The sequence below is a fragment of the Malus sylvestris genome, chromosome 4 (genome assembly GCF_916048215.2).
Source record: "Malus sylvestris chromosome 4, drMalSylv7.2, whole genome shotgun sequence".
In the NCBI taxonomy this organism is placed as follows: domain Eukaryota; kingdom Viridiplantae; phylum Streptophyta; class Magnoliopsida; order Rosales; family Rosaceae; genus Malus; species Malus sylvestris.
In genome coordinates, this window is record NC_062263.1 from 5,363,688 (window position 1) to 5,507,866 (window position 144,179).

Below are 144,179 nucleotides of genomic sequence, written 5' to 3' on the forward strand. Positions count from 1 at the left end.
ACATTATAACCCCTCGTTGCAACCCCTATATAATTTCCAGAAAATCATAATATATCACAACACAGCATCTCATCAGTAATATCAAATAATCATGCGATTAATAACTCATACTAGTACGCAAGTCGGAGTCACCTAGGGTGACATGTACGACTTACCCATATCTCATCACATATATTAGTTCATCATTTATTTCCTCACATATGCTAGTTCATCACATATTTCATCACATATACTAGCTCATCACATATCTTATCACATATGCTAGCTCATAAGTTGGGAGTCACCTTTCACATATAGTGACCTATACGACATATTCATATCTCATCAATCAATCTAGCCGGAGTCACATATAGTGACCTATACGGCATTACGCCTGCACACGAGTCGGAACCACTGTAATGGTCTGAACGACAGGATTGGGTGTAAATGAATACGCTCAAGTGCTACGATCACGTGAAAAGTCACCTACGAGTCGGAACCACCTATAGTGGTATGTACGACAGGCAAGTGCACTTACCTTGAATTCAAGGTGAGTGTATGGTGCAAGAGGTGAACATTACGTGAAAGATTGTGCCCTGGCCACGAACGGGAGTACTAACACCGAGGTGTAGGTTTATGAGCTTTAAATGCATATAATACAATATGTACGACTCATAAGCAACCTGTACGACAATGTCGGAGTTGCCTACTATTGCAACCTGTACGACAGTATCGGAGTTACTTTCAAGAGTAATCATCGATGATAAGCCTAATTAGACACTAGCTAAATTAACTATTAATTAATTCCCTTTCCTTACTTCAATTTCTTGATTATTCATGCAATGATTTATGATCTACATTTAACCACTAAAACATAGGGTCAAATCTTATAATCTTTCCACCAATGTCCCTCAAACTGCTCAATTTCCCAAACTAGATTATTGTCTCGATTATTCATTCTCATTTATTATATGGCTGCATCTAACATCTTGTTAGACTGCCTACGTACCCTATACAGGGATCAAGCCATTCGTAGTTCGCAATAGTATTTCAAAGCATTCACAATAATCATAAGCAATAATCATTTCATAAACATTTATGGAATTGTCAATCATACATATATATAACCCACTCACCTGAGGTCCGCGCTACGACTCCCTAGTATGCATACCGAGACATCACGAACCATCGTTGCCTACGACCAATTATCAAATCACATCTCAGAATTCTGACCAAGACAAATACATAATTTACATAAAACACACCCCTAAGATTTGATATGGAAGATCTGCATTACGGATCTCCGATCCGTAAATTCTTAAGATCCACATTATGCTTCTAGAACAACATCCTAAAATTTCATTACGATCCAAAGGTCGGATTTCCGTCAATTGCCCAAAACTAAGTGACGTTTAATATTTATTTTATAAACTTACAAATCCAATTCGGGAAGATTCGTACGTCGGATTCCCGATCCGTAAGTTCCTATGATCCTTAAATATTATGCACTATAATGTATTAAAGTTTGGTGACGGTCAAATGGTCGGATCGTCAATTCATATAACGACCTATTAACGTAACGTAGAGAATTTAGATTCCAACAATCAACCTACGTCATATAACTACCAAAATTGAACTCAAGGCATCTAATTAGCCTAAGAATAACATTGACGACACCTTGGCCACGCGCCGCCGCACCAGCCACCGCGGATGGCGGTCGGCCGTTCCAGCTCGCCGGAAAATTCAACTATTTCTAAAAATTCTCAAAAATTATAGAAATGAAGATCTCAAAGAGTAGAGCAAACTTTATACCTGCGGCCAAGACCAATTTGTCCGGGAAACACCTCAATTACACGAAAAACCGTCGGAAACCCTATAAAAGGTGTGCCTTGATTCGTCCTCAATTCAAGTCCGACGCTCCAACCATTGATTGTGAATTGTTCTAGGCCTCAAGGGAAGTTGGTTGATGGTGGGAATTGACGGGAAGAGTTGTAGAAAATGGCGAATCACCGTTGGGTGTCCTCGGAGTCGCCACCGTCATATCCCACGAAACAGGGCCAAATCCCGTCCAATTTGTGTAGGAAATCGAAGAAGAAGGACCAAGGAGTAGTTCCCCGGTGTTGGCTCGGTGCAATTCGTCAAAATTTGACCAGAGAAAGCCCTGGGTTTCATGTATTCCCGCCGGGTCCAGTTTTAAAGGAGAAACGGGTCGAGGGGGACTCGGGTAGTCTACCCCTCTCCCTCCATCCTTTCCCTCCTGTCTCTCCCTCGTATTCGTCTCCTCTCTCTTTCTCCCTCTCTCTTTCTCGTTCTCTCTGATTCGTCCCTTGTTCTTTCTCCTTCTCTCTGATTCGTCCCTTGTTCATCTTTTTCTCCCTCTCCACTTTGCTGCCATCAGGCAGCCTTCCTCTTCCTCTTTAAAATAATTAATTGATAAATAATATCAACATTATAAAATATATATAAAATATAATTAGTGACTAAGACAAAAGTACTTCTCGAGTTTACAGTTCTATAATGTCGAGTACTTTAGGAAAACGCTAAAGGATTAATTCGTACACCTCATTATACGCTGATCAATGAAAGTCAATACCCCCGCCTCTAGGGGCATTTTCGTAAAATCACGCTTTTAAAATTAATATAAATGTAAAATTTAGGATGGGTTGTCACATATAAGATTTATTCGCATTTTTTTCTTTTCTTTATGCATGCTATTGTTTATATGACATGAATTATCATATCATAACAACCAAATCAAAGTGGTATATTGTCATTACTATACTATACTATACTAACCGAATTATTTGATATATCAAAATTTGGTGTATCAAAAGTTTGACACAGCAATGTATTTTGAGATATCAAAAATTTAGTATGGTAATTGATATTAAAATTTTAGTATGATAACTGTACCAACCCAATCCTAATTTAAATACATCCAGTGGTTCTCATGTGATTTTTTTAATTCAAAAGTAAAAAATAAACACGAAGTATCAGGAAGAGAAAAAGAATTCGTGAAATATCACAAACCAAAATGATTTCCTTTGAAAGTTATGAAGGGGAGCTTTAGTAGTTACATCATGATTCATAAAGCAAAGAGATTTTGAATTTTGAAACTCTCTCTCTCTCTCTGGAGGAGTCAGGCCTGCCAAGTTGCCAAGAAAAAGAGGTAATAAAGAAATGGAGTAAAGAAAAAGGAGCACATTGCCATCTCTATCTTCTCCATCTTTGGATCAGAAATTGGAGCAAAAGCAGCTGCAGGGTCCTCCACATTATTCTCATCAACCCAAATGAAACTTCTTCTTCCTCCTTCTCCTCCTCTTTCTTCCTCTCCCATCTCATTATTCTTCACCTGGACCTGCATTATCTGTTCATGCAAGATCCAAGTAACTCACAAGCAAGGTATGCCCATTGCCCGCCCCTCTCTCTCTCTCTCTCTCAACATGCACACCCTGCGCACATTGTAAGCTTGTAGGTACATAATCATATGGCCTAAATGGATTATTAGTATCTGGTGATATTGTAGTTGGAAGGTAATTCATGTGATTAAAAAATTAGGATTTAAGCTCATATAATAAAATTTGTTAGAATTTATGCCCAAATTTGAAATTTTCATCAACTTTCCTTCGATTATTAGCACATGAGCCACACATATTAGGCTAAAACGGAATTCTCCTTTAATTGTTAGCACATGAGGCTTACATGTGAGACTAACTTATCTTTTTAGTCTCACATATGAGTCTCACGTGCTAACAATTAATGGAGAGTTGAGGAAATTTTCAATTTTGGGTTAAAATCCTAACAGATTTCACTACATGGAGTTTAAATTCTTCTTCTTATTATTATTTTTATCACAAAGGCTATCTTCCAACTATTCTATCACCGCAGGAACTATTAATCTAATTAAGCCTAATCATATTTACATGAATGTTATGGCACAATTAATTTGAGTCCTGCATGCTTCTTCAATGTTGATTAAGTAATTGCTGCTTTGTATATAATTTATATATATATTGAGTTTAATATTTACTATATCCAATGGTTAGAGTGTTATGCTAGTCTACTAAAGAGAACGGAGAATATAATTTTGGAATGCTAATTCATGCCTATTGACAAAAGTTAATCATTTATTTCAGGGGTTTTATGGTTTTCGGTCCATTTCATTAACATCACTTTGGGTCTTGTCCATCTAATCTACTTACAAAGATGCGGTCCAACTCAATTAAAAATTCTGCCACATAGACTATTTACATCCAACAGGATCTTCTCCGGATCCTTTTGGTGAGAACTCTAGAGATCAATGAATCGTGTCTGTTTATAGTACATAATTTTTGTCAAATACTGTTTATATTTAATTTTAAATAAAAATATTTGAAATAATTTCTGACCGCATGATATACGATAAACGAACATGATTGACGAATCTCCGGGATCCTCACAAAGAGGATCCGGCGAGGATTCAGATTCAGCTATGATATTTTGAAAGGGTAATGCTAGGATTGTCAAAATTTTAAATCAAATGATGTGACTGTTAATGATTTGATTATTATTTAAGTGTTTATTAACGTTCTTATTTTATATTGCTGACACATTATTTAATTTGCAAATTTAGTTTAAAATTTTGATTTCCCTAGCATTACTCATTTTGAAATACTACCCCATAAGCCACTGATTCTAAATGGTAGACTACTCGCTTCATCCCTAAATCCAAGCCACCTATCATTCCTATCTCCAACGTTATTATTACTTGATGAGTAATGTTACAGAGACTGCATAAGTATACTATAGTGATGAACCATATAATGTGATAAGAGATTCATATAGTTGATATTTAATCAGATAAACTCATTAATTGATACGATATGCATACATTATTTGACGCATCAGATGATACATCAATATGGTACAAACATGTAGTATACCCGCATAAGTATACTATATTGATTAACCATCTAATGTGATAAAAAATTATTGATATTTTGTGTAAAAATGTGATTTTTCGTTAAAGTGAATAGCATCATAACCTTTTCGTTAAAGTTCCTAATATCCTAGGGTATAAACGGTATCCAGGCTAAAAAATAAGGAAAACTAAAGAAAATTGCTTAAAAACTTTGAGTTTTAACAATAATGACAAAATAAAGGGTAAACTGAATAGTACTAGGATTGACTTTTTAATGTAAAAATGTGGTTTTTCGTTAAAGTGAACAGTACCGAGAGTTTTTCGTTAAAATTCCCTAAGAAATAAGTTGACTCATAATAAAAAAAAAAAATTTTATTAAGTAGGTCCAAAAGTGAATGGACCTAAAATAATAAGATAAATATGTAGGATTAAACCTAATTATTAACTACGTAATTGATCTTATGTCTAATTATCTCTATGTTTTATGCATTCATAGATGTTTTCATTGTCTTTATCTCGTACCTATTGACACAACTAACATAATCTTATAATTTGCACTTCATCTCTATTTGATACGTATTTTTTTTAGTACATTGATATTTTTACACTAAAATGAATGGGAGTTCGGTTAAGCCACACAATGGACAGCCTAATTTGGTATTGAATTCGCCATCCACAATATTCGAACCTAAGACCTCTAACTTCCAAGTGAAGAGGAATATCACCAAACCGTAGTACTGAATGACTTATCTTATACGTATTAATCAGACAATATAAATTGAGACGCTTCCTTTCATATTGACAAGTTTTTTTATTTGGTGCATGTGAGATAGTTATCTTGGGGATATTACAGTTAATATAATGCATTTGTTTTTTAATATATAGGAATAAGCCTTGGTATCAAAGAGCAATTGAGATGGGCAGTTTGTGGAGAAGCATCAGCAATACTTCCAAGTCCACACAAGTTCCAGCATCAACTTCATCCACGCTGTGGAAAACCATTGTTAATGTTAGGAGTGGGCACTTGGAACCGAAAACTGAAACCGAAACACGAAATAAACCAAGCACGCCTAATGTCCAAAGTGGTGGCAGTAGTACTGCTACTGGAACAAACAATCACACTTTTTCTGCAGCTTCCAGTTCGAGTTCGAGTTCCAGTAACAATAATATTAGACATGCCAACAAACTGCGAAAATGTACCTCTCTAAAGGTTGCCACTTCATTTACAAGGGTGTGCCTTTGTGCACCAATATCTTCCTACAATGAGGTTTTCAGAGCCGAGCTTCCCCCAAGAAGAAGCAATAGTTACCCGAGAACGCGATCGTATTCCAAGCCACTTGGTACAACTAGTAGCAGTACTACTGCACAAGCACCACAACAAGCAATGAGCGCAAGACGACTTAGTACCGACCAAGGAATCAGAAGAGTGTTTCGAGGAAAGTCATTGACCGACGACGTGTTGATGAGAAGGTTTGTTGTAGAAGAAGAGGCAATGATGCAAGTTAGAAGGAGAAATCAAATGGAAGTCATAAGGAGGAGAAGTGTGATGAGGAGGAAGAGGCTTGGCCCCAGTCCTCTTAGTAGAATGGTTACGGCTCAGGTTCAGGAGGAGGATTAAAACATTTTCAACTTTCCCCTCATTGTCTTTTTTCTCTTAATTATTATTTGTGGTCAAAAGGAGAACTGCCACACTCTCTTTCTCTAACACATCTTTTTCAAGAATTATGATCTGAAGAACTTCAACTTGTTTGACCATTGGTCTGGAATTCGTCACCTTGAAATCTAGAAATTTTTCGAGAACGGACTTTTTGGAGCCTGCATCCTCCGTTTTGTATTTCTTCTCCAATGACAACCATAGTTCTTTGGATGTCTTGCAGGATGCATACACATTGTGAAGAGTATCATCTAGTCCTTTAAAAATGTAATTTTTGCACAAAAAATTCACTATGAGTCGAAGCATCAATGGCACTTATAGTGTCATTGTCAGGGTTTTTTTTTTGTCAAAAATGAGACTCTTCCTTCACAACATGTGCAAGATTTAATGTTGTTATTAGGGCTGGGTTCGGTTTGAAACGGTTCGGTTTTTTGCTAAAACCGAAATCAAACCGAAATTTCGGTTCGGTTCGGTCCGATTTTTTTTCGGTTCGATTTTTTTCGGTTTTGACTTTTTTCGGTTCGGTTTCGGTTTTTTTCGGTTTTTTCATGATTTTTTTTTTTAATATCTGGAGCTTGAAGCACATTTTTTTTCAGCATTCGGCTGCAAATTTACCCTTTCTCTCCATTAACCCTCGTCGAAACAGTAACGATTTGAGGCATGCAACAACTGTTTCTTGTTCCTGTGATTTGAGGAGGAAAAGGATTTCATCCACCCAACTTCAGTGCCCACTGCAAAACGAAAAGATTAAAACTTTAGTCATAAAAAATCCACCGAAAAATATAAAGATTACAAAAATAATTGGAAACATTACCCAGAAAAAAATTGAACTTCAAACGGAATTTAAAAATCAACATTGACAAAAAAAAATCATCAAAAACAAACAAAAAAGGTCAATTGAAAAAGGAGTATGCAAAAATGAAGAAAAGAATTGCGAAAAAAGGGGATAAGCAAATAATGATATCAAGGGAGAAAAAAAGAAAGGGAAAGAAATGGGTGAGACTCTCACAACACAAAAATCAAACAAATCTACAATACAAAACAAAACAACAACCCATAAATTTACACCAAAATTTCAGATTCCCTCCATGGAATTTACTCTAAAAAAACCCATAAATCGACAAAATAAATAAGAGAGATTGGAGATCTTACCCTGGAGTGAGAAGATCGAGAAACGGAGAGAGAAGAATGGAGAAGAATGGAGAAATTGGAGGCATGGACAAGGAGGGAGTTTGGAGGCGCAGGGACGAGAGAGAGAGAAGAGGGGAATGAAAAAAGAAAAGGTATGGCTGCTACTACTAGTGGCTAGGGTTTTGTTGATTTCTAATTGCACAAAAGGCTATAGATTTATATATTTATAAATAGTATAGTTATACAACTATAACAAAACAAAACCAGTTGCCATGTTGGTTTCGTTGAAACCTCTCAATTGGAGCGCACGGGTTCAAACCCACATGCCTCCAGAACTTTAGAGATTTTTTAATTTTTATAATTAAAATATTATAAAAAAATAATTAAATATATATTCGATTCGGTTTGGTTCGGTTCGGTTTGACTGTTTTTGGTTCGGTTTTTTTCGGTCTCGGTTCGGTTTGGTTCTCAGTTTTTTTCGGTTTTCGGTTTTTTGAACCCACCCCTAGTTGTTATGTAGGACAACATCTTTTGCTTTGCCAACTTTAGAAGTCTCATCCCTTACAATTTTGTGGCTTTTTGGTACGAGGGTTCTTGGTGCTACTTGTTAGACATATTTTCAAAGAGTAATGCTAGGGAGACTAAATTTGTAACCTAAATGTTGGAAACTAAAAGACATGAAAGTTGATGATTGGTTTATTACTTAAGTGTTGATAAACGTGGTCATTTTTATTAGTGACACATAATTTAGTTTGCAAATTTAGTCTTTCTAACATTACCGATTCTAAAATCACAAGAACAGACATTATGATCACTAATATAATGAATGAATCAATATAAAATAGAGAGGAACTAATTATATTGATCTTACCTGTAGAATACGGAAAACATGGCTCTTCCGGATTATAGAGGAATCGGCGTATGCATAAGAATGTCTTCTACCCTCTCCAAACTATATGTTTTTGCTATGAATAGGGTTTAACACATAATAGAACAATTATTGTGAGAGCAAACACAATCTTTATATAGTTGCTAAGATATTTCTCAATCATGTCTATTATTAAATGAGAAATACTCATATTCACAATTATATATTTTATATCCCACCATAATAAGCCTTTACTAAATAGGGATCACGTAATAGGTTAATCAGAAGTTAAGACTTTATTACTCTAACCATATTTGGCCATAAGATCACTTCGACAATCAAGTCACCTAAATATTAAGTTACTCGAGAATCAAGTGATTGATTTACAAAGATATTGACACTCATAATTATTCTTACACCACTCATAATGACTAACTGCTCCATAACATATTTTCTGTGTATAAGATTGTTGGAATGAGAAATGTTAAGAAGACTTTCTCAAAAGTGGACTCTCTTTGAACTCTCTACCACCTCATATTATTGACACAATTCTTGTCCCAACATTAAAAAATATTGTGCCAAAATATGAAGTGTCGGAGAGTCCATAGTCCCGTTTTGAGACTCTTTATCATTTCTCTTGTTGGAACAGAGATATATACTTTTCTTGATAACAGTAATTAGAATACGAAAAAAAATATTAATAAGGACAAAACAAATAAATATAATATGAAAATAGAAAGAGAAATTCACTAGCAATTGCAAATAAATATAATATGAAATAGAAACATAAATTTATTCTGGTACGGGTTCGATTTCTACCAAGTCTTTTTCTCCTAACAGATAACTGTTTAACCCACTAACGTTATTGTTACCCTAAACCCCATTTTTCCTATCGACACACTTCCTGTTAAGCCTTGTTATAACTCAACATTCAGCAAGATATTGCATGTTTTGAGCCCAGTTGGCTGGCATGATTTGTGTTTTGGGATTTTTAAACCCAAAATGCGTCATGGTGTTGTTACGCATAGCCTGCATATTCATGGCTCCAAGCGTCCAAGGTTTTTGTTTGAGACAACTCCGGTGTCTTCCTTGGTGGTACATAACACAAGACAACACTCTCACCTTTTTAAATTGATGAAGACGCATGACTTGTAATGATAAATTGATGAAGACAAAGCTCCATTTTGGACTCTGTCTTTTGTTTTTAGTAATGATAAATGTAATTGAATTACTTAGTGGGTTAGGATCGAGTATACATTTTTTTTAATAAACGATATTATCTAGCTAAAGGATGTGAAAGTGAGGTAAGTCTTACAATAGGCTAGCAATAATATGGTTTAAATTCGTCTTTGACAAAAATCGAACTTAAAACATTTTACTTACAAGTGAAGAACAATACCACTAGACCGTAGTACTAAGTGGCAGATCTGGTATACGTTTTTTATACACATTTTGACATATATTTCATAATGTATCTTAACGATCCGAACTGTTTATATTGTAGCATCATTAATAGATCATCTTTACAAAAAAATTAGAAAAATTTAAAATCATTAAGACATTTTTTTGTAATTAAAAAACGGACACATATAGTCTACAAAGAAATACTAAAAAGAAAGGTTTTTTTTAATCCAAAATTGTCAATGAGATTTGAAATCGAAATAAGTGGTCTCTGAGTTTGTCCACCATCAATCGTTTTGGTTCTTGTGTGAAAATATCTATTAAATAAGGACCAAAATGATAAAAATCACTCAATTTAATAAACAATTGGCCAAAATGATTTGACAAAAAATTGAAGGTATTTTTGTTATTTTCTCCTTATTTAACGAAAATTTTTCATAAAATGATAAAAATGATTGATTGTTAACAAACTTAATGACTAATTCTATCAATTTTAAATTTCAGAGACCAAAATAAGGAATTATGCTAATCTCTCTGATCATTTTGGCTAAAACAAAAAAGAAATACTATTTTTCTTTCTTGATCTTTTAGGTCGCCTAAGGTATCTAAAAGGTTAATTCCGAAAGAAAAAAAAAGTATCTAAAAGGCGATAAGGTTTGGTTGAACAACGTAGTTGACCTAACAAAACTAATATCCATAATTAGGAAAATCTTTTGACTATTTATTATTTAAGAGGAATAAATTAATTAAACATTGTTGCATCTCTCTTGTCCGTGATATGCATTATCATATTGTCACGCACGTTATGTGGACTAGTAGCATTTAATATTGTCACAAAGTAATATTTAGTATATATACCAACGAAATTGGATCCTCTCCGAGGCAACCCCTCGGGATCCTTCTGATCGGTGTTAGTGGACCGTTGAATTTTTATCCAACGGCTACAAACAGGGGATCATTTAAAAGTTATAATAATTGTATTCGTTGGATAAAAATACAACGGCCCACTAACCCCTGTCAAGAGGATCCCGAGAGTTTGTCTCGGAGAGGATCCAATTCCTATACCAACGACCCCTTCCATTCTTTTTTTGCCACTTAATTTTAATTATATGTATTGTCAATTCCATCCCATACTCCTTTTTTTATTTATCAAAGATAGCTCTAATGAGTTAAGACGGTCAGCTGGGAAATGTTTTTAATATGATTGAAATCGTTTTTGATAAAATTTTGAAACCAATTTTTAGTGAAAATTTAAGTGGATCTCGAAAAAACACTTTAAATGTTTCTTGCAAGAATCAAATATTTGATGTTTCTTCCAAAAAACATCTAACATGTTTTTGGAAGCTAAAAATCAATTCAACCAAAAGTGTTTTTAATCATTTTAAAAGTGCTTCAAAACGAGCTCTTAGTTGTTAGTAAGGAGGGGAATTAATGGGAGTCATACTTGCATCATGATGAATAGATATAATTGTTTTCTGTTATTGTGATAAAACGTCATATGTATCACCGTATTCCATTATCATTAAAGACAAAAAATATTTGAAATTGAACAAAAATCTTTTTAATATAACCAACTTTCAACACACGGGTCATCTTTGTAGCATAGTTTGGGAAGTGTGCGTGGAAATTTGGATCGTAGAGTAAAAGTAATGGAAAAGAGAAGATAATTGTGATGAAGGGTCGACTTTCATCTCCTATACTGCAACCCAATTTATGGCTACATTTTTTTTTTGGTTTACTTGGGTTTGTTTGTTTGAATTAAGGGTGGCTATTCACACTTTTATTTTTACATTCCATATACTTTGTTAATTTTTGTTCATTAATTTTGTTCAATTCATTTGATGGGATATCTGAAAATTTATAATGATATGTGAAAAGTAAAATTGGATGTGTGGATATCACCACTCTTGAATTAAATAGTAAACTAGCAAAACTCTCTCACATCTATAGCTTTTATAGAAAAAGCAATTAGCAACGATATTTGGATTTTAGCCCAATTTGAGGTTTAAGTGATGAACTAAAAATATGAGTATGGAGCAATGATCCTATTCAATAACATCATTAAATATTTCTTCCAAAGTAAAGGGTTTAACGAGGCAAAAAAAGTGATGAAAGTTCCAATGTTGTTACCAAAAGGATCACTGCTCCACATTGTAATAAATTCACGAATCAATGCTCATGAATTTTTAATTTAAGAACCAAAACTCCAATTATGCTAAAGTTAGGAAGTCATTGCCCCAATTATCATATCAATTTTCGTTAATATGATAAGAATATTTTGCTCAAGTATTGAGTTTGACACTTATTTCCATTGAAATGTCAAGTTATCAAGAGCTTATATGTTAAAAATTTAAGAATTAATCAAGAAATGTAATTTTTTTTTTTAAAAAATCACGAAACGACTTAATAAAATGCCTCTAAATTTTGTCAAATGATAGGTGTAACATCCCACATCGCCCAGGGGAATAGATCCTGTAAGCCTTAAATGTATATTCTCATCTCTACCTAGTACGAGGCATTTTGGGAGCTCACATGCTTCGGGTTATGTCGGAACTTCGAAGTTAAGCGAGTTCGCGCGAGAGCAATCCCAGGATGGGTGACCCACTTTGAAGTTTTCATGTGAGTTCCCAAAAACAAAATCGTGAGGGCGTGGTCGGGACCCAAAGCGGACAATATCGTGCTACGGCGGAGTTGAGCTCGGGATGTGGTGGGGGCCTAGGTCGGGATGTGACAATTTGGTATCAGAGACAATCCCTGGCCAGAGGTGTGTCGACGAGGACGTCGGGCCCCTAAGGGGGTGGATTGTAACATCCCACATTGCTCAGGGAAGTGAATCCTGTAAGCCTTAAATGTATATTCCCATCTTTACCTAGCACGAGGCCTTTTGGGAGCTCACTAGCTTTGGGTTCCGTCGGAACTCCGAAGTTAAGCGGGTTCACGCGAGAGCAATCCCAGAATGGGTGAGTCATTAGGAAGTTCTCGTGTGAGTTCCCATAAACAATACTATGAGGGCGTGGTCGGGGCTCAAAAAGGACAATATCGTGATACGGCAGAGTCGAGCTCAGAATGTATGGGGGCCCGGGCCGGAATGTGACAATAGGCATTTAGATCACTTTTATTTGTTAACAATTTGAGAATTCAAGACGTAAATTACATGGAAGGTGTTTATACCATACTTAGGGCCTCCGTATTTAGATCTCGTTCAAATATTCGGGGGACTTAAATGTAATTATGTAATAAAGGAATGGGTAAATATGTAATAAGTGAGGAGCCCCTATTCTATAAAAGGACTCCTCACCCTCACAATTGGAAGAGGCCAATTCCTAGGCCTTCTCACCCCCTCTCAAAGCTCTCACTCCCTCAGAAATACAATATCAGTGTGAACGTAGCCCAAACCTTGGGGTGAACCACGATACACCTTGTGTTATTTACATTTCAAATTCACGGTCGGATTTACGTTGTTCCAAGACCTCCAGTTTTGTGCATCAACATTTGACGCCGTCTGTGGGAAACGACACAAAAAGCTATGTCGGTTTTCTCTCATTTTTCATCTCACCATTGTCCACCGTGGATCTGCAAAACCCAAGAGACACCGACCCCCCTCTTCTTTCTTATCTGCTCTGTCTCAGAAGTGTCTAAGTCTCAATTGGCCCAAAACCAAGACCCATCAACACCAAAACACACACTCTGTGTGTATGTGCGTGCACTGCTTTAACCTTATCTGTACTCTGCAGAGAGAGAAAGAGGAAGAGAGATGGATGAACTGCTAGCGTGGGTAGCAGACATAGTAAGAGGAGGTGGCGGGCAAGATAACAAATTGGTCGCATTTCAGCATTCAATCATGACTCTCGATCTAACCGATTCCACAAATTCCCCAAATACACCAAACATCAAAACCCTAATCGGCAAAAACTACGACCGCAAGCTAACCCAATCAATCCAAAACCTTTTATCCGAAATTCCCAAGCAAAGCCCCAAATGCTCCGACTTTGCTGAGGAATTCTACGAAAAGATGCAAGCTCAAGTCGACCCGCATCTCAAATCAACCTGGGTCTATGTGGCATTGGCCTTTCGCAGCTGGAATCATCCGAAAGACGACCATTTGGACCGAGTATCGATCGCAGATGACTTGTTTCAGCTGTTGTCGATGTGCTCTGCTTCTTGCGATTCTTCCAAGAGTGTCGCAATGCTCGCTCCGGTGGTTCGCCAGGTGTACAATGTGGGTGTTGATTTGTTTAAGATGGACTTGTCATGGAAGAAAGAGAAGAAAGTGATGAGAAATGTTAGGGATTTTGTGGGAACGAATCTTGGCTATATAAATCTATGTTCTTTCGAAGATTCGGGCAGTTTGATTACGCCTTTTTCGGGCTTAATTCGTGTTTGGATAAACTCAAATGAGGGGTTGGAGTCATTCTTGCCTTTAGTGAGTAGTGACATTTTTGGAGGGCTTAATGAGGGAGAATGTGAATTACTTGGCTGGAGTTGTTATGGCAGAGGTGTTTTTGTTGAAACTCTGCTTGGATTTCAAATTCGGGACTTCGGGGCAGGAGTTGGAGAAAGAGTTAAGCACTTGGGCTATCGGTTCCATTACAACGTTTGGGAAGTGTTACCTTTTCGGATATTGCAGTAAATTGTTTGCTATGACAGTTCGAAGATGCTACCAGAAACTCTTCTGGGCAAGCCAATATGTGAGCATAAACGAAAGCTGGATTTTGAGTTAGCTTCTGAGCCAGAAGCTGAAGCCGACGCAGGAGGATAACCCAATCCGAAGATGCTACCAGAAGGCACGATACCAGCACAGCATCACCATCGTGGCCAACCTGCAGATTCAAGGGTGCACATGCATGACAACTCAGAGACAGAAATAGAGGGTTAAGAAACAGAAAGAAAATCAGAAAGAAAAGCAAAAAAGAAAAGGAAAAGCCGAAAAGAAGATGCTCTACTATTCCACTACTCCACTATCCCACGGGATAACATGATTAAAGATAAGAAGATGCCCACCAAGTTTTCCCGTCTCCACTTTCTGTTGGACCAGAAGATGCCCATCAACATGCTGAAAACATGTAATTTATTTTTCTTATCTTTCGGAGACATCTGTATAAACCCAATCAGAGGGTAATAATAAAAAAATTAAAAAAAAAGCAAAGCCCAAAATAAATAGGCTGGAATGTTGTGTGGATAGTGAAGGCCCATAAGCCCAAAATAGCACCAACCAGGTGATCAAAAGTAAGCCCAGTACTCCATAATTATTCGGCAATCTGCCGCTATTACCACCAATCAGGTGATGAAATGTACAACCCGTACTCTAATATCATTTGGCAACTAGCCATTCATGCCACCAACCAGGTGATGAAATGTACAACCCGTACTCTCTTCATGCCACTAACCAGGTGATCAAAAGTATGCCCAGTACTCCAAATTATACATGAGCATTACTCATGTCATTCATACAGAAACATTCATGAGCATCACTCATGACAATCATACATAAACATTCATGACCATCATTCATGTCAACATTCATGACCATCACTCATGTTAACATTCATGAACATCACTCATGACAACATCCATGAGCATTACTCATGTCAATCAACATAAATATTCATGAGCGTCACTTATGTCAATCAGCTTCAAAAGCTTCATTTACAGAGCTCTAGCTTCAAAAGCTTAATTTACAAAGCTCTAGCTTCAAAGCTTCACTTGCAAAGCTTCACCTACAAAGCTTCAATGCAGGATATACAAATACCGCATTCGAACAACCGCCACTTCGGCCCATACATGGATTCAATTTGAAGTCTCCAGCCAACAGACTCTATTGACCGAAGACTTGGGGGACTACATTATGTATCATATATTGGGCCTTAACTGGGCCTCATGAAAAATACTTGGGGGACTTAACCCATTATTTATGTATTAAGGAGCGAGCTCTTATTCTATAAAAGGGACCCCCTCACCACCATTAGAGAGCAACGCCACCAGTTGAGCAACCGCCTTGATGCAAGCATCACTCCTAACCTATCACTTATGTATTGAAGAGCGAGCCCTTATTCTATAAAAGAGACTCTCTCACCACCATTAGAGAGCATCACCGCCTACTGAGCTATCGCTTCGCCGCGAGCATCAACTCTAGCCCATCATATATGTATTGAGGAGCGAGCCCTTATTCTATAAAAGGGACCCCCTCACCTTCAAGCACCACAAGTCGAGCCAACCAAGGCAACATAAGCCACAAGCCGAGCAGCCTCGCAACATGTGCTACTTATAGTTGAGCATCATTTCACTTTGAGCACCGCCTCATATCAAGTATCAGTTCAAGACAACATCTAGTTACTTCGGCCCACACATGGACTGAATTTCAAGTCTCCAGCCAAAAGACTCTCTTGATTGAAGACTTATGGGACTACTGTTTATACCATACTTAGGGCCTTCGTATTTAGATCTCGTACATATACTCGGGGGACTTAAATGTAATTATGTAATAAAGGAAGGGGCAAATATGTAATAAGTGAGGAGCCCTTATTCTATAAAAGGACTCCTCACCCTCACAATTGGAAAATGCCAATTCCTGGGCCCTCTCACCCCTTCTCAAAGCTCTCACTCTCAAAACTCTCTCTCCCTCAGAAATACAATATCAGTGTGGACGTAACCTAAACCTTGGGGTGAACCACGATACACCTTGTGTTATTTACATTTCTTGCAAATTCACGGTCGGATTTACGTTGTTCCAAGACCTCCGGTTTTGTGCATCAATAGAAGGGTAAGAAACAAATTAGTGAAACTCACTAATTAAAATGTGGAGATATTTAGTACAGATAATGTTGTTGGTACTAAAAATAATCTTATCGTTCACTCCTCATTAATATATTTTTCTTTGTAAATATAAAAAAGTTTGGAACAATGAAAATTTTGGTAGAATATGCCTTGAAAGTTGCTTAATAGGTTTTGGAATACTTATGTTGTTAAATTCTTGTTTAGTGTAGGAAGGTTTAGCATGTGTTATGTCCACTTAATCATAAGTATGACTCGTCTCAAGTCATTAGTGTTAGACACTAAGACGAACACATAGGTGTTCAAATTATTAAGTTCATTGAACTACGATCAACGAAGAGTTTTTATATACATGTCATATAAAAACTCATAACTTGCAATAATACAAAATTGTCATTTGATCTGAGACACCACAGTTGTTTTATGGGTAGGTTTTTGATCATTTGACAATGTAACAAAGATCATGCCCCATCTCAAAAGGCAGGCAGGACAAGGCGGCTACGATCAAACGACGTATTAGTAAGTGAGCTTTTGTTTTCAAACTACATATCATGTATATGGTTTTCATAATTGCTTTTATGAATGCTTGTATATCATGCCATGACTTTTGCTTAGAAAATGCAAATATTACATACATTGTTGATGTTGTGATTTATGAGTTTTGAAAATCTTATTATGTCATGATCATACATACAATTCTATCTTCTCAGCGCTCGACTGTGTACGGTCGGAAAGTAACCAGACCAAGCGCTTAATTTGACAGTACTTGGGTCCCACTGTAGATTTCCTTCCACATTGATGATCGACGAGTGGAATGCAATTGACGTTTGCACCTGTCTCTTGGAGCTCCATGGTAGAAAGTTGTTAGGTTTTTCATTCGGATGAAGCAGTCGGAAAGTACTTTAAGTGAAAGCTCGGTCCTCATGGTCGGCATTGAGGATTGATAGTTTATTAGCTTGAGCTGTTGGTGCCAATGCTCTTCAGCCATCCTTGACGCACCGCTCGGTAAATAAAAGCTCTTAGGCTGGTCTATGCGCTTAATAGCTTGATATGTCGACTTTGTAGGTATTAATGGGCTTCCTTTGCAAGACCTTGTGTCAACGATACCTAAGAGCATTTTCAAAGAAGATGTCAAATTTTAAATATCAAAATGATGTTTGATGGTTTATGTGGTAATTTAATATTTTGCACAATATTTTACTCTACCCGATATGTTAATAATTACGTTATTTAACAATTTTTTTATCTTTTTGTGGCATCCAATATTGAGGCAACCAATCAAATACTTGAAAAACATAACAACATTTATTATATTATATTAATCTATTAAAAAATTATTTAATAAATTTGACATCTGCTTTCAAATTTGACAGCAAAAGGCTTTGCTTTCAATTGATTCAGCGCCACATAAGAAATTGAAGGTTCGATGTTGTACGTCTACATGGTAGTTTTGACATCTCTTTAAAAATGCTCTAAGACTCCTAATTTAGGAGTAAATAAAGAAGAATACTATTGTGGCGTAATATCAAGTAGAGAAATAGTGTAATAAATTAAGAGAATAAAAAAACATAGAGAGTGAAGGGAGGCCAAGTGTTGTAATAAGTGGGAATAATCTGGTGTGGTGGCCAAAATAGTCTTCCCATTGAAGTAAAGTTAAGTTGAAGTTGGGCACATTGAGTGAGAAAGTGGCCAACCTCTATTTCTCTTTCTCTCACTTCCATCATCATGGCATCAGACACACAATGACACACACAGACACACAAATCTAAAGGCTTATAAATCCAGCAAAAGGCAGAGGGTGGGAAAGTTGAAAAGTAAAATCCATTCTTTCATACCAGCAAGAACCAGATTCAAAGTTGGAGAGAGAGAGAGAGAGAGAGAGAGAGAGAGAGAGAGAGAGTCATAATTCCATCATAAGCAACTACCGCTAACCATTCATTTTGATTAATAATATATGTGAAAAAGAAAAAGAAAAAAGAAAAGCTTTTTGATGGGGAAAAGAAACAAAGGAGGGGGAGGCTGAGAGACTCTTCCGTCTTCTCGTTGCTTGCTCTTTCTGCGTGTCTGTCTGTCCTTCTGGTTGTAGCAGCAGCTGATTTGTAAAGGGATCCGGCCGAGTGCTGTCTTTGGAAGCTTGGTTGGTCGTCTTGGAGGTGGAGGAGGAGGTATAAGGTACAGATGCCTTGCTTGAATCATTATCTTACTCTGTCTAATTATCTTTATTATTTTTTGTCTTGGAGGAGCAGCAGATGCATATAAAATGGTTCTCAATTTTAAATAATTTAATTTAATTATATATAAAAAAAGAGAATTTAAAAAAAAAGAAGGAGAAAAGAGTCTTGCTGTCAGAGCAATTGTTCTCTTCTGAGTTCTGAGTTCTGACTTGGGATTTGATTCTCCTGTGAGTCCTTTCTTCTTGGGATGTGATTTCATGTTTGTAAAAGTAAGAAAATTGTTTTTATTTTTATTTTTATTTTTTTGGATAAATAAATAATATTATCTTGATATTCTGTTGTTGTTGTTGTTTGGTTTGTGTTTTGGTTGTCTGGTTTTCTTAATTTATTGAGTAAGTTAAATAAGGAACGATAATGATGTCCTTAATTTCACTTTCATGGGTGTTTGTACTTTTGTTAAATCATAGGATCTGGATTATCATCTGATTTGATAGTTCATCAATAATATGTGTTTTTTTCTTGTTGTCTGTCTGTCTGCCTTCCTGTACAAGGATTTCTTTCTTGCTTTCTTCTTCTTCCATGGAAGTTAACGATCTTCGATACAGCAATGTTGCGCTGCTGATCAATCTAGTAATTGTTTTAGTTTTGAATCATTTTTAATTTAACAAATTAATTGATGCCTGATGGTTGGTTTGTCTGTCAATGTCCCCTCCCCCCCCCCCCCCCTCTGATTAGTGTATGTGGATGGGGACATTAAGCTTAAACAATCAAAGGGGACACATAATTCAAATTGATATATATGTACGTATATGCGTGTTTTGTTTAAGCCAGGCTTCTTTTGTTAGTGATCGAAACATCGATCCAAATTAGATGTTTTCATCACTATGCAAAAATGTAACTTACTAGCACCTGTAAATTCTCAAGTGCTCTATCTTGTTCCTTTCAGGTAGGAACGGTAATGCTAGGAACATGGGAAAGAAAGGGAGTTGGTTTTCCGCCATAAGGAGGGTTTTCTCTCCTCATTCCAAGGACAAGGACAAGGACAAGGACAAGGCAGTCAATGTAAGAGAATATGGCCTATTTCTTTTTCCAATGGAGTTTTCTTGATTTATATCACAACTTGTTTGAATGTCTCACATAGGCAGACTAATCAAAGGTTGCCCTTTTGTAATTGTGGTTCTATTCGGACTACTTTTTCCCAAATTTCTAACTTTTAAATAAGTCTATTCGGGGGCTTGTCTCAGAAACATGAGTCAGCTGCTAACTGTAATGAATGTGCTTGTAGCATTTGTACTAGCGAGAACTGTGTATAGATGGTGTTTAGTATTTACAATATGATTGTTTTTTTGGCGATAAAACAATCATAAATTCATACTGCAGTTTATACGTTCAATTCAGTTTATTGTATGTCTCCAACAAAAGACGGTTCAACTTTGATTAGAGTGGTGCACATTTTTCTTTTAAATTTGTGTAGTGCATAATCAGTTTTTTTTCTGCTTTTCGAGTGCAGAGGTAAAAAACGTGCAAAATATTCGCTAACTCAAACTAAATCTCAATGTTGATCATATTGCAGGGTTCGGAGAGGAAAAACACAAAAGAAAAGAAGAAGGGGCTTGGGAAACTAAATCGTGGAGAGACCAATTCATTCATTCCGCTGTTCAGAGAACCAAGCAGTGTTGAGAAAATTTTTGGGGATTTTGAGAGGGAGCAACAAAGAGTAACTTTTAGGCCTCCTACACCTGATGAGCAACCAAAGACCCCACCATTTGTGCCTCCTAGAGTTGCTTCTCCGAGGGTTGGTTCACCAAGGGCTGCTTCTCCAAGGTCTTCTTCCCCAAGAGCTCCTTCTCCAAGGGCTCTTTCCCCAAGAGCTCCACCTCCAAGAGCTCCCCCTCCTCCAAGAGCTCCTCCTCCAAGAGCTCCATCTCCTAGCACCTTTCATCAACATAAGGAGATTAGCTACAGACCTGAACCAACTCTAAGGAACCACCATGCCTCAGCTACTAAAATTCAGGCAGTCTATAGAGGTTATATGGTAAGCTTACTTTTCACCCGTTAGCATTCAAGGGTGGGGTGGGATGTTACGTGTAATGTGAAAACTGGACTATACGAAGGTAGAATTCAATATAGGAAAACCTAATCCCTCTGTTCAGTTCATCTAATTGAAAGCTTTCTAGTGGTTCTACTCTTACTGTGGCCACATAAGACAATGCATATATATGCCCTGTCAAAATAAATAACTCAAATTCGGACATCACTTTTGGAGAACGTTTTAGGTAAAAGGTACTAGACTAACCAATTTTCCAAAAATGTAGCCGTTAGTATAATATCACGTGCTATCTAGAATCTGGTGTTTTGTGTCCTGACTTTATATCATAAAGTTGCAAATTTTATGTGCATAATTAGTTTTTAGAAGCACAGCTGCAGTTCAAATGTAAGTGGTGGGCAAGGGGTTTGACCAGCGACCAGAGATAAGATTTTGTTTGGTCTGTATTCATTTTTCTGGTTTACACATTAAAACTTTATTTAAAAGGTACATTTTCTTCCCGTAGAGGTGTATTGTATAACTCTAGAGGTAGAGCGCACAGGAGAAAGATAAAAAAAGACTTCTGCATTACTGTGCAGTTGTCATTCTGTCCAAGATCATGCTACATCGTTCTTGGGAAGGTTTTGGTACCACGCGGAGTTGTCTTGAGCAAGCATTTGATATGATCTGGATCAAGTCTAGGTTTTGTTAACTACAGGTTATGAACTTCCTGGGAGCCTGTAATGAACTTAGTCTACTTTTTATACAGGCAAGAAGAAGCTTTAGAGCTCTAAAGGGTCTAGTGAGGCTTCAAGGAGTAGTAAGAGGCCAGAACGTGAAGCGTCAGACGATGAATGCCATGAAATACATGCAACTCTCGGTGCGTGTTCAGTCTCAAATTCAGTCACGGAGGATTCAGATGTTAGAAAACCAAGCACGACATCAAGTCCAAAACAAGTATGACAAAGATGTGGAAAGCACCTTCGGCAAATGGAACTTGAGCCAGCAAGTATGTCTCCATTCATCTGTTTGTTATTCCATGCCTATCTGTTTCATTTGGTTCCAAACATTTAAGCTCATAGCTAGTGTAGGGGGCCCTAAAACAATTATAAGGTTGATCACTAACATTACACTCTGCACATCCACACACTAACACTTCTTCATTTGTACGTTAATTTGGTCAATAATTTGGGGGAAACATGGACCTTACGCATGTAAATAGAACATAAAATTAATAGAAGCTATGGTTCCGATGAACAACAGCTAAGCACTTAGTCGAGTTAATGGTTAATGGGCCTTGCAATATGTATCAAGCTGAACACAGCACGATGCTTATTGCATTTATGTCACTTCAAGGAAAGCTTAAGCTGGTGGAGAATTGGCCGAAAATGTATAGTGATCTTATATTATGAAACAAGATCTTTTAGGCCGCATTAGTTCTCAAAACAGATTAGATGAACCATCTTTTGATATGGAAACCTGTAGACTCACATGATTATAACAATCTAAAAGAAGATTACTCTACTTTTTGTGCTAAAAAATGAAAAATAAACATATAAAAACTCCGGTACTATGTCTGTAATGTGGTTAAGCACAACATATCTATAAAACAAAGTAGTGCTAACAATTTCAAGGATTGTGCTCTAGTCTGAGACGGCCAATAACGAGGAATGGGATGATAGCTTGCTAACTAAGGAGGAAGTGGAGGCAAGGTTGCAGAAAAAGGTTGAGGCAGTCATGAAAAGAGAGAGAGCAATGGCTTACGCATACTCCAACCAGGTATTCTTTCTGCACTAGTAGTAGTAACCCAACTGAATCCACTTTCTAGTCTCATTTTCTTCAACTGCATGTTATTCTGCGTTCACTTTTCTGTCAATCTTCACTTTTATAAAAGGTCGTACCCAGTGCACAAGGCTCCCGCTTTACGCAGGGTCTGGGAGAGGTGAATGTCGGCTAGCCTTACCCCCATTTATGGAGAGGCTGCTCCCAAGTCTCGAACCCGAGACCTACCGCTCATGGGCGAAGGCACTTGCCATCGCACCAAGTGCGACCTCTTCACTTTTATGTTAAAGAAAAACAAAAGAACAAAGTGGCTTAAGGGGTTAATTGGTTTCTTTTGTGCAGTTTTTAATGCAATTGATAGTTATCATATTTCTTGATGTTGCCTTGTACTTTTGTGTACCAAAAACAGCTGTGGAAGGCTACTCCTAAATCAGGTCAAACACCTATAGCTGATATCCGGTCTGGGGGATTTCCGTGGTGGTGGAACTGGTTGGAACGTCAGATCCCTCCAGTAGACCCTCCTGTGCCAGCAACCAATGCATTGAAAACTTTTCAGTTTACTCCTCCAAGACTAGGATCAGAGCGAAAGCCAAGCCCCCTGGCCCAGTCAAGCAATCAAGGGGAACATCCTTTTCCATTTGATAACAATTTCGACACACCAAAATCGTCAGCAACAACCATTAATCTGACAACAATAAAACCAGCACGAACCCCGCCTCCTACTAATATGAGTAGGACTCCACAAGCAAACAGGTCTGGGCTATCGAAGTACAGAAGAACACCAGCTGATGGAGCTGAATCCCCTTTCGGTTTTCCACTCAAGGATGATGCCAGCCTCACAAGCTGCCCCCCATTTTCGGTTCCAAACTACATGGCTCCCACGGCATCAGCCAAAGCGAAAGCACGAGCTAGTAGCAATCCCAGGGATAGATTTGTGGGGACACCGACCAGTGAGTCCAAAAGGAGGCTTTCCTTCCCTTTGACACAAGGTATTGGGTCTTTCAAGTGGAACAAAGCTTCTTTTTTCTCTAACAACAAGGATTCCAGCTCTCCAATGAATTTAGATAAGAACCGGTCTTTGCAATCTATCGGAAACACGAGCATAGATTCCACGGTTTCGATGCCTGCGGCTCCACGAGCTGGGAGGAAGCCGTTTAAACGATTTGTGTGATTCATTTCGTATATTTTTCGAACTTTTCTTGTACCTGTCATTCATTGCGGTGTTGATTTTGTTTTTGAGTGTACGGTAATAGACTTGAGAGTTGCAAAACACTGATGTAAAATGATAAAAAGAAGGGAAATATGTGTGTCGTGTGTGTAATATATATGATGCTTTGGATTATTGGATGTAACACGATTTGAATTTTTACCAGTTTCATGGACAATTTTATTCTACTTTTGCATTGCTTCTACGGCTTTTTTCGGTGCACATAACGTTCGATGTACGTAACTTGTGCACAACGTTGCTCGCGTGGTATTCAATTCTCGGGTTTTACAAAGCAAAGCGAGAACAGAAAAACCAAAGCGAGCAACAGCAAACGGAACACGAAAACCCGAAGAGCGACCGAGCCTGTCCGGGATGACACTCACAGAAACTGAACAGAATTATTCACATTTTTGTACATGTTCGTAGGAAATAGCCAGATGTATACAGAAACAGGGAGAGGATTAAATTCTATTGGATCATCAGCTGTACAGAATGAAAGCAAATCAAAGTCCCAATCTCCCGCTAAAAGGATATATAAATGTTTAAAAGTAATGTTCATATGTACAGTTGGGATTCTTCCATCACGTCGATCTGCCTACGCTGCAGGGATCAGGAAGGAGGCGGGGTATGAATGGTGGTGGTACCAGGTAACATGGCTACTGTCACTACGAAGTATTCACAGCCAATAGGGAGACCATACGGGTTCAATCCTGAATTCAAGGCCAAACGGTCGGTTCCCGTGTCAGATGTTAGCTCGTGCTCAGACCGGGTTGAACTAGGAGCCATTGGCTTCACAGTCTGCCGTTCGATGTGCACAATTTGTCCAACAATGTAGTTAGGTTGATTTGGGAGATGATCGGTAAACAAGGCTACAGATTCAGCAGACAGGTAGTAGTTGGAGCAATTCCGATTAATTGCCTCGTACTGCCCAAATGTGTTTAGAACAAATGCAGCAATCTCGTGGACTTCCAAGCGACCGAAAGATATCTTCTCTTTGTTTGCCTGCAGCAAAATTAACCACCTGTTAATTCATCATTTAGCCGGAACAGAATTCAGGTCACAGTTGATGCCTATGTCTCTACTCACTAAACCATGAGTAGAGAATATTACATTAAACCATTTTACTTTTTCTTGGTATCAAGTAACAAATATTTCTTTTCGGTTGAACAAAATATCCCTCAATTATCAATTACCCGATTCTCAAGTTAACCCACTAACGCCATCGTTTGTCCAAAAACAAAATCATAATACCTGCTTCTCGAGTTGATGCTTTGTGTACAATGTTTTAACCAGCTCCTTCTTCTCTTCCAATTCTTTTCTAAGTTGTTCATTTGCAGCTTCAACCTTTGGATACTTGTCAAGCAGCTCTTCACGGTGCCTTGACAAGAAACCAACTCTATCTGCCAGGACCCGAATACATTTCCGAAATTCAACAGTACCATCATCTTCATTGTCGTTAATAGAACTGAAACAATTCAAAGCCCAAAATCAGAGTCACCTCCCAATGTCAATAACTGATCTAAAAGTATTCATTAAATTAAAGTACCCATGAAAACTCCCGGAAACATGGACATCTTTTCCTCCATTATAATGTTTTCTAGTGTGGGGGTTTCTCCCCAATGTACTTATTTCATTTCTTTTTCACATTAAAATGACCTGGTTATGTACACTTTCAGAAGGAATGCTATCAAGGTTGCATGAGATATAGCGTCAGACAAAGCATTAGTGAGAATTTGAGATAATAAAATTTGTTTTATTTCTTGTCAAAACGAATAACAGAATTTGTTCAAAACAGATAAAAGTAATTTTAGTGGTGTGGAAAACTTACTTGCCCAGAGATTGTGCCAAGGTGCGCAAAGATTCATTAAAACTAGCCACCCCACCCTGCGCATATACACAGCTCCTAAGTCTTTCAAAAAGGCCACGCATTTTCACAGCAGATGCGCGCAGTGCACTATACTCCGAGGCCCTACGATCAGCCGCACAAAGATGGGTTTGAGCTTCCTCTCTTGCCTCATGCAAACAATTCTCCAAGTGCGCACAATTCATCTGGCATGGGCAAAGCATGAAAATATACAATCAAAATATAGAAGAGCTAAGAATTAATAAAACCAAATATTTATATCCATGGAATCAAATCAATCCCTCCTACACCCCCAAAGATTTTGAAAATTTTCAGAATAATCCATGGCCATAAGAGTACTGTTGCTGTATCCCACAGTCAACAAATCAGAAAAGTCAATGATACTCCAACGAGTATCCAACATGTTGGACAGTATCGTAGGGGTGTGGTATCAAATACGCACGCTTCCCTAATTTTCAAGTATCTGTGCAACAAAGTATCTACCACGACAGCATAATCCAGCTTTTTTTAAGTATGTATTATGTATAGATAAAAAGGGAAGAACTCTAGGGAAATAAAGTCGACCATTCTTTGTAAGAATTGTTCTCAAGGAAACAAAAGCAGGCTAGGGATCATAATTTAGCCTTTTTAAATACCAACTTCTATTGAACAGTCATGTTGAAAAATATTCAAAAGAAAAATATAAATCAGGTGAATTAAGTTCACCGTGACTTCAACATAAGAGTCATCTAAGAAACACCGACTAAAGAATATGTGCCACCCACTCGATATGTGTGTGTGTGTGTGTGTGAGAGAGAGAGAGAGAGAGAGAGAGAGAGAGAGAGAATGCATTTATAAAAGAAACAAAGAACAGAACAGCCGGATGCATGAGTTAAAAATTGCTGAGAAATGATCTCTTGAAAAGAAAACATTAAAAAGGGTTGAGTCAGACCTGAGATTCATCAAGGAGTTTCCGATTTGTGTCCAATTCCCTCTTAAGCATAGAAACATCCTCCATAGCAGCTTTAAGCTTAATTTCTGTTTCACTCAACTGGTTTGACTTCTCTGAAAGTGCAGTTTGCAATTCCAGTAACAGCTCCGCACTGACTTTGGTTTCCAAGCCTGGGTCAACTGCTGTTTCACATGGTATAACATTAAGAGGTTCAGGCATGCTTTCAGCAGTAGAACTGTTTGTCAGTGACATGCCCAGCTGCCCCTCCATCTTATCTTTCCCATCTTTACCACTGGCTAGCAGTTCTTCACGCTGTAGCTCTTGCATGGATGAATCCATTAGATGATTTCGTACTGCAGAAGAATCCATCATATTTTCATCTACCCCATCTCTCATTTTCCCAGGTTGCACATTGAACAGACCCAGTTTTGCATCAAAAACACTAGAGACGCAGGAAACCTCATCCATGGGATCAGTATGAGATGAGCAAGGCATATGGACTCCCCTACCACCTTCTTGCTTGCAGATATCAACCTTATCAGACAAAATTCCAAATTCAGAGGCATCCTTATCATTTGAAATCTTCTGGCTTTGCGAATACTGATCAGACAATCTCTGTTCAAGTTCTTGAATGCGTTTCTCATATGAAAGACACTGCATCTGCTTCTCCCTGAGCATAGATTTTAGATGCTTTCCATATTCATCTTTCAGGTGCAAGGCTTCAGCTGTCTTCTCTGCAGCATCCTTCAATAAATGATCCACTTTACTATCATCCAATGATTCAAAGTCTACTTCAGGCCAGAATGAACAAATCACAGCTATAGCAGACGCCAGTTCTGCTTTCAGTTTTGCATTCTCAACTTCCAACTTACCTGTTCCAGCAATCTCTACCAACTCACAGCCTTCAAGTAGCTCCTCAGAGTTGCAATTCTCAAAGTTATCCAATGTACTCTCATCAGCATCAACCGAATGACTTTCATTAGACATAGAATTTGAACCTCTAAACGCACTCTTTGAAGACAGTGCAGTCAAGTACTCAGGTGCATAACGGTCAATGTCTGAAATCTCAATGTCAAGCAAGCTAGTATCAAAAGGAGCTATGTTGACATCACACTGATTAGGGGTATCATATAGTCCCATGGATGCTAATACATCCCTGGGTATGTATAAACTGTGAGCTCTCAAAAACTCCTCCCGTCTCCTGACTTCAGTCTCCCTCTTTGTCGCAAGTCTTTCAGCCAACTGTCCAGCCATCCCCATGTAAAGCTTCAATGAAGCCTTTCGTCTGACTATTTCTGCTAAGCAGGCTCTATATGCAGGGCCTATCCCGCGGACCAACTTTAAGTCCAAAAATAGATCCTCCTGACGGACCATTGCCTCTCTAAAAACAGGAAACTGTAATTTTGCATCTTTGATGATGTAAGAAATATATGTTATCTTTTGCATAAATCTATGGAGAAATACATTCATTTCATTCTTTTTATCCTTGCAGAAGTTGAGGAGCTTGGAAATTATGCGATCACAAGCCTGCATCCTTGGCAGGTGATTTTTGTCATGGACATCATACATAGGGCCCAAGGCTGAAACTGCATCATGAGGACGAAGTGAGGAAGACAATTGGCAAGACAAGCAATCATCCACGAGTTTCTTGACAGTATTTACATCTTTGCTGCATGAATTATAACTGGTTAGTATATTTAAAAATATTTTAACTAATTTAGTATTTCACAGCAGACAATTGTGCATCTAAGTGCAGTAGTGAAATTGAGAGTCGTGATCCCAAAGACCATAATATTCAGAAAGCTTTAGTAGTCCTGGAGGTTTACGATCTGGTAAGCTTCGTATCTATTATGATATGCTTCCACTCTAACGGGTGTACGAGTGCATCAAATGGGTAAAATCATTCAACAAAATACAAGTTCGTGCATATACAAACTTCGTATCTATTATGATATGCTTCCACTCTATCGGGTGTACGAGTACATCAAATGGGTAAAATCATTCAACAAAATACAAGTTCGTGCATATACAAATAAAGAGAATAGCCACTTCCTGAATGTTACCATACTCGAACAAAAGGACAGCCACAAACAATAAAAATTGAGTTCTGCTATTCCCTTCACTTGTCCTATTTTCCCAACCACATTAAAATACAAACATATTTGCAAATTTTTATCACCTGCAAAATTTCCATTCATATAATGCTTTCCCCAACCTCCACAAGAACAAATTGAGCAGAAAGACCTCTTCATTGAAAAGAGTCTTTTGCTCAACCCTTTCTTATCATTTCATAAGATAAACTAGTCATTAATCGTTAGAAGGTTTTGAGCTTTGAAGCTAATGCATAGCATTGTATGAGGAAAATTGATCTAGTGAAAATATGAGGTAACTTCTGATGAAAACTCAACCACCATATGGCTTCAGATTTTGATACCTAATTGATGGAGAACAGGATTGGGAATTGCTGACAAGGATGTTTAATCTTTTATTCTAGAGTTGCTGACAAGGATTTTGATACCTAAATGATAGAGAACAGGATTCGATTAAGGTCTTTATATTACATCCTTGTAACTCTTTGGAGACAGTTTTGGACGATTGAATTAAAAATTGTTGGAGCTTTGCTTCTCTCTAGGTTTTGTCATGCAACCTAACCCTCGGTGTGATGCCTTAGGCCTGTTGGAGTGATTCCTACAAACCCTACTGGTGTGATGCTAGTAGTTTCCATCCTTTTCTCATAATTTTCATTTATTTCTTTATGATTCCCGCTGTACCTTCTTTCTACAATTCATAAAGTCAACAACACTCAAATTAGACAGACATCCTCCCTTAATTGAGGTTGTCCTGCATCACTAACTCATCTACTTCTACTTCATTAGGTTAAGCACTTATCTAGTGGTACTTGTTTGCTTTAAGAGAAAAATACAAATGTGAGTAATTTTATTTGCCCCCATATTTTGCCCCTGGCATGAGTATCTACACAAACTCCATTCATTTCCTTTCCATCTCTCCTTAACAGCATCTCAGTATACCCAAAAGATGGGCATTTGAACTAACCATATTTTCTAATGATGATAATAAAGGCAACAGACAACTTTAAAAGCACCAGAAGTCAAAAAACAACAGGATGAACTTGTATCTCCATACAATTCAGTCGAGGAACACTGAAGAGCTTAAGGGTAGCAGACCAGGAGAGTAAACTAAAACAAAGCCTACAACGAACATATGATGCATACGTGAACATGAAAGCACACATACAAACCTCTAAATTATATCTGGAATCCTGTCTACAAAATGTTCTTAACATGAAATATGCTGCAATACTACTCATGCAACGTAATTGCTAACAAAATGATAAATTCTAAAAACCGATGTGGTTTTCAGCTACAACAAAGTTTTAAAATGATAAATGAGCATTCCTAAGTGATCTCCAAATGATCCAAAAGAAACTTGACAGAGGAAGTTGGAAAGACAAATAGACGAAAACCATATATCTGATACTGCATAACTATGACCGGAAAAAAAGAAAAGAAAACCAACCTCAATGATTGCATGATACTCCTTTGCTCATGAATATATCTTTGGTGCTCCTTAATCGTGATTTCCAAATTCCTAATAGGCAACGAAGCCCTATTAGAAAACAATTCTTCGACTTTCCGCTTTACCTCACTAAACATCTGTTTAAACTGTGAAACCTTATTCTCAAACTGCCTGTGGGAACTACTACAAATTTCTCCCGCTTTCCTCAAGTTCTCTTCCTTCACAAAATCCAATAAGCACTTCCGAGTGGCAGTCTCTAATGCAGGGTGAAGCTTGATAGATCTCAGTTTTTCTACATCCCTCCCAAGATTGGTCAAAAGATCAGAATGACTTCGATGCTGTTGTGAATAACGCTTCATGAATTCTGTATAGTTTTGGTTTATCATTTTATAATATTGATCCAAATTGCCCCTAGCAACCTCCACTGCCCTTTCTTGAACCTTTTGCTCCCTCAAAAGCCTCTCACAGTTCTCATATTTTACTTGGGTGCAACTGTAAATTGCATGACCCTTGTGGTAGTGGTACCTAAATTGCCTTTCATAAGAAGGCAAGGCCTTCAAAGCAGGGTCTGAAACATCATCCAAAGGGTGAGGGTCATGTGAAGCTGAAGGTGATTGGGGGTCAGCAATGTCAAGAATTTCAACTTGCTCGGGCTGAGGGAGCGGAGAATTAGTCTGCAGTCTTGCTTTATTGAATATAAACACTTCCAGACCATCAGCTGGAAGCTTATATGCCGAAAGCGGCCTCTGTGGCTCAAGCTTCATATCCAAACACAAAACAAGCTGGTCATTGAGATTAATCCCAGCCATGGATTCAATATACAGCATAACTGCCTCCACCGGTGTGCTGTCTTCACAATCGAGCTCAAATGAATGCCCATTCTCAGCAACATGAACCAAAAGCTTGCCCTGATGAACCAAACCTTCAGCGATACTCGAACTCATCTTATCTCAAACCAGACAACGATGCTCGACCACAAAGTCCAAAGCAAACAGAATCAAATTTCCAGTACCACCTTATACATACAAGTACATGCTAAGTTCCGAACCCAAAAGGTTAAATCCGATACCGCTGACCTCCAAGCAATTGAATTGAGCGAGCAAACCACTTTTGTAGAATAACCTGCAATCAACTGGAAAATTCCCGATTTACAGATCTTCAGCCTCGACAAAAACCCCAAATTATCACAGACCCACCTCCAAATCTATAAAATTTAACCCAATTCTCAACAACCCACAAAAGATTATCGAAGAAAAAAGGGAAGAAGAGCATGACGTACCACCAATTCTTGAAAAGCAGCCAAAATCACATCAGAAATTTGTCGAGGGGGGGCTCGATTTCTTCGCGATGATCAACCCTCAAGCAAACATCAACAAATATAATCGAGGACAAAGACCTTCACAACTGAGGAGGAAGAGGAGGAAGCGGAAGAGAGGTAATCGAAAGAGATTGGTTACGTGAAAAAAAGAGGCTCACAACAAGGAAAAGGTTTTCACGAAATCCCTTTCCCTTTCACATATATATATATATATTATATACCATAGCCACCACTGCACCGTCTACGACTCTTCCTTCTTCAGCAACCTTTTATCTTTTTATCTTTTACTTTTTCTTTGGTTTTTTTCCAAATTGTAAACAAACGCGGAGAAGAGAACCGTTGTGCTGGGAGCGTTAGCTCACAAAAGTACAATGGTAAAGTAAGAATGATTAATATTGGATTTTATTTAGCGACTTGTTATTAACATTCTTAAAAATCTTAATCTATATTCTATCTATATTTTTAAAGGAAAACTAATGAAAAGGGCTTGAAAACTTTGAGTTTTAATGATAAGGACAAAATAAAGGGTAAAGTAAATAGTACCAGGATTGACTTTTTAGTGTAAAAATGTGGTTTTTCGTTAAAGTGAACAGTTTCAGGTGCTTTTCGTTAAACTTCCCTATTTTTAATTTATTTATTTTACTTCTTTTAATATGATTTCAAATTTTACCCCTATATTACTTTTAATGTTTACAATCTTGAAAACCTCATTAAGTATGATGACATAAATATGGGTAAATATTTATAGGGAGTTGTAAAGACCTTTTGTGCTCTAGAAGCAAGTAATCTTTTACTCTTTAAGTTTGAGCATATATGCAAAAGACTTTAGCTCCATATAGAATCGATGGCTACTTTATCAAGTCAGCCATTCCTTTGTCCTCAGACTTTTTTCCTCTTAGTCTGAGCAAAATTCTTCCTATTTTTTTGGGTAATTCATGGATAAACAACCATATATGGACTCTATAACATCACACATCGTCTAGGGGAGTGGATCCTCTAAGCCTTATATGTATATTCTCATCTCTACCTGGTACGAGGCATTTTGGAAGCTCACTAGCTTCGGGTTCCGTAGAAACTCTGAAGTTAAGCGAGTTCGCGCGAGAGCATTTCTAGGATGGGTGACTCACTGGGAAGTTTTCGTGTAAGTTCCTAGAAACAAAACCGTGAGAGCGTGGTCAAGTCCCAAAGCGGATAATATCGTGCTACGGCAGAGTTGAGCCCGAGATGTGGTGGGGGCTTGGGCCAAAATGTGACAATTTGTTATCAGAGCCAATCCTTGGTCGGAAGTGTGCCGACAAGGACGTCGGGCCCCTAAGAGGGGTGGATTGTAACATCCCACATCGCCCAGAGGAGTGGATCCTCTAAGCCTTATATGTATATTCTTATCTCTACCTAGTACGAGGTATTTTGGGAGCTTATTGGCTTCGGGTTTCGTAGAAACTCTGAAGTTAAGCGAGTTCACGCGAGAGCATTCCTAGGATGGGTGACCCACTGGGAAGTTCTCGTGTGAGTTCCCAGAAATAAAACTGTGAGGGCGTGGTCGAGGCCCAAAGTGGACAATATCGTGCTACGGCGGAGTCGAGCTCGGGATGTGGTGGGGGCCCGGGCCGAGATGTGACAATTCTTTAATGTTGTTAAAGAGTCTTGTGGTTCACCATTCACTAGGCTTTGAAAGTCATGGGTTTTAGAATTGTTTTTTAATGCATGCCTACTTTAAAGTGTTATTAGTTTGCTTATGTATTCAAATGTTCTCACATGTTCTTAGCTAGGACAAATTTTGTCCTTCATCAATAAACCTACACCCATTCAACTATTTTCCAAACTAAAAATTACAACAACAAATACAACTACCACCCAAATCCGATTAAAATACCGTAACATGAAAGGTGGTGGCCTGTGAAGTTTAACTTATAGTCAAGACTTGCAAGCAAGAGACATAATTATAGATAGAAAAGAAGGGAGGCATCTGTGACTAAGTGAAAGAATATGCAAACTGTTGGTGGATTAAATAAACGGGAAAATACTAGAACTTTAGAAACTATGTCCTCACAAAAAAGGAATAAATTGTTGCTAATTCACCTACCTTGAATTCAAGGTGAGCGTATGGTGCGGGAGGTGAACATTACGTGAAGGATTGTGCCCTAGCCACAGGCGGGAGCATTAACACCGGGGTGCAGGTTTATGAGCTTTGAATGCATCTAATACAACATGTACGACTCATAAGCAGCCTGTACGACAATGTTGGAGTTGCCTACTATTGCAACCTGTACGACAGTGTCGGAGTTGCTTTAAACATAAATGTAGTCATATCATAACCCCATCAATTCAACTAATACCGTATACTTACTTGAACTTACCTAAACTTACCTGAACTTACCTGTGTGTCCTGCGTTCACCTTTGCACTTCAGAGCGTTCACAATAATTATGTGCAAGGAATATACGTATGGATATGCCATGATGAAATCTTAAACAAAAACATTTCATAGTATTTCCAATTATATAATACGGTGTGCTAACTATTAATCACTAAAACATAAAGTTAAAACGCACATTTTTCACCAATATCCCTCACATTGCTCAATTCCTTAAATAAGGCTATTGTCTCGATTATATAATCTCATTTCTTATATGGCTGCATCTAACGTCTCGTTAGACTGCCTACGTACCCTAAACAGGGATCAAGCCATTCGTAGTTCGCAATAATCATTTATATTAATACGCATATGGATATATCACGATGAAATCTAAACTCAACCATCTCATAGTATTTTATAACATATAAATATATATATGTCATGGCATAAATTTCTCAGTTTTATTTAAAAGCATTATAGAATTATCAATCATGAAAAATATGATAAGCAAGGAAAGATCCACTCACTTGGAGTTCGTGCTACAACTTCCTAGCACAAACATCGAGGTGTCACAAACGATTGGTGCCTGTGACCAATTATCAAACCATATCTCAGAATTCTCGTTGATACAATACATAACTTACATCGCACATGAGTCTATGTAATTCGGTCCAGAAGATCTACAAATTAGATCTCTGATTCGTAACTTCCAGGGATCCACATTATGCTTCTAGAATAACATACTAAAGTTTCGGAACGATCAAACGGTCGGATCTCCGCCAATTGCCAAAACCAAGTGGCGGTTAACATTTTGTTTTACGAACTTACAAATCCAATTCGAGAAGATTCGTAATTCGGATTACCAATCCGTAAGTTCCTATATTCCTCAAATATTATGAATAATAACCTATTAAAGTTTGATGACGATCCAACGGTCAGATCGTTGATTCATATAATGGCCTATTAACGTATCTTAGAGAATTTTAGTTCTAACGATCAATTCTCAAAACTGAATTCAATGCATCAAATATAGCCTAAAAATAGTATTGGTGACCCTCTGGCCACGCGCCGCCGTGGGTGGCAGTTGGCTGCCCCGACTCGCCGGAAAAATCAACTATCTTTAAAAATTACCAAAATTTGTAGATTTGAAGATCTCAGTGAGTAGAACAACTTTCATACCTGTGACCAAGGCCAATTTGGCCTGGAAAGGCTCCAATTTAATCAAAACCTGTCGGAACCCTAGAATTGGGTATGCTTCGATTCGACCTCCAAACGTGTTCCGATGCCTCCACCTCTGATTGGGCTTTGTTCCTGGGTTCTAGGGTAGTTTAGTGGTGGCAACAATTTGCTGGATTACCTTCACAATCGTCGAATTTTGTCATGGCACCCTCAGAACCCACAATTTCGTTCTACTCGAATTCAAGCTCAAATCCTATAAAATTTGATTGGGAATGGAAGAGGAAAGGACTAGCTAATGATTGGGAATGTTTTCTTGGTCCAAATTTGTGAGAAATCCGGTGGAAAACCACAAGAAAATATGGAGAATTGGACTGGGTGTACACGGGTCACGGGTTGGGAACTCGTTTGATGAGATATGTGATGAGTATGTGATCAACTATGTGATGAGTATGTGATGAGCTAGCATATGTAATGAATAAGAGACGAGCTAGCATATGTGATGGATATATGATGAGCTAGCATATGTAATGAATACGTGACGAGCTAGCATATATAATGAATAAGAGATGAGCTAGCATATGTAATGAATAAGAGATGAGCTAACATATGTGATGAGTATGCGATGAGCTAGCATATATAATGAATAAGAGACGAGCTAGCATATGTGATGGATATGTGATGAGCTAACATATGTAATGAATATGTGACGAGCTAGCATATGTAATGAATATGTTATGAACTAGCATATGTGGTGAGATATGGGTAAGTTGTACAGGTCACCTAGGTGACTCTGACTTGCGTACTAGTATGAGTTATTAATCGCATGATTATTTGATATTATTGATGAAATGCTGTGTTGTGGTATATTATGAATTTTCTGGAAACTATACAGGCGTTGTAGTGAGGGGTTATAATGTTTTACATGGTTTCTATTAAAATTTTACTTACATGGCCACTCACATTTGTCTTGTCTTCACCCTCCAGGTTTTATTAGCTGAGCTTTCTTATCATCGAAGATTCGTGGCGATTCTTAGTATTGGAGATTATATCGAGGGTACGATTCTTAATTCACTCTTATGTACTTGCTTATGCTCTAACGTCACGTGTGAAGTGGGTTCATTCCCGCTTATCGGTGCACTCTGGTATTTAGGCACTCTTAGGTTTAAATTTATTCACTCTTCCACATCATCACATTTTATGGCTTCGTCACTTTCCAGGTGTCGGCCAGCACAACTCGATTCGGAGTCCTAGTGGACATTCCGGGTCGGGGTGTGTCAGACCCGATACTACATGAAAGTTTTAACGAAATTTACAAATGGTGAAATGGAAGAAATGTCAAACTTGAGTGATCCTTCTAACTCTCTTGTATCAAATTTTCATGGTATGTCTTCTCATGACTTTTTTTTTCCTTTTATTTACTGGTTTAATTATTTTTAGTATTATAGGTGTTTCATTATGAGTTTGAACATATTTGTATATCTCAATAACATGAATTAGAGATGGATTAGAAATGGGGTTTTCCAGTAGACAAATTTATTTGTTGGTGCAATGCAATTTCATGAATAAGTTTTTTTGTTGCTGCCCTTTGAATGCTTGTTTTTTTATCCCTGATTTGCTTTCATGTGATGAGTTCTACCCCCTTATCAATTGACTTCTTATTCAACCAACTTCTTTTGTTTTATTAACTAGTATGATAGCTTCAATTGTTAGTAAGTTACTGTATATTATGTTGAAATGAATGGTTCACATGCTATAAAACTAAGTTTATTTTTATCTAGGGAGTCAAGTAGAGATCATTGAACATGACACAATGCTCTCTTTGACTAAAAAGAACTTTCAAAGTCGGGAAGACCTCCTTGGTATTGTTCGTGAAATTGCATTAAAGCAAGGGTATGCAACTGTTATTTGGAGATCGAAGGCTGATAAATATGTTATTATTGGTTGTGATAGAGGTGGTAATTATCGAAATACCAATCTTTTGTTAAAGGAAAAGAAAAGGATAACAACATCTGGATTGATAAATTGTCATTTTGAAATTTGGGGAAAGAAGAAACAAGAAGGATTTTGGAAGGTGGACATACAAAATTTGTCACTTAACCTTGATCCTTCAGCTGACATGTCTGGGCATCCCTATTGTCGTCTGTTTTCAAAAGACGAAATCTTGCACATTAAACAAATGATTATGGGTGGTATACCACCTCGCCATATTCTTTCTTCACTTCATCAAAGTAATCCTAATCTTCAAGCAATTTCTCAAAATGTCTATAATGAAAGGTATAAGATTATGAAGCAGAGTTTAGGAGGATGTACGGTTGTTCAAGCCTTGTTAGACGAACTTGGTCAAGGTGGTTTCACTTATAACATTAAGTATGATTAGAATGGTCATTGGACTTATTTGTTCTTTGCCCATCCCATTCCAATTGCATTGACTAAGAGCTACTCATATGTTTTTGTGATGGATTGCACCTATAAGACTAATAAGTACAAGCTGCCATTGTTGGATATCATTGGGGTCTCAAATTTCAACACATCATTTTATTCTTGTTTTGCCTTCATGCAAAAGGAGGGGGAAGAAGATTATGTATGGGCGCTATCAATGTTTATTAAACTGCTGGGAATTGATAATCATCCAGTGGCGATTATAATAGATAGGGAATTGGCATTGAAAAAAGAAAGTACCAAAAGGCAACTAACCCAGTTTCCTTGTGCTTCTCTTCCTTTACTTCTTGAGCCTACTATTCAAGCTCATAAAGGTCGTCCATCAAAGTCAAAGAGAGAAAGGAATCTAACTCCATGCAGCGTGAGCCTTCATCGATTGAGATAGTTGAATACTCCCGAAAATGTAGCATTTGTAACAGTGTTGGCCACAACTGTCGGACCTGCGAACTCAATTAGAGAGCTGCATGATTTATGTGGTATGATTGCAGATTTTGAATAGAGACATACTTGTAAGTTCTCTTTTTATAATTAGTCTTTAAATCACATTCATCTTGGTTGGGACTTGAAATTCATTTGTGTTTCCCTTAACTGAAATTTCTCTTGTATGTGTAACAACTAATGTCTGCAAATAACTACACCTTTTATCATTAGTATTTTAATGTGAGTTTGAATATATATGACGTATTTATATATGTTATCTAACTATTTTGGTATATTTTATTATGATATACAGGTTATGTGACACACTCCGACCCGGAATGTCCACATGGACTCTGAATCGAGCTGTGATAGGAGGGTGACAAAGCCATAAAGTGTAGTGATGTGGAAAATGTGAATAAATTTAAACCTAAAAGTGCCTAAATATAAGAGTGTGCTTCTGAGCGGGAATGAACCCATTTCACACGTGATGTTAGAGCAGCATAAGTAAAGTACAATAAATTATGATGAGAATTATACCATCGAAGGTAACCACCCATACCAAGATTTGCCAAGAATTCTCGTCGACACGAAAGCTTAGCACTATAACCTGGAGGGGCGAAAAACAAGGGTGAGTGGGCCTAAAAATAAAGCTTTGTAAAAACCTTTTCGAAAACATAATAACCGCTAGCCGTAAAACATGTCTAGTTTCCAAAATATACATACTACGTATAGTAAGAAAATACTTACTGTAGCCTGCAATATCTCAAGAATTCAATACGTCATAATATTTCGTAAATAAACACATGATGTTCGTAATCACATAATCTTCTATAAGGAAACATATCATATTGAGTGCTCATCGACACATGCTGACACACAAGTTCATGCAGAGATATTCTAACATGAACATAACTAGGTGTAACAATGATATACGCTCTAGTACTACAATTACGTGAAGACTGACTATACGAGCATCATATACGAGTCTAATTGCCTATAGCAATCTAGGACAGGACTGACAACTATAATGGATCCAAAGTGAGCGTAAGGTGTGATGTGAACATACACGTGAAAGATTGGCCTTGGCCCGGGCGAGTGCTAACACCGGTGCAACAAACGATGAACATATAACATAAATATAGTCATCCCACAGTGATTTGATAATTCTAGTCAAGATAATATTATTCATAGCCGTAAATTTAGTTAAGGCATCCCGTAAGATTTATAATGATTTTCTAATTCTCATCGTTACGTCATTTTTCTATAAATGTTAATTTAATTACGACAATTATATAGAAAATTCATTATTAGATGTATATATGGAAACTAAACAAATATATGTATATATCAAAGAAAATACCCACTCACAATTCATGTCGTCGAGTCAAACTCGTCTCACGGGCATCGAAGATCCTTGCGATGCGTTTCACCTAGAAACGAGACCATTTATGTAAATATATAACGTACTAACGTATAAACTCGTTTTCGTACAAAGTACGACTAATAAAGAAACTATTTTAAAACGGTCCAATTTTGGAAAACGGAGGGCAGATTCAAATTCAGCACGTCGAGAAACCTAAGGAGGGACCTCGAGTTTCTCCACGCACCGCCACAAGGTGGTTGCACTGGTAGCCACACGCCGCACATGCCACCACTATGTGGCTTCCTACGCGCGCCCACACGCCTACAGGTATGGCTGTACTCGCCTCCTACACAAAACCTGCAGTTTTTGTAGGTTGCAAGCCTAACTTTCAGAGCTCTAAACAAGCTCATTTCTTAACCAAAATCCGTGAAACAAAGGGAAAAATAAAAAATCACATTAAAGAATTAAAATAGATAAATCAGAAATATAGAAGGAGTGTGGATTGAGATTTTGGAAGTGTCAATAACAGCTCCCTTATTTATTTATTAAAATGACTAATATACTTTTTTTTTAAGAAATGACTAATGTTCATGCACAAAATCGACTCCTTAGATTAAAAGGGCATTGTTTACAACTGTCTTATTATTATTTATATGCTTAAATAATAAAGTTTAAAGAATATTTCTCTTCACTTGTAAGTGAGAGGTTTTAGGTTTGATTTTCGACAAAGGCAAATTTAAACCACATTATTGCTAGCCCATTGTGAGGCTAAGCCCATTCATCTCCCCCTTAGTGTAGATAATATCACTTGTTAAAAAATAAAAAAGAATATGCAATAGAGAGACTGTAATTTAAACAAGTTAGAATTCATAAGATTTTTTCTCTCTAGTATAGTTATCCTGAATGTTTCTGATGGATTACCAATTGGGCATTGACAATCCGCTAAGATTAGTACATACTATGCCTTTTGACTTTGGAGAATCACTAGTCTCGGGTCATTAGTGTGAAATACACCAAGACAAGTATGTAGGTGCTTAATAGAGAGTGAGTTCACTAAAAGCAATCAAAGAGGAGTTCTTATATTGAAGTCACTACTGGCAAGTCAAATAAGGAACTCTAAAGTTGCACAAATGCAATCAATCTTCATACCTTTAAGACATCACAATTGTCTTATGGAGATGTTTTGTTTATTTAACAATGCGTCATACCCTTGGGTTTGTTATGTGCATTATCGGGGTCTTAGACTTATTCGTAGAGGTGTGTGAGTGTATAACAAGGAATATCAACCTTTGATAAAGAAGGAGAATCCTCTTAAATGTGATTCAACAAAATTTTGAGTATAGTATTGAATGTAATTAAGAGCGAGACGTAAATTGTATTCATTTGAATCATATAAACTTAGGAATCTACATTAGGGGCTTGACATAAACTTCATGCTCTAATAATGCACAGATGGTTAGAGCAATTTGTTGAGTTTCTAGGCATATGATTGGGATTAATTTATTCTAATAATTAAACACATCAAAAATTAAGTAAACAATGATAAGCTAGCAATGGATGATGGAGTGATTGAATTAAATGTGCTAGCAATATCTCTCACTTGGATCATTTTGGGTGGCACACATGGTGTGTTTTGACTTAGGGTTTTCTCTCTTTCATCTGAGGGATACAATTGATTGTTGGGAACTTTAATGAAAAACTCTCGGTACTGTTCACTTTAACGAAAAACCACATTTTTACACTAAAAAGTTAATCTTGATACGATTCACTTTACCCTTTATTTTATCGTTATTGTTAAAACTCAAAATTTTCAAGCCATTCATTAGTTTTACTTTGATTGTTTTGGACATATATAAGAGAAACACAAGGGTATACATAGACGACCATAGTTGCACCTTTAGTGTTTTGACGCCATAGGCTTAGTCACATGGTAAAGCTCGATTCACTTGCCATGTTGGGCTTGTGACTTAAACCCGTTCTAATTAAATAAAACTCATACCTTATTTTATTTAAATCATGTCCAATAGGCTTAAATAATTAATCTAATATAATTAACAATAAATTATATCTTAACATCATGCAAATAAAGTTACTAGAACTATCATTTTCACACCTTTTAGGTTCTAACTAAAGCTGGAAGTGAAATTAATAAATTAATTTAATTCCACAATACATGAATGACACCTAGCAACATTTTATAACAACCGCGACCAGTAGAAGTATCGTGATACAAATATCTATGAAATAATGCCGAATAACATACAAATATCTATGATCACCATGATGCATTTGTAAACACGGGAATTCCTGCGATGAAGGAGACAAGAACACGTGTATAAAATAATATTTGTATTAATGATTTAAGGGTTACAATCTCTTCTACAAATTTAGCCTCTGATTCGATCTTCGTAATGTGTAAATTTGTGGATTGTGTTGTTGATCCAAGGGCCGTCGGGGCTTAATCCTGGATGAACGGTTGATGAATGATGAACACTTTCTTCAAGGGCCATCGAGGCTTAATCCTAGATGAACGATTGATGAATGATGAACACTTTCTTCAAGGGCCGTCGGGCTTGATCTTGAATTGGTGGAAGTTCTTCAAGGGCCGTTGGGGCTTGATCTTGAAGGAGGGTTTCACAAAGAACGAAGAGGGCTTTCTTGATCCATCGGGATTTGCTTGAGAGTAGAGAAAATGTATGTCAATTTCCTCCCCTTTCTCTTTTGATGGAGAGGCCTATTTATAGGCTTTGAGAATGAATTACCACCATCCTTTTGCTTTGATGGATGTTGTAGGTGGATTGGGTGGATTGTTGTAGGTGAATTGGGTGGATTGTTGTCATTTTAATGCAATGGTCAACATTTATTTTACCGAAATTTCAATGTCTACAAATGTAATGCAATGGCCAACATTTATTTCACCGAAAGTTCAATGTCTACAAATGCCCCCACTTCAAGGCACATTGTATACATGTGATTGTCACGTGTAGAAGATGCGTTTTGAAGTCTCTTAATGTAGATGTCGATCTAAGGGCCGTTGAGGCTTAATCTTGAATTGGGCTGGGAGTTTCTTCAAGTGCCATTGAGGCTTGTTCTTGAATTTTGTTTGAAATTTCTTCAAGGGCCGTTGAGGCTTGATCTTGGATGAAATTTGGACCACAAGGAGCTTCATGTGGTAGATGATCTTTGGCTTTGGTAATGGATGAATTGGCACGTATTTTGTTGCGCTTGTTGACTTTCCACAGCTTTGATCTTGAACTAGGTTGGACGGTTTTCTAGCTTCCTTTAGAGGTTCGAACTTACTCATTTTATCTGGAGTTGATTTTGATTCAAGGGTGATGGACACTTGATTTTGAATCGAACTTGTGATTTCTTCAAGAGCCGTTGAGGCTTGATCTTAAACTTAAACATGACCACGAGCAGTTTCAGGATTTGGACACATGGTAGGTAGGCACGAGATGAAGGTGATGGTCTGTTTCTTTGTTCAATCTTTCTAATTCATATTGAAGAAGGTCAGGGGATAAGGTCAGATGCTGCAAAAAAATTGTTTTGAAAGATCAAGGAAGTTCGCAGCATTTTCATATGAACCCTGAGCAGTTTGGTTAACAGTATAATCTTCAAGGGTTATCGAGACTTTGCTCTTCGGCGACAGTACCAGTGAAAGGCTGTTGAAGCTTCTCGAGCTCTTTGATTATATCAACGATGGTGGGCTTGGATTTGACTTAGACTCCTCCGTCTGGATTATGCAGTTCTGTCGAGAAAGGTGTCCTGTTATAATGATTTGTCCTAACTCATCGTTATGCATTCTTCTTTGCTTGTTTCTTTTGCGTAGCAGAAGTGGTGGGCAACTTTTTGCCTTTAAATGGTCTTTCAGAGCATCACTTCTCAGTGACACATCCATGCTTAGCAGCTTCAGTGTAAAGAGCCAACATCATATCAACTATCCTGAAATATTTGTTGAGGAAGTTCAAGACCCGTCAACAGTTGGAGATGAGCACTCGAGAGCAGTGCTAGGTAAGCAACTAGGCAAAGGTTCCGAGCAATCAGTTCCCGATCGGAAGTTTAATTTTAGGTTCCGACTGATTGCTTTCTTTCTCATTGTTCTGCAGGCAAGAGCAAGGGTAAAGGAAATGATAGGGGAAAATCATGATATGAGATACCTTTGCTTTCGACCCTGATGATATGAGATACTTTTGCTTTTGAAGAAGTAGCGGATGATTAACACATGTATTTGTTGCGCTTGTCTCCATATGCTTTGATGCATCATTTTCACTTGCCTCATCTGTTCTCTAAGCATCTGGTATCTTTTTCGGCAGTGCATCAACAGTTGAAGATGAGTGCTGGAGAACAGTGCTAGGCGAGCAATCAGGGAAGGGATTCCAGGCAGTCGGTTCCAAATCGGAAGACTGATTCCAAGTGCCGACTGATCGCTCTCTTTCTCCTTGCCTTGTAGAGAAGAACGATGACAAAGAAAAGGATATGGAGGAAGCGTGCTATGGGATACTCTTGCTTTCAACCCTAGTGATTTGAGATACTTTTGCTCTGGTATGACTTGGTTGAAGAGGTGTTTCCAGAGAGGAAGAAAACTGAGTATGTTGAAGGGTTTGGTTGCAGATGCATTTGGCGAGGAAGAAGAGTCAGGCGTTCTGGATGTGTGCCTTGCCATAAAGGATGGAGGTCAAACTATATAGTGATTTCCCAATAGCAAGTGGTAGTGCGGATGCGGCCTTGTCAGCCATGCTTGTTGGCCAAAAGTGTGGTAGTTGGAATAATGAACTTCGCACGTTTTCAACTCTGTCAGTGATCTTTGACAAAGTTGCATGTGATAGCTGAAAGCTGAGATTGCGTCTGAAAAGTGTTGACGGACTTTACGCAGGAAAATCCGGCTTTTGAAATTCGAAGAGTGGTATCTCTTTGATTTTTTGAACAAGTGGTTGTGTTGCCTCTCCTTTTAAAGAGGTGTCAATCGTATTCAACATGCACACTTTCAAGATTGCCCATCCTTGAAAATAGTCTTTGCTGTATTTATGAGATTTTACTCCCTCCAACCTTTTTCTTTTCCCATTTTTTTGGAAATGGCATACCTGTATAACATTTGCTTAGATTTGAGTCTCGGGAGTGATACAGGTGCGCAGTGTCAGGGTAATATATGGCGCCCGTCCTTCTTTTCTTCCAATAGCCTTCTTATAGTTGAAGACTTTGTGATGAGGGATGCAACAACGGCTACAATTGTAGCTAGGGAGCTTCTCACTCCTAGAGATAATAAGCTACTTTCAAGGCGGTCCGATGAGTTCGATGTTCAAGACTCCCAGGCTCTCAGTGTTCAGTGTGCAGGCTATGTGTCCAACATGGGCCATCGCCTACTTGCTCGAACTCGTCAAGTTGAATCATTGATGGCCGAGGTGGAAAGCCTTGGATGAGAGATCAAACGTCTCAAGCGCAAGAATCGAGAGCTGCGCATGCTTGCAAATGATTATTCGACGAGCATGAAGAGAAAGCTTGTAGGCATCTGAAGGTCAGATTCAAAGCGACCATTAGAAGTTTGTGGCTTTCTTCCAAAGGCACCTTTTGCCTTCGCTTTCTGGCATTCGACCAAGCATTGAGGCGTCACATGATCAATCTTTAGTGTCTTCTTCTTCTAGGGTTCTGCCGAGTGCTGAGGCTTCACGTGAGCAACCTTTGTGAAGTCTCCGTCTTTTCTCTTTTGCTTTTCTTTTCCCCTTTTTTATTTTATTATTATTATTATTATTATTATTATTATTATTTACGCACTTGTAATTTCTTAGAGATATCAATGGACATGCTTTATTTTTTTCAGTGCATTGTGCTAAGTACAAATAAAATGTATATCTGACTAAGATGTGTTACTTCCCTCTTCTTTTTTTTTTTTTTTGTTATTATTATTTTTTAGATGGTGTCTGATGCACCATCATCCCCATTTTTTTTGTTTCTATCTTTCAAGGATTTTGTCGCCACCACCTTTTTCCTTTTTCCTTCTTGACTTGCTAATAGTAGTATACACTTGTGAGTGGCTTGACGATAGCAATTGGCATAGGATATCATTCCTCTTTAGAAAAATGTGAGCTCACCTTTGAATTGGCATGCGGGAAATTATGTCAGATGTGTTAATGGGTTGCTTTTGAACATGTGCCTTTATCCTGCAGCTTAATCCCACCTAGAACCTTTCTCATGGTGCCGTGCATCATCCCTGAAATCTTCATATATTTTTTTTTGTTTTTGTCAGCCAACACCTTCCCTTTTTTGTTCTATATATACCCTCTACATGGTACAGGGAGAAATGCAGAAGAGCTTGGAGTTGGATGAAGAACTTGGTGCTTTCGAATCTGAGCAGCTCCTTGGCCGATTCTAAAGCTCCCATTGAACGAAAGCAAGACCTTCAGAGTGTCCTAAAAAACTTCTTCCTCACTGCTGTGGAGGAAGGCTGAGCATTGCGTACTGCAAAGGAGGAGTCTTGGTGCAGTGAGAGGCTATGACGAAGAGGTATTTGGGTGTGAGTTGACAAACTTTGGTTTTGTCAATCACATTCAAAGACATCAGTCATGGCAGAGAGCTGGAGCTTACGTCGAGCTTTATAACTGGTTAGTCGTTTGACGGCGGTCACTAAGGTTGTTGGCAGTTGCGAGGAGGCTTGTAGAGCAGGAAAATGTAGCTGGCATCGTTTGTGCCTTTGATGACAGTTCTAGCACAGAGGTTGGTGTCCACAATCAGCAGCACAATAGATGAGGAAGTCGGTAACAACTGGGTGGCCATGGATTCGTGGAGCACGCAGGAGGAAGGCGAGGGCTGAGGCCGTTGCTGTAGAGACGGCAATGATGGTTGCTGTTGCGATCGGGGGAGGTGTTGACGTGGCTGGGCAACGTTATTGTAGGGTTTGAAGCTTGTACATGTGTAACTCCCATGACATTCTTAACTTGAATCAGGCTGTTGTCTTGTTTGTTAGAGACGAACAGTTTGACAGAGAAGTGGAGGAGGTTGCGGTGTTTCTGGGCTGCCATCGATTGAAGCGCTTGAGGTTGCGGGTCAAGTACAGGTCGAAAATGTGGTGGGGTTCTTGGGTTGTCAGCGAATCTCTGAAAATCGGGTCTTGAGTGATTTGGGTAGGCTCGATCCTAGCAGCGGGCGCAGCGGCATCATAGAATGCCCCGCCACTGCCTCTTCACCCATTTCGTGCAGTGTACCAGCCGTCCATATGCCTTTATCATTGATTTGAGAGTTTCGAGGCTTCGAATCCCACGGTGGAGGTGAAATCTCGTCCCGGCTCAGCCCTAAATCTAAATCTCCTTTTGTTGATTTTGACCTTGACCTTGACCTTTCTCGTCGTGTTCTGCGTCGTTGATGCCGTTTTTCATCAGTCTGAGTTAACACGTCGATGATGGCTTTACCAGTGGACTCACCGACCGACTCAGTCTTGTACACTTTGCACTCATTCAATTTGATCGAGCTCATGATTGGTTTCATCGGACGCGAAATCATAGGAGAGTTGAAATAGTCGTCGAACTTCAACGCCTCTGGCGGCGAGCTCAGGGACCTTGACGATGCTGTCTCGAGAGCTAAATGGTTCAACGACGGGTCAAGAAGAATCATAATCAGATTTCTACCGTGCATAACGTCGTTGGAAATCATCTCACGAAGTGGAATCTCTGGTCGAGCACACATCTCTCAAAAGAACGAAGACCAGTGAGTGAATTATTTGGGTGGACAAGAGAGGCCCGTTGTGGTATTTGAGAAGCTCAGAGGTAATAAAGTCGTCGCGGTCGAAGGAGAAGACAAATTAATCACATGAGAACGCAAGAGAGAGAGAGAGAGAGAGATAGAGAGAAAGAGAGAGACTGATGCTTCTGGGTCTTGCCTTTGAAGATTTTGGCGTCGAGAAGCAGCGGAGGGAAGACAAGGAAGGCGACGAGGAGAGAGACGCCTGCGGCCACTCCAACTGCATTGCGAGTTCTGATCAAGCTGGGGTACTTAGCTAGGAGCTTGAAGGTGCTTGACATTTGCAATGCTGCTCGTGATGGGCCATCGACGAAAGAGACTCTGAGCCATCGGTGGATTTGGAACTTGAAATGCTTGGTGAGAGAGATTTTAGGCCATCCACGTTAACACCTAGCTTCACAGCTACAGACCTCAGGCCTCTTCCAGGCCCATTATCAGCATGCATACATACATATTTTTTTTCGAAGAAACTTTAATTTTGTACAAAGGAATTTGCAAATTTTTTATTTTTTTTATGCACAATGTGTGTGTCCCTACTGATGGATTTCTTTGTTTGTAATGTCAGGAATCTTTAATCTTGAGAAGGCAGAGCATGATGCCAGGACCTTTATAAAGCTTCTAGAGGTGTAGTATTTAGAGTGAGCAGGATGTGGGTGCATCTATGCTCTTTGCTGCCTAGTGCTTGTGCAAGAGACTGCAACGGGGTTTCGCTGTGTAGTGCCTTTTGATCATAGTTTTCCCTTAGTGGTGCGCTGCTGTGTGGTGTTGTGCAAAAGACTGCAGCGAGGCTTCGCTGTGAAATATCTTTTGGTCACAGTTTTTTTTCTTTGGTGGTGACGTCGTCGTGCGGTGCAAGAAACTGCTTGCCTAGTCGATGCGGGGTTGCGTAATGCCATTGCCTGGCATTTTGGTTTCTTCGTTACTATATCGCTCTTTGAAGGACCGTCTTATGGCTGCCCTCTTTTCCACTGCTGTTGGGAGCCTGTTCCAGTGCGTCACCTTTACCACGTGGGGTTGTGCAAAAGACTGCAGCAAGTTTATGCTGTGTAGTGCCTTTTGGTCACAACTTTCCTCGACGGGGACGTTGCCGTGCACATTAACCTTGCTGCTTGCCGTGGGCTCTTTGCCGCTGCTGCTTGGAGCTTGTTCCAGTGCGTCGCTTTTATCGTGTGGGGTTGTCCAAAAGACTGCAGCGAGTTTATGCTGTGTAGTGCCTCTTGGTCATAACTTTCCTCGGTGGTGACATTGGAGTAATGCTCACCTTTGTATACGGCTTTGTAACCAAATCATTCCTTTAAAGAAATAAAGTATTCATATTGTGAACTTGCTTTGTATTCTTCAAAGTGTTTGTGTGTTTTGTTGGTGATGTGACTGTACTTGAAGTTTTGAAGTTTCAAGTTGCTTACATACCCTCGGTTGAAGAAGGATCAAGTCATGACGTAGTTCAAATGGGTGATGGATTTTTTTATTATTTATTTTGATGATGATTTTGATGATGGATTTTTCGTACATAGTTTATGCTCTTGCGGCCAGAAGCTTTGGTTCGTGCAGTTTAGGCTCGTGCGAACAAGGAGCATTTTGGTTGCCGTATTGCAGTTTTAGCTCATGCAGGCAAGGAGCTTTGGTGTTTGTTAAGCGATCTGGGAGAGTCGTTCCTCGCAATCTTCATAGCAATGAGCCTTGACTGAGTAGCTGAATAATTTTCTGAGGAAGAAAAGATAGCGCATGGTCGATCTTTGTGTCGAAATTTCCTTATCTTCAACACTTTCACGTCGCTTTGGATGTTGGTGAAAGCTGCTTTGCCCCATTTCCGATTGGGGTGCTTGTGGAGAAGACATATGCTTCTTGTGCAGTTTCTTTGGAGTGACATGAGTCCATACTTCAACTTTACTCGGCTTGACTGTCATGGTTTTGGAGCATGCCCCCAACAATTGAGGTGAAGATTTTAAGTTGGTAGAGCCAGAAGTGACGTCTTCTTTCGGGATCTCGTCTTCTTTGTCTTCTTGGGCCTCATCTTCAGTGCCGTCCTCTTGGGTGTGTTGGTGTAAAGATTGGCCAGTGTTAATGATGGTGCGTCTTCTTACTTTCAGTGGTCCATTTGTGTCAACCTCCAAGATTGCTTGGCGCTTCATCCTTGAAGGAATTGAGCTTCGAATATCACATTTTTCTACTAGCATGTCGAGCTTTTCTTCCTTTGACGTTGTCTCCTTATTTCTAGAAAGCTTCTTGTTGTCTTCAAGTCTTTCCAAAGCTGACCGACGAGGAGGAGAGCTAGCCGTGTTGCTTTGCTTATTAGGTTTTGACAACTTTTCAAAAACAGAGCTTTGGGATGTTGGCATGTTAAGCCTCTTGAAGACGTAGGTTCGGTTTTGACCACCAATGCGATTAAGTGCTAACGTTCTGGGCCTTGAACGATTCATCTTATCGAAGACTGACATCCAAATGGTGGATTTAGGCTCATCTTGATCTTGTTCAATGCTCACACTGATGTGTTGAGTGCTAGCATTTTTCGCTTTGCTTGAAATCTTCACGGGTGCATTTGGTGTGAAGCCAAGTCCAGCTTTGTTGTTGTCAACTCCGTAACCATGCTTCTTTAACTTCTTTTGAGTCTCGGTGAGGTCACGTTCTTTATTGATGATGGTGTTTGAAACCTTCTTTCCAGGATTCGAAGTAGAAGCGAAGTCGTACCTAGCTTTCGACATGAGTTTGTAGGCGTTTGGATCAAAACCTTCTTCGGTCCTCTTGGTTGGGAGAAAGCTTGGTTCCACCCCCTTTGGTAGAGCTTTTATGAAGCCTTGTGGTAGTCTTGCAACCTTAGCATCGCTTAGCTGTGTCAGAGGAAAAACTGCATTTGTCTTGAGTAACTTTACATTATCCCTGTGCCGCTGTGCATCGATTTTGCTTGCTCCAGTTTCGAACAGAGATTGACCATTCTTTCTTCTAGACATCAGGATGTATCGGAAGACGGGTGTGTTTGGTCCATTTAAGGGCGTCCTACTCCCTTTAGTTGTTGCAGGTTTAGCAAGCTTATCATCGTTGTTGCTTGAAGACGGCATAGCTTCTTCTTCTTGCTTTTTGTGCATAGCTTGCCCCTCCTGCTTTTTAGGTGTTGCTTTGCCCGTGGATTTGATCTCTTTTGGAAGAGCTTCGGGCACCATGTCTTCATCTATGTAGAACTTGGCGTCTGTGAAATGTGAATCGGCTTCGGTGAATGGTTTGGTGTCGCCATAGATCACCTTCACTTCTTCTCGGTAGAATTTTAAGCATTGGTGAAGGGTGGACGGTACTATTCCATTCGCATGGATCCAAGGCCTTCCTAAGAGTAAGCCGTAGGAAATTTTTACATCAATCACGTGGAATATTGTGCTTGACTTGAGTTCACCAATAGTCATCTCCACTCGGATCATGCCTATCGTTCTTTGTCCTCCTTGATTAAAACCTTGGATTAGTAGACGGCTTAGGGACAGTTCATCCGCCTTGATGCCAATTGTAGTCATTGTTGACTTTGGCATGATGTTTATGGCTGATCCACCATCCACAAGCATGCGGTTGACTTTGTGCTCCCTTACATACCCAGAGACGAAGAGAGGACGGTTGTGAGGCTTGGATCCTAGTCGGTGAAGTGGATTGCATCCTCGGCGGCACAACATGTGGCACATTTATATGGCCGAAGCTTCAAGCCTTCGTTCTTGCTTTCTTGCACTTCGTGGTCTTTGGGACTTGCCAAGACCGCTGCCAGTGCTCTTTGCATCTTCTTTGGCAATCGTAGCGCTTCCTCGATGCTAAAGTGTGTTGGCAGACCTTCTTCGAGCGTGAGAGTTTTTTTCCCCTCAGTGGCGATAACTTTGCCTTTTGAAGGCTCTTCCATCTCTATTTCAACCATGTGACAGGCGATGGTAGTGCACTGTTGGAAAAAGTCCTCAGGGAAGTCCTCGTTCAAGCAGACAGGAATGCGTGGCTCTTGCTCCATAGGTTCCCCAGCATACGTTGGCTTAGCAACTTTTTCGTTTCTTTTAGGCTTCCTACTGTTACGGCGACAGTGCTTTCTCCCTTGTTCCACCTTTGACTTTGTGGCTTGTGGTTTTGGTTTCCTTGTTTTTTTGTAGGTCACCAATGTCCATCATTCTTTATCATCGATATGTGTTTCTTGGTCGCTTGCCCCCGGTGATGGTTGTGCCAAAGGTGCCGTGCAGCTTGAGCATTGGCGGGAATGGTCAAGTGTCGCTTGGAGAGGTACGGGATCGAAAGATCCAAACGTTATTGTAGTAGTATGTGTTGCTGCTGTGTCTTCAAGGTCGAGCTCGATTTGCCCTTGTTGTGCTAGCTTCATGATGAGTTCTTTGAAGACGAAGCACTTGCCAACAGGATGGCTCACGATACGATGGTACTTGCAGTACCTAGGATTGTTTACGCGATTCATCTCTCCAGGGCGCTTGCATTCCGGTAACTCGATCACCTTCTTTTTCAGCAAGTTGTCTAACATTGCATCCATGTCTGAGTCAGGAAAAAGGTACATTTCCTTCTTCAATTCCCTTAAGGTGTTTTTATATCTGTCTTGGGTGCAAGGAGGCTCACATCTCTTTATCTCCTTTGCTTTGGTCTTGGAGGAGATCTTGATAGGCGCGGAGGAGGTATTGATGGGCGCGGAGAACGTCTTGATGGGTGTAGTGTTGACGGTGAACGCTTCCTTGGGGGGCTTCTTCCCAGTCTTGTCTACATTTGGGGAAAACACCTTATCCTTCTTGAAGTCGGTGATCAGCTCCCTCTTCCCGTGGTTGGCGATACTTAACTCCATGTCGTGGGAACGAGTTGCTAGCTCTTCAAACGTTCTTGGTTTTATGCCCTGAAGGATGTAATGTAGCCCCCAGTGCATGCCTTGAACGTAAATCTCAATGGATGAGGTTTCAGAAAGTCGATCTTTGCAATCCAGACTTAACGAACGCCATCTATTGATGTAGTCGACGACAGGTTCATCCTTCCACTGTTTCGTACTAGTTAACTCCAGCATGTTTACGGTGCGGCACATGCTGTAGAAGCGGTTAAGGAATCCACTTTCTAGCTGATCCCAACTGTTGACAGATTCAGGCTCGAGGTCGGTGTAGCAGTCAAAGGCATTACCTTTCAACGAGCGCACAAACTGCTTGACGAGGTAGTCTCCCTCTATTCCAGCATTGTTGCAAGTTTCAATGAAATGGGCGACATGTTGCTTTGGGTTTCATTTTCCATCGAACTGCATGAATTTTGGTGGCTGATAACTCTTCGGCATCTTCAAAGCGTCAATCTTCTTGGAGTAGGGTTTTGAGTACAACACGGAGTCATGTGAGCTTCATTCGTACTGTGCCTTGATGGTGCTGGCGATCATCTCCTGCAACTGCTGGATAGAGAGAGATCCCATGAGTGCCGTTGATTGGTTTGGCTTTAGCTTATTTTTGACTTTCTCCGCAGGAGGCTCCTCATCCTCGTCGTTTTCCTTCTTTACTGGATTATCCCTTTGCTCGACTTTCACGTCGGAATTCGCATCTAGTTGGTTGACGAGTGTGGCGATTTACAGGTCTTTCTCCTCCACAGTCCGTGGGAGTTTTACGATCGCTTCATTCATTTGAGCTAGCTACTCTTCGATAGAAGTTGCTCCGGTAGTCATGACTTGCATGGCTATGTTGTTGCTTGAGTCGGCATCGGAAAGTAAGGGCTCCTAGTACTTCCTCGGGCTTTCTTCTCTTGGTGCCCTTAGCGAGGCCAGAATGATCACGGGTTTGTGCCTCGGGTGCTCGTGTGCCTTCAGCGAAGCTGATACAGGTGGAAGAGGTGGTAGAAAGAGCCATTGCCTTGCTTCGGGTTATGATGCCTGAAGTGACACCACCTGCGGCGATGATGCTCATGTTCCTTGCATTGGTTACGAGAACGGCTTGAGCCTTCCTTGATGCCATTTTTGCTTTTTACTGATTACGAAGATAGAGATGAGAGGTAGAAATAATCCCACCGGGCGTGCCAAATTTGTAAACACTGGAATTCCTACGATGAATGAGACAAGAACACGTGTACAAAATAATATTTGTATCAATGATTTAAGGGTTATAATCTCTTATACAAATTTAGCCTCTGATTCGATCTTCGTAATGTGTAAATTTGTGGATTGTGTTGTTGATCCAAGGGCCATCGGGGCTTGATCTTGGATGAATGATTGATGAATGATGAACACTTTCTTTAAGGGTTGTCGGGGCTTGATCTTGAATTGGTGGAAGTTCTCCAAGGGCCGTTGGGGCTTGATCTTGAAAAAGGTGTTCACGAAGAACGAAGAGGGCTTTCTTGATCCTTCAGGATTTGCTTGAGAGTAGAGAAAATGTATGTCAATTTCCTCCTCTTTCTTTTTTAATGGAGATGCCTATTTATAGGCTTTGATAATGAATTACCATCATCCTTTTGCTTTGGTGGATGTTGTAGGTGGATTGGGTGGATTGTTGTAGGTGAATTGGGTGGAGGTTGTAGGTGAATTGGGCGGATTGTTGTAGGTGAATTGGACGGATTGTTGTAGGTGGTCAACATTTATTTTACTGAAATTTCAATGTCTACAAATGTAATGCAATGGCCACTACTTATTTCACCGAAATTTCAATGTCTACAGCATTATGTTTAAGCAGTTCTTACAAACATAATTTAATCAACAGGTACTTTGACAGAAGATTTCTGAGATGGATCTCCAAGTGGCTTCTAGGATATCTCCTTTTATTGAACAATTACTAAAAAGTGATAGATTCCTTATTATTATGCATTAATATATCTATCACTTTCATTAAAACAATTTAGAAAGGATACGCTCACAGAAACTCGAATCATTCTTCCACAACAGATGCCTTCCTTTCATTAGGACAAGTCAAGTTTGCACCTGTATTAACACCTTTATTTAGTTTACTAGCCAATTAAGGTTTCTACATGTCAAACATCTCTAATGCCTTCGAATTAGTGAAAACGGAGTGTGCTATGTGATTCAGGACATCGAATAACCTTAACGTAGGTCTTAGTCTCCATGCGCAGTTGCACGTGTTGTACGTGCCACTCTATATTCGGTGGCACACCATCGTAGTTAATGTCGTCGTCGACGAACGCGCTACTGTACTCATCAGCGATACGAAGTTGCAGTCACCGCCTCGCAATTGCGCCAGAATAGTGGCAATTGATGTCTGGCACTGCCATGTGTCATGTGTGTGCAAGTTATAATAGAATATACCTTCTTCGTTACATATTTCATCAGAACTAAACACTCCGTAGCCTGTCTCCGTATTTGTTAAGTCTATTTTCGTTCGCCCTGCTCCGCCACCAAAATCTTGGTCGAATTCTGCAAAATTCCCAAAGTAAGTTACAGAGCTTGGTTTAGCTCGAATTTCTAAATTTCAATTTTAAAACAAATATTTTTTAAATAAATAAGATATTACTTATACTATGGGATATGGAGAGTGAGTTAAGCCTAATAATGGGTTAGCCGTTATAATTTGGTTCAAATTCACCTTTGGCAGGAATTGAACCGACGACATTTCACTTACAAGTGAAGAAGAATACTGCTAAACCGTTGTATTAATTGCCAACAACAATGATACTATGAATCCAAGAACAACCCATTGAAAACTACAATCAACAACAATTTATCACACTTAACAAAGCATACTATATGACTACAAAAGATGAAGCATTTTAGATAAACAATCTCAAAGAAGCACCCTTTTGCAAAACCCTAATTTCTCAGAGATTTTGGCATGGCTCTAGATTAAAGAACAATATGTTGAGTCACTCTACTCCATGGGACAAAAACTAAGTGTGAAGAATTCCATTTTAACAAAGCATACTATATGACTACAAAAGATGAAGCATTTTAGATAAACAATCTCAAAGAAGCACCCTTTTGCAAAACCCTAATTTCTCAGAGATTTTGGCATGGCTCTAGATTAAGGAACAATATGTTGAGTCACTCTACTCCATGGGACAAAAACTAAGTGTGAAGAATTCCATTTGGTCGAAAGAAGAATGACCAGCCTGAACCACGACGACTTTGCAGACACAGATGACATCCCTGTCACAAGTCTCCAAGGTATTTTGCATGGGAGGAAAAACCCAGACTACGAGAAGGTGTGCTTTGTGATAGTGAGTGCTTGTGAGAAGTGGGGGAGATCTTCAAGTTAGTGGATCATGGGGTTGCTTTGGAGATCATAGAGAATTTCATAGGGAGTTTAATGGGCTGTTTGATCTTCCAATGGAGCAGAAAGTGAAGGGTGTCAGATCAGCTACTTGTTCCTATTTTGTTAGCGTGATAAGGCATGAAATGCTAGATATGCATGGATTTTTATGGGGCATGGTGTGAATTATACAAATGTCCGCCTCAATTATACTAGCTTGTCATGGTTATGAATTATTTCCCTTCTTGAATCTGCACCTTTACATGTGTGTACGTTTGGTTTAGGGCTTGTATACTAATTTTGCTTTGAGACTAGAATGAGTTTGCATGTGACATTTTTGAGCTCCAACACTAATTTACTTAAAGGCAAAAGCTAGGTGTCCCTATACCAAATGGTTATTGGAAAAATAGTTTTATTCTTTAGTAATAGTTTAAGATGATTGCTAAAATTGTCGTTTAAGCGCATGTGAGTGATTTCTGACTGTAAATGTTTGTAAATTCTATAAGAAAATTGCAACAAGAGTTTTTTTGTGGCCAACATCACCCATTTAGGTTAGATTTTCATATATCATATAACTTGAACTCTTTGATCATGTATAGTTTAATGGTTTTAACAGTAGGTTAATTAGAGATAATTAATCAACAAACTTACCACCTCTTTCAATACGAGTGGTACAAATAGGTTTTTTGGTTAACTTCTACAAACTGTTGTCCAATAAAGTGAAGGTTAAATGTCTTTGTACCAATTGGTTATTGGAAGCGTAGTTTTATTCATTGCTTACGGTATAAGATGATTGCTAAAAGGGTGGTGCAACTCCCATGTTGTTTTTTACCTTTCACACACACCCTATTAATTTTTTTCATTTGACCATCTTCAATTCATTTAATCGGACGGCTAAAAATTGAGATAGTGTGTGAAAAGTAAAAAAAAAAAAGTGTGCGGATAACATCATTTTTGCTAAAATTCTCGCTCAAACACATGTGAGCAATTTTTTATTGTAAATGCATGTGAATTCAATAAAATTTTACATGCATCAATGATGTGAAATCAATCACGCACCCACACAGGACTGACCTTGTTAGCATTTTTCTTCATATAGTTTAACACTTATCAATATTTGGAATATGTGTATCAGCAATGCAATGATTGGACAGAAAACTTTGGAGATGTTACTCATGGACTGGGCCTTCCAAGACAAATTTTTCACAGGGAACTTTGAAGAAAAAGAGGCTACCATGATCAGGGTCAATAGATATCCTCCTTGTCCACTCCCTGAAAAATGTCTCGGGCTTGGGAGCCATTCAGACCCACATACCTTTTAACTATATTGTTACAAGATGATGTTGGCGGCCTTCAAGTTCTGATGAGTGACAAGAAATGGGTTGGTATCCGTCCTGTTCAAAGTTCTTTCCTCAACATTGGTGACACCCTTGAAGTAATCTCTCTCTCTCTCTCTCTCTCTCTCTCTCTCTCACATAAGCAATTGTATGCATATATACATTAAGGTGTATATATGAAGTAATGTTCTCTTACTAGAAAATGCTAATGTTGTGAGACTGTGAACTTGAATCACATGTTTTTTCAAAAGTTTGGTTTTTGTACATAGTTGTATGTTCTTGCAAGCTTGGACCAATTCTGCCCTCATTGACTGCCCTCTTAAGCTCATGGATTCAAAAATCAACCCTAGAAAGTATGAGCCCTTCGCTTGGGGGTGATTTCAAAAAGCAACTTTTGGTTCAAAACAGGGTTGTTGGAAACAGCTGCCTTAGAATAGAATGGTACATCATATCCAAGTGAAGAGAATGGTCTGAATCTTAGAAGGACAAAATGTTTAGACTTATTAATATTATATTATAGATGTCTTATAAATGTTTGGTCTATTCATATTAGCGGTCTTACTTCTATTAAAAATTGAGTTTACACTATGATCTACGAATATGATGCAATTTACTGTACAAGTCCTTGCTTGCAAGGAAAGAGGGAAAAAAAAAAAAAACACAAACTATGAAGATTCCTTCCACATACATATCAAATTTTTTTTTCACGTAATTAATAATTTCAAAAATACGAAAGGCCCTTTTTCCTATTTGAAGTTTATCAACGGAATGCCAAAGAACGGAAATTTTCCAATTTCCCCATCATTGACCAATATATCAGACCAAATGGAAGCCTGTTTAATTTTTGTCAAACGATAGTGTTTAGTAAGTTAAATTGTTAGTTATTAGGAAGGGAGAGGATCAGTAGTGAACGAACATGCACTAAGGTACATAAACATAATTATTAAGAAGAAAGTATGTTTAATTAGCTAACAACAATTGAACAATACTATATGTATAACCTACCAATTGTGTGACTAAACAGGACATATTATATAAAATATATATAACGTCTTCATATATCATTCTACTAGCTGTACGGAACACACACACATATATACAGTTTTGTGGAATCATAATCCACACAATGCAAAATTGTCAACTCATGGCCCAAACAACTAAACACGAAATCAAATGAAGACTAATAAGGGTTGTTAGGATTTGATCGGACCCTCTCTCTCGACCGTGTGGCTTCTATTCATTTCAAGTTACTTTTAGTTGGTTTACAACTACTTTAGTCGGCAGAGTGGATAATAGAACAATACAACATAAACTAAACTTGCTCACATATTAAATTACATGCGGATATGCATTTTGGTGCAGATTTAATTTTTATTAATTTTCGTTAACAACTAACTATTTAGATCACTATTTATCATAATACTATTGTTTTATTATAAAAAAAAAATCAAATTACATGATGATGAACTTTAGCTCCATGTTCATGACCTAAATTATCGGTTCGATAACAGTGGCAATTGTAAGAAACAAATTTATTATGTAGACCATACATTTTCTCCAGCCAAGCCTCATGACAATGTTGGGTGCATTTGGATAACCAGCGGCTTACTCGGGATTATTCCAGATGTGGCTTACAATACTTTTCTTTTCAGTTGAAATTGGTCATACGAGAGGTTTTTCTCTTTGAATGATTTTTTTTTTCTTGCAAAAGAAAATATACAGAGACTTTTCACCTCATGGATCGATTTTCATTTTTCAACTTTTTTTAGGCTGGAATAATTTATATTCTCAAGTCACCAGTGAGAAAATGATTTTCCAATTCAATGCCTCCTTTTCCATTTTATGAAATATGGTCAAAAGAGCTTAATTATATCCTTACATTTGGTTCACTTACCGCGTAGAATTTTTTTGATCACTTCTACATTTGTCGGTTGCAAAATCACTTCTCTATTTGAACTGCAAATTGTGGTTGAAATGAAAGTTGTATTTAAAAATAAAAAAAACATTCAAATTGTCTTGCTTTAAAACTTTACGTGCCTTGACTTAGTATCTCCATCAGCATGCATGCGAAACTTCTCCTCCAAGAAAATGTCTGCATACCAACTACACATTGAAGAAAGCGTAGGCATGAGATTGTACGGATATTCAGAGCGTGTGTTTCCGCCTGCAAGGTTTTGGTCAATAGTTAAGGATGATTCTTGGAATATAAGCAACTACGTACTTAAAATCTGACCTGGCAGCTGCATTGGTCCTAAAATATTTGGTCTTCGCCCAACATGACAAGTAAAAGCAAGAGGAAAAACGCTACTTTGTTTGTCAACGCCAACATGGCAGCAAAATAATGTTGATGTTGCAGGAACACGTATACTGTACATATAAACTAGTTTCCCCAGTCTGATGGCAACCTTTCTCAGTCGCAGAAGGAGGCACATCCTTTTCAAAGTCTTAGGTCGTTTTTCTTATAGGCCAAGTTCTTACTATTCCACCTAGCATTAAGTACGTAAAAAGCCCTAACCTTTTAGTATCATTCTAAATCAATCTCAATCTTTTTAAATACTCAAAATAAGTACTCAGCATATTGAAAATGTCACATCCGATAAACATAAATTAATTTTCAGTTAAATTAACTAGGCTTACTTTGTTTGCAAAATCAGTAAAAAGTCATGGAAGCATGGCCTCTACCACTGACGTCACCACCACCAGGCCTCCATCAGGCCATCACTTCCAAACCCAATGTACAACCACCAACTTCACCCTACAACTTAAATTGCCAACACCGAGAAGAAGGTCATAGAGGTTGTTTAAATGGAATGGACTGTCATAATGTGGCCACGTGCCACCACCATCTTGACCGTCCACAAAGAAGAACTACAAGCTTTACGACTTGAGAATTGGTGAATGAGGAAACTTCATGAACAGAATCAGGCTCCTTAAAACCTTATTTGAATTTTTAACCCCCTTGTTTGTTAGAACTTTGAAAATTGCCCTCCTGATGTAAAGCAAGTTGGGTCCATTTTCGATTCATTTTAGTACTCTTTTGATCATTTGGTTCCATATTATATAATCTATCTGTGAAAGATTTCGATAACCAACACTAATATTGACCATGAAAAACCAGGTGGCCGGTGGATTTTGAATATAAAGGTTGGATTGGGGTTTGTGGTGGTTGTTAACCTTGGAGGTGGCGAGGTTTTGATTTTCCCGATCTTCATTTTTTGTATTCATTTTTCAAATTATTAATTTTAGTATATTTTAGTGTCCAAGTAAGCGAAATAGTGAGACCCCTTTTCATATGTACATTTGACTAAAAAACTAATTGGGGTTTAACGGTTGTGACATTTTCAATAGGTTGGGTGCTTGTTTAAAACTTTTAAAAAGCTTGAGACCCATTTGGAATGACACTAAAAGGTTGGGTGGTTTAAGGTACTTAATCCTTCCACTTATAAAACTTTTTTTCCTAATCAATCCTACAATTACGGAGACTTTCTATTTCCACCTAACATTCTACTCAGCAGACTAGGGTGCGTTTGTTGCACCGACTTATCTTAAATTGGACTAGTTTCAGGAACTAAGATGGACTGGTTAAAATAGACTAAGGTGGACCGACTTAGGGCTCGTTTAGAAGTGTTTTTAAAATTGCTAAAAGAGTTTTTGATGAAAATATTTTTGGAACCAATCTTTAGTAAAAATGCAGGTGAATCTTGGAAAAACACTTGAAGCTTGTTATAAGAAGCACATAATTTGTTCTTACAAGAAGCACTTTAAGTGCTTTTATAGAACCCAAAATCATTTTCGCCAAATGGGCTTTTAGTCATTTTAAAATCACTTCCAGATGAGCTCTTAGTGAAGCGTTTGGTGCATTGTTAGACTAAGTTACAAAATAATGAAAATAGTATGTCCTAAGTTTCGGATTCTCTAAGAATTCCCCAGCTTCTTCCCATTTACCTTCATTCATGAAACTGTTGTTGTTGACTATTATCAACTTTTTTTTTCCTTTCTTTTGATAAACTTTGGGCAAATTTGATAACAATTTCGGTTTTTGGTTTTCTTTTCTAATTAGTTAAAGTGAAGGAAATGTATGGGAGGAACGACAGGGGACTACAAGGAAGAAGGAAGTTTGTTTATACCATATTGAGGGCCTCCGTATTTAGATATCGTACAAATACTTGAGGGACTTAAATGTAATTATGTAATAAAGGAATGGGCAAATATGTAATAAGTGAGGAGTCCTTATTCTATAAAAGGACCCCTCACCCTCACAATTAGAGGGAGGCCATTTCTGAGGCCAATTCCCAAGGCTCTTCACCCCCTCTCAAAGCTCTCACTCTCAAAGCTCTCTCTCTCTCCCTCAGATAAATACATAATCAGTGTGGACATAGCCCAAACCTTGGGGTGAACCACGATACATCTTGTGTTATTTACATTACTTGCAGATTCACAATCGAATTTACGTTGTTCCAAGACCTCCGGTTTTGTGCATCAACATTTGGCGTCGTCTGTGGGAATCGATACGAAAAGTTATGTCGGTTCTCTTTCATTTTTTTCACCTCCGCCGTGAATCTGCAAAAATCCACCCAAAGCTTTCCCAGAAAACCCACGGAGCCACCTTTTCATCCTCATTCTCTCTCTGCTGCTTCACTTTGCTTCCTCTTAGCCCACCAAAAATCTCTCTGCTTCTCTCAGAGTACTTAGCAGTTTACTCTTCGTTTTCATTGCTCTCAACTCAAACCACTGACTGAAACCTATATTTTGAAACGCTTTTCAGCATCCAAACAAGCCACAAAAGCAAGAAAGAGAATGGTTGGTAATGAGCTTTAAGCCAAAGAACTTCATTCCAGGAGTTGTCATTGGCTTCATCCTTGGGTTGTTACTGGATTTATCATAGCCTAGTAAGGGTCGATCAAAGAAAAACATTGCTTCGATAGGCCAGCTCCCACTAGCTTCATCCTTCTCGGAATCGTGTCGGTGCACAAATTGGGAAAATAAAGATGGAATCTTCCCACGGCTAGCGAACCAGTTGTGCCTTTCACACAAGCAAGAAGCAACTTCTCTCTCTCTCTCTCCGTCTCTGTCCCATCAGAGAAGGGAACTCTCTCTCTCTCGACTCTCCGCTGAACTGACGCACAACTCCGAATCTCTCTACTGTTTTTTATTTTCCAAGCTCCCCTTCACACCCAAGAGGAAGATCCACCCCCCCCGCCGCTTGATATACCCAATCAATTTCACTGGGTACAGAATCGGCGAATTGGAAACAAGACGACACATTTCAGGTGTTGGAGAGATGGAAGGTCCCAAACCCAGTATGGAGGCGCTGGAGAGATGAGTGCTGGTGAAGCTGCAGCGGCGGAGCAAGGTGACGGTGGTGGATTCAGCTGCCAACCAAAACGCTGTGAACAGTCTTATCAATAACAGCTGCGAATAAGCCAACCATGGCTTCACTAAGGCAGCGGGACTCCAATCCTCCTCACTCTCACTGTCCTCTCCTCACCTATTTGCAGAGGAAGCACATTCCTCGTCAGTCGTCCTCAAAAACCTGACCCAGCGACACAGCTTCTCTCTCTAAATTCCAAGTCAGCCAAAATCTCGGGTTAACTCGCCCGATATTTTGTTATTTCAAAGGTCAAGGTGCAGGAGGCTGGATAGGTTAATGAGTGAGGCTGGTATTGGGCCGGCAAGAACCTCGCTGGAAATTTTGTTCCCGATGAGGTCAAGGATTCAGAGGAAAGGAAACATAATGATTTGAAGTCTGGAGCTGCGCATGATGAACATAATGATGTGCAGTCACGTGCTCAGATTTCAAAAAAGCAGAAAGTAGAGGCTACCTTTGTCAAAAGGGGACCGAGGATTCTGAAAGGCTACATGGGTCTTAGGATGAAACACATATCTGTCTGAGCTGCTCGCAAAGCATCCTTGGTTCTGTTGTTGGAGAGGCACAGTGCAAAGAGAAAGCAAAAAAAAGAGAAAGCAAAAAGAGAAAGCAAAAGAGAGAAAGCAAAAGCAGAAAGCAAAAGAGAAAGCAAAAGCAAGGAATAAACACCCCACCAGAATGATGTGATTTACTTTTCTTGGCAGATGTATGATGTAATTTATTTTTCTTATCTGTCGAAGACATCTGTATAAACCCCATCAGAAGGTAATAATAATAAAATATAAAATAAAAAAAACGAAAAAAGCCCAAAATAAATGGGCTGGCATGTTATGGAGGGTGAAGGCCCGTAAGCCCAAAATAGCTCCAACCAGGCGATCGAAAGTACGCCCAGCACTCCACCATTATTCGGCAACCTGCCGCTATTACCACCAACCAGGTGATCAAAAGTACGTCTAATACTCCAAAATTATTCGGCAACCTGCCGCTATTACCACCAACCAGGTGATGAAATGTACAACCCATACTCTAAAATCATTTGGCAACTAGCCATTCATGCCACCAACATACTCTATTGACCAAAGACTTGGGGGACTACATTATGTACCATATATTGGGCCTCAACTGGGCCTCATGAAAAATACTTGGGGGACTTAGCCCATTATTTATGTATTAAGGAGCGATCCCTTATTCTATAAAAGGGACTCCCTCACTTTCATTAGAGAGAACCCATTATTCATGTATTGAGGAGCGAGCCTTTATTCTATAAAAGGGACTCCCTCACTACCATTAAAGAGCAACGCCGCCAGCTGAGCAACCGCCTCGCTGCAAGCATCACTCTTAACCCATCACTTATGTATTGAGGAGCGAGCCCTTATTCTATAAAAGGGACTCCCTCACCATCATTAGAGAGCATCGCCGCCTACTGAGCAACCGCCTCACTTATGTATTGAGAAGCGAGCCCTTATTTTATAAAAGAAACTCCCTCACCGTCAAACCCCACAAGCCGAACCAACCAAGGCAACATAAGCCACGAGCCTCACAGCCTTGCAGCATGTGCTACTTCTAGTTGAGCATCATTTCAGATTGAGCACCGCCTCATATCGAGCATCAGTTCAAGACAGCATATAGTTACTTCGGCCCACACATGGACTGAATTTCAAGTCTCCAGTCAAAAGACTATCTTGACTAAAGACTTGGGGGACTACTGTTTATACCATATTTAGGGCCTCCGTATTTAGATCTCGCACAAATACTTGAGGGACTTAAATGTAATTATGTAATACAGGAATGGGCAAATATGTAATAAGTGAGGAGTCCTTATTCTATAAAAGGACCCCTCACCCTCACAATTAGAGGGAGGCCATTTCTGAGGCCAATTCCTAAGGCTCCTCACCCCCTCTCAAAGCTCTCACTCTCAGAGCTCTTTCTCTCCCTCAGATAAATACATAATCAGTGTGGACATAGCCCAAACCTTGGGGTGAACCACGATACATCTTGTGTTATTTACATTACTTGCAAATTCACGGTCGGATTTACGTTGTTCCAAGACCTCCGGTTTTGTGCATCAACAAAGTTAAATAATAATTACTTGAAAATCACCCAAATATAAGTAAGTTATACTCGTGGTACAGGTTTTATATATCTTATTCAAACCCTACACTCAGTTTCAAGTTGTGTACGCTTCTAAACCTTGTTCATCTAGCTCAATGTTTGAGTTTCCATCCTAAATTTTATTATTTTATAAATCTTAAAATGTGAAATTTACGAGAATACCCTAGAGGCGAGTGTATTGATTTTCGTTGATCGTTAGTTCATGACACGTATGAACTATTACCCTACCGTATTCCAAAAGTACGTTGGTAAGGATTGTTATTTATTATCTTATTCATTTCTTATTATTATATTTTTTATTTATTTAAAGGGTTGTGGGAGAAAATAGAAGAGGAATGAGGAAAGGGGATGGCTGCCTGATGGCAGCAAAAGATAGGGAGAGGAAGGAGATGGGCACTGCACAATCAGAAATGAGGAGAGAGGGAGAGTGACGAATGAGAGAGAAGAATCAGGAGGGAAATGAGGGAAGAAGAAAATGAGGGAACCCAAAACGGGTATTCCCTGACTCGTGTGACCCGGCCGACGAGAACCATAGAAACCGATGGTTTCTCGACTAAATTTTGATGAATTAAGCCAAATCATCACCTAGAAACACCTCCATAGCCTTCTCTCTACCATTTCTGCCCCTAAATTCATACAATTTGACCTTAGATCCGAGAGAAATGCACCGGTGGTGCGTGTGGGTGTTCTGTGGCAATCCACAAATCGTGAAGCTAACTTAGCCAATTGTCACTACCAATAGGCTCCCCTCAACCTCAGGAACAAAGCCCAAGTGATGGTAGGGGCGTCGGAGTATCCATGGAGTCGAATCGAAAATACCCAAAAACTAGGGTTCCGGTGGGTTTTTGTGAAATTGGAGCCTTTCCAAGCCAAATTGGCCATGGCCGCAGGTATAAAGTTTGCTCTACTCTTCGAGATCTTCATTTTCATAATTTTTGAGAATTTTTAAAAATAGTTGAATTTTCCGACGAGATGCGGCAGCCGACAGCCACCCACGGCGGCGTGTGTAGCGGTGCATGGCCAGAGGGCCGCCAATGTTATTTTTAGGCTATGTTAAATGTCTTGAATTCAGTTTTGATATTTGAATGACATAGGTTGATTGTTGGAACCTAATTTCTCTACGATACGTTATTAGGTATTCAGGTGAATCGACGATCCGACCGTTGGATTGTCACCAAATTTTGTTACATTGTAGTACGTAATATTTGAAGAATGTAGGAACTTACTAAACTTCCTGAATTGGATTTGTAATTTCATAAAATAAAACATTAACCGCTAATCAGTTTTGGTAATGAAACTTAAGTATGTTCTTCTAGAAGCATATTATGTATCATGAGAAGTTACGGATTGGAAATCTGGGATGTGGATCTTTCGGATCGAGTTTTGCAGGGTTGTGGACCCAATCGTCGATCAAAGATCGACGGTTGACTCTTAGTCAATGGGTCTCAAATTATTCTTGAAGGTCCTTGAGAATATGTTTTATGTAAATTATGTGCTCTATTGGTAAGAACTTTGAGACGTGATTTGATAATTGGCCGCATACGATGATAGTTCGTGATGTCTTGATGTTCATACGAGGGAGTTGTAGCGCGGACCTAAGGTGAGTAGGTCTTTTCTCTTTTATCATATATTTACGTATATAAGATTAACATCTCCACAAACGTTTATAAATTGATTATTTCATATAATTACTGTGAATGCTTTGAATTACTAATGTGAACTACGGATGGCTTGATCCCTGTTTAGGGTATGTAGGCAGTCTAACGAGACGTTAGATGCAACCATACAATAATTGAGACAATAGCCTTGTTTAGGGAATTGAGTAGTGTGAGAGACATTGGTGGAAAATATGAGATTTAACCTTATGATTTGGTGGTTAAATATTGGTCATAAATCAATGTGTAAAGAATCAAGAATTTGAAGTAAAGAAGTGTAAGTAATGATAATTAATTACACTAGTTGGGCTTGTCACTGATAATTATTCTCGAAAATAAATAATTCGGGAGTAGGGTGTTATAGTTCATGCATTTTTATGCCACATTATATATATATATATATATATATATATATATATATATGTGTGTGTGTGTATAATTGGAAATGCTATAACGTGGTTGAGCATCAGATTTCATCGTGGTTTATCTATATGTATATGACATGCACACAATTATTATGAACGCTTTGAAGTGCAAAGGTGAACGCAGGACACCCAGGTAAGTTCAGGTGAGTTTATGGTATTAGTTGAAATGATGGGGTTATGGTATGACTACATGTATGTTTAGGCAACTCCGACCTTGTCGTGTAGGTTGCAATGGTAGGTAACTCCGACACTGTCGTATAGGTCGCCCATGAATCATATATGTGACAATAGATATAGTTAGAGCTCATAAACCTGCACCCCGGTGTTAGTGCTCCCGCCCGTGGCCAGGGCACAGTCCTTTATGTGATGTTCACCTCCCGCACCTTACGTTCATCTTGGATCTAAGGTAGGTGCACAATCCTGTCGTACATACCACTATAGGTGGTTCCAACTCGTAGGTGACCCGCGATTATTCGCATAGTCTTCACGTGATCGTAGCACTTGAGCGTATTTATTTACACCCAGTCCTGTCGTACATACCACTTTAGGTGGTTCCGACTCATGTGCAAGTATACTTATTGAGCTATGGATAAGTCGTACAAGTTACTAGAGGTGACTCCGACTTATGAGCTAGCATATATGATGAGATATGTGATGAGCTAGCATATATGATGAAATATGTGACGAGCTAGCATATATGATAAGATATGTGATGAGCTAGTATATATATGAGCTAGCATATATGATGAGATATGTGATGAGCTATCATATATGATGAGATATGTGACGAGCTAGCATATACGATGAAATATGTGATGAGCTAGCATATATGATGAAATATGTGATGAGCTAGCATATATAATGAGATATGTGATGAGCTAGCATATGTGATGAGATATGGATAAGTCGTACAGGTCACTAAAGGTAACTCTGACTTATGAGCTAGCCTTGATTGATGAGATATGGATAAGTCATACAGGTCACGTGAGGTGACTCTGGCTAGCATGTTGATGAGTGGTTAATTCAGTCGTACATGCCACTATAGGTGGATCCGGCTAATATGCCATTTCATATTGATTTATTTCACCTGAGTACTTATTCTTATTGAGATATTTGACACGGTATAATTGTGAGACTATTATTTTGGTTATGGTTTTGATTTATAGTCACGCTTGTTATTTTCGGGAAATTATACATGTATTACGGTGAAGGGCTACTGCATTTGGTAGTTGGAATTGGTATGAAAAGTTATGTTTCACTCACTCACATTTTCTATTTTTGTACCCCTCCAGGTTCTAGCAGCAGAGTTCCGTATCGACGAGGATTTGTGGCACTTTTCGGTACAGGTGTTTTCTTGTGATGGTATGATCATTGTCTCACCTTACTACACTATACCTATGCTCTGTATCACACGTGAAATGGGTCCAGATCTACTCACCGCGCACTCGTGTACTTTGGGACTTTTAGGTTTTAATTTATTCATATTTTATACATTATCACACTTTATGGCTTCGTCACCTTCCAGGTGTCGGCCATCATAGCTCGATTCGGAGTCCTAGTGGACATCCCGGGTTGGGGTGTGTCATCCATACACGGCATAAAAAGAGTACAACTATCTATATACGGGAAATGCTAGCTATCCTTTTCTCTGTACCTTTTCTTTTTGCATTTTATTTTATTTTTAAGATCATGTAATCCAAACCGTTTAGTTTCTAAGTCACCATTTAAAAATCATCTCTATACAAAATTAGTTAAATTGAGTTTAATTATTCTATTGATGTTGTCGTTATTTCGTTATTTTATAAGTGAAGAACATGTTACATCTACTATGGGTAACATAGAAGATAAAATGATTTTCGATTATGTTGTCATGATTTTATTATTTTATAATTGAATAACATGTTACATCTATAATAGTTTAATGATTCTAAACATTTTTTTATATATTTGTAATACATAAATGACCAATTGTGTTAAAAAAAAAAAAACTTGGGGTGATTTCAAGCAAGCAACTTTTGGTTCAAAAGAGGGCTGTTGGTAACACTGCCCTAGAATGATACCTAATATCCAAATGAAGATAATAGTTTGAAACCTGGCCAAATGTTTAAATTTATTATATTATAGAAGTCTTATACAAGTCTGGTTTATTTATATTAGTCTCATTTCTATTTAAGATGGATTTACTTTGTGATCTACGTATATAGTGCAATTTATTGTACCAGTTCTTGCTTACCAAGCAAAAAGAAAAGAATGAGACTATGAAAATTCCTTTCTAGAAAAATCAACTTTTTTTTTTTATGTAATTAATAATTTCAGTAATATGAAGGACCCTTTTTCCTATTTGAAGTTTGTAAGGGGAATGTCAAACAATGGAATGCTTCCAATTTTCCTCTTCACAACTCAATATATCAAACTAAATGGAACTCTGTTTAATTTTAACAAACGATAGCGTTAGTTGGGCCTGGCATTTTGAACCCAACCCGTTAACCCGATCCGACCCAACCCGTTAATATTTGTATTTGGGTGGATGCTTAACGGGTCGGGTCGTTAACGGGTGAATCCGTTAACAACCCGTTAAATAACGGGTCACTTTGGGTCAACTCGTTAGACCCGTTAGGACCCGTTAACACCCGTTAGCACCCGTTAGTTGAGGATATTTTAGTAATTTTAATAAAATCTTAATGACAAAAATTAAACTTTATGCAAAAAATAAAAATAAAAATAATTGTTAACGGGTGAAACGGGTGACCCGTTAGCTTAACGGGTCGGGTTCGGGTGACCCGTTAACTTAACGAGTCGGGTTCAACCCGACCCAAACCCAATAAATCCGACCCGTTTACAGGTCTAGCGTTAGTGTGCTAAGTTGTTAGTTGTTAGGGAGAGAGGGAGATCAGTGACGAACAAACCCGCACTAGGTGTATAGACATAATTACTAAGAAAGAAGTCCGTTTAATTAGCTAACTCTTGGACAATAATATATATATATATATATATATATATATATATATATGTATATGTACATATCTACCAATTGTGTGACTAAACAAGGCATATATTATATAAAATATAAATTAGGTCTCTTCTTATATCATTCTCTTCCCTGTACGGAATATATATGCAGTCTTATGGAATGATAATCCACATAATGCAAAATTGTCAACTCGTCGCCCAATTAACTAAACACGAAATCAAATGAAGACTAATAAGGGTTATTTGGATTTGGTCGGACCCTCTCTTTCAACCGTGTGGCTCCTACATTCATTTCATACTACTGCTAATTTGGTTTAGAACTACTTCGGTCCTCAGAGTGGATAATAGAACGATTCAATAAAAATTAAAATTGCTCTGATATTAAATTACATGTAGACGGCACATATGCATTTTGGTATGGATCTGATTTTCAGTATTGATTTTAGTTAATAACTAATTATTTTGATCACTAATATTAACTAGAAGATTTAACTAAGAAAGCAGAAGAATTGAGAAGCAAGAAAAGATGAAAGAGAGCTGAATTTAAAGAGAATTGTATTACATTATGATGATACAAATGAACAGAAACGCAAATGAACATGTTACCCTTTCTAACAAACTATTTCTAACGGACTTAATCCATTCAACCAATACAACGACCCAACCAATGACATATTGCCACATGAATCAATGACATACTGCCTCATGTTCATATGGTTATTAACTAACGCTATCGCTTTATTAAAAAATATTAAATTAGATGATGATAACGATTTAGGCAAGTTGCAAGCAAACCTAGAAACATTATGTTCTTTGGATAAAACTTATAATCTATATTTATAATTACTCGTTTATTGGAGTACTCATGACCTAAATTATCGGTTCGATAACGAAGACAATTATAAGAAACATTTATTATGTAGACCATACATTTTCTCCAGCTAAGCCTCATGAGAATGTTGATTGCATTTGGATACCCAGAGGCTTACTCGGGATTTTTCCATTGGGCTAAAGTATTAACAAGTATTTTCATTTTGTAACTAAAATAAAGCGGTAGGTACAATACATGACTTGTTAATATACAAAGACTTTCTTTGTCGAATGTTGGTGGAGGGTAATTCAGTCCAGTTCAGGGACTACGCAGTGTTTGGCTAACTTCTTCCTTTCCATGCATTAAATGGATTCATATCTTTCAGAAAACAAACTTTGTAGCATATATTATTGAGAGTGCGTATCTTTCATACTAACTACATATTGAAGAAAGCGCAGGCATGAGATTGTATGGATATTCACAGATAGTGTATGCAGTGGCGATGCTACGGGAGGGCAAGGAGTGACGACCGCCCCTCCCCTCATTAGAAAACACGCCAAGGAGCACTGGTTCTGCCCCTCTGCTTTCTTCGGAATTCATGGCACCTGTAAAAATTGGTTTTGACCAGTGCACTCTCTTGGTCGAATTTTCAAAGGAAGGGCGATAGTTTGGTTGGATTTGCAGAGGAATGACAAAGATGGAGGAGACAGGTTGGAGGGATGAGGACCCCCCGATTATCTGGGCAGGTTCTGCTGGTTGGGTTTAGATGCACAGTAGACGGCGAGTGGCTACAAACTCGCAAAGAAGAAGAAGAGTTTTGCTTTCTCTTTTTCTCTTTTAAAGCTTAACAAGCTGTCGTTTAAAAGGCTTGGCTTTAATAAAACGTTGTATTTGTTTGTTTGTTTGTTTTTTTTTTTTAATCTTTTGGGGAAGGGCTACATGGTTGTTTGTTTTCCTTTTTCACTTCTAAAACCCCACAAATTTGTCCCACCCACATGTCTATTATATATAAAACTAGTGCCCTGATAATTTCATTTTATCCTAAAACCAAAGAAACTCGTATTAATTATAAACGTAGCTATTATTATATTAAAAATAAAAAATTGTTTGATAACTATTTTGTTTTCACTTTTTTTTTGTGTTGCTTTTTTGGAAATTAAATTTGTTGTACTTTCTGCTTACATTGATTTTGATATTATTGCTTACAACCGCTTTAGTGGAGATACTATTTTCTACTATGAATATTGACTTCAAAACTTTGCACTCTCCAATGTAAAAGCAACTGCTTCGATTGAACTTTGCACTCTTTTGAATTTCGTCATTCTCCTAGACAAATCCTAGCTTCGCCACTGAGTGTATGTTTCCTGTCTGCAAGGTTTTGTTCGGTAGTTAAGGATGTTTCTTGGAATATGAGCAGCTACGTACATAAAATTTGACCTGGCAGCTGCATTGGTCCTAAAATATTTGGTCTTCGCCCAACATGGAAAGTAAAAGCAAGAGGAAAAATGCTACTTTGTTTGTCAACATCAAAATGGCAGCAAAATAATATTGATGTTGCAGGAACATATATACTGTACATATATGCTTTAGTTTCCCCAGTCTGATGGCAACCGTTCTCAGTCGTAGAAGGAGGCACATACTTTGCAAAGTCGTAGGTCGTTTTTTCATAGGTCAAATTCTTACAATCCATTTAGGATTAAGTACATAAAAGCCTCCAACCTTTTAATGTCATTCTAAATTGATATCAATCTTTTTAAATACTTCAAACAAGTACTCAACGTATAGAAATGTTACATCCGATAAGCCTCAATTGATTGAATTAACTAGGCTTATTTTGTCTTCAAAATCAGTAAAAGGTCATGAAAGCATGGCCTCTACCCACTAAACTCACCACCACCCCCATCAGGCCATCCCAGTCCAAACTCAATGTACAACCGCCAACTTCACCTTACAACTTAAATTGCCAACACATAAAAGAAGATCATGGAGGTTGTTTAGGGTTTAAGGTGTTGGTAAAACTACCCTAGAAAGATACCTAAACTCAAGATGAAGAGAATAGTTTGAAACCTAGAAGGACCAAATGTTTAGATGTATTATATTACGCAATTTATTTGTACAGTCCTTGCTTCCCAAGCAAAAAGAAAAGAATGAGACTATGAAAATTCCTTTCATAGAAAAATCAACTTTTTTTTATGTAATTAATAATTTCAGTAATATGAAGGGCCCTTTTTCCTATTTGAAGTGTGTCAAAGGGAATGTCAAACAATGGAATAATTCTTCCAATTTTCCTCTTCATAGATCAATACATCTGACCAAATGGAAGTCTGTTTAATTTTTGACAAACGATAACGTCAGTATGTTAAATTATTAATTGTTAGGGAGAGTAGGAGATCAGTGACGAACAAACCCGCACTAGGCGTATAGACATAATTACTAAGGAGGAAGTCCATTTAATTAGCTAACAACTATTGAACAATAATATATATATATATATATATATATGTAGAGACGTAGATCTACCAATTGTGTGACCAACAAGGCATATTATACAAAATATAAATAAGGTCTCTTCTTATGTCATTCTCTTGCCTCTTCGGAATATAAATATATATATGTATGCAGTCTTACGGAATTATACATCCACATAATGCAAAATTGTCAACTCATCGCCCAAATAACTGGACACGAAATCAAATGAAAGACTAATAAGGGTTAGTAGGATTGGGTCGGACTCTCTGTCTCAACCGTGTGGCTCCTACTTTCATTTCAGAATACTGTTAATTTGGTTTACAGCTACTTCAGTCGGCAGAGTGGATAATAGAAATTAGAACGATTCAACAAAAATTAAAATAGCTCAGATATTAAATTGCATGTAGATAGCACAAATCCGATTCTCATTGATTTTCGTTAATAACTAACTATTTTGATCATATGTAGACCATGCATTTTCTCCAGCTAAGCCTCATGACAATGTTGGGTGCATTTGGATACCCAGCGGCTTACTCGGGATTTTTCCGTTGGGCTAAAGTATTAACAAGTATTTTCATTTTGTAACTAATATAAAGCGGTAGGTACAATACATGACTTGTTAATATACAAAGATTTCCAAGTCGAATTTTTGTGGAGGGTGATTCAATGCAGTTTAGGGACTATATCATTGAGGGTATCCGTTGGCTGGCTTCTTTATTTACATGCATCAATGGAATTCATATCTTTCGGAAAGCAAACTTTGTAGTAAATGTCATTGCGAGTGTTGCGGGTCTTTTGTTACAAAATATGCATATTTGGGATAAATGAATTACTGAAGTAGCTTACAATACTTTTCTTTTCGATTGAAACAGGGTTGTATGGGAGACTTTTCTCTTTGAATAAATATTTTTTTTCTAACCAAAGAAAAAATACAAAGACTTTTCACCTCATGGATCGATTTTCATCTTTCAACTGTTTTTTTGAGCTAAAATTATTTATATTCTTAAGTCACCAGTGAGAAAATGATTTTTCAATTCAATGTGCCTCCTTTCCTTTTTATGAAATATGGTCAAAAGATATCCTCATATGTGGTTCACTTAGAATTTTTTCGATCACTTCTACATTTATCGGTTGCAAAATCACTTCTATATTTGAACCGGAAATTTTGGTTGAAATGAAAGTCGTATTAAAAAAAAATCAATTTGTCTTCCTTTGAAACTTAACGTACCTTGACTAAGTATCCATCAGCATGCATGCGAAACTTCTCCTCCAAGAAAATGGCTGCAGACTAAGTACATATTGAAGAAAGCGCAAGCATTAGATTGTACGGATATTCACAGATAGTGTATGTTTCCTGTATGCAAGGTTTTGGTCAGTAGTTAAGGATGTTTCTTGGAATATAAGCAGCTACCGACATAAAACTTGACCTGGTAAGTGGTAGCTGCATTGGTCCTAAAATATTTGGTCTTCGCCCAACAAGAAAAGTAAAAGCAAGAGGGAAACGCTACTTTGTTTGTCAACACCAACATGGCAGCAACAGAATGTTGATGTTGGAGGAACATATATACTGTACATATATGCTTTAGTTCCTCAGTCCGATCGCAACCTTTCTCAGTCTCAGAAGAAGGCACATCCTTTCCAAAGTCGTAAGTCAATTTTTTGATAGGCCAAAGCAGAAGATTTCGGGTTAACAACTCGCTAGCCTTCTTCCCATTTACCCTCTCATTCATGAAACTGTTGTTGTCGACTACTCTAAACTTTTCTTCCTTTCTTTTGACCAACTAATTAGGAGAAATTAGATAACACTTTCGATTTTGGTTTTTCCCTCCCCTTTTTTAATTAGTTAAAATGGAGGAAAATGTATGGGATGAACGAGAGGGGACCAGGAAGAAAGAAAGAAGTTAAATAATACTTAATTGAAAATCAACCCGATCAATAAGGAAGTTAGGGTAATGTTGGGGAGTTCATTTATTTAAATTATATTTTGTAAATCATATGACGTGGTTGTTTATGATTGAATTATTACTTAAGTGTTGATTAAGGTTTTTATTTTTTATTGGTGACACATCACATGATTGCAAATGTGATCTAAAAAGTTGGTTAACCTAACATTGCTCAAGAAGTTATACTGGTGGTATAGGTTTTATATATCTTGTTCAAAACCTTACGCTGAGTTTCAAGTCGTGTACGCTTTTAAACTTGTTCATACTAGCTGAAAGTTTGAGCTCGGTTCATATACACGGTAAAAAGAGTCCAACTATATATAATATACGAGGAATGCTATCTATATTCTCCTTTGTATCTTTTCTTTTTGCATTCTTCTTTATTTTAAAATCATATAATCTGAATCATTTATTTTCTAAATCACCCTTTAAAATTGTCTCTACACAGAATTAGCTAAACTGAAAATCGTTTAAATGTTTGATTAATGCTGTCATGATTTGATTATTTTATAATTGAAGAACATGTTACATCTATTATGGGATACAAGTTAGATGACTTAATAGATTCGGATTTGGTTGATATTTTTGTAGAGTTCATCTTTATAGAGTGGCCTGAAAACCAAATAGTTCGTATCATCAAGAATTGTTGCAAGATCTTAAAAATAAAAAAGAAGGTAAAGAGAGAAGGTACCTAGCATTCCTCATAATATATATGGGGCAAAGAAGCCCAACATGAATTAGATTAACAAAGAATAATGTACGGTTTGCTACCCTCATTCTTTTATATGCGTTTTTATTGGCATATGTCGACACAACAGACTCACCCAGAAACATTACTCGACATGCTCAGTCGAAAATTGAACTCAAACACCAAAACACAAACACACCCCCCCCCCCCCCTCTCTTTCTCTCTTTCTCAGTCTGAATGGGAACAAATTAAAGCCTCAAACCCTTCTCTCACCCTTCTCTGTCTTCTCTCCCTCACGAGCCACGTGCTGTTCTTGCTTACGCATTGCAACATTTTATTTAAATATCCATATTTGCACACTGAGCTGTTTTTATTAGGTTTTTCTTTTTCTTAATTACTTTAAGAAACCAATATCTGTGTCATTTGCTTTTCTTCCTCTCGACCACATAGGCTGCATTCGTCATGTCGCTTTCAATCTTTGGTGCCCTACTACAACTATACTTGGTACAAAGAATTATTGGATGCCCACCGGCCACCACAGAGAATAAAAAATATTCCCACCCAAAAGAGTTGGAAAATGTGAGGAATGCAAAAAATATTTACAAAGGCTCTTCTAGACGGATTTAGATCCTCTCCTAAACTTACGGAAATGAACCTCCTGACCAAGACCCGTGAGCCGTTGGATTTATTATAACTTTAAAGGTATTCCCCTGTTGGTAGTGGTTGGATTTTCATCCAACAACCTACATGTCTTGGTCAGGAGGATCCTCTCCATAAGCTTAGGAGAGGATCCAAATCCCTTCTCGACAAAGCGATTATAATCACTCAACTTTCCTCACCACAGTGAATGAGCAACTACAACTAGAAAAAAAAACATGAAAAAAATAGAAGAAAGAGACCAAGACAGATTGCCGCCGACCTCAAAGCCAACGGCCAAGTGTGGTGGCCGAAGGATTTTTCCTTTAGGTTTTTTCTCGACAGCTACTAGGAAATTTTTTTTTAATAATTTCAAAACAGTAAGCTAATCATTATGATAACATCTATCCTCACTAATTACTCATTAACGAATTATTAGGATCCTCTCCAAATCCTCTTTGTAAGGATTTTGAGGATCCTCCAATCACATTCATTCATCGTATATCGTGCGGTCAGAAATCATTATAAATCTTTTTATTTAAAATTAAATATAAACAATACTTGACGAAAATTGACCGTACGATATACGATGAACATATGTGATTGGAGGATCCTCTGGATCCTCACAAAGAGAATCGGGAGAGGATCCTCATTCATTAACGAAGTCGATAGTACTCCACATCAGCATATGACAAGTTAATGGGTATTAGGTAAAGGTCTATAAGTGACTAATGGGGTTATGAGCCACTAATGTCTTTTACTCACTTTATTTTGCGCAACTGACGTCGGTTATTATATAATATTGTCTTCTTTTGTTTTTTTTAACTGTTATCAGTACTTTAAATTTTTTATTATGCACTTCAAGTTTTCTTATATTTAAAAAGACACATACACTAATGAGGAGTGCAGAGGTTTTTAAATTACCAATAACATGTTTTTTTTCTTCTTTTTTTGGAATTATTTTAGGCTTGGAAAATCGTTTAAATCTTTGATTAATGTTGTCAACCGCATCAATTATCACATCGTGTGGTATTCAAAACATGATCTAAAATGAAGGTCTTTATGAAGTTCATTAGATGATGTAAGTGTATCAAAACGACGACTGTTTCTTAAAAAAAAAAACGATTTTATCACAAACGGACTTTTATGTATTGCAAATACATAATTTGATTCCTTTAAGTTTTAAATCAATCAATTTTATCTCCATATTTTGCCTTGCACATCAATTTCGTCATTACCGTGCAATTTCATTAGAAATTCTATTAGTATGTTGACATGACAACCATGTGGAACATGATAACCAATAAGAATATGCCACAGGGTTTCCATGTTAGTATACTAATGGAATTTCTAACGGAACTTAATGGTAATTATGAAATTTATGTGTAAAACAAAACATGAAAAATGAAATTATGTATTTGATCCGAAACAGAAAGACCGAAATTATGTATTTGCAATATATAAAAAATCATTTATGATAAAAACTCAAAAAGAATTATGGTGTATATAAAAGCTCTCCGGTCTAATGCATTTTATTTCCATTTTCAGTCCTTTTAACCTTTTTTATTTGGACTCGAAAAAAATATTGTGCTTTGTCCTTGTTGGTGTACTCTGACCCCTCCACTTGCAGACTCCACCAAACAAAAGAGCACCTTTCTCTCTTTTTCGTTTTCCAACACCTCATTTTGGTCTCTGCTCGTAACTCAATTCAGTTTAAGTTGTGTACAATGTGTTTTTACTTTTTAGAGCACGAAGCCACTTTTCACCTTTATGCTGCTGGGTCCGTAGTCTATCGATCTTTGTTGAATATGAATCCGCACCTGTTTTAGTTTTTCGTATGCGTTTATTTATTTTTACTTATTAGATTTAATAAATCTAATTAATCAACGAAAAAAATTAAAATAAGATGTGTAAAAGTTAAAATAGTTGTGTGTTTATCATACTTAGGAAAATTATTCTTATTTTTTAAGACAAATTAAAATATCACTGATAAAAAGATATTAAAAAAACAAACTTAAGCTGAGTTGGCTTAGTGAATAAATGGTGACGAGACTCTTGAAAAATTGTGTTGGCTCCAACATAATGAATTGATCAGTTCCTTATGTGAGAATTGGTTTCTCATGTGACATTGTGTGGGGTCATTCGTGAGGGTCTTGTTGGAGAATAGTGACACATCATAGAAAAACAAAAATAATATAGAACTTATATGTGGGAGGTTGTAACATCCCACATCGTATAAGAGAGTGGATCATGTAAGCCTTATATATATATTCTCATATCTACCTAGCACGAGGTTTTTTGGGAGCTCACTGGCTTCGGGTTCTATCGGAACTCTTAAGCGAGTAGCGCGCGAGAGTAATCCCATGGAGGAGAGCCCGGGATGTGGTGGGGACCTGGGCCGAGATGTGACAATTTGGTATCAGAGCCTAACCCTGGCTGTGGTGTGCCGACGAGGACGCCGGGCCCCTAAGGAAGGGGGATTGTAACATCCCACATTGCCCAGGGGAGTGGATCATGTAAGCCTTATATGTATATTCTCATATCTACCTAGCACGAGGCCTTTTGGGAGCTCACTGGCTTCGGGTTTGATCCGAACTCCGAAGTTAAGCGAGTAGCACGCGAGAGCAATCCCATGATAGGTGACCCACTAGGAAGTTCTCGTGTGAGTTCCCAGAAACAAAACCGTGATGGCGTAGTCGGGGCTCAAAATGGACAATATCGTGCTACGGTAAAGCGGATAATATCGTGCTACGGTGGGGTGGAGGGGGCCCGGGATGTGGTGGACCTCGGGCCGGGATGTGACAAATTGCACTTCTAATATCACTGAGGTTTTTTTTTTATAAAACTCAACACATAGTAATAGTTGGTTAAGTCGAGATAATACCGTAGATGTCGGTGGACCATATTGAGACGAAAAAGTCGGACATGGTATTAGCGCGATTTTTTTATTGCGGGTCATGTTAGTCTTTGTCGTAATGTGCTCAGTTTATTAGGTTTAATGTAACACCATGCTTTTACCAAAAAAAAAATGCAACACCGTGCTTCTGCTTTTAATTTTAGATGTGTGATTTGTTGCATAGTAAGATGCTAAATGAATATAAGTCTCGGATGAGGAAATTAAGAAAGTAAAATACAATATATAAATGTATTGTTCCCTTCCAAATATCACCAAGGCCTTTGTATAAATTCGCCAGACCTTCCGTTGTGTACATGTGACAAGATTCAAGTTGAGAAACAAAATCACTGTGGTTAGGAATGAGTCAATAGGTTGTCTTTCTGAATATCTGACAACCTATTAATCAGTTCTAGCATTACACGAAACTGACAATAGCCTTAGTGGTGGGGGTTATTAGTCGCTAACAAGCCTTTTTTATACATCTTTATATATAGTTAAACACGCTATTTATTTGTTTCAGTCCTTTTGACTATACCAGGACAAACAATGGTCTGTTCCATGTTGATGCACTCTCAACGTGTAAAAGCTCTTTGCTCGCACATATCCTTTTTTCAGTTCCCTGAACTTTATCAGTTGGACTGGTAAAAGATGTCGGGTCCCGATCAGGATCCACTCCTGAACTAATGGTGAGGGTACTCCTGAGCAAGTCAATCGAGCCGTTGAAATTTTATCCAACGGCTACAAACAGGGTATTTCTCTAAAAGTTATAATAATTGTAATCGTTGAATAAAATTTCAACGGCCCGATGAGCTTGCTCAGGAGAATCCTCACCCTTAACTCAAGAGAGGATCTTGATCCGTCGGGTCCTTGTTGATGTACTCTCTGCCCCTCCACTTTTGCACTTCGCCCACTGATTAAACAAAAGAGTACCTCTACATATTTTTATTCGTTTATCACCCCCTTTTGGTCTCTAATCATAACTCAGTTAACTAGTGTTTGGAGGGACTTTAAATGACATTATAATTATGGATGGTCGGTGGTACATGGTATGGTAGTATATCTTTGTTGACTACTAAGATGATAGAAATCCTTTGCTAGACTAAGACCTAGGTTCAACTTTGGTTACCGACATTTTTTCTTGACGAGCGATTTGTAAAAATCGAAAAAAGAGCTAAGATTCCTTATTTAGTCCTCAAAGAAATTTGTGTACGCTCTAGGCCTGTGATAAAGTAATCGGGTAGTCTCCCTTCCCCCTAAATGTTTTTCAACCAGAAGGAAAAAAAAAAATAGAAACCCTATATAAGTCTTTTTCCATTCACATATTGCTTCTTAATTGTCGCTCAATTAGTTTTGCTTAACTCAGAAAGTAACAAAAAGTTAAGTCAACGGCCAAAGCATGTAGCACGTTGTACATGATCCACAATATAATAAGAAAACTCGGTTTTTAATTAACTAGGGCACAAGGCAAACATGTTTTGTACTTTAATTAGAGGGGATTGTGTTGAAATCCCACATCCACTAACAGTTGAGTAAAGATATTGGATTTGATCATATCATATATGTTTATTGCCTTTCCTTGTTATCGTCGTGAAGTGAGAAAGTGAAAGCCTCTCATCATCAAAAAAAGGCTTTTGCGCGGAGTCAACTTTAGCTACAACAGCAACATGTGAGAAATGCCTGCACCCGTAACACGAGGACCGCGTTAGAGCATTTCATACCACCATTTCCAGGAAAAAAAATGCTTCATACCCACTAATTTTGTTCTCTAACTACATGTTCACGTAGCCAACGTAACTATGTCCACGTATATTGCAAAATATTGTTTACATAAATTATTATTTTTCTCTAAGTAAACACATTATAAAGAAGTATACTTTTTAGGTATTTGCATAATATGCAGGGTAGGACTTACGACGAACTGCCATATATAGATCGATCGTAGTAAATCCCATATAGCGGCATCGTTAAATATGTTCTATTTAAAGGGTTAGCAGCTTAGTTAATAGTGTCCCTCGAGAAACTCCACTTGTATCTATATATTATATTTATATATATTGCCCAGAATTTGTATTTACTAAGTATGATCTTATAGGAACAAACAGAATAAAGTTGATGATGAAAAGGACAATTTAGGCTAAAGATGTGTAACAACATTGTGTCCCTCATCATTCTGTGGCTGAATATGTCAACTATAAAACACATAAACATTGAACTACATGGCCAAACATAGATATTTGAACATTGTATTTAGTACACTTAATTAGGGCCTTAAAGAAAAATGCTCCTTAGAGTTGGGGTCTGAAACCACCCTAGATGGGTTATGTTTAACCTCACACGTGAAGCTTACGAGGATGCTATAATCAAAGAGGTAGTGGAATTTTGGATCTCGGCTTTATTCTTAACAGACTTCGCCACAAGGATTTAAGTCTTTTCCATTTTCTAGCTTAATTTGTTTTGAACAAGTTTGGGGGACTTGTGGCCCAGATTAGGACTACAATTGTCGTTATGCGAAAGTTGGAAGTGACTCCTGCAACCTTCGAATCAAGGGAGTCATGTTCACTTCCTTCTTATCGGCCGCTGAAACCTGTCCCAACTGAGGTGGGATCTGAGTGGCCTCGACGGTGGGTTTTGATGGCTCCGATGGGGTATGGGATTTGACTGTGAAATGGGTTATAGGTGATGATGATGATAGGGTTTGGTGGTAAGATGAGGGACTATGAATTAGATCGTGAGAGTGAGGCAGAGGCCTGGAGAGGCTGGAGGCGTAGAGTGAGAAAGTGAGCGAGTGTGGGTTTCAATATTATTAAATATAAAACAACGTCATTTTAATTTGGTTCGGTTCAGTTCAATTCGATGTGCAAACTACTGAAATCAAAACCAAACCAATAGATTTCGGTTCAGTATTTGCTTTGATTTTTTTATTTTTCGCACTTACCCCTAATACTACTTAGCTATCCCTAATACTACTTAGCTATGTAGTGCAAAATGCAGTGTGTAGCTAGAATACGGAGCACATATCATTATAATAGGCATCTATGTTGATGGATCATATCATCACTATTCAAGAACATGTTCTTTCCTAAAACAAAAGAGAAGTTTAATGTATACTATAAATTATGGGAATTGTTATTGACACACTCCAAAAATTTCATCTTTCTATATTTTGAAAAAAAAAATACACTTGTGAGGAGTGTAGAATAAGATTTTTGGAGTGCCAATAATACTTCCCTAAATTATTTATATTTGGTAATCATTTTCCTAGTGATAGGTTCATTGAAAACCAATTATCTATTAGTGCGCAACACTATCTAAATATATCGACCATTAATCCAAGTACCCATTATTTTTCATAACACTAATGAAAGCAAGTGTGCAAATTCTCACAATGTAAGTGCAAGGGTTTTGGAGGTTTCACTAAATTTGTCATAATTTCAACATCTGGGATTAGTATATATTTGTGTCTATAACGTTGTCTGTCATCATTTCCCCAAAAATTGAAATTGAAATGGCCAATTAGGGAGGATACGGGTGCCAATATGTTTTGAATGTCAACCAATACGCTAATACATTTTCGAAGTTGTTATAATATCTATCAGGATGGTTTATGGTTATGCATTCATGGTGTCTGCAGTTTTGTCAACCTATTACTATCAAAACGAAGCAAATTATATAACAAAGTGATGTGTGTGTATAATTTATAAATTCAGAAATTTTTTTAATTTGTGGGAATTTTATTTTTATTTTGCTAACAATGGGAATAAGTCGTGACAACTCGAATTTTCATAAAGCTATCTTCTTTTTTTTAACAAATGATATTATCTATATTAAGGAAGTGGGAGAGCGCACCAAGCTTCACAATGGGCTAGCAATAATGTGGTTCAAATTCGCCTTTAGTAAGAATCGAATCTACGACCTCTCACTTGTGGGTTGAAGAGAAATGAGGACAACTCAACTGCCAGCTCAGCTGCCAAGTCAGCACAAATTAGAGAGATAACAAGAAGATAGTTAGGAAGTTAGTTACGGTGGTTTAAAGTGTATTGAGGAAGATACAATAGCCTATAAGTACAAGGCTAGCAAAATGTAATACAATCAATCAATTCTTTAGAAATACAATCAACTTTCTCTCACTCATTGTCTCTCTCTCTCCTCTTCAATACATTCTCTTTCTACATTTCTGTTTTTGTATTTCTTATAAACTCACATTTCTTGGTTTTGTTAATATGGTATCATCACCGGAGGTCGATCTTTGGTGATTTGTTCGCTCTTCTGCTGCATGATTTGTAGTTGTTCGGTTCGTTTGGATGATTTGCTGCTTTTGGTGAAGTTCTTGGTGCTCGAATTATGAAGTTTCAACAATGCAAAGGTTTGTGCACTCTAGCTGTTTGTTGAATTGTGTTAGTGAGTACTTCTTTTTGTTAGATGAAATTCAAGGCCGATTGCCATTATTAGTTCGAAATTGTGAAGAATTACATGGTTGATAGTCATTACGGGTTGATATATTCTTGCTGATTACTCCATTAAAGGTCGATTGCCATAGTGATTGTAGTTTCTTGTCATTTCTCTTCTTTGAAGGCCAATTGCTGAAGAGGGTTTTGTTTCTTGATATAATCTTGTTTGTTGAAGGCCGATTGCCAAAGTGAAATTGTTTCTTGATTGGTGGTGGGACTTTGTTGTGTAATCTTGATCTCTTTAAGTGTAAAGTGTTTGGTTGAATTTCTTGATTCTGAAAGGTGCATAACTTGGTAATAGTTGAGAATACAATGGAGTCGGTGAAAATTGAAGGTCTTCTAGGAATGTTGACTGTGAAATTGCAAGATGACAACTTTGTTAAATGGAGTTTTCAATTTTAGTTTGTGTTGCGTGGATATGATCTATTTGATTTCTTTACTGGTAATAATCCATGTCCACCAAAGTTTGTTATTAATACTGAAACGGGTGTTACGAAAGAGATTACTGATGCATATAAGAGCTGGGTTAAAAAGGATATGGCGCTGCTTAGCTTGTTAATTGCGACGTTGTCTGATGATGCAATGGAACACATTATTGGTTGTAAAACTTCTCAAGATGCTTGGACTTGCTTGCAAGATAGATTTGTTTCGGTGTTTGTTGCACAGATTAATCAGTTAAGGACTGAATTCTACACGGCACAGAAATGAGCAGATTCAGTTGATAAATTTTTACTGCGATTGAAATCCATTCGATATCAACTTATTTCTGCAGGAGAAAAGGTTTCAGATAATGATTTGGTTATAGCTGCCTTGACAGGGTTACCACAAGAGTTTGATATGATCAAAACTGTGATCTTGGCAAGAGAGACATCAATTTCATGGAAGGATTTCAGAGCATAGTTGTTAAGTGCAACTAGCTAATGAATCCAGAATTTCTTCTCTAACAAATTCTATGTCTGCAATGTAAGTACATGGTGAAAGCTCTAATTCAAGAAGTAATGGAGGACAAGGAAGATATCAAGGGGAAAGCTCAAACATGGGATCTGGTAGTTATCAAAGGGGTTCAGTCAAAGGCCTTATCATTCTCAAAATAAAGGGTCTTATAATTCTAACATATATGCTTCTGATAACAGTTCTTCAAGGCCATACTTTGAGAATCGATACAAGGGTACTAATGGTTTTAATCAATCTGGATTTAATGGCTCTACTGGTTTTTCTTTCACTAATGGTTCAAAACAAGGCAGTAATTGGCAAGGTTGGAGTGGCAATACAAACTACAAATCGATAGTGTCACCTGAATGTCAAATTTGCTCTCGAAAGGGGCATACTGCACCAAATTGTCACTTCAGGACTACCAATTCTCAGAGTATTGTGTATGCTCCACCCTTGATCTGTCAAATATATGGGAAGAAAGGGCACATTGTTCTTGAGTGCTACCATAGAAACAACTATTCCTATCAACCCTCTGCTCCACCTGCTTCAATAAATGCAATGAAAGCACAAGGATCTCACGAGTTTATTCCTAACAATGAAGCATAACAACTTCGTGATTTCAATGGTGCAAACACATGGGTGCTTGATACTGGTGCAACACACCATATGACAATGAATCTGGAAAATTTGAATCAACCAAGGCCTTATAATGGAGAAGAGAAAATCATTATAGGCAATGGTCAAGGTCTGGAAGTAAAACATGTTGGATCTACAATTCTATTTACTCATGATCATTTCTTAAATTTAAATAATATATTACATGTTCCTAGTATAACTGTTAACCTCTTATTAGTTAAGAAATTATGTCATGACAATGGATGCTAGTTTATATGTGATGATCTTGTGTTTTTCATATAAGACAGGGTTACAAAGGTGATAGTGTACCAAGGAAAGAGTGATGGGGATTTGTTTACTATACCTGTGACAATATTTTCAAGAAGTTTCTCTGCTGTTGGAATGAATAAAGACCTGAAAACTGGTTTGCTTGGGAAAGTGGTGAAGACATCAATATGGCACAAGAGGCTTGGACATCCATATGAGGAAGTCTTGTCAACAATGTTAAAAGCTTATAATGTCTCAGTTAGTATAGATTCATCTAAATCTGTATGTTCTTCTTGTGTTCAGAGCAAAATGTGTAGGCAGTCCTTTGATATTAGACAAAATAATGCAAGTTGTATGTTTCAAAAAGTACATTCGGATGTATGGGGCCCTTCTCCAATGATATCAATAGAAGGATACATATACTATATCAGTTTCATTGATGAATATTCAAGATTCTTATGGATATTTCCTGTAGTCAATAAATCTGATGATTTTGCTACCTTTGTGAAATTCAATGCATTTGTTTCAACTCAGTTCAATACTTCAATTAAATGTCTCCAAACAGATGGAGGAGGTGAATACATGAGTAAAATGTTTACTAAGTTTTTGGAATCAAAAGGCATTGTACACGGTCTTTTGTCCCTACACACCTTAACGCATGGTCTGACTATTGGACTTAATATTGTACTAAATGATTAGTGGCTCAAGGATTTTCCCAAGAACAAGGAGTTGACTTTTCTAAAATATTTAGTCCAGTGGTTAGACTTACAACTGTGAGAATATTACTAGCTTTGGCTGCAATTAATCATTGGGAGCTAAGACAATTGGACATCAAAAATGCCTTCTTACGTGGAGATTTACAAGAGGAAGTTTATATGAAACAACCTTAGGGGTTTGTTGATCCAAGTCACCCAACACATGTATGTCTATTGATTAAGTCTCTATATGGCTTAAAACAAGCTCCAAGGGCTTGGAATTCGAAATTCACAAGTTATTTGCTAGCAATGGGTTTCAAAGCTTCATTATCAGATTCCAGTTTGTTTGTTAAACAAGATGGTGTAGATGTTATCATTCTCCTACTTTATGTAGATGATATAATATTGACTGGATCTAGTTCACAAAAGGTACAAAAAGTAATAACTGAATTAGCTGCAGTGTTTGAACTAAAAGATATGGGTATATTGACATACTTTCTTGGATTGCAAGTTCAATACAAAGTAAATGGGGATATCTTTGTAAGTCAGTTCAAATATATAAAAGATTTGTTGCATAAGGTTGAGATGGACTCGTGTAAACCTGCAGCTACTCCATGTAAACCTTATAACTCATTACTACTCGATGAAGGAGGAATGCTAGCTGATCCAAGTTTGTATCAAGGTTTAGTAGGCTCACTGCAATATCTAACTTTCACAAGGCTCGATATAGCCTTTGCAGTGAATTCAATGTGTCAGTTTATGGCATCACCTACTGAAATGCATTTTGGAGCTGTTAAATGCATATTAAGGTTTCTTCAAGGAACAATGCAGCATGTAATTACATTTTTAGCAAACACAGAGTTAGGCATCACAACCTTTAGTGATTCAGATTGGGCTGCAGATTTAAATACCAGAAGATCTGTAACTGTCTATGTTGTGTATATTGGTTGTAATCCAGTGTCATGGCAATCCAAGAAACAATCTTCAGTTTCAAGGAGTTCGGCATAGGCAGAATACAAAGCTCTTGCTCACACAACTGCATATGTTGCTTGGATTCGAGCAATTCTCCCAGACATAAATGCATTCCTACTGGCACCTCCAATGATCTACTATGATAACAAGTCAGCTATTGCATTAAGTGTTAATCTTGTGTTCCACTCACGAATCAAACATTTGGATACGGACTATCATTTTGTAAGGGAGTGTGTACAACAAGGAGATCTCACAGTTCAACACTTGTCTACTGATGATCAAACTGCTAATATCCTAACTAAAGGTCTTCACAGTCCACTCCTTCTCAGACATTCATACAATCTCAAACTGGGAACCCCAGTTGACATTGAGGGGGGATGTTGGCTGAAGAGAAATAAGGACAACTCAACTGCCAAGTCAGCACAAATTAGAGAGATAACAAGAAGATAGTTAGGAAGTTAGTTACAGTGGTTTAAAGTGTATTGAGGAAGATACAATAATCTATAAGTACAAGGCTAGCAGAATGTAATACAATCAATCAATTCTTTAGAAATACAATCAACTTTCTCTCACTCATTGTCTCGCTCTCTCTCCTCTTCAATACATTCTCTTTCTACATTTCTGTTTCTGCATTTCTTATAAACTCACATTTCGCACAAATAAAACTAGTATATATATGCATGAGCATTATGTGTAAATTATAGTTAGATACCATTTATGTGTCGTGCATGTTAAAACCAAGATTGAAAATCTCCTTTAAATGTTTTGAACTATTAACTATTTGATTTGAAGAAGAATACTACCAGACCGTAGTACTTAGTTACTTCATAATGCCATCTTAATTACAAAAAAAAAATTAGATATTCAAATGAAGGTATGATGTATGTCTAGCTACCTAGGCGTAACGTACCAAAATTTCTGGCAATGCATGCATATAAAAATCAAGATATATTTAACGTACAAATAAAACTACTATATATATATATATATATATATATATATATATCACATTACGTAAGGGATTATGTCTAAATTACAGTTAGCTAACAATTGATGTGTCGTGCATGTTATAACCAAGACAGAAAATCTCCTTTAAATTTTTTGACCTATTAACTATTTGACTTGACTATTATCTTAGTAAGGTAGTCTTTCTTTTAATTGGAAAATACTTGTTCAAGATTCTACCTCTTGCTGCATCCAGTCCACGTACACCCCTAGCAAGTAAATTTATTAAGAACTTCATCAGCTGAATGTCCAAAAACTAAATATAGGCCCTAATTAGTGACCTAATTGCTGATCATACTTTGATACAAAAGAAGATGTAAACGCGGTGATGAAGACATGACAAAGTTTGGAAATTTCATGTTTAATTACTCCAAACTCCGTGAATATGGCAATTTTTTTGTGAATAATCGTTGATTAAGTATCAGAATCATGGGTTGAGTGCTTCAAGTGTACTAATGGAGAAGCAAGGAAGCATTTTATTCAATCTAAAACTTACTGTAGATAGATGTCTTTAAGGGAAGAGATTTTTTTTTTATTTATTATAAAAATGGGGATTAATTTTGAGGCCCACACCACATCGAGTTTTAACAATTCGAACCGTTTATTTTTCAAGTTGCACCTTAGGGATCCCTTTTTTTTTTTTTTTTTTTGCCTCCTAGATGATCTATGAAGTGCAACTTGAAAAATAAACGGTTAAAACCATTGAAGTTCGATGTGGTGTGGCACTACAACTAATCCCTATTTAAAAAAACAAAAATTGAAAGTCATTTCCCTTAAAGTCCTCGTATAAACATATAGCAAATGGATTTGGAGAGAATATAATTATATTAGTTTTAATAAATCCTTGTTTGATCATGACCACCACCAACTACTTTTTTGAAAACTAAATAGTCGTTACTATCTTTGCTTTCATCTATTTATATTTTATATTGAAAAATCACATTATATAAGAGAATAAACAAAAATGGAACTGAATATCCATCACAACATTTCATTAATAACTCACAAAAATTAGATCAAAAGTATTTTCCATATTAAAACAACTAATATCCCATTAGTGGATACATTGTACAATATATATATGAAAAACAAAAGTAACTAGATAGATGTACTAAATAGTTAAACAAAATAATAACACCATGCGCACTTTGTATTTTTATCTAATTATATCATATTTTTGACGAGTTTGTTATTGTGAAGCTGTGATGTTTATTTGGCATGTGTAGATTGTTCTGCTTTAAAGATTTCTAATGTGATTTTTCCTCAATAAGGTTTGCTTTGAGACTCACGTGTGACATGTATGTCTTGTGTAATTGTTTTTAATGAAGCTTTAATTGATCTTAAAGAAACTAAATGATAATATTGTCTTCCAAATAACTTTATTTTGAGAGTGCATTTTTATACACAACATCTTATGTATGGGAATGTTTTTGTAGCCGTTAGATTGATAAATAATTTTAGTTTGGGAGACTACATTTTTATACATGAGTAACCGTTAGATTGATTGATGGTTCTTATAGTACACATATTCTGTTCTTCAAACTTCCCAGAGATCAAATCTTCTGCATTTATTTTGTATGTAAGATATATCAATGATTGACACGTATTAAGTTTATGACAACCAAATTAAAAGAAATTAAATTTTTTAACATGTCTCAATGATTACAAAAATGTTACACACAAAATAAGTACAAAATATTTGAACTCGAGTTCTCATACGTCGTATTCGTAGACTACGTACACCGTTTGGGCGTTAGCCAGTTAAAGTATTTGACGGTTTGAATAGTTTGGTTCTTCCTCCAGTTTCTTTCTCAAAGAAAGAAAGTCCACGCACAACAAAAATCCGTCCAGTCAACTAACAGGCTGTCAAGCAAGTTAAGTAAGGGAAAAGCCATCATATTACTTTATAAGGAAAATTAATGAAAAAGACTTGAAAACTTTGAGTTTTAACGATAAAGACAAAATAAAGGATAAAATGAATAGTACCAGAATTGATTTTTTAATGTAAAAATGTGGCTTTTCGTTAAAATGAACAGTATCGGAAGTTTTTTTATTAAAGTTCCATACTTTATATAATTTGAAGTCATGGGGCGAGGGATATATCAGTCAATTGACTCTTAACATTATATTTGAATGTGAGAAATAAATTTGAAATTTGGACAAAAGTCAGAATTTATAAATAGACATACATTAATTTCCTTGTTTGGATTCATAAACATAAAAACTTAGAATTTCTGCATGGAAAAAAAAAACTTACACTCTATTTGGATAAAGAAATTTAAGATTACTAAGAAATTTTAAAATAACGAAAATTGAAATGACGAAATTTTATTTTCTAGAATTTATGAATTTTCTTGTTTGGTTAAATTTAAAAAACAATAGAATTTGAATACGGAAATTGTTATTTTTAAACTCTCATTCATAGAAATTAAGAAATGACACCTATTTACATTAAATTTAAACTTGAGAATTTGAGGTCCTAAATTCCAAGTTTTGTATCCACGTAAAAATTTTAAATTTTTATATGGGACCCTTTGGATGCGGTCCCTAGCTATCAATATTCTTTGATTGAAACCTTGTTAGTTTTTAGTTTTTGATTGAGGTCCCTGACATTAATGTAATAATGTAAGTTACTATATTTTTTAATCAAAAATTAAAAATTGAAATTTGTAATTGTTTATATTAATGAGATTTTAAATAAAACCCATAATTTATGGGATTAAAAATAATAAAATATAAATTATACTCTCTATTATATTGTGTGTGTGTGTGTGTGTATACATATATGTATGGGTACATTAACCAAAATTAACAAAAAAAGTTATTGTACCAAAACATGGATACATTCTCAAATCAACGAAAAAGAATGTACCCATATAAGTTTAAACATGGATTAAAAATTTTGAATGGATTTTATATTAAAAAAGGGTACATTTTTACATATAACAAATTGATATATTTGAGAATGGGTACATTTAAGATTAAAAAATTTGAAAAATTATATGAATGGGTACATTTAAGATTAAAAAATTGAGAATCTTTTTATATATAAAAAAAACTAATAGGTACAAACTTAATTTAATTTAATTTTTTATTATTTTGGAAATGTTTGAATTGAAAATTAATTAGAAGTTTAATAGAGGTGTGAGTATTAAACCCTAAATTAAGTACTAATTTTTATATTAAAAAATTATATAATAAACATGTAAATTCATTATCACATTAATGCTAGGGACTTGAATCAAAATTTGAGAACTAATAAGGTCTTAGTTAATAAACCCTAAAAACTAGGGACCGCATACTAATTTTTCCTTTTTATATTTATGAATTCAAATAATGGAAAGAAGGAGAAAGGCTAGGGTGGGCGGGGGATGGGGATGGGAAAGGGGGCTAACATCTAATATGGACAACCACATCATTTAAAAAATTTGTAAAACCCAAGGAAAAGAAGAAGAAAGACTCATCGTATACCATAATTATCATTTAATTAACTAGTTTTTTTAATTATTAATTTATTAAATAATGAATTAAATTTAAAAATATAATTAATTCAAATGATACAGTTAGTTATCCATATCAAATAACAACTAAAATGATATAAAAATATGGTACAAATACATGCTACGAAGAAGATTTCCATATTTAAATATCCAAGTTAAACAAGGGAAAAGGTCAATAATATTTCTTTATAATTGTCAGATGGACTTCCCAATTATGGCATTTCCGTAACAACAAAGAACTCCATGGCTATTTGTAAACTCACAGTTTATATAAACGCACTTTGATCATTTGAATCCCAGTTGGTTGTAAATTGATTGTCTCTCTCTCTCCTCTCTATCTATCTAAAACGTGTGCTTCTTGTACATGATGCTCGTCGGACCAAAGCTCCCAGCTCACAACCTGAACCAGTTTCAGGCCGGAAGAGCCAGCTTCAGAAACTACACGTCCCCATTAAACCCATCAACGAGAGCTCCATCCTCTTGTTCTTATTCACCTGCCTCCATTAAACCCGGTTCTAAGTCCACCGAATTGACTCGGCTCCACCTCGCCAACCTCGACAAGCTCCTCCAAACTCCACCTCCGCCCCAAACCCAACTCGACCCACAACCCGATCTCCAAAAGGACAAAGATCCGAAAAAAAATGGGTCACGAGAAAACAGGGGAAGAGGGCTTCTGGGAGGGCTCAATCTTTCTCGGTTATGGACGCAAGTGAAAGGCGCCGCCGAAGACATGTCTCCGAGACACCTCAAGCGCCTGCAGCGCCTCCTGTCCAAGACTGGAGAGTACTCTCCCAGAAATAATTTGGGCACCCGGTGGCGCGAGTATCACGGTTCGAACAACTGGGCCGGACTACTTGACCCGCTGGATGAGAATCTCCGGCGAGAGGTGGTCAGATACGGCGAGTTTATTCAGGCGGCTTATCAATCGTTTCATTCGAATCCAGCCATGTCGGCAGAGGAGGCTCGGTTGCCTCGCAACGTGGCGCTTCCGGATAGATCATATAAGGTAACCAAGAGCCTTTACGCCACGTCGTCAATCGGGTTGCCCGATTGGGTCGATGAAGTGAGGCCGGATCTGAGTTGGATGACCCAGCGGTCGAGCTGGGTCGGGTACGTGGCAGTTTGTGATGATAAGAGGGAGATTGCACGGATGGGCAGACGCGATATTGTTATTGCCCTCCGTGGGACCTCCACGTGTCTTGAATGGGCCGAGAATTTAAGAGCTCAACTAATTCAGATGCCGTCGACCGAGCAAGGTCAACAGGAAGGCCAAGCAAAGGTGGAATGCGGATTTTTGAGCCTCTACAAAACACGCGGGGCTCACGTGCCGAGCCTTGCCGAGTCAGTGGTTGAAGAGGTCAAGAGGCTGATGGAGCAGTACAAAGGAGAAACATTAAGCATAACTGTGACAGGACACAGCCTTGGTGCTGCCTTAGCTTTGTTAGTAGGCGATGAGCTCAAAACATGCGCCGAGAACATGCCGTCGGTGGCGGTTTTCTCCTTTGGAGGCCCGCGCGTAGGCAACCGAGGATTCACAAAGCGAATGGACGACAAGGATGTGAAAGTATTGAGGATCGTCAACTCTCAAGACGTGATCACTAGGGTTCCGGGTATTTTCGTGGGCGAAGGAGTGCTCGAGGAGAAGTTGAAGAACGCAAAGGCCGGAGGATTCATCGACATGATCGACAGGAACATGCCCTTGGCTTACACACATGTTGGGACAGAATTGAGAGTCGACACAAAAATGTCACCTTATTTGAAGCCCGATGCAGATGTGGCTTGCTGCCATGATTTGGAGGCATATTTGCATTTGGTGGATGGGTTTTTGGCATCTAATTGTCCTTTTAGAGAAAATGCTAAAAGGAGCTTAGTGAGGTTGCTTCAGGATCAAAGATCTAATGTGAAAAAATTGTATACAAGCAAGGCAAATAATTTGACTAGTTTAAAACTGGAAAGAAATGGACTGATGGCTAGTTGTTTACCTAGTCCATCATAAATCGACATCAATACAACTTTGCACATATCTATATGTTATTCTGGCCTAAATTTGTCAAAATTATGCCCGTGTATGTGAAGAAAGTTGAGGTTAAAAACGTGGACAATGCAACGGGGTGATGTGAAGCGCATGTGGTCGTTTGACGTCATATGTGAGACAATATCCTCTAATACCATGAAGAAAGTTAGGATTCCACCATAAAATCAATTGGCAATATGGGGAGTAGTCCAACTTACTTATAAATTCATTCAAAATTCATCATCTCATCAATGTAGGACTCATTCTCATCAATATGTTTTGGTTTTGTGGTGAATTCATTTTCCTTTGTTTTACCCAATTGTCTTTCAAAAAATTTAAAAGAAAAAAATAATTTTTCTAAACAATTTTAATGGGATTGTTCAACCAATAATCTTAGACAAATTAATAGTTAACAAACAAAAATAAAGCTCCCAGTGGGATTAGGAATTAAATTAACCTCTCTTACAACCAACAAGATCCTATCTGGATTTTTTTTGTGAGGATTCTGAGGATTCGTGAATCATGTTTATTTATCGTACATCATGCGGTCAATTTTCGTCAGGTACTGTTTGTGTTTAATTTTAAATAAAAATAAAAATAAAAAATAATTTATAACCGCACGATGTATGATGAACGAATACTGACAAAGAGGATCGGAAAACAGATGTCACTTAAAATATTGATAGGTGAATACTTTCAATTCAATTCAATTTTCTAAACTAAATGAGGTCAAAAGATAAGTAAAACCGAAATATTTAATTCTCTTTTTCTGGAAAATTAGAGCAAAAAGTTTAAAAAGTCAGTCATGGAAAGATAATAGCACAGTTAAAGGGTAATTAATTTATCCTTAGAAAAAATAAAGGCTTAAATGTCAAAGTGGTCCCTGTGTTATAGCCATATGGCCAATTTAGTCCCCGTGTTTTTTATTTAGCTAATTTAGTCATCGTGTTTGTCTACATTAGCCAATTAAGGACATTTGATTCAATCTCTTTTAGAAAATTCATAAGAAAAATTATATGATATATAATTACCGTTTCTCTTTACAGAAAAACGAAAGTCGATGAGAAATAACTCATAAAAGAGATAAAAAACTTCCAATCTGAAAAATGATTAAGGTTGTGACATAGAAAAGAGGGGGTAATGTTAGGGAGGAGGTTGGAGAGTTGGGAGGAGAATATATATTTTTTAATTTTTAATTTTTTTTAAATTTTTAAATATTTTAAATCAAATAAATAATTTTATAAATAAGTTTATAATCATTTATAATAAAACATTTCATAAATTAGATGGAATGTCCTTGATTGGCTAACGGAGACCAAATTGGTCAAATTGAAAACACAAGGACTAAATTTACCCAATGACTAAAACACAAGGACCATTTTGACATTTAAGCCAAAAATAAATAAAGGTTTTGCACCACTCTTTTCCGCATATTGTGTACATTATTTTAAAATTTAATTCTCGTTTGATTTCATCGATTTAACAGTTGAAATTTGTAGTCACTAATTATTATTTCTAAGGCTGAAATTTTTTCTCGAAAATCCCAAATCAAACCTAAAATGACACATCCCGACCCGGAATGTCCACTAGGACTTCGAATCAAGCTGTGCTGGCCGACACCTAGAATGTGACGAAGCTATAAAGTGTAGTGATATGGAAAATGTGAATAAATTTAAACCTAAAAGTGCCTAAATATAAGAGTGCACTCGTGAGCGGGAATGAACTCATTTCATACGTGATGACAGAGTATAAGTAAAGTACAGTAAAGTAGGATAAGGATTATACCATCATAGGTAGCCACCTATACTGAGATTTGCCAAGAATCCTCGTTGATACAAAAGTTCAGCAGCTAAAACCTGAAGGGACGAAAAACAAGGGTGAGTGGGCTTGAAAATAAAGTTTTAATAAAAACCTTTCAAAACGTTATAACCTCTCACTGTAAAACATGTATAGTTTCCAGAAAATCATACTACGTATAAGTATGAAATCAAATGCAAATCCACAATAATTCCATAAATATGCCAATCACAATATCTCAATTGTAGCATAATAAAATCAGATGGTCATCGATCTATGCTAGCACACAAGTCGAAGTCGCCTAATGCAACCTATAAGACTAAACTGATGTTCATCAATCTATGCTAGCACACAAGTCGGAGTTGCCTAATGCAACATGTATGATAGGACTGGGTGTAATCATAATATACGCTCTAGTGCTATAATCACATGACGACTGGCGCTATTCGCGGTCACATACAAGTCGGAGTTGCCTATTGCAACATGTACGACATGACTGACACATACTTGGATCCAAGGAGAGCGTGTGGTGCGGATGTGAACTTACACATGAAAGACTGGCCCTGGCTCTAGGTGAGCACTAACACTGGGTGCAACAATGTATGATGAGCAAATAACATAACTATAATCATGCCACAACCATTCAACAATTCTAGCCAATATTATACTATTCATGACCATAAATATAATTAAGGCATCAAAGATTATTATAAGCATACCTGTGCATCCTGTAGGATGTAGCATATTCCATAATTTCTAGTCAATATAACATTCATCAAAGTCTTATCTTGGATTAAGGCATCTCGCAAGATCCGGAATAATTTCATAAATTCTGTCATTTAGCTAATGCTTATAAATTTTAGTTTAATCCAGGCGTACGTAAGAAATTCTTTTTCAAATGCATAAGTGGAAACTATCAATTATATATATACACTATAAAAAGGAAAAGATTCACTCACTTAAAGTCCGCATCACAACTCTCTAGCAAGAATATCGAGGCGTCACGAACGATCGTCGTCTAGAACAAATATCAAATCACGTCTCAGAATTCTTATCGATAGAACATGTAACTTACACAAAACACATCTCCAAGAACGTTCTAGAATGATTTGTAACCCATTGACCAAAAGTCAACTGTCAGTCAAAGGTCGATGATAGGGTCCACAGCCTACGTAACTCGATCCAGAAGATCCACACCTTAGATTTCCAATCCGTAACTTCCCAAGAGTTTTAATAAGCTTTTAGAATAACATCCTAAAGTTTCGGAACAATCCAATGGTTGGATCTCCACCAATCACTAAAATTAAGTGGCGGCAGACGCTTAGATTTACAAACTTAGAAAACCCATCTGGGAAAATCCGTATGTCAGATTCTCGATCCGTTAGTTCCTAACATTCTTAAATATTATATACTATTACGTATTAAAGTTTGGTGACGATCCAATGGTCGGATCGTCAAATCATATAATAACCAAGCTGCGCCCCTTAACGGAAATATAACCAACAACATAATTTCATCAATCGGATGTCTAACATGAAATTGGGGCACCCATTTTAGCCTAAGGATGTCAAGGGGTGTCTCTGCCTACACGGTGGCCAACCACCCCGACTCGTCGGAAAAATCAACTATTTCCAAAAATTACCAAATTTGATAGAAATGAAGATCTCAATGAGTATAGCAAGTTTTATACCTATGGCTAAGTCCAATTTGGCCGGAAAAAACTCCAATTTCCCTCGAACTCGCCGGAAACCCTAGAAATTGATGGCTTTAATATGTATCCTCTGGTGCTTTGCCGCCCTATAATTGTTTGGGCTTTGTTCCAAGCCTCAGGATGAGTGTTTTGGTGGTGGTAATTGAAGGAAAACGTTTCATAATTGGAGGATCAACGACTAGACACCCTCGAACCTGTCGGTGTTCCAATGCACAATCGAGGCCCAAATCTTGTCGGGTTTGGTTGAAAATTGATGGGAAAGTGGAAAGAAAATGATTTGGTAGTGGTGGGGAGCTTTCATTTGCTCGGAAAACGCTGTGAGGGCTTCGGAAATGAGCATTGGCCAAATCAGGTCGGGTGAAATAAACGGGTCAAGGGGAAGAAGTTTTTTTATTAGGTGTCACTCCCCTATCTCCTTTCCCCTCCTTCCTCTTTTCTGATTTGTCCCTTCCCTTTCTCTCTCTCCTCCATTGGGGCAACCTCCCTCATTTTCCTCTTTTTTCCGTCCATCTTCTTCCTTTATTTCTAATTGGGCATCCCCCAATCCCTTATTTCTCTCTTTCTTTTTTTCAATCTAAACGATGGTTAACGGAAATCAAAATCCTTGCCTCTATGGGTATTTTCGTCAATTCACTCAATCAAAATTTATAAAAACGTAAAATTAGGGAGGGTTGTCACACAAAAAAATCTCATACTCAAAAATTTTCAACCGATAATACCGAAATTTTCTAGATCCATACCAAACCAATCATGAACACCTTTCAGTATAGGAATCGGGATTACATATTCAATGGTTCGGGAATCCTGGACCAAACTGAAAATATATATATTTATTTTGGTTCCATGCATGTTGAATGCTGGATTTAATTAGTTTGATGGTAGACTATATTAGAAAGAGAAGTACGAAATTAAGTTGTTTGGAACTTTCGAGTGTCAATTTGACTTGGTATGAATGAATTGGCAATTGATATGAGATATAAAGCCTAAATTTCAATTGGCAACAAAATTTCAGACCAAAAATCCAAATGTTAGCCCACATCCTAAAAACCTCAAATTTCATCCCAAAATCCAAAATCTAGTCTTGATCTATTCCGAAATATCAAAAATATTTTGGGAATCTCAAAAATTGGAAATACCAAAATTTCGGTTCGGGATTGATCTTTAAATTCCTGTCCCTAAAATTTTCGATTTGGAATTTGAAATCCTATATTCGGTTTGAAATCCCATACCGAATCACCTCTAATTATTTCTAGAGAATGAATCAGTGGAGATTTGAGAAATGCCATGCACCTCAACCCCTACAAGTCCACTAAATATGTGCCTTAGAGAAAATACTACGTATCCGGATGCATTTGTAATGGCACTTTATAGTTTCCTTCAATAACTCACAAATCAAACAAAATTTATGAAACATCATTTTTTGTTGTTGCTTAATTGCTTTATGTCTATTTAGCAAAATGATGTTTGAGTAGCAAACATTGAAGGAGATACAAAAATATAAAACATTGCTTTCTACAACTATATACCAAATGTAAATCACACATTGTGGGTGAAAATAAAAAGCATAATTTATATGTTAATTAACACACTTTACAAATGACTTGAAAGATGTTTTTTCTATGATTCAACCCAATTGCAGCTTGTCTAAATTCTAAATCACAATTGTAACAGCCCATCCCAAAAAAAATTTATGAATTATATAATTTTAATAAGTGAATTTGCGAAAATGCCATTCGAGGCAAAAAAAACGTTGACTCGTGTTGACTGCCTTGTCATTTCACATTAGACTTTTTTTCTTGGCATATCGTCGTAGTACTCGTCGCTATGAATGTGTGGGCACAAACGGAACGCAATTTGGAGTTATAACGAAGGATATATTAACGTTTAAAGTTGAGGGCATTTTAGTAAATTAATTAGTTTCAGGAAAACACCAGATTTTTGGAGAAAAATCTGGAATGCCACGTGTGTTGCCCGAATTTAAAGAAAGGAGATGATGGGTGGTGGAGATAGAGGTTAAAGGAGAGAAGGGAGGAAGAGTTAAAGCCAATCAGAAAGAAGAGAGAGGGAGTGACCAATAAGGAAGAAAAGAAATGAGGGGAAATGAGGGAAAGAGAAAGGAGAGAACCGGACCCCAAGCTTTCTACCCGTTTTCTTCTTCGACCCGACTCATCGGGATTTATGAAATCCGTTGATTTTTCTTCGATTTTTCCGGCCTTCTTCAACCTTCCCTCATCACCACATCCCAGCACCTAATTCAAACCAAAACCCGACGAGATTTGCTTTGATTGTGCAGGGAAAACCACCCATAGGTCCGAGGGTTTCTCAGTGTTGATCCTCCAATTGTGAAACATTTTCTTTGAATTACCACTACCATAACACTCCTATAGAGGCCAGAAACAATGCCCAATTATTGGTTGGAGAGTCGGAGTTGATTTGAAGACGAATCAAGAATCACCCTTTATAGGGTTTTCGGCGGGTTTTGCTTGAAATTGGGGCTTTTCCTGGCCAAATTGGCCTTAGTCACATGTATGAAAGTTGCTGCACTCACTGAGATATTCATTTCTGTGAAGTTTGAGAATTTTTAGAAATAGTTGAATTTTCCAGCGAGTCTGGATGGCCGACCGCCATTGGCGGCCGCGCGTGGCCAGTGGACCGCCAATGCTATTTTACGTTAAATCGATATATTGATCTCAGATTTGATATCCATATGATGTGATTTGATTATTGTGAATCTAGTTTGATTAAGGTGCGTTACTTGGTAAAAATGTGAATCGACAATTCGACCGTTGGATCGTCACCAAACTTTGATACGTTGTAGTACGTAATATTTGAGGATTTTAGAAACTTACGGATCGAGAATCTAACATACGGATCTTCCCAAATAGGATATGTAAGTTACATGATCTATTGACAAGAATTCTAAGAGATGTGTTGATAATTATTCTAGGCGCCGATCGTTCGTGACGCCTTGATGTTTGTGTTAGGGAGTTCTAGCATGGACTTCAGGTGAGTGGGCTTTTGGTTTTATATATATATATATATATATATATATATATATATATATATATATATATATATATATATATATACACACGTATATATGGTTTACGTTTATATATATATATATATACACACGTATATATGGTTTACGTTTTTCCCAGAAATTGTTTTAAATGAAATGTGATTAATGTGCCATGTCATACTTGCGTTATATTTTAGTTTATGCATTAGTGTAGTTATGCATAATGTTGCATGATGCTGTGGAGACCTAGGTAAGCTACAGGTGAGTACATTATGATGTTAGTGGTTGTGATGTATATGATTATGTCTAGATGCATTTAGTGCTCATTATCCTGCACCCCGATGTTAGTGCTCCCGCTCGTGGCCAGGGCACAGTCCTTCACGTGATGTTCACCTCTCACACCGCACACTCACCTTGGATCCAAGTTTGGTGCACAACCCTGTCGTACAGACCACAATAGGTGGTTCCAACTAGTAGGTGACCCGCGATTTATCTCACAGCCTTCACGTGATCTTAGCACTTGAGCGTACTTATTTGCACTCAGCCCTGTCGTACAGACCACCTTAGGTGGTTCTGACTCATGTGCAGGATTAGAGTGATGAGCTATAGGTTCAGCTGTACAGGTGACATTAGGTGACTCCGGCTGGCATATCATTTTACATTGATTTACTTTACCTGGCTTACTTATTCTCATACTGAGATACTTGAAATGGTACTTGGTTTTCACTACTCTTGAGCATGGTTTCTATATACGTATGTATTATTATTTTCTAGGAAATTATACAGGTTTGACGGTGAAGGGTTATTATTTTTGGAAAGAGAAATGGTTTTTTGAAAAGCTTTGTTTTTGTCCACTCACATTTTTTGTTTTGCAGGTTCTGCAGGTTCTGGTAGCAAAGTTTCTGTATCAACGAGGATTCGTGGCATATCCCAGTATCAATGGCTTCCTACGATGGCTTCCTACGAGGTTATTAAATTTATTCACATTTTACACATCATCACACTTTATGGTTTCGTCACCTTCCAGGTGTCGGCCAGCACAGCTCGATTCGGAATCCTAATGGACATTTCAAGTCGGGTTGTGTCACAATCATGCTACAATGGCTTAAAACCTATTACATGAGCTCACCAATATTGCAGTTTGGTTTGGTTTGGTTGCGGTTTAGCTTTCACCTATTCTCAAATGAAAATTTTAGAACTATATATGTCAAAATAAGTACTTAGAAAATCAATTTTATTAACCTATCAATTGATAAAAAATTCACAATCAAACTGTAAATCTCGGAAATTAATTTTACAATTTCATAACTTCAAAGTACATAATTCCATAACTTAAGTCTCAAACTTTCAATCTCATAACTCCGAGATTATGAAATAACATGAAAATTGCAACAACGAAAATTATAATACAAAGGCTATCCAACGTTTTAAAGTATCAGATACCAAAATAAGTTCAAAAATATAGTGTTTGATATAATTAAAGTATCAGATACCAAAATAAGTTCAAAAATATAGTGTTTGATATAAACTCCACACTTTCTAGTAAGAGAAAGAAAGGGCAAATGTTGTCAGGAATTTTCGGCAGCAGCAACAAATACAACACAACAACGATAGATTTCAGCAACGTCAAAGTTGCTAGCAGCAGCAGATTTAACAAATTCAATGCACAAATAATAGTCACAAAATGAAGATATGAATACTAATAATAATTTCAATCATTCTAAGTGGTTTGGAACTAAAAGTGTTTGAGAGAAAATGAGCATCCTATGTGTGTGCACGCGCGAGATGGAAAGAATGTAATATATATTATGTATTATTATTATTATTAGCATAAAATAGTTTTGTTTGGACCCGATTTTACATTTTCGGCCCAAGCAATCGAAGCGGTCGGATGATTATGAAAATTAAGAGATTTTTTCTTGGCATTAATATTGATTTTAATCGTAGTAATTATCTTGAAAATATCCTTACACTATGTTTGGACGAAGAAAATTAAAATTCCTAAGGAATTTTAAAATGACGGAAATTAAATGGACGGAATTTTATTTTTTAGAATTTGTGAATTTTTTTTGTTTGGTTAGCCTAAAAGAACAATGTAATTGAAAACGGAATTTGTTATTTTTAAGTTCTCAATCATAGAAATTGGGAAATGATACCTATTTACATGGAATTTAAACTTGGGAATTGGAGGTCCCAAATTCCAAGTTTTTTTCCACTCGAAAATTCTAAATTTCTATGTTCATGAATCCAAACAAGAGAATTGGTGCATGTCAATTTACAAATTCTAACTTTTATCCAAATTCCAAGTTTATTTCCCTCATCCAAACATAGTGTTAAGGCTTGCGGAGACACGCATGGGAATCTTTTGTAGATAACCAAGAGTTTTATCGGATGGTAGAGAAATTAAAGGAGAATGCATAGCTGGCTGCTTGCCAACCCTTTATAATTAATGCGGCAGTAAGGAGAGCTATGGGAGGGCTTGCCGTGCAGCTTGGTATCTAGTCAATTGCAACAGTTCCCTATTTGAATGGGTTTGCATGCAGAGCCACGTGGAAAAATGGGATAAAGGTGAATTTGTGAGATAGTGATGTGATGTGATTAGGATGATTATATCTATGCAAAAGAGGTAGGCTAGGTTATGATGATGACATAAGAAACCTACGTAGGCTAGGTCTTTAGTTGGATAGACTTTTATTTTGATTGAAAGTCATTGATAGTCATCTGGAAGATAGGCTTTAGCCTATGCCACGGATCAGTATTTCAGTTTTGCAAGTAAGAGTTGCAATTGTACTCTACAAAATTATCAAGCCATACCAAGCAAAAGTATGGATGCTAGAAATACAAAGTCGAAAGCAACAGTTAGCCCCCCAAATTCAACACACAGACTGCCTTGCGCAAACTCTCGCTCTACGCGAAACCTCTCAACAACCTTGAGATTTTTATTTTCCTTTTTCGCCAATACATCTTCATTTTGGATAAACAACAATGGGAAGGCAACCGGTGAACATCTTCAGTTTGGGTAAACAGCACTGTAGTTATAGAACCATTCGACCAGGAAGCACCTTCAGTTAGGATAAACAGCACTGCTCCGAGACTGACTGGTTACCTATCCAAGTCTCGATCAAGAAGGATTTTCGAGTCCTTATTGGCAGAGGTCATCTCATCAGCCTTCTCGACGACGTGAGGTGTTACCAGGTTATTACATTCGGCACCCTGAGAGCCCAATTTGATATTGAACTTCGCAGAACTAGCAGCCTTGTCTTCAAGCTCTAGAACCTGAAGGCTGAGACATGTTCCTTTCTCGGTCGCAGTCATGTGATTCAGAAGTCAGCAACGCGCCCAACACAACATCAACTCATTTTACTCACCAACCGAGCTCGACCATCGAGTTGGCTTTTTAATTACTCGGTATGTGCGTCACATAGGCCTGTTAGTTTTTAAAGTCAACAGTACTATGTATTATTGTTAGCGATTTGGTTCGATTAATTCATGGTTTGTAATCAAAATCGCATACTAAACCACTTTTACCATATGTTGCAAGCACTAGCGCATAAGATCATAACAGCCAGGAAATTTTTATCTTTCGCTTTTTGTATCAAGAGAAGGAGAAAATCAAATGAGAAAACCGTAAAGAGAAGGAACTAATAAGGCCATAATTGTGTAGAAGTAAAAGACCACATAACCTGTGCATCACAAAGCACAAAGAAACCGAACAGTTTCTCGTTTGTTACTTAAAAAAATCTTTGTCCGAGTTACTCTTTGCTTGTATCTCGTAGAAAATCACGGTCTATTCCCATTCTCCACATGTAATGATAGAGTATGTATGGCTTCTAATAGCTCAGGTTTTCTGTGGTACAGTGTACAGGTACGTAACACGTACCAACATTAGTATATCACATATATTAGGTTGCAGTCTTGCAGAACAACTGAACCAGACATGCCTTTTAGCCCTTTAAAAACAATGAACAGGGGCTTGGGAAAAATCAAAGAAGGGTTCCTCGGGACATTAACGATTGCGATAGAATCTCACCACTTTGCTGTTTGCAGCTTCCTAGGGAATATTGGGTTTAGAATCTATTGTTCATAGTTACTTCCACTATTTTGTAATTTAATTTTATTAGAACTTGGGAAATTTACGCGTAGGCTAAACTCATTAGCAAGCAGATTCTCGGGAATAAAATTAGACCACAACATGTTTTTTGGTGAAACTTATTAGTTTTCTTCAATTTGACATAACAAAATTAAACATTGATGTATTGTTCTTTTCTTGTTACTTAAATAACCACATTAAACACTAGATGCTCAAACATATTTATGATTGAACAAATGGTGTACGCAACCCCAAATTGAAACAGTTTTTCCTAAAGATGATTAGATGGACAAACGAAGATTCTCAGCCAACAACGTTGATTACAAAGTGATTAAGAAATGAAGCCCCATCATTGAACAAGCTTAACTTATGGCCAAGAAATGAAACAAATGTGTGCCAAAAGATAAGAAATGAAACAAGTTAATGATCCGGAAATCCGATGAAGCAAATCATTCAATTCTTTTCCCTTCAATTACATTGCTTGTCTGGTTCGTGTCTATATCTCTATATATCTACTAGCAAAATTACAAATTATTGGAGTCAGATTCCAAATCACAGTGTCCCTGGAAACAATAAACAGATTAAGGAATATGGCTAGCTCAACTACAATGGCATGAACTCCAACTAAACATATATAAAAGAACTAAATTCACAACAACGTCCTTTGTTTCTTTGTATGATGCAAATCAAGTGTTGCTTCAATTGAAACACATGACTGAGAGCTACTGCAACTTGCACTTGGGTTTCTAGATGAGGTTTCATGCTGAATGACCTTGTTATTCCTGTTGTTGGACTTGGGTAGTGGCGGACGATACAGAGCTGGTTTTCCATTTGTCTATCTTGTTAACATACCATGCAGCTGCCAAACAACCTCACGTAACTGCTGTGGTGAAACTTCAAACTTATGCCACCAAACTTTTCCATTCATTTGCAATACTCCAATAGATGGTATCTATACTTTGAGAATTTCAGCCGCAACAGCTATTGAACCAGTTGCAATGCAATGGGACTTAAACTCCAAGCACAATGTGGTTTGAATGCACTCCTCAATCAAACTCTTAGCCAACATACCAAGGTCTCCAAAGCTACTACAATTCAATCTTTTTAGAGCCGAAGCAAGTGGATCGAACGGAAGCTTAATTCGATCAAATTCAAAACCGATTGTTTGCATAACAAGTCTCTCCCTAAGCAAGATCAAATCCTTCTGCTTCCTGAAAAAATTTCTCTGCCTAATACTACCACCATTACTACTCTTTTGACCCGATTCGAATTTTTCCCCAATCTCATACCCCACGAAAACAATGTCATTCAAAAACCTAACTTCATCGACTAATTTGCAAGCAAGAAGCATGCTTGAAGTTGCAACAATCTTCCAATCGTTATTGCCATGAGATTGCCGCATGTAAAATTGGTGGCACAGTGTCATCGCCGTCAAAATCGTAACCCTACCCACCTTCAATTTCGTCCCAAACTCCCTCAGAAACAAGCAGTAGGACCTCCACAATTATGACTCTTTCATCTGTCCCTCCGAGATGGGGTTTCCGTTTCTATCTCCCCCTTTGTGAAATACCACTTTCCAGTTCCACGCATTGTTCAAAGGCTCAAGCTTTTGTGAACCCTAATCCCTGCTCATTACTTCTTTTTTGTTACTTGGCTCGCACACAATTCCCTTTTGAAAACAAACAAGGACAACCCATAATAGAAGGGATTCCCTCGCTCCTCGTTTCTCAGATTTTCCCACACTTTCCCGGAAAACAAACAGAGAAACCCTAAACCCTGATTTCTTTCTACTTCGCTCGCACCCAAAGAGGAGAAATAAAAGTGGAAATTAAGGAATTATAACCACAGTAAAAAAAAAAAAAACCACAGTAAAAGGAAAACCTACTCTCAGTAGGATATATTGGAATTTTTGGAAAGGAATCATCTCCGGATCTATTCCACCAAGTCATTCCCATCAAACAATTTGGGCCCTTGAAATTTGATACAAAGCCTAAAATTATTATAACTTTTAAAGTGGGCCTTTGTATCAAATTTCAAGGGTCTAGATTAGTTGATAAGGAGAACTTGGTGGAAGGGATCCGAAGAGGATCCCTTTCTGGAATTTTATTTGGTCACTATAGCATAATGGGAGTGTCTGGTTACAAGACATACCTAAAGCCCACGTTTGGTATGAAAGATTCTATGAGAATGAATAACTTATTACTTTAAACCACGAGCTGGTGGCCCAATGGTAAAGAGCGGATTACGAGGCTTCTTAAAAGCTAAAAACTGGAGGTCTTGGGTTTGAAACCCGCTACTAGTGTGGAAGCCAAACTTGTGGCCAGGGGAGGTTAAAATGCTTATGTGAGGCTATCTCCAACCGATCCGGCCAAAAGGCCATATGGCTAAAAATAGCCTGTTTTAACATGAAAACCATCTCCAAAACCAAGGGCTAGGCCAAATGGCTTGTGGGCCCGACCCTGTCAAAAATGGGAGAACCAGCCAAAGGGTTGGCCAAGAGCAGTCAGCCCGACAGCCCTATAACCAGCCCAAACACATGCTGACGTAAGGTTACTGCTTGACTTTTTTTTGTTTTTGGACGAAATTTAAAAAAAATACCTAAAGCCATTTCTACCCCATTTCTCACATCTTTTTCACCATTCCATACTATCTTACCTTATTTTATTTCAATTATTCACCAATTTTTCACATCCTTTTCATTCTATAAAGATAAGAAATCTAAAGACTTATTAATTTAGCAACAAGTGGCACATAAAATATGTACAAAAACCTTATTTCATATAGTAGTTCAATTCAATTAACCATATTAATTCAATTAACATAATAAATTATGTTTGGCCTATAGCCCTTTGGCCCCCTCGGTTGGAGATGATAAAAAATATGACATGACACTGTTCATTAAAATATAATTTTTTGTAGGGCTATATGGCTAAACATGGCCCTTTGGCCCTTTTTCGGTTGGAGATGACCTGAGTCTTCTCGGCTCCCATAAAAGGCGGATAACAGTGGCTTGCCACCAGTTGTCCCCCTTAAAAAAAAAAAATTATTATTTTAAGGTATATTGAACAGTGAAATGAAAAAAAAAATTATGGTGACATTAGAGATAGAAGATATATAGATTACTCTAGAAGAGAAATTGTTCATTCCAATCTTTCTATTTGATCCTAAAAATTATAAAGCTTACGTGGCTAAGTAACTATCAACTAACTATGTCCTTATTGTGAACGCAGGCGTACCAACTCGCAACTGAGCTCGGTGGTGGTGGTTTCGAATGCGCAGCTGACTTCTGCGCTGAAGCGATTACGTCGAGGAAGGAACACGTCTCAGCATTGGGTTCTAGAACCTAAAGACAAGGCTATTAGCAAACTTCACATTCAGCTTCACTGAAGCTGATGAGATAACCTCTTGAGGCCGAAGAATAGAGAATTCTCTATCTGTCGAGACTTGGATAGATAACCAACTAACCAGTTGCAGTATTGTTCATTGATCCAAATTAAAGGTGCTCCTGAATCGCTTAGTTCTAAGACTCCAATGTTGTTAACTTATCTGAACTGAAGGTATCGATGTTGTCAAAACAGTGTTGTTCACTTGTCCAAACTCAAGATACGTTGACGAGAAGGTAAGGATAGTTAGTGCTTTTCTTAAAAATGTGATAAGGGTTGCGCATTAAGCGAGAGTTTTCTCGGAGAGCATTTTGAGTTGTTTGTTGAGTTGAAGGGGCTTCTTTCGTTGTAGAACCTTCTCTATTTATAAATAAATAGATAAAGCCCATGCGACAAACAAGCTTGCCGAGACAGAGTACTGATAGGACTATACCTACCCGACATCTTCTTAAATATTCCCCTTATCTTTTAGTGACTAGACTTCACCTCCAACCAGTCTCGGCTTTTTTACTTCAATAGGGATTCTGTATTTGATCTCATTATGAGACTTATTCAACTTTATCCAATTATGTAGGCTTTCTAATCATTGAGATAATTTATATTTATCCAAGGTTTTATCTCCTGGCAATTTAACTAGTGTAGGACTCGATCGAGTCATCTAACTAATCTCTTCAAAAGTCCTTTCTTCATGAGAACCAGGTCGCAACGACCCTATTCAGGGGCTGAAAGTCCATTGGCCTGGAGAATATCCATTTAGTCAAGGTTCGCTATTCTTTGGTTGGCACCTTCTTGGCCCAAACTGTCATTTTAGGCCCAAATACCTTCTCATGCCTAATCCTCTTCTAAATTCATTCAAAATGAAAAATTTACAGTCACCTATAGGCCTCTTTTGTTATCAATTCAATTCAATCCTCAAACCAGGGGCCAAAAGGTCAGCAAAAACAAAATATTTTCTTCGCTTTCTTGGAACATTAGAGCCAAAATTTAATATGTTGAGTCATTGATAGATTATAACACACCTAAAGCCAATGATTTACATTAGAAAAAATAAAATAAAATCCATTATGCACACTCTTTTCCATATATTGCATACATCATTTTAAAATCTGGTTCTCTTTTGATTTGTTTGATTTAATGGCTAAAAAAGAAAAGTGAATGAAGTGAAAAATGATGTGCATAAATCATTTCCCACATCTTTAAACCCACCAAAGCACATATAAAATAGCCAATCACTTTTATAGACGAAAAAAGTGCAATTCTACTTGTATTCCAAGTCACCAACTAGGCCAAAACTATCAAATTCTCTAAATTCTACAGCCCCAAAAGTTAATCAGAAGACCCATTTTCACTAGTGTTGCATACACTACAACAATAGGAAAAATTTACATGAAATAAGGACCATGGGTGACCATGTCCAAACTTAACGCACCCTGCGACATGTTATAAATTTCACATGTAGAGTCACAAGATTGGTTTTGGACATCGCCAACTTGATGCCCCTATTTCGTGTAAATAAACAGATCAAAATAGTAACAAATTATCTTGGATTTTCGTATTAGGTAATGGTGATAAACAAATGTGAAAACCATAAAGGCTACACTTTGTGCAAAACTAAAAAGACATAATGTTGTGATGCAACAGAATTTAATGAAACAGAACAGCTGCTCCATCTTCTGCTTAAAAGACCATTTATCCTATCTAGTCTTGTGCTAGTCTTCATACAAGATCAAATAACGTTCTAAGCCGATCTATGCATGTAACACGACAGCATATATCCCCTCCAAGAGTCCAGTAACTCACAATAACGTCACAAGATACATAAAATACACGAACATCACGCAAATCGGCAGTACAATCAGGTCAGTACATGGCATTCTTCACCAACATCAGTTGAAAGATAAAATCCGTCACTCTTCCAAGCTATAATGCTCGTTCACAGCCTCAATGACATCCCAAGTGACCTTCATTCCTTTAGGGAACACAACAAAATCACCAGCCCCGATTGTGAACGATCCTTCTTTCCCATCAACTTCAACGTTCACTTTTCCCTCCAGCAGATACATGGTCTCTGTGGCACTGAATGACCATGGAAATTTGCTCGGACCACAACTCCACCTGTTCAACACCCAATGAACATACATATATGATGCACAAAAGTTAAACATGAAATGTGCGGGTATCAGGTCTTATTTCTTTTTCTGTCACAATGAACATAAAGTCCCGAGGTTCCATACTATTCTTTAAAAGAATGATTATTAAGCGGTTTTATTCAAGAAAAGCTCAATATACCAGTATAACTAAAACTAACAGTGGAATGAGAAAGCTTGTAAGTTGTCCTACAAATCTAGAACAATAGCAAGGATGCAATAAAAAAAGGTGTCATCCTGATGCTAGCCAAATTCACATACTTGCAGCCTTAGCAATGCACCTCATCACGAAAAGAGAATTTTGGCACTATGTAGCTTCCTAGAAAAATTCAATATCATCCTATATTTTCTTTATTAATCTATGAACTTGTCGAGCATTGTCCATTACTTTAAGGAAGGATCTATAGCCTGGATGTTATATATACCATACTTCTTCTCCACAATAACACAAAATTGAAGCATTAAGGATATCACAGTGACAGTGAGAATTGGGTGTTCATTAAGGTCGGTGCTCAGTTATATTTCTTTCACTGCTACTCTCCGTGATGAATCCAATCAAATTATTTGACCTAACTTCTTTTACTCCTACTCTCTATGCTCCAGATGAAATCGAATAATATGACAGGGTGATCTCAAATGTAACATAGTGTTTTTTTTTTCCTTCTTTCCCGAAGTTATTTGCAGCTCCCAGGACCCATCTATTTATCCATCGTGTTCATAAGTCTCTGAGTGAGCCAATTTTAGAATTTCTCCTTCCACAACGGTATTCATACCTTAATTAAATATGACAAAAAATGATTTCATTTCTTAATCAATGATGTGTACAACACAAGTATTTATAATACAATTCTGAGTATATTAAGCCTAACAACCAACAGATGATAACAAACTCTACCCAATTGTAGAATTGAATAAAGAGGATCAAAACCAATTCTGAACTAACATTGCACCAGCTAACGTTGACTTCATTACCTGTGATATCTCTTTCATCTATGAACTTGTCGAGCAAATATTATAGTCGAAAGCTTCTTCTTTTTTTTTATCGAAATAGTACTTCATTTACAACAGGGAGGCAAAGTGTTCCCCAGAAGGACAAGACAAGGCCTAAAGAGAAAAACTGAATGAAGAAACAAACGGACCAACCATAGCTAAAACCGACAAGGACTGCTGGCAGAGGTGATTGAAGGAGGACGGGGGTTAAATGCCCAGTACGTCCACTCTAGCCAGCCGCTAAATGACAGGAGGGCAGGGGAGCACAATAGTTGACAACTTTAAAGAAGGAACTATCTATTTCCTGGATGTGATATACCATGCTTCTTCTCCCATGACACAATTCCAATCCAGAGTATACTCCTATCCACCGATTAATTAAATAACTATTCGAAACGAAATAATCCTTCAAATAACACAAAATTGAAGCATCAACGAGATCACATGGACCGCACGATTTTTAATCTATTTCAGTCCTAATGTCCATGCTTCTGATCAAATCAAATAATTTCGCAGGGTGGTTGGTTTCACATGTAACATTAAGCTTTTTTTCCCCAAGCTTCCAGCACTCATCTCTTGATCCAATCATGTTCAAAGCCTCCTTGTGACCCATTGTTTTACAAATTTGCAAGTTGGGTAAGAAATATTTTAGGGGTTTACCAACACTAAGAAAAGGGATGCAAAATTAAAACATCAAAAAGTTGAAATCTTTCATCCAAACAATGAACTAGCAGTAACATAGAGAAACATAAAAGGGAAAAAAAAAAAGAAAACTAATGAAAAGGGTTGAAAACTTTGAGTTTTAATGATAATGACAAAATAAAGGGTAAAGTGAATAGTACCAGGATTGACTTTTTAGTGTAAAAATGTGGTTTTTCGTTAAAGTGAACGGTACCGGGTGCTTTTCGTTAAAGTTCCCAAAAAAAAATCCTACCAAGTCTCTGAAATGTTTCTCTAATCCATCCTCAAAAACCGTAACAAAATTTCTCACAGTGAACCAAAACAAACGCATCACCCAATTTTCTCACTGGATCATATAAACACACAAATTATTTCTTTTTTCCAGCGCATATATCTTTGAAGCTTAAACACTTGGAAGGTAAAAGATAAGAGAATGGAATATGAAGAATTACATACTTGGGCCAAGTTGAGATTCCAAGCTCAGTGAGCTTGGACTGAGTAGGATTCTTGTCAACTGTTACACCAAATTCGTTGGCGGCCATGGGAGATCCTTCTTCAGACCCAGATGGACTGATTGCTTTTGGTCTGGATTGTGTAAAATTGACGGAGAGATACAGAGAAACCGCACCTGCAAGTATTAGAGGAAGTATTATTAGCGACTGCTTTGATATCAATTCAAACATCGTCTCACCAATTGGCATTTGCCTCTATTAATTAATTAATTAAACAAACTTTTGACCAAGTGCTGAGCGCATGTCTAATATAGTAATAAAACATATAGCGAAATTGCGGAAATACCCGTTAATTATTAGGGATATGCGCATTTTGCAGGCACGACTATTGGGCTACTTCTGCCATTTTCTATTTTATTTTGGATTTTTATCCAAAATGATTCTTGAAATTTATACTCACCATACTGATATTAAAAATTAATCAATGTAGTCCCTGAAAATAAGTATCGCAAATCAATATGGTCTTTCCGTCACAATTCTGTTAAAAATTCTGTTTAAGTACTTATGTGACACATAAATGGGACTCACAAGATTTACGAGTTTTTATCACAAATGATCTCTGAAATTGACTCACATCATCAAGATTGTCCTTGAAATTGACCCACACTATCAAGATAGTCCTTAAAATTGAAAATCGATTAATGTAGTCCTTGAAAATAGGTGCCGTAAATCAATATAATCATTACACCACAATTCTGTAAAAAAAAAAAAATTGTTATATGTTGATGTGGGTTTAATAATTAATTAAAAAAAGTTGTCTAGATATCTTTTTGCACAATAGAAATTTTTTTCTTCTTATAGTAGGACCTCCTCATAAAAGAGATCGCTCCCATAAATTCTTAAAAGCACAAGACTTAACCAAGGCGTAAGAGGGGGTTTGGAAATAGTTTTCAACCAACAATAGACACACCTCGGTTATAATCTCATTATCTCAAGGCATAACTCACTGTTCTTTGAGTCACCAGACCACTAGTGAAGCACCGAACAAGCTCTCCAAGATTAAGGTCGTGAGGATGTTGATCGCCTAAATGTTAACGGTGATGTCCCAGAAATCATTGCCAATTAGCCAAGCTGTCACCAAAGGTGATCTCGATCCAGGTTCAATTCGGTGAAGGGTGTTGAAGTGTGTAAAGATGGGTGTATTGAGAATTTTTTTTTTTAAGAATAGATACTGAATGAGGTAAAAGAATGTGAACTAAGAGCAGATGTGATTGCAGGAATGGATTTTTGGGTTCACAACTTTTTATTAACTATTAAATTATTAAACCTATTTGTACTTTTTTTAATTTAATTAAACTTGCGTGATCCATTTATGTGTCACATCAGCACATAATATAATTTTTGACTGAATTGTGACTGAATGACTACATTGATTTGGGACACTTACTTGCTGGACTACACTGATTAATTTTCAATATCAGTGACCATTTTGATGTCGCAGGTCAATTTCAGGGACCATTTGATGTCACGGGTCAATTTCAAAGACCATTTGTGGAAAAAAAATATATATTTATGAGACCTATTTATGTGCCACATCAACACTTAACAGAATTTTTAACAGAATTGTGACGGAATGATCACATTGATTTGCGACACCTATTTTCAGGGACTACAATGATTGATTTTCAATTTTATGGATCATCTTGATGGTGATGGCCAATTTCAAGGACCATTTATGATAAAAAAAAAAAAAAAACCCTTTTGTTTTTCATTTGTCTTTTCTTTTTGCCTCCACTTTTCAATATTTCCACATAAAGCAAGTTTATATTACCATAAAACATTGAATTTTTTTATTTTTTATTTACAAACGTTTGACAACGTTAGTGGGTTAAATTGTTCGTAATTAAGAGAAGGGATCAATGAAGATTGAACCCGCAAATGTGTGTATATGCGTGATTACTTTTTGCCAATGCAGTAAGACGTCATCAGCATATAAAACACTAAATTTGAATCACCCTAATGTGCACAAGTCAATTTAATACATCACCTATATACTTAGTACTTAGTAAAATCATCTATTAATAGTTATATGTTGTAATGACATCCAACAATTATATATGACCGTCAATAAATAATTGTACCGGGTACATGAATGTATATCAACTAGTCCCCTTAGTCTTCTATCATATTGGCAAGAGAGCATTCTCTAATAAGGATACCTCAAGTTATTGGCAACCTCTAAACCAAGAATCTCCCTTATGGAAACACCTCGAGAGGAAAGCGTGTCATGTAAATCATAATCTCAAAACAAAAGTACCTTTGACGGCCATAGAATACCACACTCAACACTAATGGGCTAAGCCGATCTTACCTATGAAGAATGACAACAATCCATAACAAGCAGGCCCCTAAGGCCCAGTGAGAGCTAGTGGCCCCTAGAAATGTATTTGTAGAAGTTCCAAACCTTTGCTCATTTTCATTAGACCAACCCCTTAGAATTAAAAGTGATCTGGTTCTATAACACAGATAGAAGTGTTACTTTTGTATATTCATAGGACATTTTAGCAGTTAAGTCTTAAATAAATTGGCGCAAGGTTAAATCTTAAGAAAAATGTTACTCTTTTTCAATATTTGTATCATCATTTGTATCATCTCTTAAATAAAAATGGGACCCACATGCGTTGGCGAACCATATCTCTATTAGAGAAATGATACAAATGATGGTACAAATAAGTGGTAAGTGTTACTCAAATCTTAGAACCTTAGACCATCTCCAATGGACAGGGTTAAAGGTCCAAAAGCCAAAGAATGACCTGATTTGCCCAAAAACTTATCTTCAATCGATGACTGGACTATAATTCTATGTAGCCCTCTTAGCCTTTTTTTTGGGTCATAAGGCCATCTCCAACCGATGGCTGGCCATATGGCTCATTTTAGCCCTCCGGCCCTTCAAGATTCTCTAAGATATTAATATTTTAATGAACAGTATATGGCCATATTTGCCTCCGTTTCCAATCGAGGGCCAGAGGGCTCGTTTTAGCCATTTCACAAAAAACCGTCTCCAACAGAGAGCCAAAGGGCCATAGGGCCAAACATAATTTATTATTTAAAAACTACAACTTAAATTCAAATCCAACGGCTAAGTGAAATGGCTTAGGAAGTTATAGGAAAAAAAAATAGAATTTAAAAAAAATATGAAATAGAAGTTATAGAAAAAAATGGAATTTAAAAAAATATGAAACAAATTTTGTGAAATAGAAGTTATAGGAAAAAAATGGAATTTAAAAAAAATATAAAACAAATTTTGTGAAATATAAGTTATAGGAAAACAATGAAGGAAATTATTGAAAAAATATTGAAGGAAATTATTGAAAAATTGAAACAAATATTATAGATGAAGGAAATATTGGAAAATATATTGAAGGAAATATTGAAAAATATTGAAGAAGGAAATATTGCAAATGAAGTGAAGAATTGAAAAAACTTCACCATATTTATAGAAGAAAAGAAATGTTTAAATTAAAAAAAAAAAAACCCAACGGCTAGCTGACTCAGCTAGCTGTTATATTCAAAATAATTTCAAACTATTAGTGTCGGTTATAACCGATAGTATTAAAAAATAATTCTTTAATGCTGTTGGTTATAACCAACAATAGGAAAACTATAAAATAAAAAATAAAAAAAATAGCCAGCCCAGGGCTAGCTGGCTGGTTGAAAGCAGCCAGCCCTTTGGCCCTTTGAAATTTCGTGGGGTCCTCCCAGATTCTCGATCCCTCTAGCCTAACCCTCGGTTGGAGACGATTTTAAGATTATTTTCGACCCTCTGGCCCTCTGGACCTTTCGGTTGGAGATGGCCTAACTTCTCAGTTGCAATAATCGATTCAAATTCAACGGCTAAATTTGAAAACATATAAAAGTAGTTTAATTAAATTGACCAATAAATTTAAAATATAAACATAAAACTAATATATTATGTAGAGCCTATGTTTAGTCTCATCGGTTGAAGATGATATATGAGTATGATATGACATTGTTCCTTTAAAAATAATTTTTTATAAGAATATAATTCTAACCGGAATTATATCTAACCTTTCCATTGGAGATGAATTTCTATCCAAGTGGTCCATCCAAATTCCAAACACTCCATCAACTGAACTTACCACAACAAGATACGCACAGTGCACCAAAAGCTTAACATAAACCCGGCTGCAGACGAATATCCCCCATTAGGGTTTTTAAGACTAGGTTTTGTCACTGCTTATATTTCTGTGTGCCGCATCGTTGGGTTTTCAGTCGCCACAACACTCACCACCAAATTTTCTCTCCAACTTTCCTTGCTCCCAAACAGCAAGCTCTAAACCAAACTCCCATAAGCAATCTCGGATTCATGGATTCGAATAATCAGTGAAGGGTTTCGTGGTTGCTTTTCAAAGTCGGTGGAATTTTGTAGGGTATTGAATCGGCCTTTTCGGACCTGCAGAAATGGCAACCGCGAACCCTTTCGATCTCTTGGGCGATGACGACAACGAGGACCCAAGTCAACTTCTCGCTGCTCAGCAGCAGAAGCTGCCGGCGGCGCAGCCCAAGAAGCCCCAGCAGGCCCAGCCTGCTCAGCCTGCTAAGCTTCCCTCCAAGCCACTCCCCCCTGCACAATCTGGTCTGTTTTCTATTCATTTCTGTGCTTCCCAAGTTCTTTCCTGTGTTTTTTTTTTTTTTTTTTTTTTTTTTGCAGAAAACAATGTTGGGTTTGCTTGGAAATGGTAATTAAAGTTTTGGTTTTTATTCTATTTGTTATCTTATCCTCACTTGTTAGATTCCATTGACAAAATGCTTTCTTTATTTGTTATGTTTGTTTTGCTGAAGTTGAAAGTGGTTGTTTTGATAAGTTAATGGTAATTGGGGGATTCTTCATTGATGTTGTACATATCTGATGAGATGTGGAGTAAGTTTTCTCTGTGTATGACAGTGGATGTTCATAGCGTTTGGTTTTTTAGGGTAATTAACAAAAGACTACCGGGTTTTTATTATGGTAGATTCATGCCCAAATTGATTATTATCTTATTAAGAGGTACAGTCAGGGGATGCCAGTTAATGGAAAGTATTTTATTTGTATGTACACCGAGAAGGAAAACCCTTATTCTTATACTGTATGTGGCACAAAATTTAAATTTGTTTGTTGAATTTATGTTGTTTTAGCAGAGTTATCATTGATCTTTTCATTACACATTAGTAGTGAGGATTTTCTGCTCAATAACATGTGGTTTTGGTCAAGGTGCTCAAAATTTTTTTACGGTCTTCTTTTGCATCACATATGGATGTACGTTATACGTTTTATATTTTACGTATTTTGCATATCACATGACTGTTAAAACTTGTGCAGTGAGGGAGGGAAAGTATGAAGGTGGCCGTGGAGGTGGCCGTGGTGGACGTGGGTTCAGCCGTGGCCGTGGTGGAGGTGGTGGTGGATTTAATAGAGATCCAATCAGCAATGAGAACACCAATGGTTTTTCTGGTGGCTACAGACCATCTGAAGAGGGAGATGGGAAAGCTTCTGAAAGACGCGGGGGCTATGGTGCGCCTCGTGGTTCCTTCCGTGGTGGGCGTCGTGGTGGTTACAACAATGGTGAGGATGGTGAGGGAGAACGCCCTCGGAGGGTATTTGATCGTCGCAGTGGTACAGGACGTGGGTTAGTATTCTTCAATCTGTTCTTTTTATATTTAACTTACTACATGTGTATCTTTACGCTCTGTTTTGTTATTGATTATATTTGTGATATCAGGAGTGATTTCAAACGTGAAGGGTCTGGTCGGGGGAATTGGGGAACTCCCTCTGATGACATTGCTCCGTAAGTATTTATGTTCTGATTCCTAGATGAGTTTCAAATTATAACTTGAGGAAACAAATTGTTTCATCTTTTTTCTGTTATATGCCTTACTTGCATCACTATTTTGCTATATTTAGGGAGACTGAGGAGCCTGGAACTGAAACTGAGAAGAATGTTGGTGCTGAGAAGCAGTCGGGAGAAAATGAGGCTGCTGATGCCAATAAGGAGGATACTGTTAATGAGACGGAAGAGAAGGAGCCTGAGGAGAAGGTGAATTATACGTTTTTTACATTGTTGATCTTACCATATACATAACGGCTGCAATTGGATTTTCTGGTCATATCCTTGTATTAAACCATTACGTTATTCCGCATTGTAATAGGAAATGACTCTGGAAGAGTATCAGAAGGTGCTTGAAGAGAAGAGGAAGGCTCTGCTTGCATTGAAGACTGAGGAAAGAAAGGTTGATGTGGACAAAGACTTGAAGGCCATGCAGCTGCTTTCAAACAAGAAGGAAAATGATGAAATATTTATCAAGCTGGTAAGTTCCGGATACTTTAGATATTACTCTTTCATTTAATATGGCTAATTATATTTGCTTTGCTATTGTTTGCCAGGGTTCGGAGAAGGATAAGCGCAAAGAAGCTGCTGAGAAAGAAGAGAGAGCCAAGAAGGTTGCCTTTTCTTTCTATATCTGATTGGACTTTCTATCTTTTCCTGTGGTTTTATTATTTTTCTTAATGATTATTGCATTCATTGCTAATGGTTACTATGAATTTAAAAGTTTCGGGTATAGGACTGGGACATATTAGTTCTCCTATACCCGAAACTTTTTGTTCATAGTCACCATTAGTTATCAACTTGGGTACATCAGTTGATTGACTGGATCCATATTTGTTTGCAGTCTGTTAGCATTAATGAGTTTCTGAAGCCCGCTGAAGGCGAGAGGTACCATGGTGGTCGTGGTCGAGGCCGTGGCCGTGGGCCAAGAGGTGGATACAGTGGAGGACCTGGAGGTTACTCAAGCAATGCGGCAGCACCCTCCATTGGGGATCCCGGCCAGTTCCCATCCCTCGGCGGGAAATGAGAGGCTCCCGCTTCTTCCAGCTCTATGCTTTGAATGCATTTGGGGGTTTATGTGATACCATTAGAGTGGCAAACCACCCACAGGAGAATATTAACTATTTCGATTATCTATGCGCTTTTTTGAGTGTAAATTTTTATGTCTTGGGATAGACCAGTCGTCATGCATCAGTTTTGAGTTGGAATAGGTTAAGAACCGAGTCTGTTTTTCCGAATCTACTCTTTGCTTTACTTAATTAGTTATTAATCTTTCTTGCTTCAAAGGGTTGTGCTAATTAGTATTTCTGTTTTCCAAAACCTCACTGGTGTTAGCGGCTTGTTTAATCTAGTCTGAAGAGATGGAACCTTACATTAACCGGGCTGTATACGCTCTCTCGATCTCTCATATCGCGTGCTCAGTTATGAGAGGAGATGCGTATAACTGATCTGCAACGGGTAGAAATCTTTAAACTATGCCTGTGTAAGTTTATCTTACATTGTCCGTTCCAAATCCGAATAAAGGAGGAGGGGGAGGATGTCAGGTAGTCGACAGTCGGCATTCCTATCTTATGTTGAATTCTTATGATAATGAATCTTGAACGAAATTGCACTAAATCTAAGTAGTCACCCGTAAGTGGTGCGCTGTGTGGCTCGAGCATAGTGATAAGTAAGGACCGCTGTATCTCCATTGGCGCTTGGATGCATTGTTAAATGAGCAAGGGGGCCCATAGAAACTTCTTGTTGAACGACTCCACTCAAAAGTTGTTTGGAAGCATCTACTCCCATCAACTTTACACAGGACACGCAAACGAAGTACTTTGACCTTATTATATGGGGGAGGGTGAAGAAACTAGGACAGGAGAGTAGAGTTCAAGATAGTAGAATGTGTTTAGGAACGTGGAATATAGGAACCTTAACAGGAAAATCTATGGAAGTAGTGGAAGTTATGGTGAGGAGAAGGATAAGTATTATGTGCCTCCAAGAAACCAAGTGAGTTGGTCTTAAGGCAAAGGATCTCAAAAACTCAAGTGTTAAAAGTTGGTATTGGGCACAAATAAAACGAGAAATGGTGTTGGCATCATTGTGGACAAGACCCTGACACAAGGTGTTGTAGATGTCAAAGGTAGGAGGTAGAATTATGGCAATCAAGATTGTAATAGGACAAAAACTCATCAATGTGATTAGTGCATACGCACCTTAAGTAGGGTTGGATATGAGTCTGAATGAGAAATTTTGGGAAGACCTTGGAGACTTGGTGCAAGGCATCGCTTAGACGGAGAATGTATTTATAACATGAGATTTAAAAGGAGATGTGGGCAAGGAGACAGACAACTATGGAGGTTTTCATGGTGGCCATGGTTTTGGGGAGAGAAACGAGGATGGGGAAGCCATCTTAGATTTTGCAATGGCATACGATCTCTTCTTAGCCAACACCTTCTTTAAGAAGAAAGAAGAACATGTGATCACTACAAGAGTGGGTCTTCAAAAACACAAATAGATTTTCTTCTAATGAGGAAGGGGAATCGTATAACTTGCAAGGATTGCAAAGTTATACCGGGAGAGAGTTTGGCTAATCAACATCGCTTGTTGGTGATAGATGTACATATCAAAAGAGAGAGAAAAATAACAAGACCTTGAAGTGCTCAAGGACTAGATGGTGGAATCTAAAAGAAGAAAAACAAGTCATTTTCAAAGAGAAAGTAATTACCCAATTGGTTTGGGATAAAGAGGGGGAAGCTAGCCAAATGTGGGATTCTATGGCTAATTGTATCTGAAAAGTAGCAAATGGGGTATTAAGGGAGTCTAAGGGCTTTGCTCCATACCAAAAGGAATCTTGGTGGTGGAATGAGGAGGTACATACAAAGGTTAAGGTTAAGAAGGAATGTTGTAAAGCCTTATACAAGGATATGACCGATGAAAATGGTGAAAGGTATATAATAGCGAAGAAGTAGGCGAAGAAAGCTGTGAGAAAAGCTAAGCTAACAGCTTTTGACGATATGTATAAGCGATTAGATACCAAAGAATGAGAGTTGGATATCTATAAACTAGTTACAGTAAGGGAAAAGAAGACAAGGGACCTAAACCAAGTGAGGTGAATTAAGGATGAGAATGGAAAATGTTCTTGCTACAGAGAATGAGGTATAAGATAGATAAAGAGGTTATTTTCATAATCTTTTCAATGAAGGACATGAAATGAGTACTTCTTTCAGGGAGTTGAGTATCTCAGAAAAGTGTAGAAACTATTCCTTTTACCGTTGAATTAGGAAGGAAGAAGTGGTTGTAACTTAGAAAAAGATGAAGCATAGAAAAGCAGTGGGCCCAAATGATATACTGATCGAAGTGCGGAAAGTATTGGGAGAGACGGGTATAGCATGACTCGCATACCTTTTCAATAGGATTTTGAAAATGAATAAGATGCCAAATGAGTGGCGAAAGAGCACTTTGGTGCCTATCTACAAGAATAAGGGTGACGTACAAAATTGCATGAACTATATATAGGGCTATTAAGTTAATGAGTCATACAATAAAGCTCTGGGAGAGAGTAATTAAGCATAGATTGAGGCAAGAGTCACAAGTCTCGGACAACCAATTCGGGTTCATGTCAGGGCACTCAACATGGAGGTAAGCTATCTCTTACGAAGATCGATGGAAAGATATAGAGATATGAAAAAAAGATTTGCACATGGTCTTTATAGATTTGGAAAAAATGTATGATAAGGTCCCAAGAGACATTCTTTGGAGGATTTTAGAGAAGAAAGGAGTACAAGTAATATATATCCAAGTTATAAATAATATGTATGATAAGCAAGGACTGTCATAAGAATTCATGAAGGACAAACCGAAAGCTTCCCCATAACTATAGGGTTACATCAAGACTCATCTTTAAGTTCTCACCTTTTTGCATTATTTACGAATGAGTTAATGGGACATATTCAAGATGATATTTCTTGGTGTATACTTTTCGCAAACAATATAGTGTTGATAGATGAAACTCAGGAATGAATACATGCAAAGCTTAACCTTTGGGGATAAATGTTGGAATCTAAAGGTCTTCGCTTAAGTCGGTCAAATATAGAGTACATGGAGTGCAAGTTCAGTGCAAACATAGGCTCAAATGAGTTAGGGGTGATGATTGGAGATCAGGAAGTACCAAAGAATGACCACTTTAGTTATTTAGGATCTACCTTGCAAAAGAACAGAGAGTTGGATGGAGAACTCAACTATAGAATACAAGCTGGATTGATGAAGTGGATGAATGCATCTGACATGGTTGTATGACCGTTGTATGCCACTATAGCTTAAGGAAATTTTTTATAGGACGGCAATAAGGCCAGCAATGCTTTATGGTATGAAATGTTGGGCGGTGAAGTATCAACACGTACATAAAATGGGTGTAGCGGAGATGAGAATGCTTCGTTGGATGTGTGGGCACACGAGAAAAGATAAGATTAGGAATGAGGAAATCCGAGGTAAAGTAGGAGTAGCCGAAATTGAATGAAAGATGAGAGAAAATCGGTTATGGTGGTTTTGACAAGTGAAACGAAGGCTTACTGACGCTCCGGTTAGAAGATGTGTTTACGGGACATATGTTCGGGGCTGAAGGGATAGAGGAAAACCTGTGAAGACTTTGGAAGAGACTTAAGAAAAGACTTAGAGTACTTGGATCTAACGGAAGATGTAACACAGAACCGAGTACATTGGCGTTCTAGGATTCATATAGCCGACCCCACTTAGTGGGAAAATGTTTTGTTGTTGTTGATGTTGTTGTTGTTGTACACTGATTTGAGTCCACTATCTTAAATGACAGGGCTGGTTTTAGCTGGAAATGAGCACTTATTTTTTAGAAAGCTACCTTTAATCTGGTAAGTTGATGAATGTTTAACTAAGAGGCCGTTTGATAACTATTTCGTTTTAGTTTTTGTTTTAGTTTGCACTTTTTTGAAAATTGAAAACTTAAATCTTATTTGGTAGCTACTTTTCATTCTCCATTAAATAAAGGCTTATTAGTTGATTTGTCCTGAAACTGCCATTTATTATCATTTTACTCCCTAAAACTTCCATTGTTGTCTCATTTAGTTTCAGTTCACCCCCATTATCATCCATTCCGTCGAATAGACGTTAAATTAAAGGTTAGTATGGACATCCAATATTGTAACATAGAGAAACGATTTGCGGGAAGATAATAATACATTTGTTTTAGGTTTTGGACTAGGCAAGTCATGGGTTAGGAGACAAGCAAATAATAGGTTGTGTTTCAAAATCTAATTCAAGTCACTCATTAAATCCAATGGCTGTGGCTACAACTCAAACCAATCGACACAAAAAGAAACAATTCACTAGAGAGACGAATGGTGGTTTGAATTAGAGTTGTAAAAAAGAGAATTGAGATTGTTTTAGCGGGCATGTTGGAGACCAAAAATTGTGTCAAAAATATAATGCCCATACTATCCTTTAATTCAATTCTATTTGATGGAATGGACAAAAGAGGGATGAACTAAATGAGACGACAATGGCTGTTGCAGGGATAGCGATAAAAACAAATTTTAGGGGGACAAATTAAGTAGGGATAGTGATAAAAACAAATTTTAGGGGGGTAAATTAAGTTATAAATAAGAAACGGGGTGTTTCATCGTCAACAACAAATCCGTTGTAGTCTAGTTGGTCAGGATATTCGGCTCTCACCCGAAAGACCCGGGTTCAAGTCCCGGCAACGGAAAGGATTTTTAGCATTTATATTTTTAAATCTTCTTCTCCCGAAGTAGAAATTCAACATCCTGCGCATGCGAAAATGCCCGGGAAAATGAGAGAAGCCCGTGAGGTGTTTGAGAAATGTCCTCAACCAGACTCTTGTTCGTATAATATTATGTTGGCTTGTTATTTGCACAATTTTGACGTTGATTCTGCTTTGGACTTCTTTCATAACATGCCTGTTAGGGACACGGCATCTTGGAAAACCATGATATGGGGGTTTGCTCAAACGGTAAGATGAGGAGAGCTCGGGATTTGTTTTTGGTGATGCCAGAGAAGAATAGTGTCTCGTGGAGTGCAATGATTTCGGGGTATGTGAAATGTGGGGATTTGGACATGGTGGTCGAGTTGTTTGATGTAGCTTCGGTTAAGAGTGTTGTGGCGTGGACTGCTATGGTTACAGGGTATATGAAGTTTGGGAAGATTGATTTGGCCTAGAAATTGTTTAGGGAGATGCCAGTGAAAAACTTAGTATCTTGGAACGCTATGATATCGGGTTATGTTGAAAATTGTCGAGCTGAAGAGGGTTGGAAGGTTTTTAGGTCAACGATCGGATATGGGGTTAGGCCAAACCCGTGAAGTTTGAGTAGTGTTCTACTAGGTTGTAGTAACCTGTCTGCATTGCAGATGGGCAAGCAAGTACATCAGCTGAGTTATAAATTTCAGTTATATAATGATACAACTGCAGGGACCTCTTTGGTTAGCACGTATTGTAAGTGTGGGAATTTGGAGGATGCTTGGAAGTTGTTTGTTGAGATGGAGTGGAAGGATATTGTTACTTGGAATGCAATGATTGCTGGTTATGCTCAGCACGGAGCAGGTCACAAAGCTCTCGATTTGTTTGATCAGATGACGAATGAGGGAACACGCCAGATTGGAATTAGATAATGTTTGTTGCTGTGTTAATGGTTTGCAACCATGCAGGATTAGTAGATCTTGGGGTTCAGTATTTTGATTCAATGGGAAAGGATTATGTTCAAGCGAAGCCAGACCACTATACGTGTATGGTAGACCTTCTTGGTCGAGCAGGTAGGATAGTTGGAGCGGTCGATCTTGTTAAGAAAATGCCATTGGAACCACATTCTGCTCGATCTTGATCCAACAAGCGCAGCTGGTTATGTTCAACTTGCTAATGATTATGTGGCGGATGGGAACATGTTGCGAAGGTCAGGCAATCGATGAAAGAAAATTGGGTAGTGAAGACACCTGGGTGTAGTTAGATTGAGGTGCAGAGTGTAGTGCATGAGTTCAGATCAGGCGATAGGGCACGCCCAGAATTGGTATCTATACGCGAAAGACTGTTGGAGCTGGATCGGAAAATGAAGGTAGAAGGGTATGTTCAAGATCTTGAATTTGCATTACATGATATTGGGGAAGAGCACAAACGGCAGCTTCTGTTATGGCACAGCGAAAAACTAGCAATTGCGTTCGGGATTTTAAAGGTGCTGTTAGGAACCCGGATTCGCATCTTCAAAAACTCGAGAGTATGCGGGGATTGCCATCGTGCCACCAAGTACATATCAGCAATTGTAAAAGGGAAATCATAGCTAGAGATACCACAAGGTTTCATCATTTAAAAAAAGCGGTTTGTTCTTGCGGAGATTACTGGTACATAAGCAAAAGCACAGTAGCTCCAGTAGAAGTTTTTTTTCCAGCAGCGTTCCATTCGACCGGAAATACTTGGAGTGCAAGCAAAGCAGTACTCCCATGGAAGTCGCAATTCATTACAAGACTTTCGCTCAATCAAATACTACATATAGTTCTCGCATAACGCCACACATCTAAAGTCTAAACTCAGCTTCTAAACGTAATATACGGACTTGCAACCTCTGCTCAGAGTCCTTTCTGACCCCGATGCCATAGATGATACCGTCTGAGCTTACACTCCAGTTTGAAGAGAAGCCTGTGAGACTCCCACAAGTTTTGGAAGGGATATTCTGAGAACTTGCAGACTCCATGCTAACCTTCTTTGTACTCCTAGAGTGGAAGAGCCAAAGTAGAGTCACATGATTATTCTCCCTTCATTTTTCCTTTTGTTTAATGAGGAAGGCGTTTGAACCTCTTCCCAACTACTGTGAAGAGAGATACCACTAGACCAAGAATTAGTTAGTATTCAATCCCGCCAGACCGAGGTCTAGTTAGTGTTCGGTCGATCATGGAAAGGACAGATGTTTGGGTCGTTTTAGTTGGCACTGGAGAACGATATATGTTATATCGATTGCAACGTAGTTGCGGTGACAAGGGAAAAGAAAATCATGCATCTGACGAGTACTAGGGGAAGAGAACAAGGCAAATACTGCTATTCACCAATATTCCTAATTTTGTACAGAGTTTTCGAAAAGAAATACATTGAAAAGAATGGAAGCTTTAACAGAGTGCTGACAACTGACAACAAAAGAAAATCACGACGGACAATCATTCTTCATATCAAATCGTTAAGATGTTTTACATGCCACCAAGAACACGGGATAATCATCATTCCCCCCACCCCCACCAATTATTTTTCCCCCTCTAAGATGAGCAGCAACCAGACTTTTGGTTCACAGGCTGTCCCCTAATCTGCACTGTTGGAGGCCTGGTGTTGTTCATCGGTTGGCTTGCCATCCTGCAGGTAAAATGTTTTAGAACAACGCAATCATAACTATAGCAGACTCAAAATTATAAGAAGAGGTGTTCCAGCCGATCTATACAAAGACGACAAATAAAACACACGTAGAAGTACCTGTTCTTGATCTCAGCAGCCATAGCCATGAAGGCCTGCTCAACATTGGTGGAATTCTTGGCACTTGTTTCCATGAATGGGATTCCAACTTCATCTGCAAATGCCTAGAGAAAGGAAACAGAATATAACATTATTGTACTTCGCATCTCTCAGGCATGGGTAAAGGAAATATATACCATAAGTAAAACTTAAAACCTTTATGACAATATTTACCTTGGCTGTCTCATAGGACACAACTTTATTTGCTGTGAGATCGCACTTGTTTCCAACTAGAAGCTTGTTGACATTTTCACTTGCATATCGGTCAATTTCATTCAGCCATTGCTTAACATTGTTGAAGCTCTCTTGGTCTGTGACATCATAAACAACCTGCGAAAAACCCAACACCATGAGCCCATTGCCCATCTAACACCAGGAGCACACAGGGAAAAATATCAAAAGAAGAAGGTACAACACACTTACAATGATACCATGAGCCCCACGGTAGTAGCTGCTAGTGATTGTCCTAAAACGTTCTTGGCCAGCAGTATCCCACTGCATGCCGCAAAAGAACAAGCAATTAGCCATTGGAGATGGCAAAAGTAAGATGAGACAATGTTTATGTAACTTGTTGACAAAACTAGTTTCTCATTTTAACTTATCCAGAACAATTACCGACTTCATCAAGATAAATAACTTAAACGGAACAAATCTCAATCTGTGCCACACAACACAATAACACAATAAAGACTTACAATTTGAAGTTTGATAGTCTTCCCATCCTGCTCGACAGTGCGAATTTTCTAAACGACACCAACAAATAACACAGAGATTAGCGAGAGTTGAATCAAAGGAATCAGTAGTGTAAAACTGAAGAAATGCTTACAAAGTCAACTCCAATTGTGCTGATGTAGCTATCCAAGTACGAATCATCCTGGTTTGTGAAAAACGAAATACATGAATCAGAAACCACAAATCTCAATCACCGTAATGCCAATCGCAACAACGGAAAAGAAAATTAAGAAACTTGATAACTAACAGACTACAACTTACAGCAAACCGCAGAAGTAGACATGACTTGCCGACACCGGAATCTCCAATCAGCAAAAGCTTAAACAAATAGTCACTGCACACAATTCAAAACTCAATTTACTCCTCACAATCCCTAAACTGTATACAACAATCAAAATTATCAAGAACAGTAAATCGATCCAACCACTTAGGGTATGAATTCTTTCAGATTACGATCCCTAAAATTTCACATAAATTACGAATCTAACAGAAGAGTTCAACGGATCTGATCGCCAGTTGTCTGGATCTACACTCCGAAACCCTCAATTAGAACGAAAAATATCAACCACGCAGGATAAATTTCAGAAAATCAAATTACACTAAATTTTCCAATAAAATTGCGGTTCTAAAACCATCCCATATGCAATCAAATTCGATCGGCAGCAAATAAATCAAACAAAAATTAAAAAATTTAGAAGAATCGTCGGATTGAACTCACTATTCGGGATTCATGGCTGGGAATTCGAAAGAGTCGCGAGAAATTGAGGAGAAATTCTAGTCCCGGCGAGCAGTTGCCGCTATGTGTGATATCTTCGCCGGAGAGAAGAAGGGAGAAGGGAAGTGGAAGAGGAAGACGAAGATTGGGGAAGAAGGAGAAACCGAGGAGGAAGGGAATGAAAGCAGAGAAGAGAAGAGATGAAGATGGTGGTGTTTGGGTGCGTATCGTGTTTGTATTGTATTACAAAAGGCACCCTTTAATGTCGGAATTTTTCTGTATCGTGCCTGTGACGTAGAAACAGGGACCTGATTCCGCCACGTGTACTCTCGTTTATGAGTGAATTTACCAAAATAGTGCAAGTGAATAATTAAACTTTTTCATGCGAGATTTGAATTTAATATTGGTTAAAGAAATAACATTAAATTTAGGGTAAATTACATAGTAGACCCTCATGTTTGAGGTCTATTACAATCGCATAAATCAACTTCAAAACATTTCACTTTCATATCTCAACTACTATTTTATTTCAATATAGTACATCCATTACATTTTCCATTTATTAATCCGTTAAATGCTGACGTGGCTGTCACATTTGTGCCATGAAAGAAAAGAAAAAACCAAAAGCTAAGAGAAATCACCCACCCCGTGAACCCTCCAAACCAGAAGCCTAGAAAGAAAATCCATCCCCCCTGGGCGACCCACCTCACCCAGAAAAACCACCCCCACGACCCTCCCTCACGTAGGAACGCCCCTCAAGCGACCCCCCTCACCCGCAACCCACCTCACCCAGAAACCCACATCCCTTCCTCTGCACCCACCCTCTTCCCTCCTCTATACACCCTCCACTCCTTAAATCCACACCCATTCCTCCTACCTCACGAACCCGGCAATGACGGGATCTGGGGTTTTTTTTTTTTTTTGGGTTGCAGGGGGAAGAAGATAAAGATGGGGGAGAAGACAGAAGGAGGAGGATGAGGGGTGGGGAAGACGAACTGAAGGGCTTTTTTTTTTTTTTTTTTTTTTTTTTTTTTTTTTTTTTTCTGGGTTGCAAGGGGAAGAAGATGAAGATGGGGAGGAGAGGAGAGGTTTCTGGATTTGGGGGTTGCGGGGAGAAGATAGCAAGAAGAGGGGGATAAGGTTTCAACTTTTTTTTCTTTTTTTTTAAGGAGATTTATCTTTTTTAAAAAAAAAATTAAAAATTATTATTTTTGCCATGTGGCACACATTTGGCAGCCACGTGGCACAAATGTGGCTGCCACATCAGCACTTAACGGATCAATGGATGAAAAATGTAACGGAGGTGATAGGAGTTAGTTACAACCGTGCGGAAGTGATAAAGATAACAAATATACGAATAATTAAAAACCACATTTCTAAAGTGCACTACTAACAGGAAGTGATAGGAGTTAGTTACAACCGTAAACACTCCTAATCAGAGCATAAAAAGTCTAGGTGCAGTCTAGTAAGCCCCAGTTTGGGGTTGAGGTGATTTTAAAAAAAGCTCATATGAAAAAAAGCTGGGAGTGTTTTTGGTGTTTGGTAAACTTAAAAAAAAGGGCTTATTTTGGAAGCTGCTGTGAGAATAAGCTGAAATCAAAGGAAAAAGCTGAAGCTGCAATTTGTAGCTTTGGAAAATTGGCTTTTTTTCAAAGCACATAGAACTACAGTGCTCCTTTAATGAAAAGATCCACTATCAGACTGCTTTTTTTTTCCAAAAGCACTTTTACAAAAAAGTTTACCAAACACTCTGCTGATTTATTTCACAGCCGCTTATTCTCACAGCACAGCCGCTTATTCTCACAGCAGCTTTTTTTCAAAGCACAGCAATACCAAACCAGCCCTAAGACTAGTACTAGTTACACAGTACCAAGAATGTCCTACTATTACACAAATAAGTCAGAACTGCCGACGATCCTGAGCCACCAACAACAAGCTTACTTAGAACCTAGAGGGGCGCAAAAACAGAAAACGTGAGTGGGCAAAAACAAATATTTTACAAAATCATTTCATTTATCAACATATCTAACCCCTCGTTGTAAAACATGTATAATTTTTCCCAAAATCAAGATATAAGCATATACATAAATATATATGAAATCATATCAATTCAATTCACGTATCACATAATCATAATCATATATATATGCCATGCCAAGATATAATAAAGTAAACAATCCAGGTAAGAATGATTTCATAGAAATATGATATGTTACCCAGAACCCTTGAGGTGGTCTATACGGCTGAATTCATAGCTTAAAAGTCAATCTAGCCCGAGTCACTACAATGACCTATACGGCAGTATACTGCACATAAGTCAGAATCACTAAAAAGGGTTTATACGACAAGATTGGGTGAAATATAATTATGTTCAATTCTATTCTCTCATAATAGCCGGGCGATAAATCGCTAGTCACCTATAAGTCGGAACCATGAATAAGGTTTGTACGACAAGACTGTGCACTTAAGTTGGATCCAATATGAGCATATAGTGTGGGAGGTGACGTAAATAAACAGGCCTGTACTTCACATCTCTAGCTAAATCACATTCACCCTAGGTGCAGTTTTATATTTTATGAGCTCAACCTTATTCAATCACATATCACATCATCGATAATTCACATAATCAAACATAACTTACCTGAACTTACCTGTGCTTCCACAACACCACAATTATATATATATGCAACTATGGAATGCATATTCAGAATATAAAAGCAATTGGCATATTAAATCAAAGCATACTTGCCTTAAAAATGCATTTATGGGAAATATATCAAGTATATAAGTATATACTGAAAACAAAAGCCCACTCACTGATATGTCGACGGGTTGTAACCCCCGAGTCGCCCCTGGATACGCTCGTCCTCGGGATAAGTCTCACCTATATGCGAATTGACTATAAAAACGTTATTTTAAAGCACATAGACAAAACTAGCTAATAACTTCTCATACATTGCTCAATTTTGGTATTTGAATATACCAACGTGACCTACACAACCTCACGAACATCGTGATATTTTTAAATAAATTTTTCTGTGGCTCACGCGCCCCTACGCGCCGGGGAGGGCGCGGCGTCACGCGCTCTCATGTGCATCATCTTCAACCTCCAGACGCCGGAATAGTGTCATCAGCGCCAGATTCTTGGCAGACCTACAACTGCCTATTTCTCGCTCGTTTTTGCACCATTTTCACGCAATTTATACCAGAATGAAGCTCTTAACTTGTAGAACACAATCATACTAATGTAAAGCTCTAAAAGTCACGGAATCTCACCGGAGAATTCCAAGAAAAACCGGCCAAACTTCGTCCACACGATCCCGAAGTCCAAAACCTTCAAACGAAGCACTCTAAGCTTCCTTGGGACCTCATAGAGTTCACTGTGAGCTTGGATTGTCCTAAAATATAACCATTCAAAAGTTCATGAATAGTGCTTAACTCAGAGCTTGAGTTTTCAACGTGATATCGAACGAGTTCTTACCTGAAATGGGTACCTTTGAACTCGAAATGGACTAAGGAACACAATGGTGTGCTCAAAACCTTCGATCTGTGACGATTTGGCTTGGTTCAAGGTTGTCCGTACGTATAGTAAGGAGAGAGAGAGAGAGAGTGAAACCGAGAGAGAGAAGAGAGAGCAAGGGAGAGTGAGAGAGAGAGAGAGAGAGAGAGAAAATATGTGTGGTCCGAACAGTTTGGGTCACCAATCAAAACAACAATTTCCTTACTTTCAAATTGGTCCAAAGACTTAGGAGAATAATGGAAATGGTTCCAAAATCCAACTTAAATCACACAATACACTTTAACATCCAAGGGTACAATTGTCATTTCATGTCATCGAAAATTAATTATTCGGGACAGGCTGTGACACTAACCCACCTTATATGTATATTTTTTTTAGTTTTATATTTATAACTTAATTAAATCCAATGGTTAAGATCTAATTTGATCAAATCCAATGGTAAAAAAAATATCTAACGGTTCAAATTTAAATCCAATACCTAAAGTAATTAATTTATTTTATTTTATGTGTTTTATATTCTTTCGTAGTGTTCCATGAGTTTCATGGTGTCGGTTTAGTGATTTTTCAATATTTTTCAGAATCTTAAATATTTTTAGGTTAAAATGTTTATAAAATTAAATTATGATAGTCTACATAATTTTTTTTAAAGTTACTTTAAGAAAGAAATTATCCTAAATTCATTCTTTAATAATCTCGGGCTAAATATTTAACCCAAAAATGTTAGAGGAGAAAAACTGTTTCTGGGTTTAAACCTAAATTTTCTAGGCAAAAAAATTTAGGTTTTAACCCAAGGATTGGAGATGGTCTTAACATTGATCTTGTGTTTCTTTTTATGTGCAATGAGAATATTTTTGCTCACCATCCTCAAATATGATGATATGCATCACTTTATTTATCATCGTTTGATGAGTTTATATTTCAAAATCTATGTAGGGATTAAACACAAATCTCAAAATTTAAACTAATTCATTAATAATAAGAATGGTGTTAGCATTATCATCACTTAAGAGTGGTGAGAAAAAATGCACGCCTTTACCACAGGTAGATACCATCATCAAAGCGCAATTTTTGTCTAGGTAACAACTCTAACCTTCCTTCCCTTCTGTTTACGAGTCTCGTGACAATTATCCTTCCCCAATTGGTTTTCTAACTCCAACTTTATCTAGGTTGCTATGACAGTTTTATTATGATTAGGGACGGATGGAAGTAGGGACTAAGGTGGTCCTAAGACCAATTAGAGTCTAGAAAATAAACATGTAATGGTCTTCTAAAGGTCCTCCAACTGTTTGGTATAAGTCATTTTTGTGCCTACTAAATGTTTGATGTAATGCATGCAAGGCATATCTTGATAGGTTGAGCCGACAACACTTGATAATTTTCGCTATATCACTAATTGGCTTGCTTCGGCATATGCCATTATCTGTTGACATGTGCGCAACATGGTTTGACTGTCAACTACAAGCCCGCCAAATTTTTTTTTTGCACGCTTCACACTATGTTTTTACATCTAAAAAATTAACATCGGGACCCCTCAAGATTCAAATTCTAAATATGATAGTATTATTTATCCTAACGGCGCTATAATATACCCATCGTCAAATCTCCTTGTGGCAACAATTCTTTATGGGGGTGTTTGTTTGCCTTCTTTAGCTCTCACTGGACTGGCTTAGATTAAAAATTAGTGCAATCCGTGTTTGTTCATTGGTGGGACTAAGTTTAATGGGACAAGGGAGGAATCGCCTCGACTAAATCCTTCACTAGGAGGTCTTAGCGAGGCCCCCCAAAAACAACGGGATTGCTAGTCTCGTCTCCCTCATCTGCAAGCAGCGTCCCACGAACCCACATGAGCAGCATCAACCCCCCTTCTCCAGTGACCAAACCAAAAACGTTTGTCGCTGATCTCCGTTGTCCCGCAAACCCATCGCCCTTTTAGCATCTGGGTCGATGATTTGGGGGCTTTTGCCATATGGGTCCATCTGAATGACGGCAAAGACGGGTCTTTTGCTACCTCAGCTTCGCTTTGCCCCTCCCATCTCCTTCTTCCCTGCTTCCCACAACCAGAAAACCCATACAAATTGAACCCAGAAAACCCAAAAGACCGAACTCAGAAAGCCCAAAAAGAGATGGAGGGACGGAGAGGGAGGAGAGAGTAACTTTGGGGATGATTTTGCAGGAAAATGGTTTTGAAGTGTTTTGCAGAAAAAAATGGAATTGAACTTTGAAGCATTTTGAAGGAAAAAATATGGGAGGAAAGGAAATAATGGGCAATGAAACCAAAGAGGAAGAAAGTACACTCTAGAGAGAGGTAGAACCGTAGAGAGTGTCTAGAATTTTTAGAAGGAAAAGGATGAATTCATAATAAAATATTATTATATATATATTAAATATTATAATTTATTAATTATTCTGTTTTTTAATCCAACACTGCACCAAACGCTTCACTAACTTAGTCTAGTTTAGTTTAATCTAAGTCAGTCCAACTTAGTTTCCGAAACTAGTTCAGTCCGAGATAATCCGGTACAACAAACGCACCCTATGAGTTTTCTATAAGAAATTGTTGTCTCTCTTTTAAAATGTGAAATAATATATATATGAATCCTTTAACAAGAGAGATCCTCATTTTTCTAAAAAAATGGGGATACCCTCTTGACAATTGGATTTGATTTTAATGAAATTGTGTGGTCTGTGATTTAATCTCAACTACACAATTTCATTAAAGCCAATACAACGGTTAAGAGAATGTCCTTTTTTTTTTTTTAGAAAAATAAGGATCCCTCTTGTTTAAGGGCCTGTATATGCGTGTGTGTGTGTATATATTAGGACGTGTGCATCTAGGGGAAATTAGTATAGTGTTAATTTTGTTTTACAAATATGTCGTTTTTATGAGGTGATTAGAGGGATACCTTATTGTCTCTACATGCTGCTGGTGCACCTTCACGTATTTGTATTTTCCTTGTGCTAACGGTGAATTATCAACGCAATTGAAAAAAGAAAAGAAGAGTATTCAAATTTTCGTTGTTGATTATATAAACATATTATTTTTTAAATGTAAAAATTGATAAGGACCGATTCATGTTTACTTACATGTATTGAAATTCAACACTTGCATTGTGTTGAAGTGCAATTTCACATAAGGGCCCAAGTTTGGTGGCTTCATTAAGGCATTGTATTTTTTTTGAGATTAAAAAGATTTACAGAAGTACGCCAGTCATCTTAACTACTATCGTGTGATTCATTAAAATCAGCATTAAAAATCGAACTTAGACAATATTAGGCTGGATCAAACCGTGGTTACACATGTTAAGTGTTTGAATATTATAAATATATGTGCCGTTCCTATTAGTTCAGGCTCAAGTTAAAAAGATTTTTGTGGCGATCGCGTCAAGCTGCATTGTTGTCCTTTTTCATTGGATAATTTTTTCTCTTTCTTTGCATTTGCACCACTTCCTAGTCATCTTACTTTTTTTTCGATGAAATCTGAGCATTCCTCCTTAAATTTTAGTCGAATAGGAATTTTGATTCATAAGATAAAAATTTGTGAGAATTAATTCGTAAACTTGTCAAAATGTGAAGCAATAGTTATTTTGGATAACGTCATTAAAATTTCTATCCTATTTTTTGCTCCTTAAACTATTTCTTTGGAACAGAAAAAATCATTGCTTGACATTATGGCATATTCATTGACTAATATTAACAGATTTTTAAATTAAAAAACACGAATGCTCCACTTTTCTCTCCTATTTTAATGAAGGCTATAACACAGTAGTGGGTTGAATGTCTTAATCATTTTAATTAGTGTCCTAACTTCAAATAAAAAGAAAGTTGTTGCCTCGAAGAGAAGATGAGACCAAGAGAAAATTTGCCTTTCGATATGACTGAGAAGAAGGTGTCGAGGCTAGAGATGGGGTACAACCAATATACGTGGCCTTGAAGCAAGAGAGATGACGATTCTCGGATTAATAATTTGTGTGTAACAATCGTTTATGAAGTCAGTTCTATCTTGGACTTGGATCCACAATCTATGTCTAATCCATAATACAACTAAATTGCATCAAATAACGGGTTGAGTTTATGTCCATTTTAATTGTACATATATAATCTTGTCTAGAAAGCTATGAAATGTGCACATGAAATAATCAAAAGAACAATACTTGGCTACTGAAAATTCAGCAATCACTCCTGTTTTTTTCCAATTAGATTTGTACACGTGTCCAAATAATTGAAATTGTAAACACAAGCTAGACATCTGTTCAAATCTAATTGAGTAAAAGTAGGAGTGACTGCTGAAAATTTAACAGCCAAGTATTGCTTATAATCAAATAAAAAAAAAGAAAAGAAAAAGAAATTAGGAGCAATAAGGGGGGCGTTCCAGCCATTTTGTGTTGGAAACAAAATTGAGGTTCACACTGTGAACGTGCTATTGAGGTTTCATATGGAAAAAGCCAGTTGTTTATTTTATATAATATTATTGAGTGCTGAGAGCCTGAAACAGTTGGGTTTCTTGGTTGCTTCACAAAATTGATAAAAAAAAAGGGACACAAATATAGAGCGCAGGATGACAAATCACAAATCTTAATTGCCAAGGACTAAATACGCTTAAAAGCATTCGGGGAAGCTTCCACAAGGGAATGCGTGTGTTGTGTGTTCATGTTGACATTACTCTCAACCAAAAGGAAAGACATAACGTGATGATGTTGTTACATACACTAACGCATAATATTAAATGTCACTTAGTACTATAATTCGATGATATTTCTTTTTATTTATATATGAGACGAAAAGTGTTTATGACGCAAATATATTGTCGTATAGAACAAAAAGTAAATATTGATCTAATATTATGGGTCAAACTTGGATGGGTTGGACACAAATATATCCAAGTCTAATTTAACTTTTAACCTAATTGAACATATTCTTTTTATATTTTTATTACAAGCAATATTCTTATTCTAAGCTATATTAAGGGGATAGGGGATGGTTTGAAACTGGAATAGTAAGTTCAAGAGAAAATCTTTTTCCACGAGTGAATTTAAATTCAGAGAAATTCCACTAAAACTCAACTCTCCCTCAACTCAAGCACTTGATGGGATGAGACCTTGGCCAAGCCAACATAACTAGAATTCTAGGTAACTTAACCCTTCTAATAGCGGTTGACAAAAAATTTCTGAAACAGACCCCATTTAACGATTACATGGTAATGAGTAGATATCATCGTGTAATTATAAGTGATCATGGGTATACATGAGTATATCGTGGTCAATGATCTATTGTACATGTTGAGTTAGGATTGTATTGACTTTTCACCTCGTCCGAATTACATCCTTAGTTGTTATAATGTGACCGTTCTAATTCAACGTATTTATTAAAAATGCTATAATACGACGATAAATTTCACCTGAAAAATGTTTTAATACGACGATAAATTTCATCCTAATTCAACGTCTTATTTATGAAAATTTAACAACTATTTTTCACCACAACAAACGAAACTTGAGTCGTTAAGTAATTTTATTGGGTAGTTTTGTTTTTAAGATTCAAGAAAGCCGTCTTCATTGTTGACCGAACCAGACTCCGTCTTCACATCCCAATCACAAGGAAAGATTCAGACAAAGTCGAAGATGCAGAGATCCAAAAGTGCTTCCAGAGTCTCCCCAGAGGACTTGCTTCTGGCCTCCTCCTCCCCCCAATCTTCAACCTTCAAACCAACCACAAACGACGGCTCAGATCACCACCAGCACGAACATCTGCATCTCCCCACCTACGATCCCCTCTCTCATGTGGCAAGGAAAGAACGGCGTCGTATCAGGTCCGCAGAGAACGCCATCCACTTGATACCTGTCCTGCTCGTCCTCTGCGCCATTGTCCTCTGGTTCTTTTCCAATCAAGGTACAATATACAATCTGCCCACTTTGCCATTTGGCCCCATATATTGTTGACATCATTTCTGCTTTTTTCCCTTCATTTATTCGAGTGCCAGTGTACTCTAAATTAATCTAAACTACGAGAGAGTTAAACTCGTAGAACGGGAGCACACTGCCCTAGTCAACTTAGCTAAGCCAAGTATCGAGTTTTGCTTTCGAATGCCGTGACATCAAAGGGAAAAATTAGCTGATTAGAAAGGACATGAATGAACTCTTTCTCAGTTCTAGTTGAAGTTTACAACTTTAGAATGGTCAAACGCCTTTGCGTGAATTGATTGTTTGGGTCCAAAAATTAATCTCTGCCTGTGCAATTTGAGAGAGTTAGAAACTGCAGTATTGGATTGATTGAAGCTAATTTGATTCCTTGGATCATATGATGCTTCTTGATGAATAATTTTTTACTATCCCGAAAAGCGGAACAACTTGTGAAGGCTTCCTGTGTTGGTCATATCTTTGAAATATTAGTTCAAGCCTTGTCTTTGGGTAACATTTTTTGTTGTCTTTTCGCTTTGGTTGCATTGCCGCTTCTATTGCTAGTGAAGTGAACCGAACAGATGCGTAGATATCCAAGTGATTTACTTTCTTTTGTTGTACAGAATGAAAGATACCAAGATTGATGAGAAGATCGTTTGGAGGAGCAGCTTTCCATTAAACATGGAGGAGTTGAAGCTGAAGAAACGGTTTATGAATCACTTTCGGGCGCTCTCTTATTCGAGAAAAGCTCTTCTCAGCAATTTAATGTGAATGTGAGATAACACGGGCATCGTTCGCTTTAGTTAGATGCCTTGATTGAAACATATATAAGTAAATCAGAAAGGTGTTCATAAGCAGTATAATGTCATGTACGATTAGTATTGTGAGATCCTTTCAAAAAAAAAAAAAAAAAAATTTCTCACTCATGCTTGACTGATTTTGAACTTATCCTGGAGTTTGTAGAGGTTCAGGGCCCGTTTGTTTGACCAGATTAGAGATGATTGGATTGGACTAGACTATAGTCTCTTGTTTGGTATGCACCAGGATTAGGTTTAATGACCTTAGGTCGGACTCGCTCGGATTATACACCTCCTTACGAGTTCTTAACGGGGATCCCCAATTTCGGGCGGACTCGTAAGCCCTTCCGCGAGAGAGTCACTCATCCAAGAACCCCCCAACGTCGCTCGTCCTGCTCGTCCTCATCTCTGCGTCTTCCCCCATCGTCGTCCTTGCCCTGCTCCCTCATCGTCGTCCTCCTCACCCTCATCTCTGCGCCTTCCCTCATCTGCATCTGCTCACCCTCATCTGCTTCGAGTTGTCTGGTAAACTTTGAATCTTCAATTTATTTCGTCGATTTGTTTTGCAAATCGTGATCTTACTGAGCTTTATTTGATTTTGTTGTTTTGGGTTTGAGAAATTTTCAATCATAGACCTTTGCACTTGAACAAATTAGGTTTTTGATTTTTAGGTCAAATTGAGATTAGAATTTGGGGTTTTCATATTTCAACTTTTCTTTCAAATCCGAACTCAGAAACCATGCTTGACCATAAAATCGACAAGTTTCTTTTGCAGAAGGGACACATACTTCCATCTCTGTTATGTTAGTATAAATATGTGTGATTTTTCATTTTTATGTTCTTGATTCACGAATCGATGACTGGATTGAGAATGACAAGGATTATTATGAAAGTTAAGCGCTTACCTTGATTTCCTTTTGGTAATTCTCTTTTGGATGTTTATTTGATTTGTTTTCAATTTCGATTTTGAATTCCTGTTTGTGTGGAATTGGTAATTCTCTTTAGGATCTGGGGTTAGTGAGCTACTTATGATGTGAATTTGTGATTTGAAAACGAATTAAGCAACTGCGTAAGAACCCAAATGGATCTAGATTAAGCTTAGAACTGTTGTGGAAAAGTATGGCAGTGAGAGTGACTGGCTTGAATGTGATCTATGCTTTGCTTTCCAAGTCTCGTCATTGCGGGCAAGTTTCTTTGTCTAGTTGAAATCACAAACACCGGCTTTCTTTTTATGTAAAGATCTTGATGATATATGCAATTAGGGACCTTCCACTTGTTAGAAACTAGTTTGGAGTTCTGGAAATAGGAATGTGTGCTGAATGTCAATTGACCCATGAACATTGATGATAACATCTTCTTTGGTGGGTTTGGTGATGATTAATGCCGAAGGTTATCATTCATATCGACACCTGGTTTTCTTAAGTCGACCTAGTTACAGGTTCTTAAAAATTCTATCGGTCTTGAAGCTTTGGATTTCACAACTTGGACAGAGGTTAGCAATTTGTTACAAAGTAGAAATGTTTCAAAAAGTGTTCATTAAGGTGTTATATTTTCTAGTTAATATGCCTAGTGGAATACTCCGATTGTGATGTGTAACTAATTGATCGACGAATGATCTATCTTTCCCCTTTTTCTTACTTTCCTGAGTTGTCGTTCTGTCTTTCGTTCTTTTGGATGAATGATGTGCATATATGCAAGATTTGTGTTTTAAACAGATTTCGGTTTGTGTTCTGTACTTGTGATTCGTAGCATTCATCTAACAAATAAGCATGCACCAAACCAACAGTTACTGGAGGCTGAAGGCTAACTATGTGATTGAGTCAGTGATACAACTGTGCATTGAGTCAAATGAGGATTTACACTTCTTATCACATACTGCGTCACAAAATGTGGGAGTGTTCAAGTCAATCGATTCGGAACTCAAGAAAGTGTTCGTCCAAAGGCTTTTAGGCGACAAAGCAAGCGGATGAGTATATTATGTGGTGTGCCTTTTGACATGGATGTATTTTATTAATTGTACAATCTTAATTTATGGCTTCTAACTTAGCCTTGCACTGTGAAATATTTTGGCTAATGTTAACTAGGATTTTGTAAATTATGGAGATCTACTTTGGAATGCTATACTATAGTTAACTAGCATTTTGTAAAATATCCTAGAGGAAAGTTTAGTGAATGATGTTTTAGAGAGTCAGTCAATGGCAAAGATTGACTTGTGCAATGAAATGAAATGATGAAGTAATTACTCCCCTCTTTCTTTTGCATATTGTTAATAGAGGATGTTGTATAATTACTAGTATATATATGTATATATGCGCTTAATTAGACAAAACAAAATTTCCATACGCATGATTATTGTTATTACTAGCTTAGGAATGCATAAATTGTTCATGATATCTTCCTTTTGCATATTGTTACTAGTTTTCTTCAAACTAGTTGGAGCAAGCCAATTTACATGCTAGGAATCCAAATGTAGCAATGATCAATGCGCAACTATCCATTTGTCATTGTGCCTTGCATCATTGTGGTCTTGGGATTGAATGCAATTGTCATGGTATGGACTGAAATTGACTTATACATACAAGAGCAATTCCAAGTAATTATTTCACAATTGAGTTAAAAATTGAACTTGTCATACATCAATTTTCGTTCTACTCAAATACAAGTATAACCCACCTTTAACTTTAATCTACAACTTTAAACCAAAGGGAATTATTAAGAAAAGCATCTTGAACCTTGTCGATTGTTGGGAGAACACTTTGTTATATTGATGTTTGGAACAATGCTACTCTTGAATCATTTATGTTTCTTTCGTTGGCAAGAAAATTTGGTTTTTATAATTTTATTGAGTCTCACTCTCATCCAATATTATTAATTTTAATAATATCTTTAATAAAAAACAATTAAAATAGAACAATAATGTAGTTCTAGTCTGAGCAAACACCAAACTGTTTAACAGTATACTGTTTTCATTATCCTGCTTCTTAGTCCGATACTGTACCAAACACTTTACTAAGCTAGTCTTGCTTAGTCTAGTCTAAGGGCTGGTTTGGTATTGCTGTGCTTCCAAAAAAAGCTGCTTTGAGAATAAGCGGCTGTGAAATAAATCAGCAGAGTGTTTGGTAAACTTTTTGGTAAAAGTGCTTTTGGAAAAAAAAGCAGTCTGATAGTGAATCTTTTTATTAAAGGAGCACTGTAGCTCCGTGTGCTTTGAAAAAAAGTCAGTTTTCCAAAGTTGCAAATAGCAGCTTCAACTTTTTCATTTGATTTCAGCTTATTCTCACAGCAGCTTCCAAAATAAGCCATTTTTTTTTAGTTTACCAAACACCTAAAACACTCACAACTTTTTTTCATTGATGTTTTTTTCTTAAGCACCTCACTCCCAAACCACCCATAAGCCAGTCCAGTTTAGTCATCGCAGCTAGTCCAGTCCGAGACAGTCATGTGCAACAAATGCACCCTCACAGTCGAAATTCGTATGCTCCAACAATGGTCCTAACCTAAGAAGTTGCGGAGGATGACATTGTTTCGAAACACACAACAGGGTCCTCCCACTGCAAGAGTGACCCTACAAGATTTGCGCGTACAGTCAGCGGAAAGATGAGAAGCCATCTATCGCTTCCATACGAGCTGAGAGCATCTTCTACTGATGCTGGTCCTGACTTGATTGCACCCGCAAGCTTTCTTGCCAGAACTACTGCATCTTCCAAAGCACAAGCACCTTGCCCCAGATTCGGAGTCATTGGATGCCATGCATCTCCCACCAGCACAATTCTTCCTGCTGAAGCCGGAGGGCTGATGCTGGGCCACAGCCACGGTTTACAACTTTGGTTCAAATGGCTGCCCATCGGGATAAGATGCAAGACCACGAAAAGCACAATGCCTTTCATACTTAGCCTCAGGGAATCCCATCCACTTAGCCGTATGAGATCGGCAGAACATATTGAAAAATATTTGTGATTTCAGTTTCACCCTTCATCAATCTGCTGTACAAAAAGCGATATATAACCTGGAAAACACGTTTAAAGCATTGTCAAAAGTGGTTATCATATCTGAAAGCACTTTTAGTTGTTCTAAAAACATTATCGAATGTGCAAGTTTAATAGGAAATTGATGTTAGAATATACATTCAATGGTTCATGATTGTGACACTTGTCACAATCTTGTTGTATTAGTTAGTTCGTACTAGTGTTGTAACTGCCTATATAAGGCAAGGTTGTTAGTTTACTTGATTAATAAGAAAGATATTCTACAGAAACTCCTTCTCTCTCTATCTCTACTCTCTCTCTCTAGTTCTTGCATTGTATAGAAAGATTATAGAAAGATATATTGACTAATTCATGAAGGTTAACATGGTATCACTCGCCATTGATGCTGACGCGTGATCTTCGATCCTTCTTGCTTCCGCTTCTTCCTCCTTCTTATCTGTGATATTCTCTGATTTTCTGATTGGACTGAGTCGTCCTTGTGGTTTATACGGTTTTGTTGTCGATTCTTCATTGTAATAGATTTCTGGTTAAGTGTCCGAGAGCAGTGCTCATCAAGTGTTTGTGAAAATTCCTGACTGAAATTCACGAATCTGCAATCTTGTGTACACGATGGTGACTGCATCTCAACTTCAGTTACTTCAATCTCCGGTTACGAATCTTATTTCGTCGATCTCGACCTCCGTTAATGTCAAGCTTGATGACTCCAATTACCTTAATTGGCATTTTCAGATGCAACTCTTGCTGGAAAGCAATGGTATTATGGGTTTTGTGGATGGCTTGAATCCTTGTCCGTCTCCAACTCTCTCACAAACTGGTGAATCTGGTATGAATCCCTCTGTTTCTTCTACTTCTACTGAGAATGATGCTTTTGTAATTTGGAGAATGCATGATAGGGCTATAATGCAATTGATTACTGCGACCCTATCACCTGTGGCTATGTCATGTGCTATTGGGAGTCAAAGTTCGAGAGATCTTTGGACTCGTTTAAAGGAGCAATTTTCTACTGTCTCCAAAACAAGTATCTTTCAGATGAAGTCGAACTTGCAGACAATTAAAAAGGGGTCTGATTCCATTTCTGTTTATCTCCAACGAATTAAAGAAGCTAGGGATTATTTGTCAGCTGCTGGAGTGTTCTTTCAGGATGAGGATATTGTAATATTAGCTCTTAATGGCTTGCCCTCTGAATACAATACCTTTCGTTGTGTCATCCGAGGTCGTGAAAGTGTCATTTCCTTGAAAGATTTTAGGGCACAGTTACTTGCTGAAGAAGTCATTGTTGAGAATCATTCGGCTGCACCCTTTATGACTGCTATGGTTGCTAATTCTCAGTCTAAAAATGCATCATCCTCGTCACAGTTGTTTAGCAATACTCATGGTCAATCCCAATTTGCCTCTGGCGGTTACAAGGTGTTCAATGGGCATAAAAATAAGGGCAAAGGCAAGTATCAGGGACACAGATTCTTCAATCCCAGACCTGTGTACTCAGGTCCAGCGCCTGTTTCATCTTCTCATGCATCCGGTATTCTTGGTCACTCTCCTATATCTTCCATGGGGCCTTCATCCACACCTTCGTTTCTTACCTGTCAGTTATGTAACAGTGGTGGTCACACTGCTCCATTTTGTGATGCCAAGCCTCCTGACAGGCATGGCTGTCAAATTTGTGGGAAAACAAATCATTTGACTTGGTTTTGTTTCTACAATGATAAGGGACCTAATTACATTGGTTCTCCTCGGGTATCACATTCATCTGGGTTTCCATCTGCCCCTCCTAACCATCATATGCTGTCTCCTTCTTCTCAGTATTCATATCAAGGGTTTCCACAGCAACATACCCCTCAGCTACATCAATCTCCAATGCATGCTATGCACACTATGTTCAATTCTACACCTCAAACTGCCACTCCATCTGCACCTCCACAGGTTTGGCTGACTGATTCAGGAGCAACCAATCATATGACGGCTGACATGAGCAACTTATCCCTGGCCTCCCCTTATCCGACCAATGAGACCATACAAACTGCCAATGGTGAAGGTTTACAAGTCTCACATATTGGGAATTCTATCATTCATACTCCAGCACAACCAATCAAATTAAATTCTGTGTTATATGTTCCTAAGCTAACACAAAATTTATTGTCAGTACATAAGATCTGCCTTGATAATAATTGTTGGCTAATCTTTGATGCATTTTGTTTTTGGATTCAGGACAAGGCCACAGGGAGGATTCTCTACAAAGGGTTGTGTAGTAATGGACTTTATCCTATTCATTCCCTGTCCTATCTCAACTCCGGCACTTCACACGGTCCTCTACCTGCAAAAGCTTTTCTGGGACAGCTTGTTAAATCTCAGCTTTGGCACCATAGGTTAGGTCATCCAACCAACCATGTGGTTTCTCTTATGTTAAATAAAGCCAATATCCATAGTACTTCTTCTAAGTCCTCTGTTTTGTGTCATCATTGTCTTGAAGGCAAATTCAGCAAATTACCCTTTCCAATTCATGTCAATAAAGTCCCGTTTGGGATTGAGGTGATTTTAAAAAAAGTCACTGTGAAAAAAAGCTGAGGGTCATTTTTGTGTTTGGTAAACTGAAAAAAAAGAGCTTATTTTGGAAGCTGCTGTGAGAATAAGCTGAAAATCAAAAGAAAAGCTGAAGCTGCTATTTGCTGCTTTGAAAAAAAGCCAGTTTTTTCAAAGCACACGGAGTTACAGTGCTCCTTTAATGAAAAGACACACTATCATCCTAATTTTTTTTCCAAAAGCACTTTCACAAAAAAGTTTACCAAACACTCTACTGGCTTTATTTCACAGCCGCTTATTCTCACAGCACAGCCGCTTATTCTCACAGCAGCTTTTTTTCAAAGCACAGCAATACCAAACCAGCCCTAAGTCTGTTCAGCCTTTTGAAATTGTGCAC

The 144,179-nt window shown here is 37.7% G+C and overlaps 10 protein-coding genes, 1 long non-coding RNA gene, 1 other non-coding gene and 1 pseudogene across 14 annotated transcripts; 8 read left to right on the plus strand and 5 right to left on the minus strand.

Moving 5' to 3' along the window:
- The first annotated feature begins 3,016 nt into the window (after window positions 1-3,016).
- On the plus strand, window positions 3,017-6,679 carry LOC126619940 (uncharacterized). The gene is made up of 3 exons (XM_050288376.1): window positions 3,017-3,381; window positions 4,116-4,260; window positions 5,765-6,679. Exons 1-3 carry the CDS (start codon window positions 3,270-3,272, stop codon window positions 6,495-6,497), a joined length of 990 nt encoding a protein of 329 aa, XP_050144333.1. The 5' UTR covers window positions 3,017-3,269; the 3' UTR covers window positions 6,498-6,679.
- A 9,943-nt stretch (window positions 6,680-16,622) lies between these two features.
- Window positions 16,623-61,583, minus strand: LOC126619945 (uncharacterized). Its single transcript, XR_007622197.1, has 3 exons — window positions 61,544-61,583; window positions 60,994-61,341; window positions 16,623-16,667 (listed from the first exon to the last, which is right to left on the minus strand). It is a non-coding gene; the product is annotated as an uncharacterized LOC126619945 (long non-coding RNA).
- LOC126619937 (protein IQ-DOMAIN 14-like) lies at window positions 18,426-24,081 on the plus strand. The gene is made up of 6 exons (XM_050288374.1): window positions 18,426-18,876; window positions 19,825-19,940; window positions 20,452-20,913; window positions 21,674-21,913; window positions 22,552-22,683; window positions 23,096-24,081. Exons 2-6 carry the CDS (start codon window positions 19,848-19,850, stop codon window positions 23,855-23,857), a joined length of 1,689 nt encoding a protein of 562 aa, XP_050144331.1. The 5' UTR covers window positions 18,426-18,876; window positions 19,825-19,847; the 3' UTR covers window positions 23,858-24,081.
- LOC126619936 (autophagy-related protein 11) lies at window positions 24,228-31,771 on the minus strand. 3 transcript variants are annotated; one of them, XM_050288373.1, is made up of 6 exons: window positions 31,505-31,771; window positions 30,226-31,347; window positions 26,689-28,357; window positions 25,722-25,942; window positions 25,145-25,358; window positions 24,228-24,895 (listed from the first exon to the last, which is right to left on the minus strand). In XM_050288373.1, exons 2-6 carry the CDS (start codon window positions 31,167-31,169, stop codon window positions 24,503-24,505), a joined length of 3,441 nt encoding a protein of 1,146 aa, XP_050144330.1. In that variant the 5' UTR covers window positions 31,170-31,347; window positions 31,505-31,771; the 3' UTR covers window positions 24,228-24,502. The 3 variants fall into 3 exon arrangements, with proteins under 3 accessions (XP_050144330.1, XP_050144328.1, XP_050144329.1); XM_050288371.1 differs by having other exon boundaries at window positions 30,226-31,357; XM_050288372.1 differs by having other exon boundaries at window positions 30,226-31,771.
- A 24,186-nt stretch (window positions 61,584-85,769) lies between the features above and the next one.
- On the plus strand, window positions 85,770-86,468 carry LOC126619722 (uncharacterized mitochondrial protein AtMg00810-like). The gene has a single exon (XM_050288138.1). The coding sequence runs from the start codon at window positions 85,770-85,772 to the stop codon at window positions 86,466-86,468; it is 699 nt and encodes a 232-aa protein (XP_050144095.1).
- Window positions 86,469-91,217: 4,749 nt separating this feature from the next.
- Window positions 91,218-92,971, plus strand: LOC126617587 (phospholipase A1-Ibeta2, chloroplastic-like). The gene has a single exon (XM_050285604.1). It carries the CDS (start codon window positions 91,302-91,304, stop codon window positions 92,931-92,933), a length of 1,632 nt encoding a protein of 543 aa, XP_050141561.1. The 5' UTR covers window positions 91,218-91,301; the 3' UTR covers window positions 92,934-92,971.
- An 11,552-nt stretch (window positions 92,972-104,523) lies between these two features.
- Window positions 104,524-104,997, minus strand: LOC126619723 (cyclin-T1-3-like). Its single transcript, XM_050288139.1, has one exon. The coding sequence runs from the start codon at window positions 104,995-104,997 to the stop codon at window positions 104,524-104,526; it is 474 nt and encodes a 157-aa protein (XP_050144096.1).
- A 3,484-nt stretch (window positions 104,998-108,481) lies between these two features.
- LOC126620128 (uncharacterized) lies at window positions 108,482-111,488 on the minus strand. The gene is made up of 2 exons (XM_050288609.1): window positions 111,229-111,488; window positions 108,482-109,069 (listed from the first exon to the last, which is right to left on the minus strand). Exons 1-2 carry the CDS (start codon window positions 111,471-111,473, stop codon window positions 108,862-108,864), a joined length of 453 nt encoding a protein of 150 aa, XP_050144566.1. The 5' UTR covers window positions 111,474-111,488; the 3' UTR covers window positions 108,482-108,861.
- Window positions 111,489-115,476: 3,988 nt separating this feature from the next.
- LOC126619216 (RGG repeats nuclear RNA binding protein A-like) lies at window positions 115,477-118,395 on the plus strand. The gene is made up of 7 exons (XM_050287516.1): window positions 115,477-115,881; window positions 116,605-116,911; window positions 117,005-117,070; window positions 117,187-117,319; window positions 117,432-117,590; window positions 117,667-117,723; window positions 117,954-118,395. Exons 1-7 carry the CDS (start codon window positions 115,707-115,709, stop codon window positions 118,134-118,136), a joined length of 1,080 nt encoding a protein of 359 aa, XP_050143473.1. The 5' UTR covers window positions 115,477-115,706; the 3' UTR covers window positions 118,137-118,395.
- Window positions 118,396-120,727: 2,332 nt separating this feature from the next.
- On the plus strand, window positions 120,728-124,631 carry LOC126619724 (pentatricopeptide repeat-containing protein At4g16835, mitochondrial-like; annotated as a pseudogene).
- On the plus strand, window positions 122,756-122,828 carry TRNAE-CUC (transfer RNA glutamic acid (anticodon CUC)). Its single transcript has one exon. It is a non-coding gene; the product is annotated as a tRNA-Glu (tRNA).
- Window positions 124,632-125,136: 505 nt separating the features above from the next.
- LOC126619784 (ras-related protein RABD2c-like) lies at window positions 125,137-127,312 on the minus strand. The gene is made up of 8 exons (XM_050288196.1): window positions 127,072-127,312; window positions 126,615-126,687; window positions 126,448-126,495; window positions 126,317-126,364; window positions 126,045-126,116; window positions 125,796-125,951; window positions 125,583-125,686; window positions 125,137-125,465 (listed from the first exon to the last, which is right to left on the minus strand). Exons 1-8 carry the CDS (start codon window positions 127,083-127,085, stop codon window positions 125,372-125,374), a joined length of 609 nt encoding a protein of 202 aa, XP_050144153.1. The 5' UTR covers window positions 127,086-127,312; the 3' UTR covers window positions 125,137-125,371.
- An 8,820-nt stretch (window positions 127,313-136,132) lies between these two features.
- Window positions 136,133-137,430, plus strand: LOC126617676 (uncharacterized). Its single transcript, XM_050285725.1, has 2 exons — window positions 136,133-136,474; window positions 137,106-137,430. The coding sequence occupies exons 1-2, from the start codon at window positions 136,207-136,209 to the stop codon at window positions 137,108-137,110; spliced, it is 273 nt and encodes a 90-aa protein (XP_050141682.1). The 5' UTR covers window positions 136,133-136,206; the 3' UTR covers window positions 137,111-137,430.
- The last annotated feature ends 6,749 nt before the right edge of the window (window positions 137,431-144,179 follow it).

What these genes read in the sequence shown, in the direction of transcription:
- LOC126619940 (XM_050288376.1), top strand. Translation starts at nt 3,270, where the DNA reads ATGAAACTTCTTCTTCCTCCTTCTCCTCCTCTTTCTTCCTCTCCCATC. An exon ending in CCAAGTAACTCACAAGCAAG is followed by an intron (nt 3,382 to 4,115) that starts GTATGCCCATTG and finishes CATTTATTTCAG; the next exon opens with GGGTTTTATGGTTTTCGGTC. An exon ending in ATCTTCTCCGGATCCTTTTG is followed by an intron (nt 4,261 to 5,764) that starts GTGAGAACTCTA and finishes TTTAATATATAG; the next exon opens with GAATAAGCCTTGGTATCAAA.
- LOC126619784 (XM_050288196.1), bottom strand. An exon ending in GTCTACTTCTGCGGTTTGCT is followed by an intron (nt 126,496 to 126,614) that starts GTAAGTTGTAGT and finishes TTCACAAACCAG; the next exon opens with GATGATTCGTACTTGGATAG. An exon ending in TGTCCTATGAGACAGCCAAG is followed by an intron (nt 125,687 to 125,795) that starts GTAAATATTGTC and finishes TCCTTTCTCTAG; the next exon opens with GCATTTGCAGATGAAGTTGG.
- LOC126619722 (XM_050288138.1), top strand. Translation starts at nt 85,770, where the DNA reads ATGGGTTTCAAAGCTTCATTATCAGATTCCAGTTTGTTTGTTAAACAA.
- LOC126617587 (XM_050285604.1), top strand. Translation starts at nt 91,302, where the DNA reads ATGATGCTCGTCGGACCAAAGCTCCCAGCTCACAACCTGAACCAGTTT.
- LOC126619937 (XM_050288374.1), top strand. Translation starts at nt 19,848, where the DNA reads ATGGGAAAGAAAGGGAGTTGGTTTTCCGCCATAAGGAGGGTTTTCTCT. An exon ending in CAGTCTATAGAGGTTATATG is followed by an intron (nt 20,914 to 21,673) that starts GTAAGCTTACTT and finishes CTTTTTATACAG; the next exon opens with GCAAGAAGAAGCTTTAGAGC. An exon ending in AATGGAACTTGAGCCAGCAA is followed by an intron (nt 21,914 to 22,551) that starts GTATGTCTCCAT and finishes ATTGTGCTCTAG; the next exon opens with TCTGAGACGGCCAATAACGA.
- LOC126619936 (XM_050288373.1), bottom strand. Translation starts at nt 31,169, where the DNA reads ATGAGTTCGAGTATCGCTGAAGGTTTGGTTCATCAGGGCAAGCTTTTG. An exon ending in TTGGCACAATCTCTGGGCAA is followed by an intron (nt 25,359 to 25,721) that starts GTAAGTTTTCCA and finishes GAATTGTTTCAG; the next exon opens with TTCTATTAACGACAATGAAG. An exon ending in AGCATCAACTCGAGAAGCAG is followed by an intron (nt 24,896 to 25,144) that starts GTATTATGATTT and finishes ATTTTGCTGCAG; the next exon opens with GCAAACAAAGAGAAGATATC.
- LOC126620128 (XM_050288609.1), bottom strand. Translation starts at nt 111,473, where the DNA reads ATGCCAATTGGTGAGACGATGTTTGAATTGATATCAAAGCAGTCGCTA. An exon ending in GGAATCTCAACTTGGCCCAA is followed by an intron (nt 109,070 to 111,228) that starts GTATGTAATTCT and finishes GGTGTTGAACAG; the next exon opens with GTGGAGTTGTGGTCCGAGCA.
- LOC126619216 (XM_050287516.1), top strand. Translation starts at nt 115,707, where the DNA reads ATGGCAACCGCGAACCCTTTCGATCTCTTGGGCGATGACGACAACGAG. An exon ending in CGCAGTGGTACAGGACGTGG is followed by an intron (nt 116,912 to 117,004) that starts GTTAGTATTCTT and finishes TTGTGATATCAG; the next exon opens with GAGTGATTTCAAACGTGAAG. An exon ending in AAGAAGAGAGAGCCAAGAAG is followed by an intron (nt 117,724 to 117,953) that starts GTTGCCTTTTCT and finishes ATTTGTTTGCAG; the next exon opens with TCTGTTAGCATTAATGAGTT.
- LOC126617676 (XM_050285725.1), top strand. Translation starts at nt 136,207, where the DNA reads ATGCAGAGATCCAAAAGTGCTTCCAGAGTCTCCCCAGAGGACTTGCTT.
- LOC126619723 (XM_050288139.1), bottom strand. Translation starts at nt 104,997, where the DNA reads ATGACACTGTGCCACCAATTTTACATGCGGCAATCTCATGGCAATAAC.